The sequence below is a fragment of the Miscanthus floridulus genome, chromosome 17 (genome assembly GCF_019320115.1).
Source record: "Miscanthus floridulus cultivar M001 chromosome 17, ASM1932011v1, whole genome shotgun sequence".
Classification (NCBI taxonomy): domain Eukaryota; kingdom Viridiplantae; phylum Streptophyta; class Magnoliopsida; order Poales; family Poaceae; genus Miscanthus; species Miscanthus floridulus.
In genome coordinates, this window is record NC_089596.1 from 90,901,542 (window position 1) to 91,044,656 (window position 143,115).

General features: G+C 46.2%; 8 protein-coding genes, 1 non-coding gene and 3 pseudogenes across 18 annotated transcripts; 5 read left to right on the top strand and 7 right to left on the bottom strand.

The window, feature by feature from the left end:
- Positions 1–27,975: 27,975 nt before the first annotated feature.
- On the top strand, positions 27,976–39,993 carry LOC136516740 (ubiquitin carboxyl-terminal hydrolase 25-like). Of its 2 annotated transcripts, none has more exons than XM_066510223.1 (9): positions 27,976–28,476; positions 28,576–29,065; positions 29,737–29,812; positions 29,936–30,028; positions 32,599–32,691; positions 32,774–33,597; positions 39,119–39,247; positions 39,415–39,559; positions 39,706–39,993. In XM_066510223.1, the coding sequence occupies exons 1-8, from the start codon at positions 28,302–28,304 to the stop codon at positions 39,557–39,559; spliced, it is 2,025 nt and encodes a 674-aa protein (XP_066366320.1). In that variant the 5' UTR covers positions 27,976–28,301; the 3' UTR covers positions 39,706–39,993. The 2 variants fall into 2 exon arrangements, with proteins under 2 accessions (XP_066366320.1, XP_066366321.1); XM_066510224.1 differs by having other exon boundaries at positions 32,605–32,691.
- Positions 39,994–57,218: 17,225 nt separating this feature from the next.
- LOC136518357 (F-box protein At5g46170-like) lies at positions 57,219–61,129 on the top strand. Its single transcript, XM_066512007.1, has 2 exons — positions 57,219–58,705; positions 60,718–61,129. Exon 1 carries the CDS (start codon positions 57,432–57,434, stop codon positions 58,662–58,664), a length of 1,233 nt encoding a protein of 410 aa, XP_066368104.1. The 5' UTR covers positions 57,219–57,431; the 3' UTR covers positions 58,665–58,705; positions 60,718–61,129.
- A 1,526-nt stretch (positions 61,130–62,655) lies between these two features.
- LOC136517575 (uncharacterized) lies at positions 62,656–70,324 on the bottom strand. 5 transcript variants are annotated; one of them, XM_066511181.1, is made up of 4 exons: positions 69,686–70,323; positions 68,502–68,600; positions 63,665–64,015; positions 62,656–63,573 (listed from the first exon to the last, which is right to left on the bottom strand). In XM_066511181.1, the coding sequence occupies exons 2-4, from the start codon at positions 68,541–68,543 to the stop codon at positions 62,836–62,838; spliced, it is 1,131 nt and encodes a 376-aa protein (XP_066367278.1). In that variant the 5' UTR covers positions 68,544–68,600; positions 69,686–70,323; the 3' UTR covers positions 62,656–62,835. The 5 variants fall into 5 exon arrangements, 4 of the variants coding, with proteins under 4 accessions (XP_066367278.1, XP_066367276.1, XP_066367279.1 ...); XM_066511179.1 differs by having other exon boundaries at positions 68,502–68,611; XM_066511182.1 differs by lacking the exon at positions 69,686–70,323 and adding an exon at positions 69,474–69,599.
- Positions 70,325–80,319: 9,995 nt separating this feature from the next.
- LOC136517572 (F-box protein At5g46170-like) lies at positions 80,320–84,158 on the top strand (annotated as a pseudogene).
- Positions 84,159–85,683: 1,525 nt separating this feature from the next.
- Positions 85,684–93,353, bottom strand: LOC136517573 (uncharacterized). Of its 5 annotated transcripts, none has more exons than XM_066511177.1 (4): positions 92,715–93,352; positions 91,530–91,628; positions 86,693–87,043; positions 85,684–86,601 (listed from the first exon to the last, which is right to left on the bottom strand). In XM_066511177.1, exons 2-4 carry the CDS (start codon positions 91,569–91,571, stop codon positions 85,864–85,866), a joined length of 1,131 nt encoding a protein of 376 aa, XP_066367274.1. In that variant the 5' UTR covers positions 91,572–91,628; positions 92,715–93,352; the 3' UTR covers positions 85,684–85,863. The 5 variants fall into 5 exon arrangements, 4 of the variants coding, with proteins under 4 accessions (XP_066367274.1, XP_066367272.1, XP_066367273.1 ...); XM_066511175.1 differs by having other exon boundaries at positions 91,530–91,639; XM_066511176.1 differs by having other exon boundaries at positions 92,502–93,352.
- A 21,483-nt stretch (positions 93,354–114,836) lies between these two features.
- Positions 114,837–116,057, bottom strand: LOC136515966 (tyrosine decarboxylase-like; annotated as a pseudogene).
- Positions 116,058–119,649: 3,592 nt separating this feature from the next.
- LOC136517619 (protein BREAST CANCER SUSCEPTIBILITY 1 homolog) lies at positions 119,650–124,942 on the top strand (annotated as a pseudogene).
- A 170-nt stretch (positions 124,943–125,112) lies between these two features.
- On the bottom strand, positions 125,113–126,774 carry LOC136515967 (tRNA (mnm(5)s(2)U34)-methyltransferase, chloroplastic-like). Its single transcript, XM_066509402.1, has 5 exons — positions 126,752–126,774; positions 126,439–126,634; positions 126,053–126,126; positions 125,784–125,900; positions 125,113–125,507 (listed from the first exon to the last, which is right to left on the bottom strand). The coding sequence occupies exons 1-5, from the start codon at positions 126,772–126,774 to the stop codon at positions 125,384–125,386; spliced, it is 534 nt and encodes a 177-aa protein (XP_066365499.1). The 3' UTR covers positions 125,113–125,383.
- A 1,193-nt stretch (positions 126,775–127,967) lies between these two features.
- On the bottom strand, positions 127,968–128,053 carry TRNAM-CAU (transfer RNA methionine (anticodon CAU)). Its single transcript is given in 2 exon segments — positions 127,968–128,003; positions 128,016–128,053. It is a non-coding gene; the product is annotated as a tRNA-Met (tRNA).
- Positions 128,054–132,161: 4,108 nt separating this feature from the next.
- On the bottom strand, positions 132,162–133,074 carry LOC136517827 (auxin-responsive protein SAUR36-like). The gene has a single exon (XM_066511473.1). The coding sequence runs from the start codon at positions 132,930–132,932 to the stop codon at positions 132,393–132,395; it is 540 nt and encodes a 179-aa protein (XP_066367570.1). The 5' UTR covers positions 132,933–133,074; the 3' UTR covers positions 132,162–132,392.
- A 1,244-nt stretch (positions 133,075–134,318) lies between these two features.
- LOC136515968 (auxin-responsive protein SAUR36-like) lies at positions 134,319–134,753 on the top strand. The gene has a single exon (XM_066509404.1). It carries the CDS (start codon positions 134,319–134,321, stop codon positions 134,751–134,753), a length of 435 nt encoding a protein of 144 aa, XP_066365501.1.
- A 5,182-nt stretch (positions 134,754–139,935) lies between these two features.
- Positions 139,936–141,526, bottom strand: LOC136515969 (uncharacterized). The gene has a single exon (XM_066509405.1). The coding sequence runs from the start codon at positions 141,524–141,526 to the stop codon at positions 140,066–140,068; it is 1,461 nt and encodes a 486-aa protein (XP_066365502.1). The 3' UTR covers positions 139,936–140,065.
- Positions 141,527–143,115: the final 1,589 nt, after the last annotated feature.

Sequence of the window (143,115 nt, forward strand, 5' to 3'; positions counted from 1 at the left end):
CCAACCATGCAAAAGTTCATCGCAAACGGAACCCTAGTAGCTAGCGCAACAACTACTAGCCTACTCATCGTGGTCGCTGTCTAAGTCGGAGATGTCAACATTGTCACTATCCACATCATCGTTGTCATCATCAGCTGGTGCCTTAGGCTCTTCGGGATCCTCATCCTCATCTAGATCCATCTCTGCTGCTCCAGGAGGAACATAAGGGTGGAGCTAGTTATTCAGCTGATGAACCTCCTCATGTAGGTTGTTGTTGTACTCTTTTGCATTGGCCAGCTGCTGCTCCAGCTCAACCTGTCGAGCTCTCAGAACATCTTCTATAGACCAGGCTTCATTCCTCTGGTGGAGCACATGGATCAACATGCGCTCAGCGTTCCTGTTGGTGGTGGTCAGACGCTCAACCTACTCTCTTAGTGCACGTACGTCTCCCTCATAGACTCCAGTCCTCTGGGTCGCCTGATCCCTCTAACGAGTCAACTGAGCCATCTCTGCATTGAGCCTCTCAATCTTGGCATCATGATCCCTCTGACATTGATGTCGGTCATCACGGGCCTGACCAAGAGCACCAGACACACGTCTCAGGCTACCTTCTACTCCATCGAAAGCCTTCATCACTATGAACATGGCGCTCATAGTAGGGTTATCACTATTCTATCCTTCTGCTACACCAATCTCTAGAGATCTTCCTCTTGCTTGCTGCCATGAGTCAGTGGAGGGGTTGCCCCTCGGAAAGACTCCAACTATAGCGGCTGCCAACTCCTGAGGAAAACGATCCAAGATATCCCTCAGTATCCCAAAGGCTGCCCTATTAGCTGCTTCTTCAGCGATCCTACCAGTTGACTCACAACGCCAACCAGTCCACTCAGAACCATCACCTCGGGGACAAACAACGGCCTCCATAGTAACCAAGAGACCTTCCCCCAACTGCTCATTTGTCCAGAAATAGCGGGGCTCTATTTCATCCAGATAGCCTACATAGCTGAGCACTCTCCACAAGAGTGTAGGCATCCCAAACTCTCTAAGAAACGTGTGGTGCTGACGGGTACGTGGAGCAAGCTGATGGCGGGGAGCTCTGCCTCTGGTGGACTTGCGAGTGGTCTGCTTTGTGCGTGCCATCTGTAGCAAAAAAAAATTTACCCACGTGAGAACAAGGTTAAGTTGTCATTTTTATCAAAATGAGATAATCAACTTATAAGGGGAGGAACAATGCCATGAATGATATATAACAACATGATGCATGCACGTTCCGTACGTTCTCACAAACTTAGGAAAAATAACAATTGCTAGCGGCATAGACGGTGGCATACAACGGTCTCTCATAAATGTAGCTAATACGTACTACACGATAGCATTGTTATGTACCTGCAAAAGATCCACTTCAGCCCAAATCCTGACAGTATGAAAAATATGCACGAAAGCAGTAAAGTAATCAACTCGCTCTACACGCATCCCTAGATACGCGTACAACGGTAGCAACTACCCGAACCATCGTCCTATCGACGGCATCATCACCACAGGATGGAATTCCCCACACATTGGATACCTTCATACAAACACGCGTATGGCATGTAAATAATCTGGCATCATATAAGCACTTCCCTAGATTGGCAGTGTATCCGATCATGCTCTCACAACTCTCACTTACCGAGGCGTAGAGGCAATGGATCCATACATTACTACTCAAGTGAATGGCACTCATACAATAGCATGCCGTATGAGCAACGAAATAGAAATATGATGCAAAGACCCCCAAGTTAGTACTTAAATAAGCCACCTGGAGTCCTTAACTAGGCATACAGGATATGACCACTGGCACACTATTAAGTTTTAAAACTCAGTTTTAAACACAATTTTGGTTTTAAATACTCATGGGAACAGTAACCTGCTAAACCTGCTTTGATACCAGCTGTAACAGAACCGACCAATTATACGAGATTAAGTAAGGAAATCTTCTGCCAAAGCAGATAATTTAGCAAACTTAAGCCCGTATAACCCGGTAGTCCGTGAAACCACGAAGGATTTCAAACCAATCAATATACAAACCAAGATCATACAAGTTTAGCAATCACTGTCACATGTTACATAAAGTTCGCAATGACAGTTGGATACATCAGAGTTTAGAACATAAAGTTATTACAACCCAAGTTCAAACTGAAATAGCGGAAGCAAATAGTTTTAAAGCCACACACACACTTTTGGTTTAGATACAGTGCCAGTAGGTAGTCATCTCCAACAAAAGCATCAGATAAGAGATACGAAGTGACCATTGCCCTTGGTCCTAGTTGTCGCCCATCGCCAGGTACAGACAGTTAATGCAATAGCCGTAGTACATTTGACCATCTGCAACAACAATGGGAACAACGCCCTGAGTACGAGAAGGTACTCAGCCAGACTTAATTGTCTTAAACCAAAATAAAGCGACACCAAGGATTATGCAAGGCTTTCTTTAGTGGGCTAGCTGACTCATTTGCGAAAAGCATAAGCTATCATGAAGAAACCATTTTAAGTACTTTGCATCATCTTTATTATGACATATCCATCTAGGTAAGCACCTATACTATAGCAATCACTTGATTAACCAATAACATCCAGTTACCAACTTAGATTTAGCATATCCCATACCATCCAGATAACCATCAGTGTTCCATCATAATTACTACAATGCTGTAGCTCGAGTCAAGTGCTCACTATCCAGGAGCGATGACGATTCGAATCGATTCCTAACCAGTTGGTAATTTATTCCTCACACAAACCACACTCACCGATCAAGTGAGCTACAGATCACTAATGACACTTTCCAAGTAGCCACGGGATAACAGTCATGGACCGCACTACCCAGGGACCGCCCGATAGCCAGAATGCACCTTGGGCTCACTCTTCACATCCCCGTCATACCCCCTTCCGCACCAGTGTGCCAATCCGAGTTTATTCCGACTCGAATAGTGTCACTAGCATCACGGTCGAAAGGTACTTTATTCGGCTAGCTAAATGTGAGGCATATGTTCAACATGACAAGAGGGACGAGCAATGATCGGTCCTTAATCGACACAGATGGAAAACTAACAGCACCTTAGAACCCTGTCTGGTTGCCTCCAACTTTTCCATCCGGTCTCCAATTATCCATCACACATGGTTAATTCTAGGATATCATTCTTTTCATAGCTAAATTCTTCCAGTAACCACCTATAAATGTAGGTGATCAGAAATCACCGATCGCTACTGGTCTAAGCAAGGCTAAGCAGTTATTCGATCCCAACCTAACAGGGTAAAAAGGTAATAAGATAGGCAAGGATAGTAATAAATGTATCAACGGTTTCAATCGACTCCTACAACTTAATGCAATAATATATAAACTCATATATAGAAAGAATTGCTTTTATAAAGTATGAGACTTAGAATGCTCCAGGGCTTGCCTCGTTCGAATGAACTAGGTTGATGATCCATGCACTCAGGCAAGTCCTCTCCCTGCTCCTCTTCCTCTGGCACCTCCTGTGCCTGGATTTCTTGTGGATCTGTCCCGGTCTGCTCTTCCTGAACAGCTACTAGCAACTCCTCCTATGATCCTGTATGATGCAGATTTACAAGTGCTCATGCATAGGTGCATCGGAGAGATGACATGTAATGATCATGATGCATGGAATGTAGATGAACATGTTTAACTTTATTAGACATAGTAGAAGTAAAGCTCTTCTACAAGATAGCCAACATCATCCAAGAACATGTACTATTATACTACTACTACAACCACTGTACTAACATGTCAAGTCACCACAGAAAGCTAAGATGCTTCAAAGATACACCAAAGCAAACATTATTAACTAAACATGCATTAAAAAGGTTAATTAAACCCTAATTGAAACTAGGTTTGAACAGCAACACCTATTTTAGTAGCACAGAAAAATCTGAGAAAATTACAGTAGCATAGTGCTACTCTAAGTAGACTACCATAAAATTTTCATGGCATTTGGATAAGTAAAATAGCCTACACAAAAATGACAAGCTATGGCATAAATATGAGCATGAAAATACTTTGTATTATGAAAAGTATCAAACAGCAGATTTAATATTTTTCCTATGTTCTACATAGTAAACAATCACTGCACAAAAATTATCATACACATGTTTTATAAAATTTTTGCTCTCTATCAAAATAACAAAATCATCAATTAAAGGCACTTGAACTACACATCAATATTTCTCTACAGAACATGCATGACATATATTTTTCCTACAAAGTACATCACTAAAGGAGATTAACAAAATTGGAACCATATATTTTTTTCTGATAATTATTCTATTTACTAGACATTTTCTAAGATAACAACAAATACAAGAATTAAATAAAATCCTATACAAAAGTATCACAAAAACCACATGCAATATTTTTCTACTGTAGATCTAAGAATAAGAAGCATATAGAAATTTGTTTCACCAAAATTGGGGCACCACAGCAGCAACTATGTATTTTAGAATCCTTTAAAAGCATTTTCCAGAAATCTTTTTCTTTTAAAACGAAAATCCAGCTGGGCGCAAACGCTGGGTGCACCCGGTGCTGTGCACCCGGAGCTGCCACCGGCCACTGCGGCTGGGCCCTGTGGCCCACGGGTTAGGGACTCGAAAGCAGGGGAGGAGCTCCGCCGACCGGTGCTCACCGGCGGCGAGCCCCCCCGGTGGTGCACGCGGTGCCAGCATGTTCACCACGCTGAGCCGCACCGACGAAAAGAGTGGGATGGCCCGGCGGCGTGGCGGCCCACTGGACCGCGACGGTGTTCTCGCCGGAGAGAAAGGGGGCGGCCACGCTCGGCCCTCACCTTGACGACGGCAGCCGCGAGTGAGCGCAAGCGAGGCAGGGGTCCAAGGCGGAGCTGCTGGCGATGGGAATCGGGAAATGGGGTGGCGGTGAGGGAGCTTGACGCCGGCGGAGCGCGTCGGCGAGCTCGGTAGCTCGGGCGCCCGCCCAGGATTTTGAAAAGGAGAACGAGAGGGAGAGAGAGCGAGAATGGAGAGGGAGGCTCAGACAGGGGGTCTTGAAGGTGGGGCGGGGCCGGTCGGAACGGGGCAGGCCGGCGGTGCCACGCGGCGAGCTCGCCGGCGCATGGCCGCCACGCAGCTCGCGTGTCCTGGCGCGGTCGGAGCGCGGGCGCGTCATGCGCGACGCACGTGAGTGGGGAGCGCGCGGGAGCGGCCGCGGCCGAAGCGGCGGGGCCGGGCCGGATGCAGCTGTGGGCCGGAAACGAGGCGCCGGCCCAACAAGGTGAGGAGAGCCTTTCTCCTTTTTTTATTTTTTTCTTTTCCCAACTGATTTGAATCACAAATTTGGGCAACCAAAAACTATTTTTAGAATTTGGGGTAAAAATAAAAGTTGTTTAGAAATTTAAACTCTACGACTTTGTCAAAAAGGTGCAAAGTCTAAATCCAAACAGATTTTGAGATGGAAGTTAAAAGCTAAATAAAGGGTATTTTGACCATTTTTTAATAATATTTTTAAAAGCAAAATTTGGGAAATTTTGAATACCAACCTTGCTCCAAAATGCATGTGAAACATTTCTAAGTCATTTGTACTCCCAAACAATCATGTTAAACATCATTACAAGCACAAACACGACCCAGGTTCATTTAAATAGTAATGCAATATACATGTTTCACCAGCATGTTTCATATGTTTCAAAGCATTGTTTCAGTTATTATTTAACATGATTATGCATGTATGATTATGATGCTTGATGATGTATTATGTTCATGATTTGTAGTGCCTAAATGCTTGCGTAACACCGAGGTGTTACAGAAAACTCACAGAATAACTAGTTACTTATTGTTGTTCATTTATGATGTTATACGATGATAATATGACCCAAATGATTCTGATATCTGATTATATGGGTTTAAATGGGAGCTTAAGCATAACTTGCTAATAGTAGAAGATAAAATCTTGACTCGCTAAAAGTGCTAACTGCAGTAAACCAGTGTCAACCTTTTTGAGTTTTCATAACCTCATGTTATCTTGTTAAGTACGGGAAGTACTTACGCTTGTTTACTTTCAATATTTGAATAAAAATCCCAGATGGGTAGCAGATGACAATGTGTATGAGGAGTTTTCTAAGGATTATTAGGCTTGTGGTCAACCAGTCGACCGTCCCTGTGTTGGAGCTTCCATGAGAGAGCTATCTTTTTACTTTCCACTGTGTTGTGTAAGACAATGTGATGTTATTAATCGTGATGTAAGATACACCATGATGATACTTTATTTAATTTGTCAACTTGTGTGTGTGACTGATCCCTGGGCACACATGAGTTTGGTGCATTCAATTTTATCCTTAAAATTGGGTGTGACAAATTAGTATCAGAGCCAGGTTGACTGTAGGACGCAAGCCTAGTTAGAAATGGTCGTTTTAGCATCTTTGCTCCTCTGGTTTCATGCTTACTGTCTCATTCTTGTTATTTTATTAAAATATTTATGCTTTTCATACCTTAATCTATTATATAAAATTGTTGATTCTAGTTCTATCTTACTTTAAATCTATAGATGTCTCGTAACCCGAAGACCGCCCACCTCAGCACTGCAGGCTACCGCGCTATGTTCACCCCCCGTGCTCCTTAGGTGGAGAAGGAGATCATGGTCATCTCCGATGATGAGGAGTGGATGGCTACCCCGACTCCTGCACCTGCTCCTACTCTAGCTGTTGCACCTGTCTATCCTAATGTAGCTACCCCAGTGGAGTCATCATCTACTTCACCTACGCCTGTGCCATCCCCAGCTGTTCCTATGGTGGATGAGGAGATAGGCTAGAAGTGCAAATACTACTTCAAGCCAGCCCCAGAGATGGCCTACTACCACACCCTCTTTACTCATGTGCTGGATGACTAATACCTTGATCTGCATGCCTCCATCAACTATCACTGTGTAGAGTACCAACATCCCTTGGAGGCAACCTTTTAGAAGGTAGAGCTAGTTGTCACCGCCTGGAATGACATGAAGAATGGACATGAGGTGGAGACTGTCCATCGTGCCCCTGCCAGATGGGCTCACGCATTGGATGGCATGGAAGATGCAGCGCATGACGCCTACATCTACTACCATGGTCGTCGTTTTGAGGCCATGAAGGAGGATCGTTTTAGGTTCCTTCTTTGCAATGATCATGAGGGTAATTGGTAGGTCTTGGCACCACCAGAAAGTGACCCAACTCTGGAAGCAACAGTGCAACATGTCCATGCCATGCAGGGGGTAGATGAAGAGGTCAAGGGAGAGCTGCGTGCATCACAGAGGGCTGAGAGGCGTCTCCAGAAGCAAGTTGATGAACTGCGTGCTCAACTTGGGCTGCCACCGATCTATAAGAAGAAGCGCCGGTCGTTCACCATGATTGACACCGCCCCATAGGTGTTAGGTGCCTTGATTAAAGTTTCGACGATGTTAGTTCGCGTGTCATGTCTAGTCTTGTTGTGTCTTTGTGAACTTTAGTGATTGGATGTTTTTTAATGATGAACTTAGATGATATGGAGTTTGTTTGATTGCTAGAAGTTGTGGGCATGTCCACAAATTCCATAGACTTGAACCATAAGTTTAGATGAGGTCTTAATGCAGATGGGTCATTTTATCTTATCTCTGCTGTGCTAATTTCTGGAGCAGCCTGTGTTCTTTACTTTGTATCTCGAAATATGGGCTGCCAAAAATTCTGAAATTTTTGTGGAGATATCTACACTTCTGTATCTTTCAAATGTCTCTAGAATCACGTCAATAGCTGTTCAGGTTTGTGAGATCTAGCTGTCACAAATTGATGTTCCTGCGTAGACTAGAACCCAGAACAGATTCGGTTTAGCTATGTTTTTTACCATGTTTATGACAGAATCTGTAAAAATGATATAAATAAAAGTTTTAGCTGATCTCCTAATCTTTCCAACCATTCTTGGTACACCTCTGTTGGATCTCTGAAACTCAGGTTATGATAGATTTACTGAACTGCTGTAATTGAATCTTGTCCAGAAAGTTTTCAGCATTGTTCATTATCTTTTATAAGCTCTCTATAATTTGGAAATCTCTAAAAATTTTGCGCATTTGTTGGAAAACATATGGCCGCAAGAGGAGGAAGAGGTAGAGGCCATGGTCCTGGTCGTGATGCTCTCATAAATCCACCACCACCACCAGTGACTATGGAACAATTGATGAGAATGCAAGCGCAGTTAATGCAAGCCATGATGCAACGCTTGGATAACGAACCTGCAAGAGGACCACCACTTGTTCAGGTCAGAGATAAGCATGGAGAGTTTATGAAGGGTCGCCCACCGGTGTTCACCCATGCCTCAGACCCTTTGGAGGCAGATGATTGGTTACGTGCTGTGGAAAAACAACTTAACATAGCACAATGCAATGATCTTGAGAAGGTGTTGTATGCTTCTGGTCAACTCCAGGGAGCAGCTCAGGATTGGTGGGATTCTTTCCAGTATGGATGCCCCAATGACGCTCCTGCTATCACCTAGCGGGAATTCAAGGACAATTTCTGGTCTTATCATATCCCTGATGGACTCGTGGAATTAAAGCAGGAGGAATTTAGATCCCTCAAGCAAGGATCCATGACTATGGCGGAGTATCATGACAAGTTTGCTCAATTATCACGCTATGCTCCAAATGATGTAGCTGAGGACAAGGAGAAGCAACACCGTTTCCTCAAGGGACTTTATGATGGACTGTAGCTCTAGCTGATGTCCAACACCTACCCTAACTTTCAGTCCTTGGTGAACCGCGCTATTGTGATTGACGATAAGCGCAAAGAGATGGAAGCCAAGAAGAGGAGACTTCAAGGGAAAGCTTCTGGAAGCAACACTCGCCCGCGTGCCTATCCCTAGCAGGGTTTTCAGCAGAGGAATCAAGGACTATCTAACTAGGGAAATTGTGGTTAGTATCTTCAGCGTAACCAGTTCCAGCAATGCCCTCAGTACCAGCAACAGCATGGTAATCATCGTCCCCTGCAACAGACCGGCAATCCGGCAACACGCCAGGGAATGCCCAACAATGCTCCTATAAAGAGTGGTGCACCCAATAACCCCAACGCATGCTACCACTATGGAGAAGTAGGTCACTATGCTCATCAGTGTCCAAAGAAGCAGAACCAGCAAGCTCCTCAGAACCAGAATGGTAATTAGAAGTTCACGCTCGACCACCTCACACTATGAAGGTGAACTATGCGTCAACTCTATCTCTGCTACAGTACTTTTTGATTCCGGTGCTTCACATTCATTTATTTCCCAAGCTTTTGTTAGAACGCATAGCATACCTTTATGTGCCATGAAAAACCCCATACTAGTAAATTCACCGGGAGGTAGCATGCCAGCTTCTTATTGGAGTCCCTCAGCTAGTATTTCCTTAAGGGGGGTAGACTTCAAAGTGAAACCTATTGTGTTGAGAACAGCGGGAATTGATCTTATTCTAGGAATGGATTGGATGAAACAACACCGGGTAGTGATTCAGTGTTAGGAGAGATCTGTGGATGTGACATCACCCAATGGAGATAGAATCTGTGTAGAAGTGGTAGTACAAGCTCAGCCAACGACCACTATGAACCAGCTGGATGGTTGAAGCGACCTGATTTTCGCGAAGGAAAATCCACAGAGTCGAAGTGTAATAAGACCATTGTAGATCATATTACCTAAATTCTAGTCGAATATCACATCCATACAACGTAATATCAGAGTATAAATAGTGCAGAATTACATAAATTATTACATCGCCGCATTAGCGGAATCATAAGTAGCATTCGTTCAGAATAGCTTGAAGATAAGATCGCCAAACTCGAGCGTAGGAACGAACCCCTCAACCGTCAAACTCCTCAGAGCTATATTCCTCAGCAGAACCTATGTGCCAAAATTTATCAGTATGATTTGTACTGGCCACTCCTACCCTATGAGCATTGCTTTGTGGAAATTGGATGCAAGTTGGATATGATCAAAAGGAACCTATAAGGCTGGGGTTTCCTATGTAACTATTAGCATATCAAGTATATAATTGTATAGTCAAGTTTTAACACCATTCCACACACATTCCACCCCATTCCCGTCTAGAGCCAGGTTTTGATCCTAGGATTGATATACCACCATCTCCATATCATCACCATACCATCGCTCAGTCGACAGGCCAACTCCCTCTCGGCACTATCTCAAGGCCCGTAGCCCCTGGCTACGACCGACACTCTCTCACGGGAGAAGAAGAGAAGGACTCATCTCACTATCTAGTTTAAGCGATACCCAGGAAAGGTCCATAGCCGACAAGTCGGCTCATGTATCGATCGATCAACCATACACTCTACAGAGGTTTTACATAACCACAAGATCTACCTTCTTCGCTGACCGTTGTCAACTGGGCTGATTCCGGCCGCTTGCTAGCCTAGGATAATGCCACTCTACCATTCAGCCCTGGTACACCCCAAGTCCAGTCTGGGGCGGCTGAAACTGTGAGTCATGAGCTGGGTCCACAAGGTCTCCATGAAGTCTTGGAAGGGTGTGGGGGAAATCCTCCGTGCCCTATACCTCCTTACACTGTCCGCTATCAACCTAGCAGTAGTGGCAATATCCTACCAAGTAGTCTGGCCGTCCCGCACCATATAGGGCGAGTGGTACGTAAGGCTTCCTGGTGAATCTGAGTACTAGTAAGTCCTTAGGGATGACCAAGCCAGAATGTCTTCATCAGGGTTTCCATTTACCATGCCACATAGCACCTCCACCCCGGGCTCCTCCCATCACAGGTTCACACCTAGGGCCACCTCATATACCATTTACCCACCACAGGTATCCATTTTCCAGGGGTGCCTAGGTAGCACCCCACGGCAAGACTTGCCCCAGGCTCGTCGTATATTCCAACTTGGTCGACACAACCCTCACCCTCCATGCACCCAAGTCACACACGCAGCACTCTCCCCATAGTCCAGATAACACCAGTTTCTACCACGCATCAATGTAGTACAAGCATAGTAGAAGTATAAGCAATGAAATATAGCAGCAAGCATGTGTCTAGCCTAATAGCAGGGTAAGCAGGGGTAAGGTTGTGTCAAGGTAAAGGCCATCAAGTAAGCATACTACCATGCAAGTCCTATCATTGTGTGAGTATAACAATAAAGTAAAGCAATAGCAATTCTATATGAGCCATGCGTAATAGGTGCTACAAGGTTGGGTGGGATGTGGCACCTTCAGTGAAGTCGTCTCCGTACTCCTCACGATACTCTCGGTCCTCGTCCGTCTGGTTCTCCTCCGAGTCCGCAAACGATCATATTATAGTCGCGTTAGCGACGTCTATAGAATAGCATAAAAAGCAATGAAAATTCAAAAGAGCCAAATGCACTAAAAAATGGGTTCATTGCGTAGAGCTCGATTTTAGATGAATTTTGGTCCTGGTCTTGTATTTTCTGAGTTCGTATGAATTAGTTATGAATTTCCGAAGTTTCAATCATTTATGAGAATGGGAAAAGGCTGAATTAATATCGTGCTGACACGTGTCACGCTCCTGTTGGTCCACGTGGCATGCTGACATCAGTATGACGTCAGCATGACGTCATCGTCTCAGTTCTGGTACTGACAGGTGGGGTCTTGCTGATGTCATCATGACGTCATCTACGTCATCAGCTACTGACAGGTGGGACCAGGGGCTCTTGGGTCACTGACATGTGAGTCCGGTCTAAGTCAACGTCAAGTCAATGGGCGAGTCAACGGTCAACGAATCACAGTCACTGACAGGTGGCCCCGGTCAACGGTCAATGTTGATCGGTCAATGGCCAATACAGGCTAGGCCTCGACTGGGTTGGTTGGGCCTGGATACGGGCTGGGCTTTGGCCCGCCACGTGGCGCGCGCTGGTGCAGCCACATCGTCTTACTGGGCCATTAACGGGCCGTGATCCACGGGCGCAGGTGAGGCACGGTTCATGGTGAACCCGCCTGCATTGGTCCATAGACCGTAGAGCCGGTCTATGAAGGACTTGGTCCACTTACTCCTTCCCAGGGTTCGGTTCACGTACACGACGTGGTAGTGGTCGGAGCTCGGTGGAGCTGCTCTGGACATGGTCGACGTGGTTGTGGTCGGAGCTCAGCGGAGCTGCTCGGGATGTGATCGATGTGGTTGTGGTCGGAGCTCGGCGGAGCTGCTCGGGACGTGGTCGACATGGTCGGCGAGGGGAAAATCCCCTGCTCTTCCCTGACGGGGCTCCCGCCAGTGGTGAGGTCATCGGCGAGCCTCTCGAGCAGTACTGGTGCGCGATTAAGGTAGGCAAAAGCGTCGCCAAGCCTCAGCGAGTGCAGCGATGGGGTCAAGGTGGTGGCTGGGGCTTCCTAGGGTCCCGGCCACAGTGAACGGCGGCGTGGGTTCGTCGGCGTGCATGGATAGGGCTGTAGTGGTAGCGAGAGCCCAGTTGGAGGAGCATGTGAACTCCACGGTGCTTCTACGACCATGATGGGCGTGTTGAAGGAGCTCCTAGTGCTCCCAGTGGCTCCGGCCATGGTGGTGGGGACAAAACAGAGGCGGTGGCACTCCGATAGGGTGCGGTGTGGCAACGCAGGGCTCCGATGGGCTTCTTCCTCGGCTAAGGTGAGCGCGGTGTGTCTCTCATCATGGCGGAGCTAGTCGGGTGTCAACATCGCCTTTACCACGACGTAGAAGACGCGGTGGTCTTGCCAAGGTTGTGCTCTCGGCCATGGTGAGCGTGCCTATGCATGTGCGCTCCTGCCCTGATGTACAATGTCATGGCTAGGGTCCTCCTTTTGGCTAATGGCAGCACGCATGACGCGTCCTGGGTCTCGGCAAGCTTGGCCATGGTGGTCTCCCTAGCTAACCAGTTGGGCTAGGCCGAAGCTCGAAGCTTCAGCAAGGTTTCGATCATGGCGGTGCACGTTCCATTTGGATAGGGAGGTGGTCTCAGCAAGATGGCTCACCGCAGAGAGCTCATAGGCGATAGTGGTGATGCGGTGGCAAGGCGAGGTCATGATGAGGCGATGCAGTGCCATGCTAAGTAGCTTACGTCGCTGTAGCTGATCGGGGCGGCGCTCCTGGCTCCAGCGAGGTCCTCCCCGCAGCGGCTTCCTTCTCCACCTTGCTTCTCCCTCCTCCCTCTCTCTCGGCTTGATGCTGTGTGGTGCTGTGCCACCAGCGGCGGCGGTGAACGGCTGAGGGTTAGGGCTCACGGATGTTGGCTTTTATAGCCAAGCTCCAAGGGCTCCGATGGCGGATGGCGATCGGGCGGTGGTGATGCGTGCGGCGCATCCGACGGCCCACGTGCGGTAGCGTAAGCGCGGCACAAGGGGGAACAGGGTCATGCGATGTGCGTGACCCCAGGCCCACGCCTGTCACACTGGTCGACCCCCGATCGCGCGGGGAGAATGCGTGGGCGAGGGGAAGAAGACGCTACTGTGCTGACAAGCGGGGTCGGGTCATCAAGCGCTTGGCGCAATGTGGCTGCATGCGGCGCGTGATAGCTGATGAGCAGGCCTGGCTTGTCAGTGGCTGTGCGTGTGTGGGCGGCGATGCTGGGCCGACTTCGTGGGCTACGCATGTGGAAGGGCAGGTGAGGCTCGGCTGAGCTAGCTGGGCCGGTTCGCAAGGCCGAGCAGGCCTGGCTGCTGCTGCTCCCTCTTCTTTCCTTTCTCTTTTATTTGTTGCCAATTTGGTTAGAGTTTATCATAAATATTAAGTAAGTTAGTTAAACATCACATAAGGCAAAAGAATCCAAATCACAAGTGGGTCTAAGGATGCATGCATGCTTTATTTATTTAGGAATTTAATTACACATGTGGCATAAAACCAAACTATGCTTATGATTTTAACCTAGTTGGGTCACATTCAATCCAAAACTAGGGTTGGGCTTCTACATGTGTCACTCAACATCACATAGGGCTAACATAAAAATTTTATAGTTGTGATTTTTGGTGTGTGGATTTTTACGTTGTTACAATGGTGATGTTAATAAACAAGATCATGTTGTGGAGCAGTTCCCGGATGTCTTCCCTGATGACTTGCCAGGTATGCCACCTGACCGTGACATTGAATTCATTATTGAATTATTACCTGGAACTACACCAATAGCTAAACGTCCATATAGAATGGGGGTTAATGAATTAGAAGAGCTTAAGAAACAACTAAAAGAGTTGCAAGAAAAAGGTTTCATACGCCCCAGTTCTTCCCCATGGGGGGCACCTGTGATCTTTGTGGATAAGAAGGATGGTAGCCAACGGATGTGTGTGGATTACCGTTCACTTAATGAGGTTACTATCAAGAATAAATACCCTTTTCCTAGGATTGATGATTTGTTTGATCAATTGAGAGGAGCCTATGTGTTCTCCAAGATTGATCTCCGCTCAGGTTACCATCAACTAAAGATTCAAAACTCGGACATACCTAAGACAGCATTCACTACACGGTATGGCTTGTATGAGTACACCGTTATGTCATTTGGATTGACCAATGCACCTACATACTTTATGTATCTGATGAATAAGGTGTTCATGGAGTTTCTTGATAAATTTGTGGTGGTATTCATTGATGACATACTGATATTCTCCAAGACTGAAGAAGAACATGCTGAACATATAAGGTTGGTCTTGCAAAAGCTTAGAGAACATAAGTTGTATGCTAAGCGGAGCAAGTGTGAGTTTTGGTTGAAGGAGGTCTCTTGTCTGGGTCATGTTGTCTCCAATGGTGGAATAGAAGTGGATCTAGGCAAAGTGCAAGATATGTTGAATTGGAAACCACCAACCAATGTAAGTGAGATTCGTAGCTTTTTGGGATTGGCTGGATACTACAGGAGGTTCATTGAAGGTTTTTCCAAGCTTGCTAAGCCTATGATAGCACTGTTGGAAAAGAATACTAAATATGTATGGTCTGATAAATGCCAGGCAAACTTTGATGAGCTAAAGAAAAGATTAACTATAGCTCCAGTGTTGATTTTGCCAGATTTAAGCAAGAACTTCTCTATATATTGTGATGCATCTCGTTTAGGCCTTAGATGTGTGCTTATGCAAGAAGGAAGAGTAGTGGCATATGCATCTAGATAATTGAGGAAGCATGAGTTGAACTACCCTACTCATGACTTGGAATTGGCAGCTGTGGTTCATGCTTTGAAAATCTAGAGACATTATCTAATTGGGCATAAGAGTGATATCTATACTGATCATAAGAGTTTGAAGTATATCTTTACCCAGTCAGATCTGAATTTGAGACAATGTCATTGGTTGGAATTGATCAAAGACTATGATTTGGAAGTGCATTATCATCCGGGAAAAGCAAATGTCGTAGCTGATGCACTTAGCAGAAAGAGTTATGCCAATGGACTTTGGATGACATTTATGTCAGCAGAGTTGTGTGCTAAAATGGAGTATCTCAACTTGAGTCTTGTCACTAATGCAATGGAATTAGTGATAGAGCCTACCTTGGAGCAAGAAATACGCAAAGGTCAATTGGAGGATGAAAAACTTAAGGAGATAGTGGAGAATATAGTGCTTGGAAAGGCACCAGGATTTAGGATGGATGAGAATAGTACTCTTTGGTTCAAGAAAAGGATATGTGTACCTGAAGTGAAGGCTATCCGTGATGCAATTCTACAAGAGGCACATGAGTCTGCTTATTCTATACATCCCGGAAGTACCAAGATGTATTTGGATCTTAAAGTGAAGTACTGGTGGTATGGTTTGAAGAGAGATGTGGCAGAGTATGTGGCTTTGTGTGACACTTGTCAAAGAGTGAAAGCATAGCATCAAAGACCTGCAGGGTTGCTACAACCAATGAAGATTCCTGAATGGAAATGGGAAGAAGTTGGTATAGATTTTATCGTACATTTGCCCCGCACTCAAAGAGGTTATGATTCAATATGGGTAATAGTGGATCGACTCACCAAGGTTGCTCACTTTTTACCAGTCAAGACTATCTATACAGGTACAAGGCTAGCAGAGTTGTACATGGAAAGGATAGTGTGCTTACATGGTGTTCCCAAGAAAATTGTGTTGGATAGAGGCACTCAGTTTACATCGCAATTCTAGTAGAAAGAACATAGATATTTGGGGACAAAGTTGAATTTCAGTTCTGCTTACCACCCACAAACTGATGGATAGACTAAAAGGATCAACCAGATTTTGGAAGATATGTTCAGAGCTTGTGCACTACAGTATGGTACTAGTTGGGATAAGAGTCTACCATATGCTGAGTTCTCATACAACAACAGTTACCAAAAGAGTCTCAAGATGGCACCTTTTGAGGCGTTATATGGGCGTAAATGTAGAACGCCTTTATTCTGGAATCAGACTGGTGAAACTCAAGTGTTTGGACCCGATGTCCTTAGAGACGCAGAAGAACAAATGAGAATGATTAGGGACAACTTGAGGGTGGCTCAGTCTCAATAGAAGAGTTACGCTGATACTCGCAGAAGAGAGCTGACTTTCAAAGCTGGAGATTATGTGTACCTGAAGGTGTCACCAATGAGAAGTGTGAAAAGATTCAATATGAAGGGAAAGTTGGCACCGAGGTATATTGGACCTTTCAAGATCCTAGAGAGACGTGGAGAAGTAGCCTATCAGTTGGAACTGCCTGAGAGTTTGTCAGGTGTGCACGATGTGTTTCATGTTTCTCAATTAAAGAAGTGTTTGCGAGTACCAGAAGAGCAGATTCCTTTAGAAGAACTTACTGTTAAGGAAGATCTCACATATGAAGAGTATCCGATAAAGATCTTACAGATGGCAGAAAGAGTTACAAGGAGCCGAGTTATAAAAATGTGCAAGGTACAGTGGAATCGGTATACAGAGGATGAGGCTACTTGGGAAAGAGAAGAGGAATTGCGAAAGTCTTATCCACAACTGTTTGAGTAAGCAATCATCCGAATCTCAAGGATGGGATTCATCTTAAGGGGGTAGAATTGTAGCACCCTAAAATTTGCATCCTCTAAAATTTGCGTCCTTTTTAAAAATAGTAAATTTGATTTATTTAAGCAATTATGTGTGCATTCAAATATAGGAAAATAATAATTTTTGGTGAAATAAAAAACCATCATAAGGATATATACATGTTGATGCACTTATGCTGGAGTATTGTATTTAATATGTTGAGTGGTTTTTTATTTAAACTTAAAAGGAATTAAAAATCATTTAGAAATGGAATTGGAAATTTGATTGGAAAAAGAAAAAGGCTTTCTTCTTTTCTCCCTCTCCCCTTCTTCATTTCGGCCCACAGGCCTTTTCCTCCGTGCCAGCCTGCCAGCCCAGCTGCGCGCCTTGCTCCTTTCCCCTCCTCCTATTTTTCTCTTGGGCCGACCCAGCTCGATTGGATCAACCGTTTCTGCGCCCCTCTCTCTCCCTACAGCTGACGGCTTGGGCCCACGTGTCGGCACCGCCCCCAACCTCCCGCACCGCGCGTGTCAGCTGCAACCGCCGCTCCACGCCCACGTCTTCGGTCGTGGGAGCGTCCCTCCCCCGCGCCCGGCCTCTACAAAAGGGAACCGAGACCCTCTGCTGCACCCTCTGCTGTCTCCCCGCTCCCTCTCGCGTTCGCCCATGCACGAGGAAACCGCCGCACCGCAGCGCCGAGATCCGTCGTCCGCCCTCCGCGTGGTCCGCCGTCCCCAAGCCGCCTCCGTCTCTGATTTTCGCCGTGGTGAGATTCGTTGTGCTCTCCTCTCTCTCCCCAACCTTTTCCCTTGGCATATGGTGGCTTGTATGACCATTTTCGAGTGTGCCATGGAGCTCCTTGCCGCCGGCCATGGCCGCCACCTCGCCAACCACGTCCACCGGCCCTGTTCTCGGCCTGGATGAGGTCGCGTGAACCCCCGCTATCCCCTGGTGCCCTCGGTTCTTTGAACCATGGCCCGAAGGCCGAGTTCCGCACACGCCGGTGACCTTCTTGCCGCCGGCCATGGAGCCCCACCGTCGGAGCCACTGTTCCCCACCGGCCTTCCTTCTCTCTCTTCCCCATACCTAATCCGAGCCACCCATTCCTTGATCAACGGCCCTGAATGGCCGATACCCCTTCGCGGGTAACTTTGCTAAAGAGACCCCCTGGTTTTGCCTAATTGTGCCCGTAGTCCAAAACACATTTCCTGAGTATGCTTTCCCCTTTTGAAAATGTAAAATATACCGTTTTAGTCCAAAATACGTTTTCAGTATTTACAGAAATGCCATTGCACTGTTTTGCTTATAAAATCGTCGTTATAGCTCCGATTTGACCCATTCAAATTTTGTTAGGTTCGCAATTAAGTTTTCTACATGTTAATACCACTATTAATCATGTTTGCAACATTTAAATTTTGAGATTAGATTTAGTTAAATAAATTGCTATAGGAAATCCCGTTTAAATCATAACTTTCGCGTTTTAGCTCCGTTTTTCATGAACTTCGTGTTGACGTGATCGTAGCGAGACATAGAATCTTTTCATAAACATTTTATCTTGTTTTCTATACTACTGGTGTACTGTTCTAATTATAGGATTATTTGCTTTGCATGAATGCCTTTGGAATGTTGTATGTTGCCATGTTGGTCGCGTTCAGACGGTGAGGAAAACGTTAGAGACCAAGAGTTCTTTGACGACCAGCAAGACCAGCAGGAGTTTGCTAACCAAGGCAAGTATATCATGGGATCTACCTTGATGCCTATTCACCATTTATTAATTACTTATTTGCATGTGTCTAATTTTGATACCCGTAAGGACATCCTAGTGTTGGATTATCCTGTTCCTTGTTCTCCTATGGGTTATATGTATATAGGTAGTTTGCTAGCGCTTGAAGTTACTATACATGATCTACATAATGAAATAATGGTTCTATGGAATGAAAAGGTAAAATTGACTTTTAAACAACTGAATTATAGGGTGAAGGAGCAAATGACTTTCGATCATGATGCTCTCGGCCCTCCATAAGGACTTATCTGTCGGCAAAAGCTGGGACTGACAGTGCAACCATGAGGGTCATATGGCTCTGACTTTAGCTCACTAATAGGACCTTTTCTAGCTTGTTAGATGTTACCTTTATGGCGCAAAAGGGGCTTGCCATGTTAGGTATAGGACTGCCTCTGTTCCTATGTGTATAGCCGCGAAGGATATGTGCCATAGGAAAGGGGGGTTCCTACATCTGCCTACTGAGGAAACCTAGCGGCCCTAACTTGTTAGAGAAACCTATGAAATGGCTTCATAGTATACCCTGCTCGCTCACCTTGGCAGTGATATGAGAGTAATTAACCTAGGCTTATGGGAATCATGACTCATGGTGAATGTGCACAACCTCTGTAGAGGATTACAAACTGTTATAACAGCCGTGCTCACAGTCACGAATGGCCTGGAAAACTCACAGAATAACTGGTTACTTATTGTTGTTCATTTATGATGTTATACGATGATAATATGACCCAAATGATTCTGATATCTGATTATATGGGTTTAAATGGGAGCTTAAGCATAACTTGCTAATAGTAGAAGATAAAATCTTGACTCACTAAAAGTGCTAACTACAGTAAACCAGTGTCAACCTTTTTGAGTTTTCATAACCCTATGTTATCTTGTTAAGTACGGGAAGTACTTACGCTTGTTTACTTTCAATATTTGGATAAAAATCCCAGATGAGTAATAGATGACAACATGTATGAGGAGTTTCCTGAGGACTATTAGGCTTGTGGTCAACCAGTCGACCGTCCCTGTGTTGGAGCTTCCACGAGAGAGCTATCTTTTTACTTTCCGCTGTGTTGCGTAAGACAATGTGATGTTATTAATCGTGATGTAAGATACACCGTAATGACACTTTATTTAATTTGTCAACTTGTGTGTGTGACTGATCTCTGGGCACACATGAGTTTGGTGCATTCAATTTTATCCTTAAAATTGGGTGTGACATCGGCTGGGAAAGAGAGTTGTTGACCAAGACTGGGCTAATCATGAAGAAGGAAACAATCAGAGGGAACATGTTTGGTAGGAAGGCCAATGGTGCCCTGGAGGTTTAACAAGGAGCCAGAAGAGAAGAATGCAACGCCTAAGGAATAACGAGTTGGAACAGACTCAGGCATCCAGTAAATCTCAAGTATGGCATGTCAAGCAAATAGCCGATAGAAAGCAACCATCAGCTAATATTCAAATGGTTTTTCTATTGCCGTCAGAGTTCAAAGTCAATGGTGAAAGCCCACAGCCGATCCAAGCAGTCGGCTTTAAAAGTTTGTTTTAATGGATAATCCAATAGATGGTACAGATGGTAAACTAGGACACGGCTTCACGTCGGCTGATGAATTGGAAGAAGTGGATATTGGCTCTAAAGACAGACCTAGGCCGACGTATGTAAGTGCTAAATTGGATCTGGAGTATAAGCAGGAATTAATTAATTTATTGAAAGAGTTTAAAGAATGCTTTGCTTGGGAATACTATGAAATGCCTGGTTTAGACCGGTAATTGTTGAGCATCGGTTGCCAATCAAACCTAGATATCGGCCATTCAAGCAAGCTCCAAGGAGATTCAATCTGAACGTGCTTAATGATATTAAAAAAGAGACTGAAAGGCTACTGGAGGCGAAGTTCATCCGACCATGCCGATATGCAGAGTGGATATCGAATGTTGTCCCTATATACAAGAAGAATGGAAAATTAAGAGTTTGCATTGATTTCAGGGATCTGAACAAAGCCACACCCATGGATGGTTATCCAATGCCGATAGCCGATATGTTAGTAGATGCAGCAGCTAGGCACAAGGTTATTAACTTCATGGAAGGCAATGCAGGGTACAACCAAATTTTCATGGCTGAAGAGGACGTAGCGAAGACCGCTTTTAGGTGCCTCGGCGCAATCGGCTTATTCGAATGGGTTGTGATGACCTTCGGTCTAAAGAATACTGGTGCCACTTATCAAAGGGTAATGAATTATATTTTTTATAAGTTGATCGGCAGGATTGTTGAAATCTACATTGATGATGTGATGATAAAATCAAAAGGATACAAAGAGCATCTAGCTGATTTGCGGGAGACTCTGGAATGCACGAGAACACATGGTCTGAAGATGAATCCTAATAAGTGTGCCTTTGGGGTATTAGCTAGGCAATTCTTGGGTTTTATGGTCCATGAGAGAGGGATTGAGGTTGGTTAGAAGAGCATGAAGGCAATTGATGATGCGGTGCCCCCGACTACTAAGATAGAGTTGCAATCTTTGCTTGGCAAAATTAATTTCATCAGAAGGTTTATTTCAAATTTGTCGGAAAGGGTTCTTCCATTTTCTCCCTTATTGAAATTAAAGAATGATCAAGAATTTAGATGGGGTGACATACAACAGAAGCCGTTTGAATTGATAAAAGAGTATATGAACCGTCCACCCATGCTAGTTCCTCCGCAGCAGGGTAAGCCTTACAAATTGTACATATCGACCGATGATAAAACAATTGGATCAGCCCTGATGCAAGAGTTTGAAGGAAATGAGCGAGTGGTTTTCTATCTAAGCAGGAAACTTCTAGATCCAGAAATAAGATATTCTCCCATCGAAAAGTTATGCTTGTGCTTATATTTCTCTTGCACCAAGTTGAGGCATTACTTATTGTCGGTCGAATGTACGGTTGTTTCCAATGCTGACGTAATTAAGCACATGTTATCACTGCCAATACTAAATGGGAGAGTGGGAAAATGGATTCTCGCGTTATCAGAGTTTGACTTGAGGTATGAATCGACTAAAGTAGTCAAAGGGTAGGTAATAGCCGATTTTGTCACCCAGCATCGTAAACCAAGCATGAATTATGTAGAGCCAGTACCTTGGACGTTATTCTTCGATGGATCATCTTGCAAGTAAGGTGGTGGCATTGGTATTGTTATTATTTCGCCTTGGGGGGCCAATTTTGAGTTTGCCTTTCTAACCGAGCCAATGGTTACCAACAATCAGGCAGAATATGAGGCTGTTCTAAGAGGGATTCAACTTCTTCATGAGGTAAAGGCCGAAGCAATTGAAATATTTAGAGACTTACTATTAATTATTAATCAGTTGATCGGCCTATACGAGTGCAAGGAAGACACTTTGAGGAGATATTATGACAAGTGTCAGAGGTTGCTCAAAGAGTTTCCTCATGTCTCATTTCAGCACATTCCGAGGGCACAAAATCGAGAAGCTAACCGTTTGGCTCAAAGTGCATTAGGTTATCGAGTAATTCAAGAAATCTTGAGCAATGAAACCTTGGATAATGACTGGAGAGTTCAGATAGTAGACTACCTTAGAGATCCATCATGAAAAGTTATCAGAAAGCTAAGGTATAAATCGACTAAATACGTTTTGCTGGATGATCAGCTGTATTACAAAACGATCGACGGAGCCTTACTCAAATGCCTAAATCAAGAAGAGGCTAAGGTGTTGATGAGCGAAGTGCATGAAGGGACATGTGGAGCTCATCAATCAGCTTATAAGATGAAATGGATTATCCATAGAACTGGATATTTCTGGCCAACAATATTAGAAGATTGTTTTGAATATTACAAGGGATGCTAAGACTGTTAACATTTTGGTAATATCCAGAAGTCGCCTACATCGGCCATGAACCTAATAATCAAGCCATGGCTGTTTCGGGGCTGGGGAATTGATTTAATTGGCCAGATCTTTCCACCCTCAAGCAAGGGACATAAGTTTATATTGGTAGCAACAGATTACTTCACCAAGTGGGTTGAAGTAGTCCCCTTGAAAGCAGTAACTTCAAAAAACATGGTTGATTTTGTCAAGGAGCATATTGTGTATCGTTTTGGGATTCCTCAAACCATCACTACCGATCAAGGGACCATGTTCACATCAGAAGAATTCGGAGATTTTGCTGCCAGTATGGGGATCAAGCTGCTAAATTCATCTCCTTACTATGCTCAGGCTAATGGTCAAGCAGAGGCATCCAATCAGATTATGATTAAGCTGATCAAGAAGAAAATTAAGGAACAGCCCAGGAAGTGGCATTCAACGCTTCATGAAGCACTATGGGCATACAGGATGGCCTGTCATGGATTAATTAAAACATCACCTTATGAGCTTGTGTATGGCCATAACGCAGTCCTTCCTTAGGAAATGCAGACCGGATCGAGGTGTGTTATGTTACAAAATGATTTGACAGCCGAAGTCTACAAAGATCTTATGATGGACGACTTAGAAGACTTAAGTTGCCTTCGGCTGCGCGCTCTTGAAAATATTGAAGCCAATAAATTGAGGGTCGTAAAATATTACAATAAAAGGGTCAAGAATAAGCAATTTTTTGAAGGAGATTTGGTGTGGAAAGTGAAATTGCCGATCGGGTCAAAGGACAGTAAGTTCAGCAAATGGTCACCCAATTGAGAAGGGCCTTATCGGATTAAACATTGTGTGCCCGATAATGCTTATATTTTGGAGACACTAGGAGAAGAAGAAGAGTTCGGCCGAGCAATCAATGGGAAATATCTAAAGAAATGTTATCCCAGCATTTGGATTAACACTTAAGTAGCTGATTTGTTCGGTCAACAACTCTAACAGCCAATATCAGAAAGGTATCGCCTCTAGTACAAAAAATGAACCCAAAGGAAAAGAAGCCGGTATGATGCGTATCGCCTATAGGGGGAAAGCAAACATGGATGAAGTGATACGTATAATATGAAATAAGAGACGAAGGAATTATTTGCTAAAAATCACCTATTACAAGCTACGGGCCGGAAAACAATTTGCTCACTAATCATCGGCCAAAGTATTGAAAGCTACAGAGTTGGTGGCACTAAAGAATTCCTCAATCAAACGCTCGTGATCCTCGGGAGGCACTGCATCCGAAAAACCATGAGAAAGGAGCCAAAGATTATGACCTGAGCAGGCTTATGCAGTAGCCAACGTTGTGGCAGCACCATGACGAACGCCATGGAGAACAACCTCCCTAACGTGGTTTGGGATGTCATGCAAGTGGATTACCGGAACGACGCCCCTGGCATTGACAAATCCTGCCGCGTGGTCTGCGGCTGATCGAAGGCTTTCCAACTAGGCAGTTAGATCTGAAAAAAATCAAAGGAAGGATTGATCAGAAGGTCTAAGAGGCAAAGTTAAGGAAAAGCGAAAGAAATTGCGATAGCCATCTTACCTGTGATTCTGACTTTAGCCCTGGCCAATCGTTCCCTCAGATCGGCCTCGAAGGACGATCGGATTTGAATCATGGCCAGAGCCGACTTCGCGAGGGAAAGACAGTTGGTTAAACTTTGATCAGTCCAATCAATGGAAGCGATTATATCATCATTATCGATCTGCCTCCTCGGACAACTAGGAAGCTGGCGATGAGTCAGTGTTGAAGACGATATTGAAGGATTAACCAAGTCGACCCTGTGCTCTAGGGCGGTGGAGACATCCCGAGTAGCGCCTTCTCGGCGATGAAGACGCTGGCACGATGATGCGGACCCATTAAGAACTTCCTCAGCAAGCCTCTTGCTATTCTCCATTATCTCAAACCTATAGAAAAGCAGGGACTATGCTAAAGACGTAGGAGGTTTGAGACGAGACGGGTAGTTTTCTGAGCCCCAGCCGTGGCCCGCATATATAGCCCGAGGAGACGAGGAGGTAGATTTCGCCGAGGATATGAAAACTAAAAATCGATACGGAAACGGATCGGCACTCTGGAATTTCAGGGGAGAGATAACAAAGAGATAACAGATTCGGACTTATTGCTTCCCCAGATTACAAAATGTCGTGGGATGGATGCGAGGAATTTACATTTAATCAGAAATCAACCCACCAAAACTTCTTTGGATTGAAGGAAGTCCGGGCCCCCACAAGGCCGAAGGTCATCATGAACCAGGTTACATCGGCTGGATAATGGAATTCTACTAGGAGAAGGGGAAAGGCCGCCCGCTTGGCAGATCCGGAACTGCGGAAAAGAAGCATGTGGCTCTCTCAGCGGACGTTTGATGAAGCAAACAAGGGGAAAGTGTCCACACATTTTAGCCCTTGCAAACACTAGAACGGCTTTGCGAACATAAAGAGAAGACTCAGGTGATATCACAAGACTTCTTCTAGCCGCAATAGCTGATCCTCTTGCTCGACAAGGTGCTAGAATGAGCGATACAATCGCCCTATACACAAAAATTCTTCTAGCCACTCAAAACCTTCATAGCAAAAGATGGACCATGGAGGGTCCGGCAAAGTCAGAGCTCGAGATGGTAGGTAGAAGAGAAACATAGCTGAATCGTTAAGCTGCTCTCACCGGGGGTGGATAGGCATTTTATAGCCGCCCTGGGAGGATGAATCTAAGTGCCCGTGAAGCGATGATGCTCTCGTAAAAGTTTTGAAGCATGGGCTCATGAACTGACATAGGCAGCGACAAACAGTAGACCCCAGATCAAGATTCTCTACCTGTGACTGCAGACCCATCGAAGATGAAGACATGATAATTTTGGAATAAAATTACTTTTATTCTAAAATTGGGGGGCATGTGTTTACACCAGAATTTGGAAGAATAGTTACAGGGGTTCGGAAGCTCCCGAAAATCATGTCATCATCCAGGAATCAGCTGCGTGGAGATCGGAACTAGTTGATTCGGATGCACTAGAGTTAGCTTTCCTCAGATAGCGCCAGCAGATGACGATAGAGGCTACGATCGGCGCTGGGACGAGACATACTGGACTCTACAAAAAGGAAAAGATTAGAGTCCAAGTTATCTTAAATTAGGAATATTTTCATTATACCAAAGATTGTATTGAGTCATACTTGAGTAAGGTTCATGTTTAGACTCCGGGTATAAATACCAAACCCCGGCTATTGTAAAAACAACAATCAATCAAATATAAAGTCAATTACTTTTTTTTGGCTCCGGCCACCCCTTAGGAGTAGGAGTAGAGTAGATCTCGGCGAGTTCTTCAGCGAGTACGGCTGCATCGATCCGGTTGACCTCCACTACTTGTCTGTAAGTACCATCATGGTTTATACCTCTTTTCGTATGGATGCATTGATCCGGTCGACCCCCACTGCGACTCTGGTATAGGCTAGTTATCGATTCTTGTCTAATTTAAGTATGGCCTGTGTGATTCTGCCTCACACCCCACTGCTTGAATTATATCAAGGTTAAGTTATCAGCTCTACCTTAGTATGGCAGTCTTTGGTAGATTCATTAAGTTACCGATATTGCTTATTGCTTTCATTGTTTATCTAATTACAGCAATATCACTCTGCCCGATTGAGATTGATCTGGATTGGTCTTATATCTTGTTCAACTCATCGTTTGCTAATCTAAAACTGATCTAATCTATATCTTAAGCGATGAGTATTTTTTTATTGGCTGTTTTACGTCAATCTTAATCGTGCATAGTGTGTGGTTAAGGCATGTCCGATCTTGAGTAGATCTATTAGTTAATGAAAACCGTTCCATGGCTCGTCATCACGGCCTGTGGGATTCTATCCCTCACCCCACTGTTGGCACCGTGGAGTAGGGATCGTTAGTTAGTAGACCTGTTCCTGAGAAGGCATGACCTTAACTGTGCGCTATGCCTGAATCGGCTGTTTAGCCGATATCGAATGCTTTTATGAACAGTTCACATTACGAGATCATTGAAGTAGAGATAAGTTAAAAGATGCGTTAGCCCCATGATCTTGTTGTGGTATTATGGCCTACATGATTCTGCCTCATGCCCTACTGATATTAGTAATGAGTTAGGATCGTTGAGTCTATTGTTGTTTCTACGGTCTACATGATTCTGCCTCATGCCCCACTGGTCATGGCGATAGATGGGATCTAATATGTTCATTAGATTTACCTTTATTAAATGGTTAAGAGTTGTTGAGTTATTTCTTTAAATAAAAGGAGTTTGGTTACTTGTAATCATTGGCTCAGTATAAACTAATCATCATTGATATCTTATTGCCATTCATTAATATTTGCTTAAATAACATTTATCCTGAATGATAACCGATCCTTCTTATACAACCCCATGAGCTTTAGTCGATTTATTCTCGTGAACATGCTGGGATCGGCTATTTAGTCGATTTCCTCTCATATCGACTCTCAGAGCCGCACATTCGGAACTATCTGGCAACATCAGCACGTTCCACCCTTAATTATTGATAAGCTTTCTCTCCTTGTCAATTGCAGGGTTAAATTGACTAGCACGTCTCGGAAGGATTGCGCAGGATCGACCACCCTTGCGCTGAAGCCAGACGGATCTGCTCCATCGAGCGGACCCTTCCGGCTTGCTGCGTGTGTCATCGGCACAGAGACGAAAATTCTGTGTCGACAATTGCATATTCACAATTTTTAGCTGTCCGACGACGGAGTCGCAGCGGACGCTAGGCGTGGGTGAGGTCGACGAGCCAGGCCGGCGGTGGCACGGCCGGGTGTTGCAGGGGTTGGGGCCGGCGGTGGCACGCGGTGGGCGTGGGGTGGACGGCGCTCCGCGCGGCGAGGCCGGTATGGCGTGCGCGGCGTGGCCACGGCACGATCACGGCCCGGCGCGGCGCGGGCAAGGCAGGCGCTGGCGCGGGAGGCATGTCGGGCGAGGCCGGGCGCGGGCGGCACGGCACGGCGGGCGGGCGTGGGCGCGGCGCGGGCGCGCGGGCACGGGCGAGGGCTCGCGGGCGCGGGCGACCGGAGGTGGGAGAGGGCGTGGATGGCCTGGCGCGAACGAGGGCGAGGGCGAGGGCGAGGGCGCGCGGGCGCGAGCGGCGACGACGGCGGCGGTGCGCGGGTTCGGGCGGGCACTGGCGGTGCGAGAGAGAGTGGGAGAGCAAGATTGAAAAAAAAAGGAAGGCCCATACGTAAGACAGGCTTGGCGCTAGTAACTACGACGCCAAGATCTACGGCGCCGAGTTGCCTGCTAAGTCACCGCCACGTCTGCGTCAAGCCCAAGAACTCGGCGCCAGTAACGATGGCGTCGAGACGTATAAGCTCGGAGCCAGCAATAATAGCGCCGAGTTAAGGGTCTAAATTTTAAAATCATACCTATAAGGACATATTTGTGATTTTTTTTAAAAAAAAAGGTTAAAAAATAAAAAATTCGGAAGCTCAAACCGCCCCGAGCCCATCGCAACCTGGACCAACTCTTCACTCACCTCTCTTCCGAGCTCGAGTTCCGACCCCGAAGGGGGGAAAATCAGACTCCTCGCTTCCCTCCCTCTCGTCACCCCGTCGCCGTCCTGTTGCTCGATTCGAGGGCGTGAGCCTTCCCCATCGCTCTTACCTCGCGTTGCCAGCGGAGCCAATCCCCGCGCTCGCGCCGGGAGCGCCAAACTTCTCCACGATGGCCGTTCCTCCGCGGCGCCCACAGGTGGGCGATGCGATCGGATGAGTTGGCGGCGGTGCTTCGTGGAGAGGAGGAGGAGGGGGGCCTTGTGCTTTCCCGTGGCGGTGCTGTCCCCGCCGCATCCGCCCCTCGGAGCCGGTGATGGCCCCGACCGCGGAGCCGTCTTCGCTGCCGCCGCAGCGGCGCCCCCGCACGGGCCCACCCCCGGGGCTGAAGAACCTCGGCAACACCTGCTACCTCAACAGCGTCCTCCAGTGCCTTGCGTCCACGCCGCCCCTCGCCACGTTCTGCCTCGACTCTCGCCACTCCAACATGTGTACGAAACCCTAGCGCCCGCTTCACCCCCTTGCGCGCTCTTTTTTTTTTCCGCAACTCATCAAGTGGTTGATGTTTGGGTTGGTTTGTTTGCTTGTAGGCAAGAAGGTGTTCCCGAACAGGGAGAAGGAGTGCTCGTTCTGCGTGCTTGAGCGGCAGATCGCCCGGCTGCTTCGGGCGGATGCAGGGGTGCTCGATTCCCCCGCAAAGGTTATCCGCTGCATGCCCTTATTCGCCGAGCACTTCAGGTGGGGGCGCCAGGAGGACGCGCACGAGTTCCTCCGCTATGTGGTAGATGCCTGTCACACTGCTGGCCTCCGCATGCGCAAGCGGCTACATGCAGCAGTTGCCAATGGAAACTGTGGTGAGGATGGCCGGGGGCAGGGGGCGTGTCTGGTTATGAGGGAGACATTTGGTGGGGCATTGCTGAGTCAAGTGAAGTGCCTTGTGTGCAAGGGAGAGTCTGAAAAGACTGATGAGATAATGGACATCAGTCTCGATCTGCCTGGGAGCAGTTCTGTTGCTGATGCCCTTGCCCGCTTCTTTCAGCCGGAGATATTGGAGGGCGCAAACAAATATAGTTGTGAAAGGTATGCTATTCTTTATCTAAAAAGGAACAAATGGTTCTCAGAGGAAGGTTTCAACTGTTAGAATTTTAACTGTTTACTTGTTAGGGATGGCCTTTTAGGACACTTTAGGGCTGATCATAATATTTTCAGTGGAAACAAAATCATGTAGGAAGTTTCACCAGCCCCATCTTTTGCAATCTAATTGTCCCTGTAGGCAAATGGTGCAGTTTCCTTAGCCTTTCCTTAGGAATGTAAATGTTAGTTTGAACCTCTTGAAATTACCCTACTTGGCTACTTTTTTAGAGAAGGAAAAACTTACTATTCCTTGTGAAATTTATTATGTAGTCATTTTCACCAAGGCAAAGATAACTCTGGTAATCTCTCCAGTTTATGTCTGCTTATTATAGAACAAAGTTGGTGTGACCCCAACCATGGACCCTCGTGAGTGTTCCAAAACTGGTCAGAACACCCTATAAGATCTTTCGATCCTCTTTCCGAATTGAAATTGTCAAAATGTAAAGCAGCCAATGTAAACATTTGTATATGTTTACAGTATATGAAAAACTTATCTCGATGTCGCCTTTCATGATGTGATGATAATTTCATGTGCTTCTTTTCACTCATCCAAGTTCTCCTGTATTCCCGATGCTTGTGTTTGAAACATGCTTTAATTATGATTTTGGTAATGGCAGTTGTAACAAGCTCACCTCAGCACGGAAGCAAATGTTTATGCTGAGGGCACCTAAGGTGCTTGTCATACAACTCAAGGTTATTGACCTTCGGTCATTTCTTATTTTGTATTTGGACAAAACTTGTGCTTGATTTATTGGACATGGCTAGGAGCTGTTGCTGATGACCTGTGTTTTTCTTTTTCTGGTATGATGATATTAGAGGTTTGAGGGGATAAATGGTGGAAAGATCAACAGGAATATAGAATTCAAAGAGGCACTTGGTCTTTCTGATTGCATGCGCTATAAAAACCAGGTAAAACATCAAATTTTGATTGCTTAATCTTTGGTTTTTTCTTAGGCATGCAAACTTTTGTGAACGCAAAGCTATCTGTGAAACCAATTTATTCACCTGTGGTAGGTTGCTCATTGATATGAAACCACATGTTAACTGCCATCAGTTTCTAGTTTGTTTAAGGACATTGTTTCCAATTATGTGGATCAAACTTCTTTAAGGTAACCACAGCAACTATCAAATCATGGTCCTTTAATAACGTAAATTCCATTTAACCAATGAACTTAAATGGATATGAACTAGTTTATGGTAACTTAATAATTTAATAATATGCGACATCACTTCCAGGGTTTCTATTGGAGCTACTGGTTAATTTATTGAGCTAACTACTTTTTAGGTCAGGCCTTTATTTGTAATTGTATTTAGTCCTTGTATATGAGGTCTAGTCATCTGAAAATCGAGTTACAAACCTTTTTTAGCACTAAAATAGCTCTCCTGAACGAGAAAAGATATCATTGCCACGTTGATCTAATTTGATGGGCAACGCTGGCTTTCCAGCTCCGAAGTCCTACCGAACTCTTGTCTTTGCTGGACAAGGTGATACAAGGGCTTGCAAGAGAACCAAACAGGCCCTAATCTCTGTCCTCTGTTTTGGTATAACAAGCCGCTATCATCACTTTTGTTTTTGAGCTATTTGCGAGCATCTTTTTTTGCAATCAGTTTGCTACTAATATTACCAACTCCTCCCGTTTGTAGATATATGATGTTTGAACATCAATACGGTTTCCAATATGCACAAATCCAATGGTACTACCAATACACAATTCTTTTTTTTAAAGCATTGGTCAAAGTTAGAAAGCTTTCACTTTGTGCTTTCTACATAAAACATCTATGAACAGTCAGAATAAGTAATAACTTCAGTTTGCTAATTGTATACATCATTACGTGTTAGCAAAGTATTCCTTCGGTCCGTCTTTGTTAAACATATTAGCTCAAATGATCAGCGTGCTTGGTTGCAGAGGCTAATTTTGTCTCGGGTCAGATGTGCATGCCGCTTCAATTCCCTGGCTGATTTAATGCGCTGCTCCTTCTCCCATGGTGTGATTGGCCGATCCTATGTTGGTAGTAGCAGGATGGTTCAGTTTTGTGGCCGATTTAATGCAAGGCCATTCATCAATTCATGTAGGTAGTTGAAGTAATGGAGAACGGGCCTGGTTTGGTTCTCCTTGGTCTTTGTGTTTTTTGCTTAGGCACTTATCATAGACGGATGGAGGGAGTATACTCTTGCTCATGTGTTGAGAACTATGTATTTGGTTTTAGTTTAATTCGGTTTACCATTCATTAGTTGTTTTATGTTGGTTGCCAACTCTGTAACTAGTATACTTAGGGCAGTCCTGGCGCAGTGATTAGGATGTTTTTCATAGAATTTATTAGCCTACAATGTAAGAAAAAGTTTGATGTGCTCCCAAAATGATATTGCTTGGGACATAGCTTAAATGGCTTACAATTTGGAATGGATATCATACATATTTAATTTTAGTTATCTACAACTGAGCTATCTATAGATGAAGTTGTAGGGAACCAATTTTTTTTTTGAAGCCTCCTTTCTGGGTACAGCTGTAGTATCTGAACATGTGCGAACATACACAAACTCACACACACGCACACACACTAACACCCCTACGCACATATCAAGACCTGCAACTACACACAGCTTGAATATCATGTCCCTAGTGAGATCGGCAGGCACACAGGGCTCTGTAGACGACGGGCACGTCGTTCTGACCATTGTGGCACCACGCGAGGAGGCAACGAAATTTATTTTGGGGGCATGCCCCGGTCAGCTGATTCCAACCGGAATCAAACGCTGGTGGGTGGGAGTGGGATGGAAACCACTGATCCCAACCACTGGGCTATCAGCCCGTCCTCAAACCAATTTTTGTTTGTTTGACCATTTTGTGTATTTGTTTTGGTGATAAGTCGATTGACTTTGGCACATCCATACCTTGAGTGCTGTAAGAGTAAAGTTGAATTTAAAATGTCCCCTGTTATGTAGTAACAATTGCTTTCTGTACCAAGTGTCAGTAATATAGCTTGTAGTCCAGTCTTGAGGCTCAACCACGCACGTCCATTTTTACTACATGAAACTATCACCAAAGTACATCAGTCTAAACAAAGACTTGTGTTTCATTTAGTTTCAAGGAAATCTTTTAGGAGGTAGGTTTTACGGGTACCATTTTGTTTATAGTGTGGTAAAAGCGTATAAGAGTATGGCAGTGGTGCAATGGCAATGTGAATTGTGAGATTCCTTTGCAGTATTTTATCCACTTAAAACTCTCTTTCTATGTATTTGATTGTATCACTCAAGCTTCTCTGTGAAATCATTTTCCTTTGTTGTCTATCATTTTTGCTAATTTTCTAGTTATAGTGTGCCACTTCTGTCGGGAATAAAAAAATTCATTTAGTGAAGGCATGATGCTTTTCCTAATCTTATTGACTGAAAACATTTTTTTATTTTCTCGCGCATATCTTATTAGACTATATCAGTTATCCCCTTGATTGATATGAAATATATCTTGGCTTGCATGGAGTTGCAGGATTCGCAACCAGTATATAATCTTTTTGGTTGTATCGTCCACTCAGGGCTCTCCCCAGAGTCTGGTCACTACTATGCCTATGTTAAGGTAATTCAATCAGTATGTAAATTCGTTCAATCCTGTTCTTGTACTATATCTGAACATAACTTGGAACATGCATTATATGCAGGATGCTAGTGGTCAATGGTTTTGTTGTAACGATTCTCATGTCTCCCTATCAAGCTCTCAGAATGTTTTGTCTGAGAAGGTCTATATCCTATTTTATATACTGAATTCGAAAACTCAAAAGGCTAGTACAAATGGTTACTCTTCTACTGCAGCTAAACCTTTCAGCACGAATGGAATTGGCATATCAAGCACCTCATCTAGTGAGACCTCGAAGGTACCTTTGGTAAAACAGAATGGCATATGTTCTACCAAAGGTAATGTACTGATGCCCTTGAAGAATGGCAAGACTGCATCAGGTCCACTTATCAAGCCGATTCACTTTAAGAATAGCGCAGCAGAAAAGGTTATGTCAAATGGCAAAGTAAACCTCACTTCAAAAATTAATCCAGAGGTTAATGAAACTGCTAAATCATCAGAATCAAATGGTTGCAAGACTGGACAATTTGTGGGACCCAGTAAAAATAATGCTGATAATACTATTTCTTGTGGAGAGAGAGGCCAACAGTCAGAAAGAATACTGCAGAATGCAAATGGAAATAGCCAGCCAATTCATCATTCCCAGTATCTTGGTGAGACTAGTAGCGGCAATGCTATGCCCGCTCAACAAGAGACCAGTAATGGCAATGCCACGCCCTCTCAACAAGAGACCAGTAATGGAAATGCCATGCCCACTCAGCAAGAGACCAGTAATGGCAATGCCACGCCTGCTCAACAGGAGACCAGCAATGGCAAGGCCTCACATGCTGAACAATATTCTGACCAGTCATCTCATGCAAACTCTTCAGGAAACAAACGCCAACTTGAAGAAGATAAGTTTCAGGAAATGTAAGTCCCTAATTGATATTCTCTTACTTTTTTTTATATCTTTCTGCTACCTGTGGACACTGAGACCCATATGAACAGCAGTCGTGGGTACTGTAGCAACGGCCCACCCTCCTAGACAGTGGTTACTGGCCCATTATGTTTGGTAGAATTAGACTGTTATGTGGCTGCTAGGATTGAGGGAGAGGCGGCAACGGAGCTACAGTACCCGCGGGTACTGTTTATGCGAGGGAGAGAGGGCAAGAACGGCTGGCTCCCAGGGGAAGCCAGCAACTTAATTGTTGCTTCTTGCTTGACTATAACTGATACAGGGTTCTCTTTTTATAGAGATGACTGACTTGACCCCTAAGGAAATATCCTAACCGAATCAATCTAACATATATCTTTCCTAACAAACCAAACCACATATCTCTTTCCTAACAAACCAAACATGCTAATCTAATTTGTCCACGTGCTACAGTACCGCGTCGCTACAGTACCGCATGGGCCCCTGGGCCGGCTCTACTTGCCATAACACCAATGTTTTTGAGGCGCCGCGGCGAGGCGCGGCGCCCGACCCCCTTCACAACGCCTAGGCGTTTATGGCGGACGCCTAGGCGACGCCATACACACGTTGTAAGGCGCTGTAAGCTAGAGTTTTATATAGTAAGTGCAGCACATACATACCTGGTTTGTTCCCAATTCTGGAGCCCAGGTTCCTTTCTTCCCTTTCCAAAAGCTCTTCTCCCATGTAGCATCCATCCCCCTTGAAGCAAACTACATGACAATTCCAAAATTCAGCAATCTATGACATGAAGAAATGTAAATGAACATGTTACATTGTTACCAGCTGCTGAGAATTAAATAAGAAACAATACACAAGAGGCAATACAACAAATTAGCAAGCATTAGTGGCTTAGTGCATTAGTTCATGCATGAGCATGACAAATGACATCATAGTTTGTCTCTAATAGTCCACAAACTTAGAGACTGAAAGTCTGAAGTACTGGACTCTAAAGCATTCTAATTACTAGTCAACTACACCAAAGCCATACAACATGAGTGCAGGACAAGGGTGTAGGACACAAAAGGGCTGAGTGCAAATCTCTGTTTCAGCACTCAAAATCCATCATCAAACTCATCAAGATCAGCAGCGTCGTCTTGATCAGTAGCAGGAACATTGCCAGTTTCTTCACACTCGCTCACTTCTGCATCATCATGTGGGTCTTCAACTTCGTCTTCCTCTTCGCCATCTTCAGCAGCAGCAGCAGCAGGAACATTTCTGGGGCGTCTATAATACTGAACAGGAGCAGCAGCTCTCCTAGGAAGGTTACGACCCTGCAGCGCTTGTGATGCACCGATGGCTTCATCAACATGCTGCCATGTGAGGTCATCAACAGCATCAGACCCTCGAGCACCCGGAACAGGCACATGCAATGAATCAGCCCATTCATTGTCCCAATCGAACTCCTCAATGACCAAGGGGTCATATTTCTTGCCTGCCTTCTCACGCCTAAGCTGAAACCTTGTTCTCATCTTCCGATTGTATGAAACAAAGACAATATCATTCAATCTCTTGTGCAGCAGCCTATTCCTTTTCTTTGTATGCATCTACAAAAATAGCATGCCTTTTCTTAGCGGCTGTCCCAGAACTTGGTTTTTTTGCAGCCACTTTTGGTGTGGCATTTGCTGCTGCTGCTGCTTGTACATCTGCAGCTGCTACCTCCACAATTTCATCTTCTGGTTCCCCATCCTCCTCAATACCATCCAAGTACAAAGGCCTTCTTCTCTTCTTTTGCAAGTAAGCTTCCATCTCTTTCCTGATTTCAGTGCTAACTTTTGGACAAAGGATAATATCTCCATATCCACCAGCCAAATGTTGCTTGAACCTCTTTATGCCTCCTGAACCCTCATGTCCACACAGGATACATGTCACCCAGTCTCTCCTAGCAGGGTCCTGCCAGTAGCCATATTTCCAGGCTGGATCATTGGACTTTGCTTTCCTTGCTGGATCAGTCTTGGGATCATACTCAGGTACTTCAACTGTGCTTGCCATGTTGCTTGCTGGATCAGTCTTGGGATCAAAGAAAGATCTGTGCTTTGTGTTGTAGCAGGGTGTGTGACAGCCCAAGCACAAGCAGGCATTTGTATATGTGAGTACCCATATAATATAAAAAGCAAGCATCAGCAAAAGCAGAGCAGACAGCAGAGTGCAGAATAAATATTAGAGAAGGGAGGAGGCAGGGACAGGCATCCAGCATGAGCATACAATATTCCGATTGAGGTCAATAGCAGAGCATGAGAACGAGGCATACAATATTCAGATCAAAAGCAGAGCAGCAGGCATACGAGGCATTACTATATTCACAGAAGCAGAGTAGGCAGGGGCATACCACAGGCGGCAGCGCATGACCGGAGGCAAATGCTGGAGGGGGCTCGAGCTGGCGAGCAGAGGCAGCTTCTTCTCGGTGGAGGCCGGCCGGTGGACTCGAGCTGGCGAGCGGAGGAGCAGCGAAGCGGAGCAGGAGGTCCGCCCGCCGCCTTCTCTCTTTCTCTCCCGGTCTCCCCTCGCCCTGGGCAGCTTCTTCTCGGAAGGGGAGGCCGGCCGGTGGACTCGAGCTGGCGAGCGGAGGAGCAGCGAAGCGGAGCAGGAGGTCCGCCCGCCGCCTTCTCTCTTTCTCTCCCGGTCTCCCCTCGCCCTGGGCAGCTTCTTCTCGGAAGGGGAGGCTGGCCGGTGGACTCGAGCTGGCGAGCGGAGGAGCAGCGAAGCGGAGCAGGAGGTCCGCCCGCCGCCTTCTCTCTTTCTCTCCCGGTCTCCCCTCGCCCCCTCGCGGTAATGGCTCAGGCAGTCGATTTCCCGTGCGTAGGTCGCAATTCCCGCGCCCGCGCGGTCGATTTACCGCGTGCCGCGGTCATTTTCGCGCCCTTCCCCGCGCAGCGGTCATTTTCGCCCCCTTCCCCGCGCCGCGTCCGATTTCCCGCGGACACGCACTCGATTTCGCGCCCTCCCCTGCGAATTAGATTATGGCGTTCGCTGGAGAGCTCTAGGCGTCCGCCCGACGCCATTCGTGCCTAGGCGACGCCTAATCTGCTGAGGCGGACGCCATACAGGCTGAGGTCGTGGCGAGGACGACGCCCAGGCCCTCGAGCACGCCTTGGCGCCTAGGCGACGATTAGGCGACGCCTCAAAAACATGGCATAACACTACTCCACCCCTCGAAGACAGCTCGTCCTCGAGCTGTGGCGATTGCTGGAGCGGAAGACCTTGCGGTCCAGAGAAGATCGCCATGGCAGACCTGCTTCCTCCTCGAGGTGCCAAACTTGGCTGCTCCATCTAATCTGCGTGGAATCGAATCCGCCCGGATCGAATCTATGGAACGCCTGCACGTGGAGTCGATGGTGCCCTCCACGAGCAGCCACCCCCGCTATGGGTGCAGCCGAGCGGGGTTGTGCTGGAGGCGTACTCCAAGCGACCGATGGAGCTTTGAAGGCCTGCTGCTGAGCCGGCGGAGAATAAGCGCATGCAAACAACCACGGCCCTGCTCGAGGGATCGGTGCTGTGGCTCGTAGAGGCAGCGACAAAGGCACCATGTCCGCCAATGTCGGTGCATGGATGATCGCCTGCATTGGTGACACTAGTGCTGGCGGGGTTGTTGGCGAAGCTGGTGATGAGACTGCCGGAGTTATGGCAGCCGGGGCCTTCATTGGTGATATGGCGAACTCCAACGGGGCCTGTGCGGCGGCCGAGGGCGCCACGCCCGTGCTGTCCATCGAGGGCGACGCGGCGGAGAGCGTCGGCATCAGGCTGCCGCCGTGGAACAGGGGGCCGACCACCCTGCCGTAGAAGACGTCCGGAGCCGGGGCGCTGCCAGGCGCCAAGACAGCCCCGGTGGCCGGAAGCGGCGGTAGGTGCGGCTGGGTACTGGGCGCCGTGTAGATGGGTTTCGACGAACCGGCGATCCAAGCCGGAAGTGGTGACGGCGACGGCGGGAACTTGATCTGCTGGATGGGAACGCCCTGGGACCGCAGCAAGTGGAGGGGCACCCCCGTCCCGCTGGTCTGGGGCATGCCGTAGGGGAAGATCGCCTGCGGCTGCGACGGCTGTGGAGGTGGTGGTGGTGCCGGCTGTTGTGGAGGGGGAGGTGGTGGGATGAGGGCGGCTAGTGTCACCTGCATGGCCGCCATGTCGCGGGCAATCGCAGCCACGTCGGCGGCCAAAGATTCCAACGTCAGGGGCGCTCCCGAGGATGTGGACGACAACCCCGACGCAGCCGACGGCGCTGGCGCTGATGGCAGGGGGTGGACTTGATCGAATCAGAGATCTCTGATACCAGATGTTATGTGGTTGCTAGGATTGAGAGGGAGAGGCGGCGACGGAGCTACAGTACCCGCGGGTACTGTTCACGCGAGGGAGAGAGGGCAAGAACGGCTGGCTCCCAGGGATGCCAGCAACTTAATCGTTGTTTCTTGCTTGACTATAACTGATATAGGGTTCTCTTTTTATAGAGATGACTGACTTGACCCCTAAGGAAATATCCTAACCGAATCAATCTAACATATATCTTTCCTAACAAACCAAACGACATATCTCTTTCCTAACAAACCAAACTATCACGTGCTACAGTACCGCGTCGCTACAGTACCGCGTGGGCCCCTGGGCCGGCTCTACTTGCCATAACATAGGCTATGTATAGTCCTGAGTCATCCAATACTTAGGCCTTGTTTGGTTTGTTGGGGATTGAAGGGAATTGGGATTAAATGCCCAACAAGTCAAAATCCCCCTCATTCCCTTCAATCCCCTTGTGAGGGGATTAATCGAACAAGACCTCAGGGGGTCATGTCATAAGAATGGGATCCTACCTAATAATATAGGAGGAGTTGTAACTATTAGAGGAAAGTAAGAATTGAAGGGTTAATCTCCTTGCGGCGCTGCCCACCAACTCAATGCTGGCTCTGCTGCTGTCACACCCTTCACCATATATTCTACATGTAACACTTTCCATGAAATATGGGTCATCCATTCCTTTCAGTTGTTTTTTGCAAATTAGCACCTTCCAAGTTTGGTCATGTATTCATTTTATATGATCCAACTCGCCATATTGCACAATGCGAACTAGAAATATGTTAACATGAGATAATTCATACTACCTTGGTTTGCACAGATAAAAATTTGTATTCTAAACTAGTAAATCTAAGACTGATTTGGATACGCTGTTTATCCTTGCAACTCTAATGGTGCTAATTTCACATACATGCATGGGGTTTTGAATGAAAACTTTGCAAATATCCCTAAGCAACCACACATGAAGGTTCTTGCCTCAGACCTCTAGATCTAATCCATTTGACATCGTTTAATGACCCATGCATGAAATTACTGTTACCATTTTTGCACTAGTTACCCTCACATTCTAGAACCTTATTCTTTTCTTCCATTTGATGTATATGCATAATATATTATTCCTTTTTTTCTGAGTTGATCATTGTCTCATTTATAATAATTTTGTAATGCTAATGGCATGTTTTGTTGAAACCCCCAAAAAACCAGGCTTGCTAATTTAGCTAATTCTGAGCTTCGGCTGTCTGGATGGATGGATGATGTCTATAGTTTTATGCGCTCGCAAAAGAGGGGTCGAATTCAAAGTTCAGACATTCCTCAAGATTTTGATGCAATGAGGTAATGTGCTCAGACAGCGGCAGAAATTATCTTACTTTGGTTACAGGAAATTTGTTGATTAAGATTCTGTACTTCTTTTTCTATATACCAAAGGTCTGTTGGATTAAATATTCTCAAGATGTTTATGGATTCCTGTTCTGACACTGTGCTTTTCTCATGTAATGCAGAAAGCAGCTAAAATCAGATTCTGCAATCATATTTAGGGCAAAAATTCCGGAGCCACTGAGGGAAAATCTCATTAAACGCCTGAGATCATACTTTGAGGGCAAATATTCACGTTTTTCATGCAGCAGTTCTTCAGAAACTACTTAGGTATGGATCTATATACTACGCTGTGTGGGATTCTGTAGTTTCATGTGCAAAAACTTGATTGCCCTGGTACCTGTCTTGTTAATTTCCTTATGCCTGATTGCCACTAATATATTTTTATTGCTAATTTCTTATCCCTGACAATTTAGGTGTCAATTGGACCTTGGTGGTCAACTCCCCAACTCCTCACGCGGCTTATTTTTTGAGGACAGTTTTGTTTTCTTTGCTGAGATTGAGACGAGGAGTTCTAAGTTGCATGTACAATATCCTTTTTTTTGTTATCCCTGGTGTTATAGGCACCACACCACCATCCCCACGGTTTCTCTGTCTAGAATGTAGAAGATACCTCTTTTTCTCCTTTTGTAAGATAATATAACTGGCAGATTAAAGCATGAGTTTATGGTGTTTTTTGACCCTTAACAAATGTATTTCCACCCCGACGAGTCTCAATTTTGGTCAATGTTCTGTTATGGGGGTCGATTCGATAGCAACATTTTTAGATTTTGAGCTGTAATCAACGGAAGCAAATTGACTTGAGAATATAATTTTTTATCATTCTGATGACAAATCGATGTTTGATCATGAGAAAAACCTGAATAGCAAGTGAAATGGGTTCGCAGCTCGCTGTAGCTTATTAGGCTGCGGCTGCGGCTGCGGCTGCAGCTTATTGCAGCTACAGTACATAGTAGTTGTTTCCTCGCAGCCGCAGCCTGAAGTAGCTGCAGCGAGCACACTCATGGTGTCGTGCTCGTGCGTGACGACTATTTAGTAGTGTGCTTTTGAGACGTCATCAGTATGTTCGTTTCGTCGTAAACGAATCGTAGATTATTTACCGTTGGCTGGTTTGGTGTGAGAGAAAAATACTGTTCCAGCTTATAATCCACGATCGTATACGAGCAAGCGAAGAGGCTGGCATGTGTCTGTTCTTGTACTCTGATATGGCACAGAAATTCAATTGGCATGTTGATCTGGTGAATCTAAGCTCTTGAATGAATATCGAACGGCAAAAGCTATCACCTCCAAGTCCAAGGATGCAAGTGGGCAGACAGGCAGTGGGCTGTATATTTGCATTTCTAGTTGTTTTGAGTCTTTTTTTTAGAGTCATTTCCGGTTGTTAGCTTTGTTTCGGAACAGCTTGTCATTTTCCCCCCGTTGTCGATGGATTTGCTTTGGTGCTGCCTGCCTGCCTTACGCTGCACTGCTTCGAGAAATGGCAGATGTAGCCATCAGGCATTTGTTCTTGCATGATAGGAGAGGACAGCAAATGATTCGAGAGAAAACAAGGAGACGTGAAAAAGAACGGTTCGTATCTGGTGTCTACTCGGTGCAGTCTTTGGAATTATTGCTTTGTTGCTGCATCGTTTTCGAGTCAAACTGAGCCTTCGCGTCGCAGCTGTATCTGACACTTTGGTTATCGATATATGGACGGATTTCAGGCTAATAAACTGTTACAGGGTTTGATACGGCGATAATGCTAGGAAGGGGCCCCACTCTGCTCCGAGCACTTCAATGCTTCACGGCTTCTTAAAAAAAAAGTGCCGCTCACTTTCTCCATGGCAGGGGCTGCCGGCCGCGGCCTTGGCGGCGCCGCACCCGGCCCCTTCCCACGCTACTCCGCGCTCCCGCGCTGTGCCACCTCGCCCGTCACGGAAGGGGAGACAGGGGAGGTCTGCGCGTACGCTCCCATCCACCTCGTGCCGTCAACGGGAAAGGGGAGGCCTGCGTCACCGCAATTCCCCACCAGGTAGGCTGTGGCTGCCGCCGACATAGTGTTTCAAGTGTTTCTCATATGTATGTTTTGAGTGTTTTATATGGATGTTGCATATATTGCAATAGTTGTACATGTATGTTGCATGCGTCTGTTCCTAATATATCATTTGCTTTTTAGACATATATTGCAAGTGTGTTTATCTGGATGTTGCGTATGTTTGCAATGTAATGGTTTTCAAGTGTTTTTTTAGGTGTTTTCGCAAGTGTTTCAGACACATGTTTCAAGTGTTTCATCTGTCTTCTTTTATATGTTGCAAGTGTTGCATCTGAATGTTTCAAAAGTAGATCGAGGTGTTGTACATGAAATGCGCGTGGGAAGCGGGAGGGGGTGCGAGCAAACCCCGCGCGTAGTTTGGCGGCACGGGCTCGCTGCTGGGGCGGGCACTCGCAAGTCCGACGTTGTTGGGGCGCTCGCTCGCTCGTTGCGTGGGCACTGTCCAATGCTAGCACCCTGAGTCGGACATCCGGGCTCTAGCAAGTCCGTTCTAAGCTACGAGCTCGGAAATATAAAGTTACGAAAAATAGTCGCAAAGCTTTGCCCTACATACAGTTGGCGACGCCTCATGGTCTCATGGAGACAAACCTGGCTAGGCTATCGCATCTCTATCTCTGCCAATACTTATTTACCCTACTATGTGTGCATATCAAAGGTGGTTTCCAATATGTGCATATCATAGATGGAGAATAAGTGAATAAGACATCACTAATGTTGTCCATATTGAATACGTAAATTTAAAGACGCTTATTGTTCCCGTCACTAATATACATCTTGAACTATGTCACTGATACGCCGTCACTAATATACATCTTGAACTATGTCACTGATACGTTTTTTCTGTTGTAGTGATAGTTAATTGAGAGAAAAGAAGGCTGATAGTTAATAGACTGCTAATGTTTTCTTTGTTGAACGTAACTATTATTTAATTTTTCCAAATAAGAGACGATAAAAAATAGACTAAAGCAGCCACCGGCCGCCCGGTGCCCCCCATTCGGAAGGCGTGCGTCAGGCCGTACCAAACTACCAACAAGGTAAACCCCCCGAGAGGCTGAGACGGCGAGGCGACCAGCCGCCCGGTGCCGAGGCCGACGGGCTATATGCATCCAAAGAGGTGAAACAGCCGACGACGACGCGATGACCAGCAGACCAGACCAACCACACCGATGGGCGATGGGCGCGCGCGGTGCACATCACCGAATGCACGGCCGGTACGCGTGAGCTGTCAGTGTCAGGCTCGAGCGGTCGGACGACGACGCGGACGCAGCGACATGCTTGTACGCTCGACACTGCCAGGACGCGTCCCACCGGACGGCCGGTGCAGCCACCGTTTGGCTCCTCGTCGCGTCCACGCGACTACTACGTCGTGAGCTGCACGATGCGTTCGTCCTCGCGAGCGCCACGGTGCACGTACGCGCACGCACGCGGCAGCGGCCGGAGCACGTGCACCAACCGAAGCCCCCGCTTTGGAATCCTCTGCGTTTTTTTTTCTTGTCAGTTGCATAGGAAGACATCAAACGAGATGAGAGCATAGGCGGTATGCAGAAAGCGAAGAGAGTTGTAGATGGCTAGTGCTCATCCTGATAGCAGAAGGATCGATACGAACGAGATTTTATTGTGTTGTTTAGGGTGCATTTCGTTGGAGGACGAGATAGGGCTCATCTTATTTACCTTCACACAAGAGGTGAAATTTGACTAAATATCTACTGACATCTGACTCACTCTTATTACCTAGTTAGGTAAAAATACATTGTTGATGATGCCTTAGTAATAACAATATGTTACACGACGTGTACACAAATAAAAAAGGGGGTTTAGACCAACTTGAACATGAAGACTTTTATGTTAATACATGCTCCATCCGTCATATAAAAGGAGTCACTATGAGGTTCTTGCTGGTCAAATTTTTATAATTTTATAAAAAATATTAGCAATATTTTTATCTCTAATAAATTTATTATAAAAAATATTCACCGATCTACCTAATGGTACTAATTATATATCATAAATATTAATATTTTTCTTATATATATTTAATAAAATTTAAAATTACTTGACTTGTTAAGAAGTAAGAACGACATTTTCTAAGTGACTGAGGGAGTACAGTTGGATCCCTGAAAAACACAGAATTACCATATTTATACAGAATTATTACCATATTTCCTCACCACCCCAGTTTAAAAGATTTTTTTTAATTTTAACACTTTTTGATAACTAATTTTAAATCTAACACTGTAAGTTTTTTTTTAAACTAACACTTTTGGCCGCGCCTATTGCCCTGGCGCGGCCAAATGCCTGTGCCGCGTCATGCATGGTGGCGCGGCAGAGGTCTGACGTGGCGACGACCGGTTTCGGTGACCGTTGACATGGCAGCTCTTGCCGCGCCACCGATCTTGGCGCGGCAGTACCGCGCCCTGATCCATGGCACGGCAGAGCCGAATAAATACCGTATGGCCGGCCGGCCACCCGCACGCACCCTGCCCGCTCGCCTGCCGCCAGCGCCCGCACCGCCGCCAGCGCCGCCAGCCGCCGCGCAGCGTCCGGCGCTAGCGCCCGCCCGGCCTCGCCCGCCCGACGACGCCACGCCAGACCACTCCCGCCGCGCAGCGCCCGCGCCGGCCGCGCCACGAACGCCGGCGCGTCAAGGCCGCCCGCTCCTAAGGTACCTCCTCTCGATTTCATTTTTTTTTACTTATTATTGATTTAGGATAATTTGTGATTTAGGATAGTTATGGTTGATTTCATATTTTTTTATTATTATTGATTTAGGATAATTAGTGAATTAGGATAGTTAGTAATTTAGGATAGTTAGGGTTGATTTTATATTTTTTTATTATTATTAATTTAGGATAATTAGTGATTTAGGATAGTTAGTAATTTAGGATAGTTAGGGTTTTATGATTGGTATTGATTTATGATAGTTAGTGATTTAGGATAGTTAGGTTAGTGAATTTGTTTATGATTTACGTAGGTTTGAAGTTGTGTGTTCTAGTATAGTTAGGATTTTGGGTTTAGGGATTGTTTATGTATTTATTATTTAGTTTATAGTTAGTTATTTAGTTAGGGATTTTGAGTATAGATACTAGTTTACTCTAAACCTAAAAGGGTTTAGGTATTTTAGGGATTAATTATGTATTTATTATCTAGTATAGTTAGAATTTTGGGTTTAGGGATTTAGGATAGTTAGGTTAGTGATTTGTTTGTGAACTTACTAATGTTAATTTAAATTTTGTTAATTTGAATACTCTAACGTTTTGTTTATCAATTCGTAACAGGATGGCTCCTCCCACGCAGCATCCGTTGTACCCCATTCTTGAGGTGGAGTACGACGACCAGCATCGAACACACATCTTGAGTGATGAAAGGATCAAGATGCCCAAGAGGGGGGTGAATTGGGCTAATTCTAAATTCTCTTGCAATAATCAAATCCTACGGATAGCCCAATTAACCCCTCGTGCCTAGAAAAGTGTTTATATCAAACTAATGCACAACAACCTCGCAACCTAAGTTCCAAACTTACTCTAGCAAGCAATTCTATGGATGTAAAACAAGTATTGAATTGCTTAAAGTAAATGCTCAAAGTAAGTGCTCAAAGTAAATAGAGAGAGAAAAGGAACGCGGCGATGTTTTGCCGAGGTATCGGAGAGTCGCCACTCCCCACTAGTCCTCGTTGGAGCACCCGCGCAAGGGTGTAGCTCCCCCTTGATCCGCGTAAGGATCAAGTGCTCTCTACGGGTTGATTCTTCGACACTCCGTCGCGGCGAATCACCCAAAGCCGCTCACAACTTGAGTTGGGTCACCCATAAGCTCCGTCGGGTGAACACCAAACTCCCAATCACCACCAAGCCGTCTAGGTGATGGCGATCACCAAGAGTAACAAGCACGAACTCTCACTTGACCACGCGAAGCCTAATGAGAAGATGGATGCACACTTTGCTACTCTTGATTTGCTAGTGAGGCTACTCTCTTGGATTCTCAAATCACAAACACCTCACTAGGACCTTGCTCTTCTTGGCACTCACAAACGTGTTTCTCAGCTGTTGGAATGAGCAAAAGTTACTCCACTCACGAGTGGAGCATCTATTTATAAGGCAGCCTGAAAAACGAACCGTTATGAGCTTCTGCGGGATGACCGGACGCTCCGGTCGTGATGACCGGACGCTCCGGTCAGTTCAACCCGCGAACCAGTAGTAAAGAGTTGACCGGACGCTGGCAGGGTCCGGTCAGCACTGACCGGACGCGTCCGGTCGCATAAAACCCTTATTGGAACCTTACTGGACTCGACCGGACGCTGAACCCTCAGGGTCCGGTCAGTATAGACCGGACGCGTCCGGTCACACTTTCTCAAGTCTGGACCCTTACTGGAGTCGACCGGACGCTGGCCCTCAGCGTCCGGTCACATGACCTCTCAGCGTCCGGTCACACCAGACTAGATCTCCACGGTCAAATGAACTGACCGGACCCTGCGGCCAGCGTCCGGTCACACCGGAGCCAGCGTCCGGTCAGTGTTTGACCCTCCATTCACTTCCAACTCTCGAACATCTGAGAATGAAGTTTGCTCCATAGGATCTTAGGCATTCATAGGAGCTACCTAGAGCTAGTTTTAACAAGTGTGCACCACACCTAACTCACTAGATTCAACTAGGTCAAGCTACCCGTTCATACCCCCTTAATGGTACGGCCAAAGGAAAAACAAAGTCCTAAACTACTCTAAGTGTCTCTCCAACTCCAATCGATACTTAGAACTAGTTATCCTTAACCTTGTCGTCCATCCTTTTAAAAACCGAAACGATTTCCATCGTAGGGGCATGACAACCTCGATTACCCAATCGATCTCCATTACCATGACCTAACTTAATTGTCTCTGCAAAACACATGTTAGTCATAGTAATCTTGTATTGACATTAATCACCGAAATCCAACTAGGGGCCTAGATGCTTTCAATCTCCCCCTTTTTAGTGATTGATGACAATACCACCTCGAGTATGTTATGGAGTGAGGTTTTTGACGGGCTTGATTCATATAAGCTTTTGTCAATAATAACAAAAGAGTTAGTCAAGCTTATATGACCCAAGCCAATACAATGTACTCAAAGGATATGAATTAAGCATGAGTACAAATAACAAAGCTCATTTGCTTCGAAGTATAAACGCGGAAGCAAAAGCAAATGAGCATTACACAAGTGATATGACATATAGATAAAGCAAAGTAGAAGTCACACATGTCAAATATCACAACCACGTAGATAGCACTATCACATATATATAATAGTATGCAGGAAAGTAGACACACGAATGCATAAATAATAGTGTATCACACAAATTAAACTCCAAATGTATATAATAAGCTAATACTATATAACTAGCTCCCCCTAAATGTAGCTCCCCCTGAGACTACATACTCGAACACCCTCTCCCCCTTTGGCGTCAAACACCAAAACCTAGGGCGGGGCTACAGCGGACGAGTCGGGCGCTGAAGAACGTGGGGCAAGTTGGAACTGGGCACCATCATCATCTGACCCTGAGCTCTGAACTGACTGACCCTCTATGGCAGGAAGTGTCGCTGAAGCGGTCTGGGTCTGAGCTGGGGCTGGTGCTGCCTGTGAAGCTGCAAGTATGTTTGTCGTAGGATCGGACGAGGCGACAGACGAGGGGAGCCTCTGAGTAGTCACTGCGACTAGATCTGCTGTAGATGGACCGGTGGTATGCATATGAGGCGGAGTAGGCATGCCGGTCAACTCGCTGAAGGATGCTCCAAGACTCCTGGAGACTAACGTCTCAGGCACGAATAGCGAGGAAGACTGCTCTGGTGTGAAGCCCGTCTGAAATGGAGTGAACTGCGGGGCTACCACGGGTGAGGCTAACCACTGGGACACCTGTATGGGCGGAGAAGCAAACTGAGCTGGAGGCTGTCCCTGACTCTAGAGCCCACTGGGCTGTACTGTTGGAGTCGTCGAAGTGGTGGGAGGCTGTGCAAGCTAGGGCGAAGGCTGTGGCAGTGGGACCCCAATAGCTGTCACTACATGCTGCATGAATCCCATGAGCTGCTGCTGCATAAGTAACTGCTGGTGCTGAAGGAGCTGCTGCTGCCGCTGAAACTCGTCCTGACGAGCCTGAAACTGTGCGAAGTTGGCAGCTGTCTCCTATGCCTGTCGTGTCTGATCCTGCTGCATCCACTCAAGAATGGCAATGAGAGCGGGGTCTGTCTGTGGAGCAGGTGGAGCAGAACTAGAGCTACTGGCCTCTGCATCATGTCTGCGTGGAGGCATCTGAGGTATAGGCTGGTAGTCGTCGTCAGAGCTGTCACTGTACTCGCTCACCTCCTGCTGTGCCTCTAGCTCCTCCTCCTCAGTGGCTGCAATCCCTCTGATGATCTCATCTTGCTGAGCTGCGGACTCTGGCACATCGGGACGATGGCTAGGCTGTCTAGGTGCCTGAGGAGTGGCGTGTCTGATCCTCTGTGACAGGTTGTAGGCTGGGAACTCTGTAGTGGCACCTGTATACTCATCCATCATACCAGGAGGCTTATCAAGCACAACTCTGCGGATGAGGAACGTGATCCAGTGAGCATAGGGAAGCTGCCTGCGACCCTTGAATCCCTCAGCTATAGTATCCTCTATCTCTGAAAGAAGGAGGTCCCAGATGTCAAATACTGTCATCTGCATGATGGCATTGAGAAGCCAGAGCTGTAAGCGAGTCAGGCCCTCCCTGTATCCCAACCTAGGAAGTAGTGTCCTCCTGATGATGGCCTCTAGTATCCTCGCTGTAGGAGTCAAGTCACTGGGGTTCCTGCTCGACCCCTCTCCAAACGGCTCCTTGAAGCAATGCCGCACTAAATCTGTAGGGGGCACCAACCCTCCATGAGGACGCCTGGGAGGCTCCTGCTGTCCATAACAGACCTCATGTATCTTGACAGGCTGCTCCTGTAGCCTCAGTATCTCTCTGACCCTGCCACTCGTCACTCTGTAGTCTTTGCCTTTGAAAGCAAAGTGAATGAATCTGTGATGCGGATCGATGTAGAGTGAGGCATAAAACTGACGGACCCAAGATGGTACATATATGCCCGTCCGTCCAATCAAATCTGTCAGTCCTGGCAAATATGACAAGTATTGCCGAATGCTCTCTCCCGCTGCTGCCACAATAGACTCTATCTGACAGACCCTCTGAGATCTGAACACTGCCCCACTATTAAAATATGCATTGTAGAAATCCTCCTGCAGTGGCGTGTAGAACCCCTCAGCTTCTCTCTCATCCCTCCTCGGAGGAAACCAAATCTCAAACTCAACAAAACGCAGCTGCTGAACCTGCCTGGCTGTAGCGGCCCTCAAGTCGAGGTGTACCACTGGAGGCGGACCCTGTGGTCTGGGCGGAGGGCGAGAACCCATGCGCTGTGTAACTGGCCTCGGTGGAACTGCAGCACTGGTACGACTCGAACGGCGTAGCTGAGGTGCTGGCTCGGTCTCCTGACTCTCCTGAGTCTCCTGGGCTGGCTGAGGCTCTGCTGGTGGGGGCTGCTGCTGTGCTGATGGACCCTCCTCAATGGCAACCCGTCGTCCTGCAAATGTGGCAGTCCCAGCTGGACTACCATGACGATGCTCAACATCCTCAATCGCAGCTCTCAGTGCTGGTGAAACCGGCTGATCTGCAATGACAACTCCGCTGCGGGCACCACCTCTCTCGGCACGCTCTGCAACCTCTGCAACAGCTACTGCTCTCGCTGTCTCTGCGTCGGGGTACTTCCGCTTCTTGGATGTCACCTGCTTGGTTGCCTTGCCCTTCGATCCGGCTGGCTGGCGAGGCGGGGGCCTCCGATCATCATCACCTGGGCCACCACCAATGTTCTTGGTGCGAGCCATCTGAACAGACAAGATGGTGAACTGCCGCTGATGAAGATCAACTGTCAAACAGCCGCTTTTGAGGCTTGGCCTCGATCCTTACTCGCGAGCTTGGCTCCGAGATGACTGCCAACTGCCAGATGAAACACAACGGAACCGACTCGCTGCACGATAGAATAGATGGATATACAAATAAATACCATATGTCGAATAGATGTGAAACCCTAATAGAGAAAGCAATGTAGATGCGAATTTGAATCGTATGGCTTTCTACCTGATGATCCGCGAACCGAGAATAGATAAGATGTCACATGGGGGATCCTCGGAACCGGGCTAGGGTTAGGGTAAATGTCCTGAATGTAATGGAGAATCAGAGACTGCAAATCGATCTAGGTCACCATTGAAGATCAAGATTGAAAAATAAAGCTTGCCTTACCAATCTAGGGGATGGTAGGGCTAGGGCACTTCGGCGTGAAGACGGACAGCCTTGGCGACGGTGGAGCGGCGAGCTGGGGCGCGAGGAGGCTGGAGCACGGCGTGGCGCTGAGCAGGCACGGTGGCACGTGGGACGGCGGCGCGTGGCTGCGACGAGCCGGTGGAGGCGCGCGAGGACGGGGCTTGTAGCTCGGCTAGAGCGCGGCTGGCGAGCGGCGGCGGCTTGGGCTAGGTCACGGCGGGTGACAGAGGATGCGGGTAGGTTAAGTATCCCCCAAATCGTGATAGAAAAGGAAACGGGGAAAAGAGTCCTTAAGACGTGCGAGATCCACTGACCGGACGCTCCGGTGGTAGCGACCGGACGCTACCACCCAGCGTCCGGTCGATTCCAGAGAGGTCCAAATCCCCTGGAATCGGGACCGGACGCGTCCGGTGGTCCATGACCGGACGCAGGCAGGGTCCGGTCAGTACAACTTGATCATCCTTCGATCGACCGGACGTTGAACCCTTCCTGACCGGACGCACAGACGCAGCGTCCGGTCACTCCTTCAGTAGCAGTTCACCTCCTGTGAACTAACCGGACGCTGGACAGCAGCGTCCGGTGCAGCGTCCGGTGCACCTTTTCCAGCAAACCTTCAACCTTCCTTCGTGCTGCCTGTTCCCAATCAAGTCCCAACTTGAATAAGATCCAAATAAACACCAATTAGGACTGATGTGAGTGACCTCTCTCAAACCCTCATATTTTTCAAAATATTTTGCCTTAGGCTATAATTCTTTTTAAGAAAATAGGCAACAAGAGGGCAAATGGAACAAAACGATAAAACAACATTCATGCATATGTAGAACTTGTAAGTAAATCTAGTTGCTTGTCAAGTTTGATCCAAGGTTAAGCTTCTTCACACGCTTTTCGGTGGTTATCTTAACCATGTTAGACAAGCCCTATATGCATTGCCACAAATTAAACATGTTGTATATTACAATGAATGCAAGGGACAACACAAGCTCAATTTTTAGTGAAGTTACTAAAATCAAGTACATTGAGCTCATTCCGCAATCTACAAAAAGTAGCCTCATCTAGCGGTTTAGTGAAGATATCCGCTAATTGATCTTCGGATCTTACACCTTCTAGTGATATATCATTTTTAGCTACATGATCTCTTAGAAAGTGATGGCGGATATCTATATGCTTGGTGCGAGAGTGTTGAACCGGATTATTTGCAAGTTTTACCGCGCTTTCATTGTCGCACAAAAGAGGTACTTTCTCTAGAACTACTCCATAGTCTAGTAAAGTTTGTTTCATATATAATATTTGTGCACAACAAGCACCCGCGGCAATGTATTCCGCTTCGGCGGTGGACAAAGCCACACTATTTTGTTTCTTGGAGGACCAAGACACAAGTGATCTACCAAGCAAATGGCACCCTCCGGATGTGCTCTTTCTATCAACTTTGCATCCGGCGTAATCCGAATCGGAATAGCCAATTAATTCAAATAAAGCTCCTTTGGGATACCAAAGGCCAATGCTTGGTGTGTGCTTAAGATACCTAAGGATTCTTTTTACGGCAATTAAATATGTTTCCTTAGGACTAGCTTGAAATCTAGCACACATACACACACTAAACATGATGTCGGGCCTAGATGCGGTTAAATATAACAAGCTACCAATCATAGAACGGTAGAGAGTTTGATCAACCGAGTTACCTCCCTCATCTAGGTCGAGATGTCCATTGGTAGGCATTGGGGTCTTAATTGGCTTACATTCATCCATCTTGAATCTCTTGAGAAGATCTTTTGTGTATTTCTCTTGAGAGATGAAGATGCCTTCTTTTATTTGCTTGACTTGAAAACCAAGAAAAAATGTAAGCTCACCAATCATTGACATCTCGAACTCCTTAGACATCAATTCACCAAATTCTTTGCATGAGTCTTCATTTGATGATCCAAAGATGATATCATCAACATATACTTGACAAATGAAGATATGCCCATCAAGCTTCTTGGTGAATAGTATGGTGTCGACCTTCCCAATGGTGAAGCCCTTCTCAATAAGGAAATCCCGAAGGCGCTCATACCAAGCTCTTGGGGCTTGCTTAAGCCCATATAGTGCCTTGGACAACCTATAAACATGATTAGGATACCTAGGGTCTTCAAACCTGGGAGGTTGATCAACATAGACTAGTTCATTAATAAAGCCATTTAAGAATGCACTTTTCACATCCATTTGATATAGTTTCATTTCATGATGTGATGCATATGTAAGAAGGATACGGATGGCTTCTAATCTTGCAACCGGTGCAAAGGTTTCTCCAAAATCTAAACCTTCAACTTGAGAGAACCCCTTTGCAACTAGTCTTGCCTTGTTCCTCACAACAACACCTTGATCATCTTGCTTGTTGTGGAACACCCACTTCATTCTAATGACTCTTGCTGGACTCGACCGGACGCTGAACCCTCAGGGTCCGGTCAGTATAGACCGGACGCGTCCGGTCACACTTTCTCAAGTCTGGACCCTTACTGGAGTCGACCGGACGCTGGCCCTCAGCGTCCGGTCACATGACCTCTCAGCGTCCGGTCACACCAGACTAGATCTCCACGGTCAAATGAACTGACCGGACCCTACGGCCAGCGTCCGGTCGCACCGGAGCCAGCGTCCGGTCAGTGTTTGACCCTCCATTCACTTCCAACTCTCGAACATCTGAGAATGAAGTTTGCTCCATAGGATCTTAGGCATTCATAGGAGCTACCTAGAGCTAGTTTTAACAAGTGTGCACCACACCTAACTCACTAGATTCAACTAGGTCAAGCTACCCGTTCATACCCCCTTAATGGTACGGCCAAAGGAAAAACAAAGTCCTAAACTACTCTAAGTGTCTCTCCAACTCCAATCGATACTTAGAACTAGTTATCCTTAACCTTGTCGTCCATCCTTTTAAAAACCGAAACGATTTCCATCGTAGGGGCATGACCACTAGAGAGGACACACAGCTGGAGAGAGCCCCGCTTCAAAGATACGTGGTAATATACTTGAATGGTACAATTTGTTATCCTTTTGGTATTAAGTATGTGTACTAAAACTGTCCAACCGCATTTCTGTACCCAGACGACACAATTGTCAAGGCTATCTAACGAAGCAGCGTTCCGGCTTCACGAGTCTAGAGGTCAGGGGCCAGGCGTTCTCGCGGCTTTTGTGGAGGTAACATAAACTTGTCCGTTCTGAAAATGTTTCTTTAGTGTATATGCATTTGGGTAATGCACTAACTTTAACGTCTATTTATGCAGAAGGTGGAGAAGAGCTACAGGAAGCTAGCTTAGAAGCTAAGCTACATAGACACTCCTTGTGAGGAACCGCCACTCCCGACGCGGTCGGGTGCCACGTCTTCAGCCTCTTTGAGGACACCAGCCGGCTCTTCTCAGCAGATGACAGGTACCACTTCCGCGGTGCGTACACCACCACATCATAGCGCTGGGAAGGACCCTACAACCGAGGACGACGAGGACGACGATGACGACGACCCCCCCGGCTTCCGCAGACAGCACGACTAGTGGGACGATTGGCTGCAGCACGAGATCGGCATGTCTTAGCTAGGTGGTGCCCCGCTTGGTACCCAAGGAGCCTCACAGGTACTATCAAATATAGTTTATTTAAATACGTAGACTCCATGAACTAACGATCATAAAGAATTATAAGTAATCGTGCGTATCATATACTTGTAGGGTACAAGCCATACGCACCGTCGACGAGACCATACCGACGTTGGCTACACTCCCAATATGTTGCCAACAAATCCGAAGAGACAGAGACGTCCGAGGGATCCTTACACTCCTGAGTCTTAGTTTGTTAGGTCAAACGAATATTGGTGTCCGAAACTTGCGGGGTTATTTGGTTATGTTATGTCAAACTTATATCAAAATAATGAAAATGTTATGTGGCAGCTTGTCAACTTGCGCACGGACTTCATTTATCTGTTTCATATTCATTTCTTTACGTCGCGGCAGCACTGCCGGCGAGATTAAGTACCAACTAGTTCAGGAACCGGCAGTCCCGGCGTATCTCGACGCCGGTGGCAATTTTTCATAATCGATTAGTTAAATTGGTGGTTAACCGTATTATGAAAGACGGAAAACAAATAATTGGCTTATCAAATTCTCTATTCGGCCGTGAAAAAAATTCAACAAAAGACAGAAATAAATCTACTATTGATTTTACGTCAAGCGATACTTAGAATAACTTCCACTATCGGCACGACGCATTCGGATTAAACAGTTCAGGTACCGTCGGCCGGGCGACAGGCGCGGCGGCTAGACGGGCTTGCTGCTCGGGCAGGTGGGACTAGGCGCGGTATTTATTCGGCTCTGTCGCGGCACGGATCAGGGCGTGGCACTGCCGCGCCAAGGTCGGTGACGCGGCAAGAGCTGCCATGTCAACGGTCACCGAAACCGGTCGTCGCCACGTCAGACCTCTGCCGCGCCACCATGCATGGCGTGGCATAGGCATTTGGCTGCGCCAGGGCAATAGGCGCGGCCAAAAGTGTTAGTTTAAAAAAATCTTACAGTGTTAGATTTAAAATTAATTATAAAAATGTTAAAATTAAAAAAAATCGTTTAAAATGGACTGTTGAAGATAGTACTACTACTGATTTGATAGAACCGTATGTAAGGGCTTCCCCAACGCGCCTCGCTGGCGTGCTGCTCCAGCTTCCATGTCATCTTCGCACGTCCGTGTCATCAAGTTGTGGTTCCGCAGGGCTTCAGAACAGCCTACAGAGGCTGCATAGACCTTATCTGACAAAAGACCGAAGCAGCGACTGAGTAGGTGTTTGTTTTCTTTGTCAAAAGTTTAGCCCTGTCGTATCGAATCTTTGGATACCAATTAGAAGTATTAAACATAGGCTAATTACAAAACTAATTACATAGATTGGGGTTAATTTATGAGACAAATCTATTAAGTCTAATTAGTCCATAATTTGGCAACGTGGTGTTATAGTAAACATTTGTTAATTATGGATTGATTAGGCTTAATAGATTTGTCTCGCTAATTAGTTTACTTTTGTGCAATTAGTTTTATAATTAGCTAATGTTTAGTCTTTCTAGTTAATATCCAAATATTTGATGTGACACGACTAAACTTTAGCTCTGAATCCACTGCTGTGGAGAAAAGAGGTCGTAGCACGACGCCGTCTGCGCTTGCTTGCAGCCTGTTCGTTTGGCTGTGGCTTGTCGTAAACGATAGTAAATTTTCAATCGAAACAGTATTTTTCTCTCACACAAATCAACCAGAAGTATTTCTTTACGAACCAGCAACGATATGAACCAGCCAACCGAACAGGCTATTGGTTACACGTAAAGCAAACGGGTAAAACATATGTATGGTGGGGTCAGAAATAAAGTTACTACTGAATGCTCAGGTTTAGAGAGAGCAATTAATGCCTACGTTGCGAGACCGGCGGCCTCAGCCGCATCCTCATCTACTTGGGGCCTGTTTAGTTCCACCCCAAAACGTCAAATTTTTCAAGATTCCCTGTCACATCGAATCTTTGGACGCATGCATGAAGCATTAAATATAAATAAAAAATAAAACTAATTACACAGTTTAGACGAAATCCACGAGACGAATCTTTTAAGCCTAATTAGACTATGATTGGACACTAATTGCCAAATAACAACGAAAATGCTACAGTTGCATTTTGCCAAAAATTTTGGCAACTAAACCGGGCCTTGGTGCGAGAACCGGCGGCCTCAGCCGCGTCCTCATCTACGTGGGGCATAACCTTCGTTGAGGCTAACAGTGCTCTTAGCTTGCGTTGGCCATGCCCTAACAGCTCGACACTGTTGCCACTGCTATAAGCTCTGCGCGCTTGGTCGCCGTCACCCGCCAGCCTGTGAGAATAGCATCTGCTGCTCTGTGCTCGACTGCGCTGCAGGCGGCTGCGGTGACCACCGATACCGCGACATCCTTTTCAGCAGAATCCCTGCGAAATGCGGAAATGGCCGGAAAAAACTGGTGGCCTCCGCCCTCGTTTTTCCACCCCGCACCTGCGCCGCACTGCGCCTGCGGGACGTGCCCTCCCGCCACTGCCACCGCCTCCTAGAGATGCCCCGTCGTAATCAACGCCATCGTCCCAAAGCTGCCAGCCGTCCCGTGCTCCCGAAGAAAAGGGCATAGGGCCTGTTTAGATGACTTCATTTTGCAAAATGAGGCACTGTAGCAGTTTCGTTGTTATTTGGCAAATAGTGTCCAATCATAGTCTAATTAGGCTTAAAAGATTCGTTTCGTGGATTTCGTCTAAACTGTGTAATTAGTTTTATTTTTTATTTATATTTAATGCTTCATGCATGCGTCCAAAGATTCGATGTGACGGGGAATATGAAAAATTTTGCAAAATTCTTGGGGAACTAAACTGGACCATAATACGAAGAAAAGGGCATAAGATAGAACCCAAAAAAAGGCTAGCGGGCATGGGCATCACCCGCATCAGCACTGTGCGTGCAGCACCCCATAACATTCCAACCCATCGACAGCCCGAGACCTCGAGTTCTCAACTATTTAGACGGTCTCAAGGAGGGGCACCCAAACCCAAAATTAATAGCAAGAGATTCAAAATCAGTTTTCACTATAATATCTATACAGAAGACCTATTTTGGGTTGTCTGAGAGGCACAATCCAAATATGGACATCCTCTCTCCTGAAAACCTATTTACAGAAATGATTCTCTTTTGAGTCTGTTTGTTGGAGAAGATGTTGAATATGTATTGAACATTTTACCTGTAGCGCTAACCAAAGAATAAATGGATCTTATATTTTTAGATGTTATTGTTGAAGATAGTCTTACATGCTGAAATAAGAGACAGACACAAGTGAAGATAAAGAATTGATCTTTGATTAGATAGCCACTCAGTAGCAATTGATTATTGACTTTCTTGTCTTCGTTCTAGTAAAAACCCTATACTACTGACGCATTACTTCCTCCTATTTTTCTTTTATTTTAAGTGAAATCCGTCGTTGGTCGTTTTTTTTTCATTCTCATCTTGGTTCATGGACTCTTAAAGTGATTGTCTGATTCTTCAACTTTACAGAATAGTTTATTCCAGATCCAATCATGGACCTAAATTAATACCTTGATCGAACCACTTGGAAAATTAGAGAATCCAGATAATTATTTTGAAAGTTTATGAACCTAAATGAAAATATGAAAAATAGAGCCTCTTGGTGCATTTTACTCCCATTATATTTGATGTTGGTTAGCTCAATTTTACTGCAGTTCCAAAAACAAAGGCTGGTTATTGCTAGGTAAAAAAATGTTGAATCGATTTTGTTTTTCTTTAAACTGAATCCTAGTGTTATTTGTCATCGATGCTAGTGTTTCACAGAGATTATTAGTTACTTCATTTTTCCCTTTTAAGTGAAAAGTCATGATATAAATTTGGTACATTTCACATGAAGAAATTGCTGGTCCTAGTCGTTGGGCGTTGGCAATTTGAACCATGTAGCTGACCATTAATCGGTCTGTTCGCTGCTTGGTTTCTGGGCTGGTTTGGGCTGGTTGATGTTGGTTTATTGTGAAAGAAAAATACTGTTGGCTTGCTGATTTGGACTGGCTGAAACCATCATGCGAACAGGGTGAATGTTAAGTTTCTCATTACTCTAGACAGTAATTTTAGGAAGGTCGAGGGGCTTCCCAGCATCTTCCCTTCCCAAACGAGAAAAACAAGAGAGTGCGAGCCCACCACCTCTCCTCCTTCTCTCTCCTGTTTCTCTCTCTACGCTCCTCGTCGCGTGCCCACGTCTCCCACGCCTGCCTGCCTGCCTCCCCCTCCAGATCCGGTCCGCCTCGCCGCCGCCGATGTCCGAAGATCCCGCGGGATCCCGCCGCTGGCGGTGCGACCTCGGCGGCGACGAACGCTGGCTCTCGGGGGCCGCCGGCGACGACCACTTCGACCGCCTCCCCGACGCGCTCCTCCTCGTCATCTTCAACCGCATCGGCGACGTCAAGGCGCTCGGCCGCTGCTCCCTCGTCTCCCGCCGCTTCCACGAGCTCGTGCCCCTCGTCGACTCCGTCCTCGTCCGCGTCGACTGCGTCATCCCCGACGAGCCCCCCTCCTCGTCGTCCTCCCCGTCGACGCCGTCCTCTCCTACGGCGTCCGTGCGCGCCCGCGGGGTCTTCTCACAGATCGCGCGCATCGTGCTCGGCGGCATCGTGAAGCCCATCCAGGCGCTCGGTCAGATCCTCTCCCCCGCCAACTCCGCCTCCGGCTTTCCGGCATCCTCCGCTTCCTTGCCATCGTCGTCGTCCTCCTCCTCCTCGCCACTGCCTCCTGGGGACGTGTCCCACCACTCGCCCTCGGAGGTGCTCCGCTCCTTCAAGGAGCTCCGCCACCTTCGCATCGAGCTCCCGGCGGGCGAGCTCGGCATGGACGACGGTGTGATGCTCAAGTGGAAGGCTGACTTCGGGTCCACACTGGGCAGCTGCGTCATCCTTGGAGCATCCTCGGCCTCGGCCTCGCCCTCCTCCGCTGGCTCAGATAGCGCTAGCACCGCTCCCTCTGGTGACGGTGGGCGCACCGAACCTGATGAATGTGACGATTCAGGAAGCATCCCTGAGTCGTTCTACACAAACGGGGGGTTTAAGCTGCGGGTGGTTTGGACAATCAGCTCATTGATTGCAGCTGCCGCGAGGCATTACTTGCTGCAGCCGATCATTGCTGATCACAGGATGCTCGAGAGCTTGGACCTGACAGATGCTGATGGCCAGGGAGTGCTCACCATGGACAAGTGCCAACTGCAGGAGCTGAGGGTGAAACCAGTATCAACATCTAGGGACTCACACCGGACTCTCATGCCAGAGCTTAGCATGTGGTTGTGGTACGCACCATGTATTGAGCTGCCTGGGGGGTTGGTGCTGAATGGCGCAACACTGGTGGCGATCAAGCCAAGTGAGGAAGGAACAGGGGAGACAGTTTGGAATGGGGCTGCTGGTGCAGCTTGGGTGTTGGATGCATTCGAGGAGCCGTATAGGACAGCAGTGAGGATGCTTCTCAAGCGGAGGACCTACAGCCTTGAGATGAATTCATTCTAATCTATGGGGAGATGGCAGTTTGGAAGCTTCAGATGTGAGAGGTACACCTCAATTTAAACTGAAATCCAATAGTTGTCTGTTCGGTAGATTAAATTTTAGTATTATTGCATAATTGTGAAATACTGAAATGAATACAACCGGGTCACCTCTACACATTTTTGTAAACAGCATGAGTCGAAATATCTTGGTTGAATTTATGTGCGCCTATTTAACTGTAGCTTCTGTTGTATCTTAGAAGTACGCAAATGTATGTTTTAGTTCATTCAGGTGAACTAAGTTTTGGGCATCCAGGATCATATTAGGGTGTCCTTTTTTTTGTTGGGCTGGCCACCCTGCACCCATGTTTATTCCAAGTGCTATTTGGTGTGTCCTAAATTTTTTTCCCACACATCAGCCGCTGTATGGCGGGACTGAAGCTTATTGTAAAGGCCATATAGCGACACAAAGCACAGAAGATGGAAGGACCTGGTGTGCAAAACTAAAAGACATGACCAGCTAGTTTGCACAAATCCTCAAAACACTGGCTCCTTATGACAGTTTCTATTGCTTCATTGGTAGCTTTGTGCAAATAACCCTGCTCATTGACCTTGCAATATTCAAATGCTGTGAGTGCGTGTATTTGTTGTGATCTCACCACAAATCAACCTTGTTTAGCCAACAGGGGTCTTTGCCTTTCTTGGCGATTTGACTTTGTTCCATAGTTAGTTTTGCATAGTATAGATTACTACAAATTCATGTTGGTTACTCGTATTAGTCTGTTCCCGGTTCCGACGCTGTACTGACTATGAGTCTATGACTGCTATGTATAGTATTCTGCTTACTCATTTTACACATCCAACATGTCTTGATTGGCTACCACTATGCAATGGCACTTCATCATTCTGAGTCCTCTTCTGAAAGCCTTCCAAGCTTTGAGAATGCACCATTATACCTCTCAGCCCAACAGAATGATAGCAAACTCTTGGGTGCCCTAGCCAGTAGTCCCGTAGTGACCAATGGATAGGTCATCATGCAGTTTCTTGGAGATGTACTCTATAATTCAAAATGATTATTTTTTTTCTTGTGGTAAAAGAGTGACCTCGCATTCATCAAGAAGCAAACAGGTGTAGCGGACTAAGTTTAATTACTTCCCCAAATCCATTGATAGTTGCTAGTTTGCTACAGAAGCATGTGGCTGTGTTTGGATTATTCTGTTGGGTTGGACTGTCACACTTGGCTAGTTTGCTACAAAATATTATTCTCTATATCACGACCCTTCAAGGATTGCCATACACCTATCTCAAATTTACCCAGTTAAGGAACAGGGAAAATATTAAAGACACTTGAAGCTTCTGAAATTCAAATTCGCGTGTAAGGGTAGATAGATGGAATCGTTCAACTTTCGAAAGGATATAGTTTTTTCATCTCTTTCCATCATGTGGATATTCAGTATGGTCTGGTTGTTCCATTAGGCCACACAATTATGTTGTAATTAAGTGATTAACTACTTTCTGGAGATTTTCCTGATCAATTTGAGAAACGCTTTGCCCCATGATTTAGTTCTCATTGCATGTTGAATGTCACTCACCAAACTTCATTAGATTTTTCTCTGAAACCTCCTGTTTTGTGTCATAGTGATAGGAAATTTTCTCTGCAATGGAAGAGAAGGTTAGAAAGGGCCCACCTGAATATAGGGTTAATCAGTTACTTCATGGGTCCTAGCAAACTTTGGAGCCCTCCTCAGTATTGTCCCAAGTTGATGTTATAGTTTTTTATGTTTAAATTTTGTTAAGTTTACTTCATTTATTGTTCATTGCTATGTTAACTCGCAAACATATGCATGGCATAAGCCAAACAAAAGCAAGAATGGATGTATGCTATGCTTCCATTTTGCTTATTGGATTTAGTGGGTCAACAATTGTTCCAACAACGTAAGTAGTCATTATGTTTGATGTGGAGTTTTTAGCAAGCAGTACCCCCCCCCCCCCCCCCCCCCCCCCCCCCCCACCCCCACCCCCCCAGTGAAATTAAACTTCTGGCCTGCTACTTAAATCTTCTTATTTCCTTTTGGCAGGATGCTGTAACTACTGATGTGGAGAAGTTTCTGGATGCCTTTTATGCACCAATCTGCACCTACTTCGGATGTGCCAAGTATGTGCTATTGTGTGCCTTTGAGCTTCTGTCAGCAAGAACATGGATGAAATCAAACAGAAACCGTGTTAATTTATGATGCTGGAGTTGAAAGGTAAAGCCATAGTTTAGTTGATGGTGTTCTCTGAGATCAGATGTGGCATAGATAGTTTTTTTTTCTTTCTATATGTATCCACATCAAGGTACTAACCTTATGTAATTTCTACTTTTGGATTGTGGCATTGTGCTGCTTGTTTGCGGAATGGCATCCAATGCGCTCTGTACATCAATGTGTGTCAAGAGTGGACTCGTAGACTTGGTGTCAGCAAAAGCTATAAAATTGGTACTGGTACTTCGCCAAACGGGTTTGGAAATGATGTATCCTTCTACCGCGAGTCTGGAAATGTTGTAGCCCTATCTGATGTGAATCTGTGTAAGTCCTCCAGTATGTTATGTGGACAGGTTGAGAATGCTGCATCAATTTTAGCGATGTTATCAGAAAGTGAAGTTCAGATTAGGTTCAGACTTCAGTTGCGCCCGCAGATGAATGGATGGATCATGGATGATGAACGTAGTGAAATGAGCATCTTTCCTACAGCTAGAGCTAGGTAATAGCTGGATGGAGATTCACGTGGAGAAATGAGAGAGGCTAATGGCTAGAGAGATTCATGTGGGGAAACGGGCGAGAATCGATTCATATTGATCCAAGCCACAGGCCTGTTGATCAGCACCTTGAAACTTGCTACCTTTGCTCGTTCAGGATTTTTTTTTTCAGAAATGGTGGTCTGGCGCCCTACTCACTGGCTCTACGATTTTTCCCCCCCAAAGCTTTTCTTGCGCAGCTTGTTTTTAGTCTGCAGTATTGCGTGGCGTGGTGCTTGGTATATCGTGTAGCGAACTTCTTTGGCTTTTCTCGGATTTTGCTGCTGCAATTTCGTTGCTAAACAGAGTGGATAAGAACAAGTAGTACTGAGCATAGCATAGGCAATGGTCAGGTATTTGAAAGTTTTGGAACACCGACCCACCCCACTCCAACCTGAAATTCCGTGTTGTTTTCAGTACGCATCTGGGCAACTCCATGAATCGTTAACGTCAATGGGGAGGTCATCTCTGTCCACGATGAACAAAGCGCCACCTTGACACCTTACTGTCTAAAGGCTGAAATGAACTACTCCTGAATGGACAGATCAACAGGAAATGAAACCAGCAACAGCAAGGGAGAATCGGCAGATGAGTCCGCCTGTCATGAGCACACACGTCATTCATCTCCGAGCTCCCTGTTGTGCACGACAGCACGAGCAACAAGTGAAAGAATGCCCGCTTGGAAACGCGGTTTTGAAGCTACCTGATCAGTGTCTGAATCCTTAATGCACCCTGGAGACAGAGGAAGTGAAGGATGAACATGTGTCAGACGCTGGTTTCGAGGCTACCTGATCAGTGTTTGAATCCTGAACACACCTTGGGGACGGATGAAATGAAAGATGAACGTGTGTTACGAAATACATGCAGTGTTGGACGAAGTGAAAGATAAACAGTGTTGGACAAAGTGAAAGATGAACATGTGTTGCGAAATACGAACAGTGTTCTTTGAACAACGAGCAGTATTGGTTAGGTGTATGGAGGTGAATGGGATGGACCATCCTGGATGGAAAGAACCAAAGAGGATGGCATCCTGGTTGAGAAGAGGATGGACGGGACAAATCTGGGGTGAGATGTTATAGAGATACATGATTTTTGTTTGGATGGCTGTATGGTATGGTATGAGTTGGTACAAAATCATGTTTGGTTGGTTGTATAGGTCCATCCACACATTTGGGGAAATACTGTTTGAAAACAACAACAATAGATATTAAAGAATAAAATTAAGCAAGACAATTCACCATTGATCTACATTATGTTATATTAATAGGTCCCTACAGATTAGAGTCACACTACCAGGTTGTTCCATACAGATTAGAGTCACACTACCCACCCTCCATACTACCAGACCATCACATCGCACAAAGTTTTTTTTTCCCATCCCTAGTGATTACACCAAAATACCACGACATCATCAGAGTACCTACATTAGTTCGGACCTGTGATTCTTGATGTACCTAGCCACCCATATAACTTTGCTAGAAAGTTGAGGCAGTGCATAAAATGCCCTTGCAAGTGGAGGATTCTCACACAGATAAGCATAGTAGTGCTCAAGATGTGCCTCATCAAACCCTGGGATGCTCTTTAGCTCTTCATACAACCCCTTTGGAACAGGAAGGTCAGGTTGTTCAGAAAGCTTTTTTATAGACGAAGCAAGTTCGCCAAGGGTCCGACTCATTAACACAACCAAGTCATCATCAGTATATATCCTCTGCTTCTTTGATGGTGGCTGTTTAGTACCTGAGGACTCTGCACCATTATTGCCTGAGTGTGTTCCATCATGAGCAACAATTTGTTCACTTGGCTCACTAGACGTGGGTTTTGGTGCATTATCTGTTCCAGTCACAGTTGGTGCATTATCTGTTTCAGTCACAGTTGGTGCATTATCTGTTTCAGTCACAATTGGTGCATAATCTGTTTCAGTCATAATTGGTTCACTATCCGTTTCAGTCACTTCAACACCAAGTGGCTCATTTGATCCGTTAGCATATGCACCGGTTTCAGCCACAGTTGGTGCATTATATGTTTCAGTCACTTCAACACCAAGTGGCTCATTTGATCCTTTAGCATATGCAGCTGCCAAATTTTTGCCACATATAGTGGCCATCTCATGATAGTGCTCAATCGGAATGTTCAAGTAGTTGGCATCTTCACGGTGGTCCTACAAGTCAAAACCCAGATCATGGTAGGAATAATATATGTTGCACCTAAAATTGCAACAATCAAACCATAAGAAGATGCTGATTACTTGCCTTAATATGATTATTGTAATGCTCTGCATCAAGACTGATTATGCAATTATGTTCATCCCAAACAGCTCCATTCAAGTTCTTCAGCTTCTCAATCTTTGCATAAATCCTTTTCCACTTCCTAAGATGGTTACCAACTTGTCCACCGGTGCGCTGGACACCCAGCTTCTCATACAAAGCTCTGGCACAACTGTTAAGATGAGCTTGCTTGAAGCCACTCGTGGTTTTAGTTCCACTCGCAACTAGGTCAGCCAAATATTTGAGTACAAAACTAGACATTGCGTTGGACCAATAGACCTGTCCAGCTCCACCCTTGCCAGGCATGTTGTCCCCATGTTGCTCTAGGTCCATCTCCTGTGAAGTTGTAAAAAATATGACAATGAACACCAAGATAAATTGTTATAAAGACTCAATAGGAAAAAAATGCAGGGATGCAGTAAATAAGAGAAAAGCACACACATTAATTAATATCCGAAGGAACGGCTATTGCAATGACAATACTGAAGATTTGTTCACAACATCAGTAGTACATCACATAAAGAAAACAAGCAGGACAAGGTCCATGTCATTACTAGTTCACTATTACATAAAGCACTACATATTAATTGTCACGGTGATTTTAACGATCTGCCCACATTCTGTCAGCAAACATTTGTCTCTTTTCTATCATTAACCTATGGTTATTTGCTTGTTCTCGTGCTGTCCTCTGTGGCTTTGGTGTCCAATTGTCCTCTGGTAGAATGAACATCAAGATCTACATCTGCCAACACATTTTTTGGGATGCAAATGACTTCCTACGACAAAAGAAGACTTACTAATATATGCTCTTATATCTGTCCCATCAATTGCTCCAATACAATCCTATATGGTCAATATATTACAAAATTTTGACCACATATGTTGAGGACAATTTGGATTGTCATGCCTTAAAATATGGATCTCATCTTGGGTCCCCTGCAATTTTGGCTGGGGAATCCAAAAAAGGTGTCCAAATAAGCGCATTGCTTAGTTCACCAATGGCATGCAGGACTAGTTTGAAATATATGCTACCCGTCTCACCTGACCTAATGAATAGTCCCAACTAGCTTATTTCTTAGGTTGTGTCAGACTGTATTCAAGAAGATGGCTACTTATTCCTCAATATTACATGGATAGCATCATGGAACAAAGAGCGTTTGGGTAAAACTTGACAAAACTGAAAGAAAGGACATCTCTTAAGCCTTGTCATTTTGGTGCAAGGTTGTATTATCCTCGTAAATTCTTGTGTTTAGATAGTCAATCCTATTATTATTCCTTTCCTCCCAATTCTTGTGCTTAGATAGTCAATCCTATTCTTATTGCTTTCCTCAAATGGACCATTAAGCAATGCGATGTCTTTGTCTTCTTAACCTAGACCGAAAAAAACAAAACCACCATACAAGCAGCTAAAAAGTAGCAGCGCTGATGAGTACAATTTTTTTTCCGTCTAATCTGCCTGTCCTCCATCTAGAATGTCCAAGGGAATGCAAACACTATATAAGTTTTGGTTTAAAAAAAAGAGAGAGAATATAATCCTCTATTAACAAGGACTGAATGACATCCGCACTGATGCAACACATGAAAAATCAGAAGAGTAATCCAACCAATCAGCATATGTTAAGTTCGGAATGAATCCCCTAGGAGAACTTGAGGCCTTGTTGGCCTCTGATTCATCCAATTCCAATCAAGCAGCACACAACGTAACCCTAGAAACTAGAGAGAGGGGTGACGAGGAGGGGTCGGTCGATCACCTGCGGAGGCGTCGCCATGAGAGAACGGCCAGGCGCCGGCGATAGCAGTCCGTGCAGCTCCGGTGGGTTCCCGCGAGCCGAGTCGCCGAGAGGGGGGGTGGGGGGTGGGGGGGCGAACGAGATGCTCCGTCCCGGACGGCGTCGTTCGGTGAGGATTTCTCCGCACGGGATGATGCGGCATCTAGAGAGAATATTCGATGCATGTATGCTTCGGTTCCCAGCTCAGGCACCACACGCTGCAGTGCGATTCCGGTAGCCGCTGACATGATAAAAGCCAGGTGGGCCGTTCCCGTGGGCTGCTCCACTCAGTCCTCCTTCCGAGCGGCTACGGCCGCATGCAGCTAGCGGCCCAGGCCCAGCCATGATCCCGCGCACGCGCAGCTGTAGGTGGACGTGGACAGCAGCAATGCACGTTCGTATACAAAATTAACGGCTATAGCCTCATTTAGCTCTGCTATTACTGTTCAAGAGGTCATCCTCTAAGCAGAGACATTTTTAATAAAATAAAACAATACAAAAAGATGCGCGTGCGCCACGCGCTGCAGCATGCAGATGCCAATATGTTGCCATTTGGTCTGCCGTCTGCGTCTCTGCGCAGTCGTGCTCGTGCACCATGGCCCATGGGCATGCACCGTGCAGGGGGCGACCGGCGTAGCACAAACAGGCCAGCGGCAGCGGCAGCAGCAGCCCCGGATCCGATCGGCGAGCCCATTATATTATATTACTACGTATACGTGCATTGCAACGGAAAAACATAATGGCCCTGTTCGCTGATCTGAAACTTAACTAAAATTGATTGAAAAATGCTGTTCCGACTGAATTGTTGTGAGAGAAAACACTGTTCTGGCTGAAAAAAAGATGCCGAACAAGTCGAATATGGGGTAAGCCGAACAGAGCCAATACCATGATAATATGTATTAGCGTTTGTTATACTATTAACCAAAAAAGATATTGCAATCGTGATGTTTGGAACAAATATTACATGAGTCTTCATGAAGGATGGACAATTAAAATATAATTTAAGTTTTGACATGAAATTGAAACAACCTAGTTTGTCACAATTATCTATTCTACCACTTCTTGTAACTTATTGTTCTTTTAGTTTTAAATAACAGAAACAGATTGCTTTTCCCCTAAAATAATTTATCATTGCAAAACAATAGATAGTCCAAAAGGTTTGTAAGACCACTCCAGATCACATAAAACTTGCTTCAATAAAGGTGCAATCACAGCAATGGATTACAAATTTGATTTTGGCATTACGATCAAATTGTGGTGGCACTCGGACACAAAGCTCTAGATCCCTCGCCACCCCTCCTATTTGGAACAACGCGACTCGGCTTTGCATGCAATGCTCGCTCCTTCACTCCTGTTCCACCATCCTTGCCTTGAGGCGGCGCTTATCGCATCTACCTTGTCCCTACCCTCCCTGCGGTGTCATGTTTCTAGAGCACCGGTTCTAGACACGGTGCTATTAGCTCCTGTGGTTTGAATCCCTATCGCAATTCTGAGCTGATGACCCTGTGATTCATCAGAGCCAGAATCAAATGAACATTTACCAATAGTCCCAATGTAAGGGTACTCCTCACTGTCAACGCACAGCCTTCTTATTAAAATAACCAAAGGCCATCATCATCAGCCCACAATTGCAAACCGAATCACATGAATTAGGTTCTGATGAATCACACTGCAAAATTTACGATAGGATGGAGGATGGTGAGTTTGGATTAGTGATAGGCACCTCAAGCTAAATCAGTTACCAGTAACTTCAAAGCCAACAGCTATGCAAATCTTACTGCCAAAAACTCTACAAATATATGGATCACATCTCACAATTTTAGCTTCATACATGTTCAATGCTCAGTAGTAAAACACTGCGAAATCAGTTTGTCACATTCAAGAGAAATTAGCACAAGTCTTGTGCAAAATAAAATTTTGATATCACTGGACCAGATATTGGTTATCCTTGGCATGTACAATGAAATTGATTCTTGCTGGTGAATGGACCAATGGTATATTCATACAATGATGATGCAAAAACTTTACATTCGGAATGACCAAATAATGATCTAGAAGATATCAATACACATACAATGGTAACAAAAATCACCAATTCAAGCTGAAAGATGGATGGATATTACCATAGTAAGGTGAACTCCATCCATTTCATCAGTGAAACAGTAATGAAACCTCCAGTACCTCAAACATGGCACGTGCGGAGAGGAGGGAGGCCGGATGCGGCGATGGGGATGACATCCGCGTTTGCTGCAGCAGGTACGGGGAGGAGGGGAAGGCGGAGGCAGCGATGGGGATGGCTCCTGCACTGGCGGCGGGCGGACCCATCCAAAGGAGGAAGGGAGTGCGAGCAGGTCGTGCGGAGGCGGCGGCGATGGAGGAGGAGCAGGCCGTGTGGATAAGGAGGCCTCGTGCCCTGGAACGGAGGTGCGAGATGGACTATCGGCGTGCATCGAAGGGCCCTAGGGGCACGGGGCACTGTATTACTGTAGAAAGCCAAAGGCCGTGGATGGAAGAATCGGACGACCCAGGGAACAGACCGGCATTGTAGGACTGTGATGGCTGAGAAACTAAAGATTTGATATGATATTGAAATTGGCCACAAAGAGATTCATTTCATAGAAAGAAGAACTGACATAAACTGATTTAAATAAATTAGTGATTTTCCCCTATAAGAAACAAACTTTAGGCTTAAATAGTTTTAGATGCCAACGACTTTTCATTAAGTATGTCTTTGTTGAAACCTATATTCAGTAGGAGTATTTGTCGAGACTCTACAATCGCAATGCATCCCATGCTTTAGCAATGATCTATAATTGTAATGGAGGAAGTAGCGAGAACAATAACAAAGAAAATATGATATATTAAGGCTGATTATATATAAATTGTTGTGCATACTAACAGTCACTCAGCTTCATATATTACCCAAAAACATCAAGCAGAAAGTAACTGCGCAAATGACTGAAAACTGAAATTATGAACTGTGATAGGAAATGCAAGCTGGAAATTTCGAGCAAGTTAGGAATCTGTCAATATAAGGACTGCTAAATCATTACCGATGGGGATTCTTGTCTAGGCAATTTGAAGTAGGCGCACATTGAAAATGTACAGCTGCAGGGCTCTTCACCTCGTTTCTTCAGAGTTTAAGCTGTGGTCTGAACAAATCCTGACAACAGGTTAGTGAAAGGATCAGGACCCAAACAAATTGACAAAATTTTTTGTCACTTGCATTATTAGTCTAATTTCCTAGACATCCGAAGAACAAAACCTACTTCATTGATTAGGAAAGTTTCATGAGAAAAAACCAGTGTTCGCCTACACGGCCGTGTAGACCGATTACTCGACGTGTAATCGCTACTCGGTAGCCGAACGTGCAGTTTAGGCCATAAACGGTAGGTTACACGGGATCGCCGTGTAAACGGTAAAAAACGGCCGTGTAATCAATCTACACGGCCGTGTAGGCGAACACTGGGTAATATTTTAAAAATAAATTATTTTTAAAATATTACCAATGTTTATGATGTGTAATAAGTACCATTAGATTAGTTGTGGAATATACTTTCATAATAAAATTATTTGAATATACAAATATTAATATTACTTTTTACATACTTAGTCAAACTTAAAAGAGTTTGACTCCTCGATAAGCGAGATGTGCACTTATTTTGGGATGGAGGAAGTATTTTATTAGGCACTTAGGCTATTAGGTCTAGCACTTAGGTTCTTAATTCTATATTATTGGACTAACCGTTGTTGTGTAATTCTATATTATCTATGTTATAGGAATATATACACAGGTTATTATAGTTATTTTTACAAATAAAGTAAAAACGAGTAATCCGTGTAAAACCGTGTACACGCCGTGTACACGGTCTAAATGCTACACGAGACCTCGCCGACTGTCTACCGTTTACCGTTTAGGAAAACATTGGAAAAAACAGTCAATTAGATAGAAAAAACGTGCTAGTGCAAGCAGGATCATTTTTTCCCCAACATCAACGGGCCAGTGCAATCAGGGATCGAATCACCAGGAATGGTCGGCCATCTCTCCCAACTAAACTGGAGGGAGACCCTTTGGAAAATTTTGCGCTGGCTAGTGCTATCCAATAACGTTGCAATGGCTCAAGAGACATTTCATCAAACACCATGAGAGCGTCCCCGAGCAGTTGCAACAGGCAATGAAACTGAAACAGGCAGTAGTCGGGAAGAGAAGAAAGATCATCGTCGAGATGGTTCAAACCTTGATGCCGAGTTCCTTGATGTCCGGGGCCGTCGCCTTGGACGTCGGGGTGGACCAGGAGCGTCATGGACGTGATGTCCGCGTGGAGCAGGAGAGCTGTTGGCGTGAAACTGGAAGCAGGCAGCGGAAGTTGAGGCCGTGAGGGGCAGGAGCGACGTCGGCGTGGTCATGGACGAGAGTCGGAGTTGATTGCGGCTTGCGGCGGGCCATGGAATCTGCAGGCAGAGATGGAAACATGATCTGGGCAAGGATTTGATTCATCGATGAAAGCCGGGTAGGGGAAAAGAGGATCGCAGAGCGCCAAGGGTGCGCGGGATCGGGCAGACGACGTCCTGCTGGTGGGATCAGGCAGTGACGGCAGGACAGGTCGTGCAGGCGGTGGCGCGTTCGGCGGCGTGGAGACAACGCGTGCGTGATTGACTGTGATTTTTTTTCTTTTGCGGGGAGGAGTTGCGGGGAAGGGAGACTGCGCGGGCGTGACCAGCGATTGCGTCATTGGAGGAGGCGATCTTGCGATTTGAAGGGAGCGTGATTGGAGGAGGAGATTGCGTACAGCGATCGCGCGTGCGAAAGAGCGAGGGCGCGTGCGGAAGTGCCGGGCGGGGTCTGAGAGCGATGGCGCGTGCCGAATTGCCGGGCGGGGCTGGGAGCAAGCGACACCAGGTTGCCGGGTGGACGGAATAGTTTTAGATGTTTTAGAGACAGAGAAGAGATAGAGATAATCAGTTGCTCGTCGTAGCTGACAGCCTCGGCGATAGTAGTGTCAGTAATCGTGTATCTGTCAATTCTATGGAGTAGGTAATTAATAGATATAGGTTATGTTCGTTTTGCTGAATTTAGTTGAAAAACATGATTTCGGTTGAATTGTTGTGATAGAAAAATATTATTTAGGTTGAAAAAGAAGACGAATACGAACGGAGCCATAATAAGACACTGCTCGTGCTCGTATTGGATATGTGTCTTACTCGTATTGGATATGTGTCTTACTCTTATGGATTAGTCGATCCGATTGATTGCAAAAGCGTCCACAGGGCGATCCAGCTGCTAGCTGCCCTCCTGATCTTGCTGACGTTGTTCACCTGTTCACCACGGAGTATAAAATATAATGCATGATGCATCTATCTACTTGTAATAAGAAACATATAATGGTACACAATTTAATTGGTTCCGGAACAATCGACACGTGCAGTTAGCATTGTTGTCAAGTAACCCATTTGGAGGAACATTATATTAATGGCAAAATACTTATTAAAAAAGTTGAGCGGATTGTATGCCTCGGCGCTACAGCCAGAATAACCAGTTTTCATGCATCCATCCTGGGTATATATACCGGGCCTATGTGACACAGTTTCATCAAACAACTTCATGAGTTATTATGAGCCTCTTGTTTTTTACCAAACACACTTTTTCAAAACAGCACATGGGCTGAAGCTCATTTTTGTATACTCTCACAAAGAACGGAGAAAGGTGAATCTAAAAAAAGTAGTTTTTTCACATCTATCCCTCATTTCTCTCTCACATGCATGCATGAAGTTATTGGTAAAACTGTTTTGCCAACAGTTTTTCCAAAATTGCTCAGCTTCATCTAGAAAATTGCTCATGAAAAAAAAAACAGCTTCACTAGTGTGGGGTGTATAACCCCAGATACCCATGACAATGGACATGAGCCGCACCGTTAGGGGAGGTCCAGCCCATAAGATCAAGGCCTACGGTGCCCAGTTCTAGTCGGCGTGCACCGCAAGGCAATAAGAAGACATCTTGGCTATGAAGGAAGATATTTTCGGATATGATAGATATCGTATTACTTGTAAATACTTACCATATAACCGAATAGATCTAGGTCTAAACCGACTTGTAATCCTACCCTCGGCTATATAAGGCGGGTAGGGATCCCCCTTAAATTCATCTTATATTTAATACAATCCAACAAAGACACAGGACGTAGGGTATTACGTCGATCAGACGACCCGAACCTGTCTAAATCGTTGTCTCTGCGCCTTGTGTCACCATCCGGTTTCTATTATGCGCACCTCCACCGATTCATCTACTATCGTGGGTATACCCCTTGGTAGACTGCCAACCAGATTTCATCGACAGTGGCGCGCCAGGTAGGGGGTGTGCATGCTGATTCTATGGCCAACCAGATGGTCACTTTTCCGAGCTCCATGGCCTTTCCCGAGCCGGGCCAGATCTTCATCGTCGAATCCATGACTTGGATCATTAGCCCCGACGACAACGCGGAGACCGTGGAAGCGGTGTAGGATCACCCTACGCCAATCGCGCTAACACTTGCAACGATATCTCCGATCCCGACGCCCCGCCGCTGGGTTAGGAGATCCATCAGCAAATGATGATCTGATCACATCCATCGATCGGGTCTAGGACCACTTAGTAGAATGTCGGCTCCTCGTGGGTTCGATCTTAGATCAATCCAGAGCGAGCAACAAATTTCCCGTACTCCAAGTTCACCAAGCCGCTACAACCGAGCGACCTACTCAGCCACTGTTCAAGGCAACTCCGGAAGGGTGTATCGTTCAACTTCGACCACTCCCCGTCCCAACGGAGAGCATGTTCAAAGCCCTGTTCTTTCAGGCTGGTGGGTGCGGGGTCCGATCTGTCAGGATGCCGTGCACCATCTTTTCGCCGACCACGCAAGCGCAGCCGCGTCGATGACCTCTATCAGATTGACTTCCTTGAGGCCGACTAGCCTGCGCCAATGTTAAACATGGTGCAAATCTGAACAGACCTTCCGGATGACACGCTCCAAATAATCCTAGAGGAAAGCCCTGAACCATACTCCGAAGGCTCTACCAGCACCTGCCCACCTTTTCCTCTAGGCTTTGGGGAGAGAGCTCTTCATGGTTAGCCATGATAGCATCGCTATCGATGGAGAAACCTGCGTCCAACACCGTGGGCGTGAGCCACAAACGTTGATCGCCAGCAACGTCGCAATGAAAGAAGCAGAAAACATTGTCCAAGCTGCTAGAGGTGGTCCACCGCCTCTCGCCCGTAATCTTCAACAAGAGTTCCTCATGGTGGACAACCAGCAAGTGGAGCAGATGCTAAGCGCCAATCTAGTTGTGGCCACCCACGAGTTGGCTAGACTCCACCAATGCCGAGGTACTCAAGATTCAAGCACTGCGTAAAGCAGCTTAGGTCTAAGTCAACGACATCCGAAACCCAACTCTGTCTTATTCGACAGCGACTGACACAGTCGTAACCCTTGTATTTTTCACCATGATGGGGGAGTCATTACAATAGCAGCCAGATCGTCCAAGGGGGGTCCAGGGGCAATGTCGCCATCAATCCTAGATCATAAGGACCACAAAATCAGCATGGCCGACCAGCTCATAACACCAACCGGGAGGTTAATCAACCCTGCGTGGTGATGCCCGTGACCGCCTCAACACCAATCTTGATGTCTGTAGTTGCATTGAGAACAGTCGCGCCAACGACATTAGGCAGAACTTAACACGACAGGAGTACGACGACCAACACGATGACCCCATCGGCCTCCGACCACTCCCTAATATCGAACCGATAGGACCCGGCCCCTTCAACAAGGTTGTGAGCTGTACGTGGCCCGCAGGCTTCAAGATTTTGGGGTCGATATCTATGATGGCAAGGCTAATCCTGAGCAGTGGATGCATCTACGAGATCGCCGTACATGCACCAGGGGAAACAACAACGATGGCAAATTATTTGCCTATCATGCTCTCCCAGATAGCCAACAATTGGCTTGTGGGCCTAAGGGAGGATTCCATCGAATCTTGGGATGATCTCAAGAAAGTCTTCGTCGAGAATTATATGGCAACGTGCCGTAGCCTGGCACGAGTATGATATGGGAGAAACTCCATCAGACCTCTAGGAAACTCTGTGAAGCTACATCAGGCGCTTCTCTGAGGACAAGGAACACCATCTCCAACATCGGGACAGTAAGGCCATCTCCGCTTTCACTAGAAGGACTCCATCACCATCAGGAACTGCGCTCCAAACTTTACCCACAAGAGGCCCCTAGACCATCAGTCGAACTCCTCAAGGTTACAAACTCATATTAGATTCTGAAGAAGCTGATCGACAGTTTAAGGATGACGTTGCTCGTGCTTCCCACTACGCATCGCCACCCACGTCGTGATGATGATCACCGCAAAGAATGTCATTATGAAGATCATGATAGGCATTATGACGATCACGAATGTCGACATAATGATCGGTCAGAGGAATCGAGGACGCATAGCCATGTCGCCGCCGACTGAAAAACTTCATCAACACATAGAGCAGCCACGCGCTAAGTGCAATTTCAAGCTACCTATGAAAGCTTCTTGACGGTCCATGCCCAATTCACAAGAACAGCAAGCACACCATGCGGCAATGCTATGGCATGGCCAAAGCTTTCACGATGAATAGCAAAATGACAGACGCGCAAGGATGATGAGTTCGAGTGATGGCAAGAAGGAGGAGCGTGCCTAAGGATGCACGACTACATGCTTTCCAAGATGCCAACAAGATGGTCGCCACAATCTTTGGACGGATGCGCTGCCTTCGAGAGCAAACGCTAGCCGAAGCTCACCGCTCGGCAGGTCATGTCGAGCACCAAATACGACATGGTCGCTGATCCAAATATCTGGACTGGTCGGAGCATCCTATCACATTCAGTAGGGTCGACTAGTGGGCAGATATCCCATACCCTAGGCATTTCCCACTCATGTTGGATCCAATCATCTGCAACATGCGGTTCAAGAAGGTCCTCATCGATGGTGGGAGTGCCCTTCATATCCTCTTTGTCGGAGCCCTAACTGAGTTAGGCCTCACAAAGGACGATCTCATCCTTGTTGATTCTCCATTTTGGGGGTTGTACCTGGTAGAGCGTCCCAACCTTTGGGGTAGATCACCTTGCCAGTCTAGTTTGGCAGCACCGACCACTTCCGTACTGAGTATGTGAATTTCTTTGTGGTAGACTTCGACACCGCCTACCACACCATCCTTGGCCGACCAGCTCTCGCCAAGTTCATGGCCATGCCCCATTATGTCTATCTGGTGTTGAAGATTCCAATGGAGCAGGGTGTCCTCACCCTGCGCATCAATATCTCCACCGCTTATGAATGTGAAAGAGAAGGACTCGCCATCGCCGAAGCGATGAACCTCTCAGCCATAATGGAGGCGTGCATCGCTGATTCTAAGAAGGTCCATACATATAAAAGCTGTGACCCGAGACGCCTAAGAGAGGGTGAATTAGGCGACTTAAAACTCTAACTCTAAAATATGACCTCTTTTTCTACCTAGTCAAAACCTATGCAAGAAAGTAATCTAAATGTGCAACTACGATTTTGCTAGTCTGTTGCTATCTCTACCGTAAAAAGGAGTTATGCAACCTAGGTTCCAAACCTATCAACTAGCCTATCACTAAGCTAGGAAAGTAAAGCACAAACCAAGATTACCATGTAAATGGGAAAGCTAAAGAGTAAGGTAGAGATATGCAAACTCCCATCGACGACTTTGGTATTTTTATCGAGGTATCAAGAAGCGTGCAAGCTTCTCCCTAGTCCTCGTTGGAGCTCCGCACAAGAAATCTCTCGCAAGGGCCAAGCTCCTAGTCGGGTAACTTTGTGGATAGCCTCGGGCCTTCCCCATGCGTAAGTGGGTCTCCGACGTGCCTTCCAACCTCTCCCGGATGCTCCCTGCCATCTTCACTATCAAGCTTTTGGCCGAACCACCGCGGGCCTTGTTCCCTTCGGTACACGGTGGTGGCCACACCACAAACGTGGTTGGTGTGATCTCGCAAGACTACAAGCCCCTCCGATATACAACAATGGTGCGCGCAAGCACCAAGTGATAAGAGGTGTGCAAACCTCACTAAAACTAGACCTAAACCTAGAGCAAGCGCATAAGCGGTGGTCTAATCAACCTACGCACTTCGCAAAGCACCTACGCTAATCACCTAATGAATCACTAAGCACTATACAAGTGGAGATCACTAAAATGGTGTATCAACACCCTTAGTATGTTTCCTCAGCTCTCCACATCTCAAATGGCCGGTTGGGGGTCTATTTATAAGCTCCACTGAGAAAGTAGTCGTTGGGGACGAAACCCAGCTTTTGTGGAGGTAACATAAACTTGTCCGTTCTGAAAATGTTTCTTTAGTGTATATGCATTTGGGTAATGCACTAACTTTAACGTCTATTTATGCAGAAGGTGGAGAAGAGCTACAGGAAGCTAGCTTAGAAGCTAAGCTACATAGACACTCCTTGTGAGGAACCGCCACTCCCGACGCGGTCGGGTGCCACGTCTTCAGCCTCTTTGAGGACACCAGCCGGCTCTTCTCAGCAGATGACAGGTACCACTTCCGCGGTGCGTACACCACCACATCATAGCGCTGGGAAGGACCCTACAACCGAGGACGACGAGGACGACGATGACGACGACCCCCCGGCTTCCGCAGACAGCACGACTAGTGGGACGATTGGCTGCAGCACGAGATCGGCATGTCTTAGCTAGGTGGTGCCCCGCTTGGTACCCAAGGAGCCTCACAGGTACTATCAAATATAGTTTATTTAAATACGTAGACTCCATGAACTAACGATCATAAAGAATTATAAGTAATCGTGCGTATCATATACTTGTAGGGTACAAGCCATACGCACCGTCGACGAGACCATACCGACGTTGGCTACACTCCCAATATGTTGCCAACAAATCCGAAGAGACAGAGACGTCCGAGGGATCCTTACACTCCTGAGTCTTAGTTTGTTAGGTCAAACGAATATTGGTGTCCGAAACTTGCGGGGTTATTTGGTTATGTTATGTCAAACTTATATCAAAATAATGAAAATGTTATGTGGCAGCTTGTCAACTTGCGCACGGACTTCATTTATCTGTTTCATATTCATTTCTTTACGTCGCGGCAGCACTGCCGGCGAGATTAAGTACCAACTAGTTCAGGAACCGGCAGTCCCGGCGTATCTCGACGCCGGTGGCAATTTTTCATAATCGATTAGTTAAATTGGTGGTTAACCGTATTATGAAAGACGGAAAACAAATAATTGGCTTATCAATTCTCTATTCGGCCGTGAAAAAAATTCAACAAAGACAGAAATAAATCTACTATTGATTTTACGTCAAGCGATACTTAGAATAACTTCCACTATCGGCACGACGCATTCGGATTAAACAGTTCAGGTACCGTCGGCCGGGCGACAGGCGCGGCGGCTAGACGGGCTTGCTGCTCGGGCAGGTGGGACTAGGCGCGGTATTTATTCGGCTCTGTCGCGGCACGGATCAGGGCGTGGCACTGCCGCGCCAAGGTCGGTGACGCGGCAAGAGCTGCCATGTCAACGGTCACCGAAACCGGTCGTCGCCACGTCAGACCTCTGCCGCGCCACCATGCATGGCGTGGCATAGGCATTTGGCTGCGCCAGGGCAATAGGCGCGGCCAAAAGTGTTAGTTTAAAAAAATCTTACAGTGTTAGATTTAAAATTAATTATAAAAATGTTAAAATTAAAAAAAATCGTTTAAAATGGACTGTTGAAGATAGTACTACTACTGATTTGATAGAACCGTATGTAAGGGCTTCCCCAACGCGCCTCGCTGGCGTGCTGCTCCAGCTTCCATGTCATCTTCGCACGTCCGTGTCATCAAGTTGTGGTTCCGCAGGGCTTCAGAACAGCCTACAGAGGCTGCATAGACCTTATCTGACAAAAGACCGAAGCAGCGACTGAGTAGGTGTTTGTTTTCTTTGTCAAAAGTTTAGCCCTGTCGTATCGAATCTTTGGATACCAATTAGAAGTATTAAACATAGGCTAATTACAAAACTAATTACATAGATTGGGGTTAATTTATGAGACAAATCTATTAAGTCTAATTAGTCCATAATTTGGCAACGTGGTGTTATAGTAAACATTTGTTAATTATGGATTGATTAGGCTTAATAGATTTGTCTCGCTAATTAGTTTACTTTTGTGCAATTAGTTTTATAATTAGCTAATGTTTAGTCTTTCTAGTTAATATCCAAATATTTGATGTGACACGACTAAACTTTAGCTCTGAATCCACTGCTGTGGAGAAAAGAGGTCGTAGCACGACGCCGTCTGCGCTTGCTTGCAGCCTGTTCGTTTGGCTGTGGCTTGTCGTAAACGATAGTAAATTTTCAATCGAAACAGTATTTTTCTCTCACACAAATCAACCAGAAGTATTTCTTTACGAACCAGCAACGATATGAACCAGCCAACCGAACAGGCTATTGGTTACACGTAAAGCAAACGGGTAAAACATATGTATGGTGGGGTCAGAAATAAAGTTACTACTGAATGCTCAGGTTTAGAGAGAGCAATTAATGCCTACGTTGCGAGACCGGCGGCCTCAGCCGCATCCTCATCTACTTGGGGCCTGTTTAGTTCCACCCCAAAACGTCAAATTTTTCAAGATTCCCTGTCACATCGAATCTTTGGACGCATGCATGAAGCATTAAATATAAATAAAAATAAAACTAATTACACAGTTTAGACGAAATCCACGAGACGAATCTTTTAAGCCTAATTAGACTATGATTGGACACTAATTGCCAAATAACAACAACGAAAATGCTACAGTTGCATTTTGCCAAAAATTTTGGCAACTAAACCGGGCCTTGGTGCGAGAACCGGCGGCCTCAGCCGCGTCCTCATCTACGTGGGGCATAACCTTCGTTGAGGCTAACAGTGCTCTTAGCTTGCGTTGGCCATGCCCTAACAGCTCGACACTGTTGCCACTGCTATAAGCTCTGCGCGCTTGGTCGCCGTCACCCGCCAGCCTGTGAGAATAGCATCTGCTGCTCTGTGCTCGACTGCGCTGCAGGCGGCTGCGGTGACCACCGATACCGCGACATCCTTTTCAGCAGAAATCCCTGCGAAATGCGGAAATGGCCGGAAAAAACTGGTGGCCTCCGCCCTCGTTTTTCCACCCCGCACCTGCGCCGCACTGCGCCTGCGGGACGTGCCCTCCCGCCACTGCCACTGCCACCCCTCCTAGATGCCCCGTCGTAATCAACGCCATCGTCCCAAAGCTGCCAGCCGTCCCGTGCTCCCGAAGAAAAGGGCATAGGGCCTGTTTAGATGACTTCATTTTGCAAAATGAGGCACTGTAGCAGTTTCGTTGTTATTTGGCAAATAGTGTCCAATCATAGTCTAATTAGGCTTAAAAGATTCGTTTCGTGGATTTCGTCTAAACTGTGTAATTAGTTTTATTTTTTTTTATTTAATGCTTCATGCATGCGTCCAAAGATTCGATGTGACGGGGAATATGAAAAATTTTGCAAAATTCTTGGGGAACTAAACTGGACCATAATACGAAGAAAAGGGCATAAGATAGAACCCAAAAAAAGGCTAGCGGGCATGGGCATCACCCGCATCAGCACTGTGCGTGCAGCACCCCATAACATTCCAACCCATCGACAGCCCGAGACCTCGAGTTCTCAACTATTTAGACGGTCTCAAGGAGGGCACCCAAACCCAAAATTAATAGCAAGAGATTCAAATCAGTTTTCACTATAATATCTATACAGAAGACCTATTTTGGGTTGTCTGAGAGGCACAATCCAAATATGGACATCCTCTCTCCTGAAAACCTATTTACAGAAATGATTCTCTTTTGAGTCTGTTTGTTGGAGAAGATGTTGAATATGTATTGAACATTTTACCTGTAGCGCTAACCAAAGAATAAATGGAATCTTATATTTTACGATGTTATTGTTTGAAGTAGTCCTTACATGCTGAAATAAGAGACAGAACCAAGTGAAGATAAGAATTGATCTTTGATTAGATAGCCACTCAGTAGCAATTGATTATTGACTTTCTTGTCTTCGTTCTAGTAAAAACCCTATACTACTGACGCAATTACTTCCTCCTATTTTTCTTTTATTTTAAGTGAAATCCGTCCGTTGTGTCGTTTTTTTTTTCATTCTCATCTTGGTTCATGGACTCTTAAAGTGATTGTCTGATTCTTCAACTTTACAGTAATAGTTTATTCCAGATCCAATCATGGACCTAAATTAATACCTTGATCGAACCACTTGGAAAATTAGAGAATCCAGATAATTATTTTGAAAGTTTATGAACCTAAAATGAAATATGAAACAATAGAGCCTCTTGGTGCTTTTACTCCCATTATTTTGATGTTGGTTAGCTCAATTTTACTTGCAGTTCCAAAAACAAAGGCTGGTTATTGCTAGGTAAAAAAAATGTTGAATCGATTTTGTTTTTCTTTAAACTGAATCCTAGTGTTATTTGTCATCGATGCTAGGTGTTTCACAGAGAGATTATTAGTTACTTCATTTTTCCCTTTTAAGTGAAAAGTCATGATATAAATTTGGTACATTTTCACATGAAGAAATTGCTGGTCCTAGTCGTTGGGGCGTTGGCAATTTGAACCATGTAGCTGACCATTAATCGGTCTGTTCGCTGCTTGGTTTTCTGGGCTTGGTTTGGGCTGGTTGATGTTGGTTTATTGTGAAAGAAAAATACTGTTGGCTTGCTGATTTGGGACTGGCTGAAACCATCATGCGAAAGGGTGAATGTTAAGTTTTCTCATTACTTAGACGTAATTTTAGGAAGGTCGAGGGGTCTTCCCGCATCTTTCCCTTCCCAAACGAGAAAAACAAGAGAGTGCGAGCCCACCACCTCTCCTCCTTCTCTCTCCTGTTTCTCTCTCTACGCTCCTCGTCGCGTGCCCACGTCTCCCACGCCTGCCTGCCTGCCTCCCCCTCCAGATCCGGTCCGCCTCGCCGCCGCCGATGTCCGAAGATCCCGCGGGATCCCGCCGCTGGCGGTGCGACCTCGGCGGCGACGAACGCTGGCTCTCGGGGGCCGCCGGCGACGACCACTTCGACCGCCTCCCCGACGCGCTCCTCCTCGTCATCTTCAACCGCATCGGCGACGTCAAGGCGCTCGGCCGCTGCTCCCTCGTCTCCCGCCGCTTCCACGAGCTCGTGCCCCTCGTCGACTCCGTCCTCGTCCGCGTCGACTGCGTCATCCCCGACGAGCCCCCCTCCTCGTCGTCCTCCCCGTCGACGCCGTCCTCTCCTACGGCGTCCGTGCGCGCCCCGCGGGGTCTTCTCACAGATCGCGCGCATCGTGCTCGGCGGCATCGTGAAGCCCATCCAGGCGCTCGGTCAGATCCCTCTCCCCCGCCAACCTCCGCCTCCGGCTTTCCGGCATCCTCCGCTTCCTTGCCATCGTCGTCGTCCTCCTCCTCCTCGCCACTGCCTCCTGGGGACGTGTCCCACCACTCGCCCTCGGAGGTGCTCCGCTCCTTCAAGGAGCTCCGCCACCTTCGCATCGAGCTCCCGGCGGGCGAGCTCGGCATGGACGACGGTGTGATGCTCAAGTGGAAGGCTGACTTCGGGTCCACACTGGGCAGCTGCGTCATCCTTGGAGCATCCTCGGCCTCGGCCTCGCCCTCCTCCGCTGGCTCAGATAGCGCTAGCACCGCTCCCTCTGGTGACGGTGGGCGCACCGAACCTGATGAATGTGACGATTCAGGAAGCATCCCTGAGTCGTTCTACACAAACGGGGGGTTTAAGCTGCGGGTGGTTTGGACAATCAGCTCATTGATTGCAGCTGCCGCGAGGCATTACTTGCTGCAGCCGATCATTGCTGATCACAGGATGCTCGAGAGCTTGGACCTGACAGATGCTGATGGCCAGGGAGTGCTCACCATGGACAAGTGCCAACTGCAGGAGCTGAGGGTGAAACCAAGTATCAACATCTAGGGACTCACACCGGACTCTCATGCCAGAGCTTAGCATGTGGTTGTGGTACGCACCATGTATTGAGCTGCCTGGGGGGTTGGTGCTGAATGGCGCAACACTGGTGGCGATCAAGCCAAGTGAGGAAGGAACAGGGGAGACAGTTTGGAATGGGGCTGCTGGTGCAGCTTGGGTGTTGGATGCATTCGAGGAGCCGTATAGGACAGCAGTGAGGATGCTTCTCAAGCGGAGGACCTACAGCCTTGAGATGAATTCATTCTAATCTATGGGGAGATGGCAGTTTGGAAGCTTCAGATGTGAGAGGTACACCTCAATTTAAACTGAAATCCAATAGTTGTCTGTTCGGTAGATTAAATTTTAGTATTATTGCATAATTGTGAAATACTGAAATGAATACAACCGGGTCACCTCTACACATTTTTGTAAACAGCATGAGTCGAAATATCTTGGTTGAATTTATGTGCGCCTATTTAACTGTAGCTTCTGTTGTATCTTAGAAGTACGCAAATGTATGTTTTAGTTCATTCAGGTGAACTAAGTTTTGGGCATCCAGGATCATATTAGGGTGTCCTTTTTTTTGTTGGGCTGGCCACCCTGCACCCATGTTATTCCAAGTGCTATTTGGTGTGTCCTAAATTTTTTTCCCACACATCAGCCGCTGTATGGCGGGACTGAAGCTTATTGTAAAGGCCATATAGCGACACAAAGCACAGAAGATGGAAGGACCTGGTGTGCAAAACTAAAAGACATGACCAGCTAGTTTGCACAAATCCTCAAAACACTGGCTCCTTATGACAGTTTCTATTGCTTCATTGGTAGCTTTGTGCAAATAACCCTGCTCATTGACCTTGCAATATTCAAATGCTGTGAGTGCGTGTATTTGTTGTGATCTCACCACAAATCAACCTTGTTTAGCCAACAGGGGTCTTTGCCTTTCTTGGCGATTTGACTTTGTTCCATAGTTAGTTTTGCATAGTATAGATTACTACAAATTCATGTTGGTTACTCGTATTAGTCTGTTCCCGGTTCCGACGCTGTACTGACTATGAGTCTATGACTGCTATGTATAGTATTCTGCTTACTCATTTTACACATCCAACATGTCTTGATTGGCTACCACTATGCAATGGCACTTCATCATTCTGAGTCCTCTTCTGAAAGCCTTCCAAGCTTTGAGAATGCACCATTATACCTCTCAGCCCAACAGAATGATAGCAAACTCTTGGGTGCCCTAGCCAGTAGTCCCGTAGTGACCAATGGATAGGTCATCATGCAGTTTCTTGGAGATGTACTCTATAATTCAAAATGATTATTTTTTTTCTTGTGGTAAAAGAGTGACCTCGCATTCATCAAGAAGCAAACAGGTGTAGCGGACTAAGTTTAATTACTTCCCCAAATCCATTGATAGTTGCTAGTTTGCTACAGAAGCATGTGGCTGTGTTTGGATTATTCTGTTGGGTTGGACTGTCACACTTGGCTAGTTTGCTACAAAATATTATTCTCTATATCACGACCCTTCAAGGATTGCCATACACCTATCTCAAATTTACCCAGTTAAGGAACAGGGAAAATATTAAAGACACTTGAAGCTTCTGAAATTCAAATTCGCGTGTAAGGGTAGATAGATGGAATCGTTCAACTTTCGAAAGGATATAGTTTTTTCATCTCTTTCCATCATGTGGATATTCAGTATGGTCTGGTTGTTCCATTAGGCCACACAATTATGTTGTAATTAAGTGATTAACTACTTTCTGGAGATTTTCCTGATCAATTTGAGAAACGCTTTTGCCCCATGATTTAGTTCTCATTGCATGTTGAATGTCACTCACCAAACTTCATTAGATTTTTCTCTGAAACCTCCTGTTTTGTGTCATAGTGATAGGAAATTTTCTCTGCCAATGGAAGAGAAGGTTAGAAAGGGCCCACCTGAATATAGGGTTAATCAGTTACTTCATGGGTCCTAGCAAACTTTGGAGCCTCCTCAGTATTGTCCCAAGTTGATGTTATAGTTTTTATGTTTAAATTTTGTTAAGTTTACTTCATTATTGTTCATTGCTATGTTAACTCGCAAACATATGCATGGCATAAGCCAAACAAAAGCAAGAATGGATGTATGCTATGCTTCCATTTTGCTTATTGGATTTAGTGGGTCAACAATTGTTCCAACAACGTAAGTAGTCATTATGTTTGATGTGGAGTTTTTAGCAAGCAGTACCCCCCCCCCCCCCCCCCCCCCCCCCCCCCCCCCCACCCCCACCCCCCACCCCCCCAGTGAAATTAAACTTCTGGCCTGCTACTTAAATCTTCTTATTTCCTTTGGCAGGATGCTGTAACTACTGATGTGGAGAAGTTTCTGGATGCCTTTTATGCACCAATCTGCACCTACTTCGGATGTGCCAAGTATGTGCTATTGTGTGCCTTTGAGCTTCTGTCAGCAAGAACATGGATGAAATCAAACAGAAACCGTGTTAATTTATGATGCTGGAGTTGAAAGGTAAAGCCATAGTTTAGTTGATGGTGTTCTCTGAGATCAGATGTGGCATAGATAGTTTTTTTTTCTTTCTATATGTATCCACATCAAGGTACTAACCTTATGTAATTTCTACTTTTGGATTGTGGCATTGTGCTGCTTGTTTGCGGAATGGCATCCAATGCGCTCTGTACATCAATGTGTGTCAAGAGTGGACTCGTAGACTTGGTGTCAGCAAAAGCTATAAAATTGGTACTGGTACTTCGCCAAACGGGTTTGGAAATGATGTATCCTTCTACCCGCGAGTCTGGAAATGTTGTAGCCCTATCTGATGTGAATCTGTGTAAGTCCTCCAGTATGTTATGTGGACAGGTTGAGAATGCTGCATCAATTTTAGCGATGTTATCAGAAAGTGAAGTTCAGATTAGGTTCAGACTTCAGTTGCGCCCGCAGATGAATGGATGGATCATGGATGATGAACGTAGTGAAATGAGCATCTTTCCTACAGCTAGAGCTAGGTAATAGCTGGATGGAGATTCACGTGGAGAAATGAGAGAGGCTAATGGCTAGAGAGATTCATGTGGGGAAACGGGCGAGAATCGATTCATATTGATCCAAGCCACAGGCCTGTTGATCAGCACCTTGAAACTTGCTACCTTTGCTCGTTCAGGATTTTTTTTTTTCAGAAATGGTGGTCTGGCGCCCTACTCACTGGCTCTACGATTTTTCCCCCCAAAGCTTTTCTTGCGCAGCTTGTTTTTAGTCTGCAGTATTGCGTGGCGTGGTGCTTGGTATATCGTGTAGCGAACTTCTTTGGCTTTTCTCGGATTTTGCTGCTGCAATTTCGTTGCTAAACAGAGTGGATAAGAACAAGTAGTACGAGCATAGCATAGGCAATGGTCAGGTATTTGAAAGTTTTGGAACACCGACCCACCCCACTCCAACCTGAAATTCCGTGTTGTTTTCAGTACGCATCTGGGCAACTCCATGAATCGTTAACGTCAATGGGGAGGTCATCTCTGTCCACGATGAACAAAGCGCCACCTTGACACCTTACTGTCTAAAGGCTGAAATGAACTACTCCTGAATGGACAGATCAACAGGAAATGAAACCAGCAACAGCAAGGGAGAATCGGCAGATGAGTCCGCCTGTCATGAGCACACACGTCATTCATCTCCGAGCTCCCCGTTGTGCACGACAGCACGAGCAACAAGTGAAAGAATGCCCGCTTGGAAACGCGGTTTTGAAGCTACCTGATCAGTGTCTGAATCCTTAATGCACCCTGGAGACAGAGGAAGTGAAGGATGAACATGTGTCAGACGCGGTTTCGAGGCTACCTGATCAGTGTTTGAATCCTGAACACACCTTGGGGACGGATGAAATGAAAGATGAACGTGTGTTGCGAAATACATGCAGTGTTGGACGAAGTGAAAGATAAACAGTGTTGGACAAAGTGAAAGATGAACATGTGTTGCGAAATACGAACAGTGTTCTTTGAACAACGAGCAGTATTGGTTAGGTGTATGGAGGTGAATGGGATGGACCATCCTGGATGGAAAGAACCAAAGAGGATGGCATCCTGGTTGAGAAGAGGATGGACGGGACAAATCTGGGGTGAGATGTTATAGAGATACATGATTTTTGTTTGGATGGCTGTATGGTATGGTATGAGTTGGTACAAAATCATGTTTGGTTGGTTGTATAGGTCCATCCACACATTTGGGGAAATACTGTTTGAAAACAACAACAATAGATATTAAAGAATAAAATTAAGCAAGACAATTCACCATTGATCTACATTATGTTATATTAATAGGTCCCTACAGATTAGAGTCACACTACCAGGTTGTTCCATACAGATTAGAGTCACACTACCCACCCTCCATACTACCAGACCATCACATCGCACAAAGTTTTTTTTTCCCATCCCTAGTGATTACACCAAAATACCACGACATCATCAGAGTACCTACATTAGTTCGGACCTGTGATTCTTGATGTACCTAGCCACCCATATAACTTTGCTAGAAAGTTGAGGCAGTGCATAAAATGCCCTTGCAAGTGGAGGATTCTCACACAGATAAGCATAGTAGTGCTCAAGATGTGCCTCATCAAACCCTGGGATGCTCTTTAGCTCTTCATACAACCCCTTTGGAACAGGAAGGTCAGGTTGTTCAGAAAGCTTTTTTATAGACGAAGCAAGTTCGCCAAGGGTCCGACTCATTAACACAACCAAGTCATCATCAGTATATATCCTCTGCTTCTTTGATGGTGGCTGTTTAGTACCTGAGGACTCTGCACCATTATTGCCTGAGTGTGTTCCATCATGAGCAACAATTTGTTCACTTGGCTCACTAGACGTGGGTTTTGGTGCATTATCTGTTCCAGTCACAGTTGGTGCATTATCTGTTTCAGTCACAGTTGGTGCATTATCTGTTTCAGTCACAATTGGTGCATAATCTGTTTCAGTCATAATTGGTTCACTATCCGTTTCAGTCACTTCAACACCAAGTGGCTCATTTGATCCGTTAGCATATGCACCGGTTTCAGCCACAGTTGGTGCATTATATGTTTCAGTCACTTCAACACCAAGTGGCTCATTTGATCCTTTAGCATATGCAGCTGCCAAATTTTTGCCACATATAGTGGCCATCTCATGATAGTGCTCAATCGGAATGTTCAAGTAGTTGGCATCTTCACGGTGGTCCTACAAGTCAAAACCCAGATCATGGTAGGAATAATATATGTTGCACCTAAAATTGCAACAATCAAACCATAAGAAGATGCTGATTACTTGCCTTAATATGATTATTGTAATGCTCTGCATCAAGACTGATTATGCAATTATGTTCATCCCAAACAGCTCCATTCAAGTTCTTCAGCTTCTCAATCTTTGCATAAATCCTTTTCCACTTCCTAAGATGGTTACCAACTTGTCCACCGGTGCGCTGGACACCCAGCTTCTCATACAAAGCTCTGGCACAACTGTTAAGATGAGCTTGCTTGAAGCCACTCGTGGTTTTAGTTCCACTCGCAACTAGGTCAGCCAAATATTTGAGTACAAAACTAGACATTGCGTTGGACCAATAGACCTGTCCAGCTCCACCCTTGCCAGGCATGTTGTCCCCATGTTGCTCTAGGTCCATCTCCTGTGAAGTTGTAAAAAATATGACAATGAACACCAAGATAAATTGTTATAAAGACTCAATAGGAAAAAAATGCAGGGATGCAGTAAATAAGAGAAAAGCACACACATTAATTAATATCCGAAGGAACGGCTATTGCAATGACAATACTGAAGATTTGTTCACAACATCAGTAGTACATCACATAAAGAAAACAAGCAGGACAAGGTCCATGTCATTACTAGTTCACTATTACATAAAGCACTACATATTAATTGTCACGGTGATTTTAACGATCTGCCCACATTCTGTCAGCAAACATTTGTCTCTTTTCTATCATTAACCTATGGTTATTTGCTTGTTCTCGTGCTGTCCTCTGTGGCTTTGGTGTCCAATTGTCCTCTGGTAGAATGAACATCAAGATCTACATCTGCCAACACATTTTTTGGGATGCAAATGACTTCCTACGACAAAAGAAGACTTACTAATATATGCTCTTATATCTGTCCCATCAATTGCTCCAATACAATCCTATATGGTCAATATATTACAAAATTTTGACCACATATGTTGAGGACAATTTGGATTGTCATGCCTTAAAATATGGATCTCATCTTGGGTCCCCTGCAATTTTGGCTGGGGAATCCAAAAAAGGTGTCCAAATAAGCGCATTGCTTAGTTCACCAATGGCATGCAGGACTAGTTTGAAATATATGCTACCCGTCTCACCTGACCTAATGAATAGTCCCAACTAGCTTATTTCTTAGGTTGTGTCAGACTGTATTCAAGAAGATGGCTACTTATTCCTCAATATTACATGGATAGCATCATGGAACAAAGAGCGTTTGGGTAAAACTTGACAAAACTGAAAGAAAGGACATCTCTTAAGCCTTGTCATTTTGGTGCAAGGTTGTATTATCCTCGTAAATTCTTGTGTTTAGATAGTCAATCCTATTATTATTCCTTTCCTCCCAATTCTTGTGCTTAGATAGTCAATCCTATTCTTATTGCTTTCCTCAAATGGACCATTAAGCAATGCGATGTCTTTGTCTTCTTAACCTAGACCGAAAAAAACAAAACCACCATACAAGCAGCTAAAAAGTAGCAGCGCTGATGAGTACAATTTTTTTTCCGTCTAATCTGCCTGTCCTCCATCTAGAATGTCCAAGGGAATGCAAACACTATATAAGTTTTGGTTTAAAAAAAAGAGAGAGAATATAATCCTCTATTAACAAGGACTGAATGACATCCGCACTGATGCAACACATGAAAAATCAGAAGAGTAATCCAACCAATCAGCATATGTTAAGTTCGGAATGAATCCCCTAGGAGAACTTGAGGCCTTGTTGGCCTCTGATTCATCCAATTCCAATCAAGCAGCACACAACGTAACCCTAGAAACTAGAGAGAGGGGTGACGAGGAGGGGTCGGTCGATCACCTGCGGAGGCGTCGCCATGAGAGAACGGCCAGGCGCCGGCGATAGCAGTCCGTGCAGCTCCGGTGGGTTCCCGCGAGCCGAGTCGCCGAGAGGGGGGGTGGGGGGTGGGGGGGGCGAACGAGATGCTCCGTCCCGGACGGCGTCGTTCGGTGAGGATTTCTCCGCACGGGATGATGCGGCATCTAGAGAGAATATTCGATGCATGTATGCTTCGGTTCCCAGCTCAGGCACCACACGCTGCAGTGCGATTCCGGTAGCCGCTGACATGATAAAAGCCAGGTGGGCCGTTCCCGTGGGCTGCTCCACTCAGTCCTCCTTCCGAGCGGCTACGGCCGCATGCAGCTAGCGGCCCAGGCCCAGCCATGATCCCGCGCACGCGCAGCTGTAGGTGGACGTGGACAGCAGCAATGCACGTTCGTATACAAAATTAACGGCTATAGCCTCATTTAGCTCTGCTATTACTGTTCAAGAGGTCATCCTCTAAGCAGAGACATTTTTAATAAAATAAAACAATACAAAAAGATGCGCGTGCGCCACGCGCTGCAGCATGCAGATGCCAATATGTTGCCATTTGGTCTGCCGTCTGCGTCTCTGCGCAGTCGTGCTCGTGCACCATGGCCCATGGGCATGCACCGTGCAGGGGGCGACCGGCGTAGCACAAACAGGCCAGCGGCAGCGGCAGCAGCAGCCCCGGATCCGATCGGCGAGCCCATTATATTATATTACTACGTATACGTGCATTGCAACGGAAAAACATAATGGCCCTGTTCGCTGATCTGAAACTTAACTAAAATTGATTGAAAAATGCTGTTCCGACTGAATTGTTGTGAGAGAAAACACTGTTCTGGCTGAAAAAAAGATGCCGAACAAGTCGAATATGGGGTAAGCCGAACAGAGCCAATACCATGATAATATGTATTAGCGTTTGTTATACTATTAACCAAAAAAGATATTGCAATCGTGATGTTTGGAACAAATATTACATGAGTCTTCATGAAGGATGGACAATTAAAATATAATTTAAGTTTTGACATGAAATTGAAACAACCTAGTTTGTCACAATTATCTATTCTACCACTTCTTGTAACTTATTGTTCTTTTAGTTTTAAATAACAGAAACAGATTGCTTTTCCCCTAAAATAATTTATCATTGCAAAACAATAGATAGTCCAAAAGGTTTGTAAGACCACTCCAGATCACATAAAACTTGCTTCAATAAAGGTGCAATCACAGCAATGGATTACAAATTTGATTTTGGCATTACGATCAAATTGTGGTGGCACTCGGACACAAAGCTCTAGATCCCTCGCCACCCCTCCTATTTGGAACAACGCGACTCGGCTTTGCATGCAATGCTCGCTCCTTCACTCCTGTTCCACCATCCTTGCCTTGAGGCGGCGCTTATCGCATCTACCTTGTCCCTACCCTCCCTGCGGTGTCATGTTTCTAGAGCACCGGTTCTAGACACGGTGCTATTAGCTCCTGTGGTTTGAATCCCTATCGCAATTCTGAGCTGATGACCCTGTGATTCATCAGAGCCAGAATCAAATGAACATTTACCAATAGTCCCAATGTAAGGGTACTCCTCACTGTCAACGCACAGCCTTCTTATTAAAATAACCAAAGGCCATCATCATCAGCCCACAATTGCAAACCGAATCACATGAATTAGGTTCTGATGAATCACACTGCAAAATTTACGATAGGATGGAGGATGGTGAGTTTGGATTAGTGATAGGCACCTCAAGCTAAATCAGTTACCAGTAACTTCAAAGCCAACAGCTATGCAAATCTTACTGCCAAAAACTCTACAAATATATGGATCACATCTCACAATTTTAGCTTCATACATGTTCAATGCTCAGTAGTAAAACACTGCGAAATCAGTTTGTCACATTCAAGAGAAATTAGCACAAGTCTTGTGCAAAATAAATTTTGATATCACTGGACCAGATATTGGTTATCCTTGGCATGTACAATGAAATTGATTCTTGCTGGTGAATGGACCAATGGTATATTCATACAATGATGATGCAAAAACTTTACATTCGGAATGACCAAATAATGATCTAGAAGATATCAATACACATACAATGGTAACAAAAATCACCAATTCAAGCTGAAAGATGGATGGATATTACCATAGTAAGGTGAACTCCATCCATTTCATCAGTGAAACAGTAATGAAACCTCCAGTACCTCAAACATGGCACGTGCGGAGAGGAGGGAGGCCGGATGCGGCGATGGGGATGACATCCGCGTTTGCTGCAGCAGGTACGGGGAGGAGGGGAAGGCGGAGGCAGCGATGGGGATGGCTCCTGCACTGGCGGCGGGCGGACCCATCCAAAGGAGGAAGGGAGTGCGAGCAGGTCGTGCGGAGGCGGCGGCGATGGAGGAGGAGCAGGCCGTGTGGATAAGGAGGCCTCGTGCCCTGGAACGGAGGTGCGAGATGGACTATCGGCGTGCATCGAAGGGCCCTAGGGGCACGGGGCACTGTATTACTGTAGAAAGCCAAAGGCCGTGGATGGAAGAATCGGACGACCCAGGGAACAGACCGGCATTGTAGGACTGTGATGGCTGAGAAACTAAAGATTTGATATGATATTGAAATTGGCCACAAAGAGATTCATTTCATAGAAAGAAGAACTGACATAAACTGATTTAAATAAATTAGTGATTTTCCCCTATAAGAAACAAACTTTAGGCTTAAATAGTTTTAGATGCCAACGACTTTTCATTAAGTATGTCTTTGTTGAAACCTATATTCAGTAGGAGTATTTGTCGAGACTCTACAATCGCAATGCATCCCATGCTTTAGCAATGATCTATAATTGTAATGGAGGAAGTAGCGAGAACAATAACAAAGAAAATATGATATATTAAGGCTGATTATATATAAATTGTTGTGCATACTAACAGTCACTCAGCTTCATATATTACCCAAAAACATCAAGCAGAAAGTAACTGCGCAAATGACTGAAAACTGAAATTATGAACTGTGATAGGAAATGCAAGCTGGAAATTTCGAGCAAGTTAGGAATCTGTCAATATAAGGACTGCTAAATCATTACCGATGGGGATTCTTGTCTAGGCAATTTGAAGTAGGCGCACATTGAAAATGTACAGCTGCAGGGCTCTTCACCTCGTTTCTTCAGAGTTTAAGCTGTGGTCTGAACAAATCCTGACAACAGGTTAGTGAAAGGATCAGGACCCAAACAAATTGACAAAATTTTTTGTCACTTGCATTATTAGTCTAATTTCCTAGACATCCGAAGAACAAAACCTACTTCATTGATTAGGAAAGTTTCATGAGAAAAAACCAGTGTTCGCCTACACGGCCGTGTAGACCGATTACTCGACGTGTAATCGCTACTCGGTAGCCGAACGTGCAGTTTAGGCCATAAACGGTAGGTTACACGGGATCGCCGTGTAAACGGTAAAAAACGGCCGTGTAATCAATCTACACGGCCGTGTAGGCGAACACTGGGTAATATTTTAAAAATAAATTATTTTTAAAATATTACCAATGTTTATGATGTGTAATAAGTACCATTAGATTAGTTGTGGAATATACTTTCATAATAAAATTATTTGAATATACAAATATTAATATTACTTTTTACATACTTAGTCAAACTTAAAAGAGTTTGACTCCTCGATAAGCGAGATGTGCACTTATTTTGGGATGGAGGAAGTATTTTATTAGGCACTTAGGCTATTAGGTCTAGCACTTAGGTTCTTAATTCTATATTATTGGACTAACCGTTGTTGTGTAATTCTATATTATCTATGTTATAGGAATATATACACAGGTTATTATAGTTATTTTTACAAATAAAGTAAAAACGAGTAATCCGTGTAAAACCGTGTACACGCCGTGTACACGGTCTAAATGCTACACGAGACCTCGCCGACTGTCTACCGTTTACCGTTTAGGAAAACATTGGAAAAAACAGTCAATTAGATAGAAAAAACGTGCTAGTGCAAGCAGGATCATTTTTTCCCCAACATCAACGGGCCAGTGCAATCAGGGATCGAATCACCAGGAATGGTCGGCCATCTCTCCCAACTAAACTGGAGGGAGACCCTTTGGAAAATTTTGCGCTGGCTAGTGCTATCCAATAACGTTGCAATGGCTCAAGAGACATTTCATCAAACACCATGAGAGCGTCCCCCGAGCAGTTGCAACAGGCAATGAAACTGAAACAGGCAGTAGTCGGGAAGAGAAGAAAGATCATCGTCGAGATGGTTCAAACCTTGATGCCGAGTTCCTTGATGTCCGGGGCCGTCGCCTTGGACGTCGGGGTGGACCAGGAGCGTCATGGACGTGATGTCCGCGTGGAGCAGGAGAGCTGTTGGCGTGAAACTGGAAGCAGGCAGCGGAAGTTGAGGCCGTGAGGGGCAGGAGCGACGTCGGCGTGGTCATGGACGAGAGTCGGAGTTGATTGCGGCTTGCGGCGGGCCATGGAATCTGCAGGCAGAGATGGAAACATGATCTGGGCAAGGATTTGATTCATCGATGAAAGCCGGGTAGGGGAAAAGAGGATCGCAGAGCGCCAAGGGTGCGCGGGATCGGGCAGACGACGTCCTGCTGGTGGGATCAGGCAGTGACGGCAGGACAGGTCGTGCAGGCGGTGGCGCGTTCGGCGGCGTGGAGACAACGCGTGCGTGATTGACTGTGATTTTTTTTCTTTTGCGGGGAGGAGTTGCGGGGAAGGGAGACTGCGCGGGCGTGACCAGCGATTGCGTCATTGGAGGAGGCGATCTTGCGATTTGAAGGGAGCGTGATTGGAGGAGGAGATTGCGTACAGCGATCGCGCGTGCGAAAGAGCGAGGGCGCGTGCGGAAGTGCCGGGCGGGGTCTGAGAGCGATGGCGCGTGCCGAATTGCCGGGCGGGGCTGGGAGCAAGCGACACCAGGTTGCCGGGTGGACGGAATAGTTTTAGATGTTTTAGAGACAGAGAAGAGATAGAGATAATCAGTTGCTCGTCGTAGCTGACAGCCTCGGCGATAGTAGTGTCAGTAATCGTGTATCTGTCAATTCTATGGAGTAGGTAATTAATAGATATAGGTTATGTTCGTTTTGCTGAATTTAGTTGAAAAACATGATTTCGGTTGAATTGTTGTGATAGAAAAATATTATTTAGGTTGAAAAAAGAAGACGAATACGAACGGAGCCATAATAAGACACTGCTCGTGCTCGTATTGGATATGTGTCTTACTCGTATTGGATATGTGTCTTACTCTTATGGATTAGTCGATCCGATTGATTGCAAAAGCGTCCACAGGGCGATCCAGCTGCTAGCTGCCCTCCTGATCTTGCTGACGTTGTTCACCTGTTCACCACGGAGTATAAAATATAATGCATGATGCATCTATCTACTTGTAATAAGAAACATATAATGGTACACAATTTTAATTGGTTCCGGAACAATCGACACGTGCAGTTAGCATTGTTGTCAAGTAACCCATTTGGAGGAACATTATATTAATGGCAAAATACTTATTAAAAAAGTTTGAGCGGATTGTATGCCTCGGCGCTACAGGCCAGAATAACCAGTTTTCATGCATCCATCCTGGGTATATATACCGGGCCTATGTGACACAGTTTCATCAAACAACTTCATGAGTTATTATGAGCTCTTGTTTTTTACCAAACACACTTTTTCAAAACAGCACATGGGCTGAAGCTCATTTTTGTATACTCTCACAAAAGAACGGAGAAAGGTGAAGCTAAAAAAAGTAGTTTTTTCACATCTATCTCCCTCATTTCTCTCTCACATGCATGCATGAAGTTATTGGTAAAACTGTTTTGCCAAACAGTTTTTCCAAAATTGCTCAGCTTCATCTAGAAAATTGCTCATGAAAAAAAAAACAGCTTCACTAGTGTGGGGTGTATAACCCCAGATACCCATGACAATGGACATGAGCCGCACCGTTAGGGGAGGTCCAGCCCATAAGATCAAGGCCTACGGTGCCCAGTTCTAGTCGGCGTGCACCGCAAGGCAATAAGAAGACATCTTGGCTATGAAGGAAGATATTTTCGGATATGATAGATATCGTATTACTTGTAAATACTTACCATATAACCGAATAGATCTAGGTCTAAACCGACTTGTAATCCTACCCTCGGCTATATAAGGCGGGTAGGGATCCCCCTTAAATTCATCTTATATTTAATACAATCCAACAAAGACACAGGACGTAGGGTATTACGTCGATCAGACGACCCGAACCTGTCTAAATCGTTGTCTCTGCGCCTTGTGTCACCATCCGGTTTCTATTATGCGCACCTCCACCGATTCATCTACTATCGTGGGTATACCCCTTGGTAGACTGCCAACCAGATTTCATCGACAGTGGCGCGCCAGGTAGGGGGTGTGCATGCTGATTCTATGGCCAACCAGATGGTCACTTTTCCGAGCTCCATGGCCTTTCCCGAGCCGGGCCAGATCTTCATCGTCGAATCCATGACTTGGATCATTAGCCCCGACGACAACGCGGAGACCGTGGAAGCGGTGTAGGATCACCCTACGCCAATCGCGCTAACACTTGCAACGATATCTCCGATCCCGACGCCCCGCCGCTGGGTTAGGAGATCCATCAGCAATGATGATCTGATCACATCCATCGATCGGGTCATAGACCACTTAGTAGAATGTCGGCTCCTCGTGGGTTCGATCTTAGATCAATCCAGAGCGAGCAACAAATTTCCCGTACTCCAAGTTCACCAAGCCGCTACAACCGAGCGACCTACTCAGCCACTGTTCAAGGCAACTCCGGAAGGGTGTATCGTTCAACTTCGACCACTCCCCGTCCCAACGGAGAGCATGTCAAAGCCCTGTTCTTTCAGGCTGGTGGGTGCGGGTCCGATCTGTCAGGATGCCGTGCACCATCTTTTCGCCGACCACGCCAAGCGCAGCCGCGTCGATGACCTCTATCAGATTGACTTCCTTGAGGCCGACTAGCCTGCGCCAATGTTAAACATGGTGCAAATCTGAACAGACCTTCCGGATGACACGCTCCAAATAATCCTAGAGGAAAGCCCTGAACCATACTCCGAAGGCTCTACCAGCACCTGCCCACCTTTTCCTCTAGGCTTTGGGAGAGAGCTCTTCATGGTTAGCCATGATAGCATCGCTATCGATGGAGAAACCTGCGTCCAACACCGTGGGCGTGAGCCACAAACGTTGATCGCCAGCAACGTCGCAATGAAGAAGCAGAAAACATTGTCCAAGCTGCTAGAGGTGGTCCACCGCCTCTCGCCCGTAATCTTCAACAAGAGTTCCTCATGGTGGACAACCAGCAAGTGGAGCAGATGCTAAGCGCCAATCTAGTTGTGGCCACCCACGAGTTGGCTAGACTCCCACCAATGCCGGAGGTACTCAAGATTCAAGCACTGCTTAAAGCAGCTTAGGTCTAAGTCAACGACATCCGAAACCCAACTCTGTCTTATTCGACAGCGACTGCACACAGTCGTAACCCTTGTAGTTTTCACCATGATGGGGGAGTCATTACAATAGCAGCCAGATCGTCCAAGGGGGGTCCAGGGGCAATGTCGCCATCAATCCTAGATCATAAGGACCACAAAATCAGCATGGCCGACCAGCTCATAACACCAACCGGGAGGTTAATCAACCCCTGCGTGGTGATGCCCGTGACCGCCTCAACACCAATCTTGATGTCTGTAGTTGCATTGAGAACAGTCGCGCCAACGACATTAGGCAGAACTCTAACACCGACAGGAGTACGACGACCAACACGATGACCCCATCGGCCTCCGACCACTCCCTAATATCGAACCGATAGGACCCGGCCCCTTCACAACAAGGTTGTGAGCTGTACGTGGCCCGCAGGCTTCAAGATTTTTGGGGTCGATATCTATGATGGCAAGGCTAATCCTGAGCAGTGGATGCAGCTCTACGAGATCGCCGTACATGCCACCAGGGGAAACAACAACGTAATGGCAAATTATTTGCCTATCATGCTCTCCCAGATAGCCAACAATTGGCTTGTGGGCCTAAGGGAGGATTCCATCGAATCTTGGGATGATCTCAAGAAAGTCTTCGTCGAGAATTATATGGCAACGTGCCAGTAGCCTGGCACGAAGTATGATATGGAGAAACTCCATCAGACCTCTAGGAAACCTCTGTGAAGCTACATCAGGCGCTTCTCTGAGACAAGGAACACCATCTCCAACATCGGGGACAGTAAGGCCATCTCCGCTTTCACTAGAGGACTCCATCACCATCAGGAACTGCGCTCCAAACTTTACCACAAGAGGCCCTAGACCATCAGCGAACTCCTCAAGGTTACAAACTCATATGTAGATTCTGAAGAAGCTGATCGACAGTTTAAGGATGACGTTGCTCGTGCTTCCCACTCGCATCGCCACCCACGTCGTGATGATGATCACCGCAAAGAATGTCATTATGAAGATCATGATAGGCATTATGACGATCACGAATGTCGACATAATGATCGGTCAGAGGAATCGAGGACTGCATAGCCATGTCGCCGCCGACTGAAAAACTTCATCAACAACATAGAGCAGCCACGCGCTAAGTGCAATTTCAAAGCTACCTATGAAAAGCTTCTTGACGGTCCATGCCCAATTCACAAGAACAGCAAGCACACCATGCGGCAATGCTATGGCATGGCCAAAGCTTTCCACGATGAATAGCAAAAATGACAGACGCGCAAGGATGATGAGTTCGATGATGGCAAGAAGGAGGAGCGTCCTAAGGATGCACGACATGCTTTCCAAGATGCCAACAAGATGGTCGCCACAATCTTTGGAGGATGCGCTGCCTTCGAGAGCAAACGCTAGCCGAAGCTCACCGCTCGGCAGGTCATGTCGATCACCAAATACGACATGGTCGCTGATCCCAAATATCTGGACTGGTCGGAGCATCCTATCACATTCAGTAGGGTCGACTAGTGGGCAGATATCCCATACCCTAGGCATTTCCCACTCATGTTGGATCCAATCATCTGCAACATGCGGTTCAAGAAGGTCCTCATCGATGGTGGGAGTGCCCTTCATATCCTCTTTGTCGGAGCCCTAACTGAGTTAGGCCTCACAAAGGACGATCTCATCCTTGTTGATTCTCCATTTTGGGGTGTTGTACCTGGTAGAGCGTCCCAACCTTTGGGGTAGATCACCTTGCCAGTCTAGTTTGGCAGCACCGACCACTTCCGTACTGAGTATGTGAATTTCTTTGTGGTAGACTTCGACACCGCCTACCACACCATCCTTGGCCGACCAGCTCTCGCCAAGTTCATGGCCATGCCCCATTATGTCTATCTGGTGTTGAAGATTCCAATGGAGCAGGGTGTCCTCACCCTGCGCATCAATATCTCCACCGCTTATGAATGTGAAAGAGAAGGACTCGCCATCGCCGAAGCGATGAACCTCTCAGCCATAATGGAGGCGTGCATCGCTGATTCTAAGAAGGTCCATACATATAAAAGCTGTGACCCGAGACGCCTAAGAGAGGGGTGAATTAGGCGACTTAAAACTCTAACTCTAAAATATGACCTCTTTTTCTACCTAGTCAAAACCTATGCAAGAAAGTAATCTAAATGTGCAACTACGATTTTGCTAGTCTGTTGCTATCTCTACCGTAAAAAGGAGTTATGCAACCTAGGTTCCAAACCTATCAACTAGCCTATCACTAAGCTAGGAAAGTAAAGCACAAACCAAGATTACCATGTAAATGGGAAAGCTAAAGAGTAAGGTAGAGATATGCAAACTCCCATCGACGACTTTGGTATTTTTATCGAGGTATCAAGAAGCGTGCAAGCTTCTCCCTAGTCCTCGTTGGAGCTCCGCACAAGAAATCTCTCGCAAGGGCCAAGCTCCTAGTCGGGTAACTTTGTGGATAGCCTCGGGCCTTCCCCATGCGTAAGTGGGTCTCCGACGTGCCTTCCAACCTCTCCCGGATGCTCCCTGCCATCTTCACTATCAAGCTTTTGGCCGAACCACCGCGGGCCTTGTTCCCTTCGGTACACGGTGGTGGCCACACCACAAACGTGGTTGGTGTGATCTCGCAAGACTACAAGCCCCTCCGATATACAACAATGGTGCGCGCAAGCACCAAGTGATAAGAGGTGTGCAAACCTCACTAAACACTAGACCTAAACCTAGAGCAAGCGCATAAGCGGTGGTCTAATCAACCTACGCACTTCGCAAAGCACCTACGCTAATCACCTAATGAATCACTAAGCACTATACAAGTGGAGATCACTAAAATGGTGTATCAACACCCTTAGTATGTTTCCTCAGCTCTCCACATCTCAAATGGCCGGTTGGGGGTCTATTTATAAGCTCCACTGAGAAAGTAGTCGTTGGGGACGAAACCCAACTTTCTGCTACTGACCGGACGCTACTTTCGTCCTGACTGGACGTGTCCGGTCGTCCCAACCATTAGAGAACGTGCGTTGATCGGACTCTAGGCTGAGTCTAGTCTCACTCGATTGAACATGTCTGGTCGCACTGGCGCCGCTCTGGAACGTCTCTGGACTCTATCGAATGTTGTACTTTGTGCGTTCGGTCGTCTAGTGCCACTGCGTCTGGTCACGCTAAAAACATTGTCGTGATGAAGAACAGTGTCATCGGTGCGTCCGATCATTGCTTCGCTCAGCGTCTGGTCACATCTGCTAACACCAGCTATTGTCGAGCAATTGATTAGATGCATCTGATCCCTATAAGGGCCGCGTCTGGTCACCTCTGTCGAGCTTGTTTTTTCACGATCTTGAGTCTGGCTTGGTTCTCGTCTTCATGCTTGGACTATGCTTGATATCTTGGGTCTTCTCTTATACTTCTAGGGTCTTGCTTATGGTGTTGATCGTGGGATCATCATGTCGACTTCATCCAAGTCACGTCTTGCACCCTATTGAACTACAAAACAATTACTTACAAATTCATTAGTCCAATTTGGTTGTGTTGGTCATCAAACGCCAAAATCCAAAGTAAATGGACCTAGGGTCCATTTTCCTTACGATCTCCTATTTTTTGGTGATTGATGACAACACGACCAAAATAAGCAAATAATAAAAATTTTGGAATTTAAAAACTATTTGCTTGCTAGGATGCAATGCAAAGGGCAAGGTTATATGATGCTAAAAGATACCACGTGTAAGCACATATAAGCTAAAGATACCACAAGTAAGCTAATGCATATCACATGTAAACATCTTTGGAAACTTATCTTGCCCTTGCAAATGTCCCCATGTGACATTATGGATTTAAGTCTCCCCCTAACTCCATAATACACTGTCCTCCCTTTCTCGGACCATTACCACTTGTAAATTATTATGATCAGGCTTGCTTTTAGTCCTACAAATTCTCCCCCTTTGGAATCAAATACCGAAAATGAAGACATTAGTAGCACAAGGGAGGGTCAAACTTTGTGATCCTTTATATGTGGAGTGGAATAGGTCACAAAATTTGACTCTCACATTACATAGACTAAGCTCCCCCTAAATATATATGTACATATGATGGAGAGTGTAGTTTATGCATAATTGGCAAATTAATGCTCCAGGGAGTTTAATCTATATAATGCATGGAGAAAGCATATAAATACCAAAGTGAAATCAACATGATGATATCAATTTAGAAATACCACATGTGGAACCCAATTTAATTTATACCACTTGCAATAGGTGGTAGATATTTGAAGTATGATGCTTAACTCCAGTGACTCTATTTTCCATGCAATGAGACTACTACACACATGATAAGCTTGAAAAGGTGTTAGTCTCAAAGCATCCAACTTATAGAGTAACCTCCCTCTAAATTTATGCACACAAGTATGGAATACTTGTAGGAGACATGCACATTGATTTTAGAATAAAAAATACCACTTAAAATATGACATCACATGAATGTGAGAATCATTTTTGAAGGTGATACTCGGGAGAAATTATCTACAATTTTGGACTTTGGCACATATTAGATGAACAGTTGTAAAACAAGCTATGTGCCATGTTCCTAAACAAATTAAACCATGTAGGTTTGCTCCAAGGGTTAAGAATAAAACAGAGCAAGCCTACCATAAGATATACCTAGTGTATGCAAGATAAAAAATTAAAACATGCAAATACAAACCTAGGCATGAAAAGGAACTAGATGTTTATTGAAATTACAAGAAATTAAATCTAGTTACCTAACATGGGAAGGGGAATTTGGGTCCATAGTATTCACTAACCCACTTGGCAATTTCCTTGTCCATAATGATGCACCTCATGAAATGCACCCATACTTTGCCAAGTATCCAAATTCCCCAAAGTCCATCGTACTTGTTACTTTCTTTTCGAGATCCAAAACTTCTTGGTGCTCTTCATGTTGGAAATGATCTCTTTTGGCACCCAAATGTGTTTGGCCCCATTGTTGGCTTGCTTGTTCACCTTGATGGACACCATCTTGTCATTTTTCTTCTTCAAGAGAGATAAGATGTGGATGCCTTTTGTCCACCTTGTTGGTGTAGGTGTTGGAGAGCTTGCTTGTTTCCTTTTTGTTTTTCTCTTTCTTCTTAGCTCCTCCCCCATTCTTCACCTTGCACTCATAGTACTTGTGGACTTCCTTGTGGCATACGTAGTAAACCACGATTTGTCCTTCATTAAGCTTCTTCATTGCCTTGACGGTGTTATCTTGATGAAGTTGGGCTTGCTCCGTCTTGCCTTTCACTTGAGTCAAGTCCTTGGTGAGGCGAGCCACTTCTTGCTTGAGTTGCTCATTCTCCATTGTGACCTCTTGTGCGCATGTTTCTACAACAACTTTCTCAACATAAACTTGGTTGCACAAGGGTGAGTCTAAACATAAATTATTATAAAAAGTAGAGGCATCCTTTTTAGGCATGTGAAAAATTGAACCTTTCTTTTTAGGTGCCTGGGTGGGGGTTATACCGACGGCTTCAAGATTAGCAACTTTATTAGTTAGCTCATCATAATGTTTGCACATGGTTTTCATTTTAGCGAGCAAACTTTTATAATCATCTTGTGAACTAGCTAACTTTTCCTTTAATTTTTTATTTTTCTTTACAAGTTGCTCATCATTGATTGTACAATTATTTGTGTTTGCACTAGTCTTAAGTTGCTCAATTTTAGTAGATAGCTCCATATTAAGATTGGCAAAAGTTTCATATTGTTCAAGCAAAGTAGCATAAGCTTGTTGTGAGCTATCTAGTTTTTCTTTTAATTTTTCAAGCTTTTTTTGTTGACTAGTGTAAACTTTAGGAAAGTTAAGATTTTGTTGCACAATTTCATCATAAGAAGGTAGCTCATCATCACTATCACTATCATTGTCACTATCACTAGGTGTCGGTGCAGAAAGTGGCCAACACGTAAATATTTATAGTTTTGCCGTACATTATGATCGGATGTGGCCTAGCACTTAATGACATAGGGTTTATACTAGTTTAGGCAATGTGCCCTATGTCTAGTTTGAGTTGATCGGTGACTTTATTCCTCAGCCCAGGTGCTCAAAGTTTGTTGTGGGGTTACAAACAGAAGGGAGTAAGATGGGGGGCGTAAGCGGTCCGATCGGACTCTAGACCAATGGGCCAAGAGTGATGGGAGCTCCTGTGTGTGCTAAGTATTTGAGCATGTGCTCTATTGGAATCCTTAGTTGTTTGGATCATCTTGATCTTGTCGATCGTGTGTGTTCGAATCGTCTGTCTTTTGGAGGGAGCGCATCCCCTTTTATAGATGAAGGGTACAAGATGATGGTAGGCAGCCACAACACTGTTTATGTCAGACGTATGTGGGAGGTTTCTACTGCGTTCACCATGTATGGCAAATAACAGCGCCCACAACACTGTTGATGTCCAGAGGCATATGGGGGGTTTTACCGTGTTCACCTAGTATGGGAGTTGAGGGCGCCCACTACACTATAGGGCAAACATCGATGCCCACAACACTACTTGGGTTTTGGACATGCCTGGAAGGTGGCAGGGCACCCTTCTGACATGTCCTGTCGGTACTGTCCTTCAGGTGTATAGGGTATGGTCTTGGGTATTTGTAGTTGGCTTGAGTGTCCTGCCTTACTTGCTCTGCTCATTTCCTGGGTCCTCCCTGAGTAGGAGTCCCCGGTTGGTTGGTCCCAGTCGGCTCCAACTGCGCCAGTCGGAGAAGAGCTATAAGTAGAGGTTCGGTGCATCCCCGGTCGTAGATGTGGGTCGGAGTCAGAAGCGGCGTTGGCCAGGCCTTTCGGTCGGAGAGGCAGGCCGGAGTCAAAAGGGAGCATCGTTTCTTCCTTGGCTAGGCCTTCCGGTCGTACAGGCGGGCTAGAGTCAGAAGTTAGCGTTGTCCTTTCCTTGGCTAGGCCTTCCGGTCAAAGAGGTAGGCCAGAGTCGGAAGTGAGCGTCGTTCCTCCTTGGCCAGGCCTTCCAGTCAGAGATTGGATCACCCTTCTAGGCTATCGTTAGGTTTTTGGGCCGGCCTAGGAGTTGTGCGTCGTTCACAACATCATCTGCTGGGCTAAACTTTTGCTAGGAAGCAGGTCCATGAGTTACCCTAGGTTTATGAACCCGACACTAGGGATAGGCTTTTTGTTACCTCATGCCATAAGGCACACACGTAAGGTGCTTGATGATGAGTGCTTGTGCTCGCGCCTCTTGTGGTGGTCTTCTTCTTCACTTGAAGAATCGTCCCATGACCTTATTGATGTGAGGGCAGTGTCCTTGTATGCCTTCTTCTTTGTCTTGGGTGTGGTCTCGTTTGGACAAACTTCCACAAAGTGCCCTAACTCACCGCATCCATAGCATCATTTTTTTCTTTGCTCATTTCTTTGATTGGTAAAGATGAAATCTTGAATTTGGATGGGCACACCCTTGACATTGAGTTTTTGGATCATCTTCTCCACCTTGTTGATAAGCTTGATAGATTCTTCATCAAGGTTGGAGATGGAGGAGGAAGATTGATCATCATCACTTGATTCTTCGTCGTCATAATCCTCCTCATCTTCTTCTTCTTCACTTAAGGAGCTTGAGCTTAAGCTTGTCTCAACTTGCTTACCCTTCATCTTCTTTTTCTCACTACATGTGAGAACTTTTCCTTTGCTTGATGAAGAGGCTTCTTCTTGACCCATCTTGCGTGACATTTCAAATGCCACTATCTTGCCAATGACTATGGCTGGGGTCATGGTGCTCAAGTCTTCCATATTGTGAAGGATGGTGATGATGCTTGCATATTTCTTTTGTGGTAGCATGGAGATGATCTTCCTCACGATGTCCGCATCATCTAGCTTTGTTAATCCTATTGAATGGAGCTCATTGATAATTAGATTCAAACAAGAATACATATCACGAACAAGTTCATCATCATTTATTTTAAAGGAATCATAATTTTGTTTAGCTAGACAATATTTTTGCTCATGGACATTAGTTATGCTGTCATGGAGCTCTTGGAGTTTTAACCAAATTTCATGTGCCATATTTAAAGTGAACACTTGGTTAAACACATCCACACTAAAATATTCAAACAATCAATTTTTAGCTCTAGCATTGAAATGAATTTCTTTTTCTTCACTCTTTGTGGGTTTATTGGGATTCTTAATGGGTTTCATCCTGTCACGAGTGACTCTCCAAACACCCAAATCTACCACCTCAAGGTGACAAGACATTCTAGCTTTATAGTAGGGGAAGTTAGTGCCATCAAAGTGTAGAGGCCTAGAGGTATCCATCCTAACCACTCTAAATAGCGTCAGCTCAATGACGGTGAAGCCAAAGGTACAAATTGAGCCAATCAGCTCCGATACCACTTGTAGGAGAACGAGATGCCTAAGAGGGGGGTGAATTAGGCAATTTAAAACTCTAACCCTAAACTATGGCCTCTTTTTCTACCTAGTCAAAACATATGCAAGAAAGTAATCTAAATGTGCAACTACGGTTTTGCTAGTGTGTTGCTATCTCTACCATAAAAAGGAGTTAAGCAACCTAGGTTCTGTCGGGTTCATAAACCCAGGGTCCCTCATGGACCGGTTTCTCAACAAAGGCTCGGCCCAACAGACAATGTTGCAAGCAACGCACAACTCATGGGCCGGCCCAAATACCTAAACAACAGGCTAGAAGGGCGATCTAATCACCGACTAGAAGGCCTAGCCAAGGAGAAACACCGCCCGCTTCTGACTTCGGCCCGCCTCTTTGATCGGAGCGCTCGCTTTGGTCTCTAGCCCGCCTCTGGACGGTCTCTTCGACCGAAAGGCCTGGCCAAACACCGCTTCCAACTTTGATCTGCTTCTTCGACTGGGAATGTGTCGAACCCCTGCTTACAGCTCCTCTCCGACTGGCACAATCAGAGCCGACTAGGACCGACCGACCGGGGACGCCCACTCGTAAGGACCAAGAAACGGACGGAGAAAGTAGGGTAGGGTACACAAGTCAAACCATAATACCAGGGACCGTACCCTGTGCACCTACCAGACAGTACCCTATGACCTGCCTAGCATGGCAGAACCCAAGCAGTGTTGTAGGTGCCGACATTTACCCCTACAGTATTGTGGGCGTCGGCATTTACCGTACCAGGCGAACATGGTAAACCCCCCTGTATGCCTCTCGGCACCAGGCACCGACGTCTATCATACCTGAAGAAGACAACACAACCTCCCACATGCATCTAACATTCAACAGTATTACAGGTGCCTACCATCATCCTGTACCCATCGGCATGGGCAACAAGATTTAGTAGCATACGTACTCTCTCCCTCTCACTTGTAAGGCCACCCCTTCATCTATAAAAGGGGATGCGCTCTCTCTCCTAATAGATAAGTTCATTTAGATTCATTCAGATAGATCAAGTTCACATACCACATAGCGGAGCTTCCATCACTCTCGATCCCTCTGACCAGAGTCTGACCAGACCTCTTGTACACCCCATCTTTCTTCTTCTCGTTTGTAACCCCACTACAAACTTTGAGCACCTAGGCTCAGGAATAAAGTCACCGACTGACTCAAACTGGACGTAGGGCATGTTGTCTGAACTAGTATAAACCCTGTGTTATTGAGTGCTAGGCCACCTCCGATCGCAACGTATGACAAAACTACAAATATTTACGTGTTGGTCACTTTCTGCACCGACAGCGATAGGTTCCAAACCTATCAACTAGTCTATCACTAAGCTAGGAAAGTAAAGCACAAACCAAGATTGCAATGTAAATGTAGAAGCTAAAGAGTAAGGTAGAGATATGCAAACTCCCATCGACGACTCCGGTATTTTTACCAAGGTATAGAGAAGCGCGCAAGCTTCCCCTAATCCTCATTGGAGCCCCTCATAAGGAATCCCTCACAAGGGCCAAAGTCCCGGTCGGGTAACTCCATGGTAGCCTTAGGCCTTCCCCACACGTAAGTGGGTCTCCAACGTGCCTTTCGGCAAGCCTCTCCTGGATGCTCCCCGCCGTCTTCACTATCAAGCTTCCGGTAGAACCGTCGAGGGCCATGTTCCCTTCGATACACGGTGGCGGCCACACCACAAATACAGTTGGTGTGATCTTGCAAGACTACAAGCCCCTTCGATATACAACAATAGTGCACACAAGCACCGAGTGATAAGAGGTGTGCAAACCTCACTAAACACTTGACCTAAACCTAGAGCAAGCGCATAAGCGGTGGTCTAATCAACCTAAGCACTTCGTAAAGCACCTACACTAATCACTATGCAAGTGGAGATCACTAAAATGGTGTATCAACACCCTTGGTATGTTTCCTTAGCTCTCCACATCTCAAATGGCCGGTTGGGGGTCTATTTATAAGCTCCACCGAGAAAGTAGCCGTTGGGGACGAAACCCAACTTTCTGCTACTGACCGGACGCTTCTTTCGTCCTGACCAGACGCGTCTAGTCGTCCCGACCGTTAGAGCGCACGCGTTGATTGGACTCTAGGGCAAGTCTAGTCTCACTTGATCGGACTTGTTTGATCACGCTGGCATCACTCTAGAACCTCTCTTGACTCGATTGAATGTTGTACTTTGTGCGCCCGGTGGTCTAGTGCCGCTGCGTCCGGTCACGCTAAAAATATTGTCGTGACAAAGAACAGTGTTATCGGTGCGTCCGGTCACTACTTTGTTTAGCGTCCGGTCACATCTGCTAACGCCTACTGTTGCCAAGCAACTGATCGGACGTGTTCGGTCCCTATAAGGGTCACGTCCGATCACCTCTGCCGAGACCGTTTCTTCGTGATCTTGCATCTGGCTTGGTTCCTGTCTTTGTGCTTGGACTATGCTTGATATCTTGGGTCTTCTCTTGTGCTTCTAGGGTCTTGCTTATGGTGTCGATCGTGGGATCATCATATCGACTTTGTCCAAGTCACGTCTTGCACCCTATTGAACTACAAAACAATTACTTGCAAATTCATTAGTCTAATTTAGTTGTGTTGGTCATCAAACACCAAAATCTAAAGTAAATGGGCCTAGGGTCCATTTTCCTTACAGGCATAACACAGATAAATTTGTTACATGTCATCATGGTTGAGGATCAGCATCGCCGAACAGATCCAAGTCGTTCGCTAGCTTGATTGCCGAATGAAAGCTCTAGTTTGGTTTTGGTTAATTGATGAAACCCTAAGTGCTAACCTAGTTTATCAAAGTAATTATAAGATAGGTAGCACTACTCCAAGTGATGAAGCAATGACAAAGATCATGACAATGGTGTTGGCATGGTGATGATCAAATGCTTGAACTTGAAAAAGAAGAAAGAGAAAAACAAAAGGCTCAAGGCAAAGGTATAAATAGTAGGAGCTATTTTATTACCATGATCAAGATACTTAGCGAGTGTGATCACATTTAGGTTAGATAGCCGTTCTATTAAGAGGGGTGAAACTCGTATTGAAATGCGGTTATCAAAGTGCCACTAGATGCTCTAACTCATTGCATATGCATTTAGGATCTAGTGGAGTGCTAACACCCTTGAAAGTATTTGTGAAAATATGCTAACACATGTGCACAAGGTGATACACTTGGTGGTTGGCACATTTGAGCAAGGGTTAGAAACTTCACTGGCGCACTGTACAGAAAAGATAGGATTTTACAAAGTGACCGGACGCTAGGTTCAGAGTCTGGTCACTGACAGCAGTAAGCACACGGTCTCGATCTTGTGACCAGACACTAGCGTGTAAATTGACCGGACGCTCATAGTCTGAGTCCGGTCAGTGCTAACATATGCTGACATGAGGTGCACAGAGGAAACATTGAGTGACCAGATGTCGGGTGAGTTTGGTCGAGCGGTCATGAAATTTCACGTTTGGAACCTTACTGAAAACAACCGAACGCTGGGGTCCTGCGTCCGGTCACTTTCTAACTGACGCGTCCGGTCATCACTTGACCATTGAGATCGGGCGATCGGCGTTTGAAGCCAATGGCAAATGGCAAGCATCGGGCGACCGGACGCTAGGGCCCTACGTCCGGTCAAACTGACCGGAGCGTCCGGTCACCCCGTGTTGTGCCCAGTGAAGGGGTACAATGGCTTTATTTTGTGGGAGCTTCTATTTAAGCCCCATGGCCGGCTCAAGCTCACTCTCTTGGCCATTTGCATTGACATAGCAACCTTGTGAGCTTAGCCAAAGCCCTCCCACTCATCTCCATCATTGTTTCATCATCATTGTGAGATTGAGAGAGAATCTAAGTGCATTGCTTGAGTGATTACATCTAGTGGCACTTGGCATTCGTGTTTCGCTGTGGGATTCACTTGTTACTCTTGGTGGTTGCTGCCACCTAGACGACTTGGAGCAGTGAGGATCGTTGAGTGGAGGTTGGTGATTATCTCTGGCTCTAATCGTGGTGATTGTGAGGGGTCTTGTGCCTTCCCTGGCGAAGAGCCGAAAGGTAACTCTAGTGGATTGCTCATGTCATTGAGTTACCTCACTAGTGGGTAGGTTCTTGTGGTGTCCGATTGTGTGGACGAGGTTCACGCAACACCTCTTAGCCACCGAACCACCAAGTGTTGGTTGACACAATGGGAACTAGCATGCTGGTAAGTACATGAACCTCAGGAGAAAAATTGGTTGTCTCTTGCCCTTTGGTATTCTCCCGGTGTTTGATTTAGTATTCATCTTGTGATTGGTTCACTCCTCTACACGGCGGTATAATCACCCTACTCACTCATTTATATTCTTGCAAACTAGTTGTGGTAAGCTCTTTAGTGTAATTAGAATTGAGAGCTTGCTTTGTTATTTTAAGTTCATCTAGTGGAGCTCTTTAAAGTAGCAAGATTGAGAGCTCTTAGTTAGTAGTAACATTGCAAGTTGTGTGCCTAGTAATCATTGCAACTAGAATTGTTGGATAGGTGGCTTGCAACCCTTGTAGAGCTAGAGCAAGTTTGCATTTCGCTATTTGTCATACTAATCAAATTGCTCTAGTTGATTTGTAGATTTTTAAATAGGCTATTCACCCCCTCTAGCCATATTAGGACCTTTCACCGAATCAGACACCTCCTCCTCTAGCGCAGTGATTTGCTCATCGCTTAGATTTCGGGCAAAGCCACCATCGATTCGTTCGAGCTTCACCGAGGGGTAGAACGACCAGACAACCGCCAGTGCATGGCTGTGGTAGAACAAGCAATGCCACGAGCGTAATGCTTGAAGTTCTCTGGCGCTGACCTGCACCTCTCCATGATGACATCTGACTACGGTCGCCTATCGGGCTCCGACAACTGTGGGTCGATGAGGTCCCGCACGGGCTTTATCCAGTTGGTCATGGCCTTCATCGTCTCTTTACTGGTCTCCAGCCGGAGCATGAAGTCATGGAACTACGCCTGACTATTGGCTCGGATCACTGCACACAAGGAGGCAATCGTCATAAAAAGCTTCTCATAGCAAGATGAGTATTAAAATGAAGAATAACTCATGTTGCAGTTCGTCGGTGAGTCATTTTACCGCTGTCCGAGCTTTATCCCTTTGTTTCTCCATTAGCACTGTGGTTTCCCACGCTAGCAGAGCTTGGGTCTCCACCTCCGCCTTGGCATCATGTGCCAAGCGTGTTTTGTTTTCTGCCTCCACCTTGATAGCACGCGCCAAAACCATTTCGGCCTCCGCCTGCCTCAGAGCTTCAACAAGCTCTACACCAATAAAAAATTTCGATTAGCATGGGCAAACTGAAGATATGAAAGCAATACACCGAAGAGCCTAAGGCCTTACTTTTTTCTTGACTTATGCCATCGCCTAGCTGATTCTTCAGCTCCCAGTTCTCTGCTTCAAGTTGCGTCTTTTCTGCTCATAGCTTATCCTATTCGACGTGTGCCCCAGCCAACATCTTCTCTAGAGTCTTCATAGACTCACGTAACCTCTGGTTTTCAGCAATCGATGGAGCCGCCCATTCTAGCTGGCATCTGCGGCTCTTGGAGATCTTCATTACCTCCTACGGTGACTAGCAATTAATAGGCATAATCTGTAATCTCAACTGGTTAGGCAGACTGATTGACTTCAATTTGGCCAGACGTCGACGCTAGTCCAGCCCTGAGCTTCTTCACCTGCTCGCTCACCTCCTCGTCCTCCACCACCTCTATCGTATCTCCATGGCATACAAAGGTCCACAAAAGTTGAGGAGGAGGATCTTGGGTATTTGGCGCTTCACACTCAATTTTATCAATCACCTCGAGGACTCCCTCGCCTGCCTCGGTGCTTGGTCAACTCGTGGTCAGCCAGCTCTTGTGTCTCTTCTGGCTATCCCGCCTCAGCACCCTAAACAGTGGCTGTCATGGCACTTAGCTCGACCGCCGATCGAACAGCGTTGATGTCGACTGAGTGAAGCTCCTCGGCCGATGTTTCCCTGCAACATGATGTCTTATCATCGATACTTCCACACTGGTTTTGTTTGGAAAAAGTCTAGAGCAGAAACACTTACTCATTGGACCGCCTATGTGCACCTCTAAATGGCTGAGGCTTTTTGGAGCTCCTCTGCCCTCTAGTTGCTGGTACAAATCTTGAGAACACCGGAGGTGGTCGGTTCGCCTCCAATGCTTCTATCCTCGCCGCGGTGGCCCTCTCAGCTGAAGCCTCTTGTTTAGGCTCAGGGACTTTGCCCCAAGCAGATCTCTGGACGATGGCACCTTGGGCTAGCCGGACAGAGGCTCTGGTGGTCGATGTCGGACCGGCCATCCACGTAGCTTGCCGCTACAGCGTCTCGCCTGTGTCTTCATCATCATCCGACCGGTCCACAATGACTTGTCAGCTAGCCAGAGGCTCTCTCATCGAGATTCCACCCTTGGGTGCTGGAGGACTGTTCAGTTTCTTCTTCTTCTTTGATAGCTCTTCTAGGGTCGGCTCTTTCCTGTGTGGCGGCTACCGATGCCTAGAAGGTTTCTTCACCACATCCTCGAATGAGGACGATGAACTGGTCTCTGATGGTGGAATGGTAGGAGCCTGGGCCGGACGGGCATCTACGCCCTTTGGCTAGGTGCCATCTAGCATGTCGGAGACATACACAGCGTGATCCTACCCACAAGTTTTCAAGAAGATATTTTAACATCATCAAGATTTGACATTATAAGGACTTCAAATGGTACACTCTTACTAGTGGTGGTGGATTCATGATGGTGTATACCCTGTGCTGCCCCACATTGTTCAGTTGGGTGTTAGTTGAAAAGAGCTCTAGGAGCCAAGCATAGACGACGTCTGAACTTATCCTCTTGGGGGCTTCCCGCATGGTATCATCATCACCTACGTATTCATACGCAGGGTGGACACTCTCCTTGCTCGGCTGAATACGGCGGCAGACGAAGTTGATGGCTACACTAACTCCATTAAGATTGTTTCGCATCTGACCCAGAATCTGCAGAAGCTCAGCGACCTAGGTCATCTCCTCATCATTCGGTCTTGTCGACCAGTTTACGCTTGGCACTGCTAAGTGGTCTATGCCGGCAGACAGGCTCGGTTCAGCATTTCTAATATAAAACCACTTAGCATTCAATCCTTTCAATGACGTGTTGAGAGGCACTTGTATGTATTCTCTAACCATTCCATCCCTCAGCTGCAGATAAACACCGCCAACCACTTTGGGGGACCCAGATCTAGAAAAGGGTTTGAGGCAGAAGAAATAGCAAAAAAGATTGAAGTGTGGGGCGATTCCAATGAACGCTTTGCACAGATTGATGAAGAGGGAGATATGAAGGATACTATTAGGATGGAGATGGCATAGGCTAATTCCGTAGTAACCAAGAAGTTTCTGCATGAAAGGATGCGCAGGAATCCCAAATCCACGAACAAAATAAACCACGTATACAATGAGTTCACTGGTATCGGGGGTCGGGAATGGTTCACCTACAGCGGGGAGCCATCTGGCGGTTGCTTGATCGTGTAGGACGCCTTCGAATACCATTCTTTCTAGGATCTTCTAGGTGGTCGTAGATTTGACCCACTCCTGGTCGCGGCGGACCTCGTCGGTACTCTCCGCCACCTCCCTCCCTGGCTTCTTCGGGCTTGAGTGGCTATGTTTCTTCTTGTCCTTCTTGTCCTTGCGGAGATGCTGCGGTTGCGCCTATAGCAGTGTGCGAGAAGGCGAAGCACCGAGTACTCTGCGGTTGCGAGGAAGAAAGTGTGCTAATGCGGAATGAGGAGAGTGCACCGACGTGGGTGGATTGAAATAGTTTGACCCCGACCCTTTATATTTAGGGTTTTTGGGAAACCGCGTTGACCCCACCGCATTGTTCGCCCCCCTCCACAATATTTGCTCCACCTCCTTCACGCACCTCCAACTTCTCCGTCAATTGTTATTGGGCCGATATAATGGGCCACCGGGCATACTAAACGTTTTAGCCTGCTTTGTCGGTTTACATCTCCAAATTTTGCCACGGTCTCCATATTTCTCCATGGTCTCTAAATTTCACCACGGTCTTCAAATTTTTCCACGGTCTCCAAATTTTGCCACGGTCTACAAATTTCTCCACGGTCTCCAAATTTCACCATGGTCTCCAAATTTTGTCACGGTCTCCAAATTTTGCCACGGTCTCCAAATTTTTCCACGGTCTCCAATTTCGCTACGGTCCCTAATTTTCGCCGTGGTTCTCCATTTTTGCCGTGGTTCTCCAATGCTCTCTATGCTCTCAAATTTTTCTCCATCTTTATGTGCTCAACACTCTCCAAATTTTAAAGATTTTATTCTTTTAACAAATAAGAACGAAGTCCAAATAAACACATATTGCTTTGTGAGGTATAAAATTCACCGATACATTGCTCCCGATAAACTCCGCTCTGTTTTCTTCATCGCCGAGTCCATATATTTTATTTTTAAATCATGTACTACCCGTCCTACATATTTGTATTGCAGGATCATCCTCTAGGTGGTCGTACCATCTGGCCTTTGGATTTCTCCACCGATCAACTGGTTGGACCACTAGATTTATGACTTCATCGCCGACCAGTTGGTCGGACCTTTTGGCATTCACTTCTATTTGGCGCTCACTTCGCCGCCGACTAGTTGGTTGGGCTGCTCGGTACTTGATTCTTTGCCAACCAACTGGTCGGATTGTTTGTCATTTTTCATCGTTAGTTACGCTGGGGGCTCGCCAGCTAAGCTGGGGACTTCGTCTGCTGATTCGCTTGTTGGCTTACTACGTTTTGCCGACGCTGCATGTCATGTGTGATATCAAGGTTTTCCATGCTGTCCAGATCAGGGTGCTGATCTTGGGAGGCATGTCAGGGGCTTTGATAAGTATATCTATCGCAGCAATCCAGTGCTAAGCACTTTCCATTTTCTCCACATTTTACCGCTCGATATTATTCAATTTTACTCCACGTATCCAGTGCTAAGCATGGGGACTTCGTCCTTTACACTTCATTCTTTGATCCTGCTACAAGATGTTTCTTTATCTTACAGCAGGCTCGGGGACTAAGTGTGTGCACTTCACCTTACGGTGAATGTACTGTTTTTTCTTCTTACTGGGTTTTAGCTAAGCTGGGGACTAGTTGTGCTCCCGGCTAAGCTGGGAGTTGGTTATTCTGACTAAGTGATCGTTGAAATTTTTTGATCCTGACACCAGGTGTCTTCCTCACCTACTGTCAAGCTTGAGGACTATAATGTATATATTGTACCTTGCTGTGCATATATCAACACTAATATCCTCTTTGCATAAGTCATGAATGATGATCATCTGACTTCGTCAACGAAGCCTAAGTGTGTACACTTCACCTAAGGTGGAGAATTTTTTAATTTTAAACTTGAGCTGCTTACATCCTTCTGGTAAGCCTTACTTGGCTAAGTCCGAGATCAAGTCACCTGATAAATTGGCTGACTTCAATTTCTACCGGTCAGATTACCAGTTAAACTAGTCGACACTTCGTTCTGTAGACTGGATTACCAGTTAGACTGGTTAGATTGCCAGATTTGCCGGCTGACTCCAAATTAAACTGCTCGGACTTGCTCAAGACGGCGTTGCTCAGCGGATACAAGGCGCTCGAGGACTAGCTGTGGGGGGTATAACCCTAGGTACCCACGACAATAGACATGGGCCGCACCGCCAGGGGAGATCCAGCCCATAAGATCAAGGCATACGGTGCCCAGTTCTAGTCGGCGTGCACCGTAAGGCAATCAGAAGACATCTTGGCTATGAAGATCTTTTTCGAATATGATAGATATCGTATTCCTTGTAAATACTTACCATATAATCGAATAGATTTAGGTCTCAACCGACTTATAACCCTACCCCATAGAATTCATCTCATATCCAGTACAATCCAACAAAGACACATGACGTAGGGTATTACGTCGATCAGACGGCCCGAACCTGTCTAAATTGTTGTCTCTGCGCCTTGTGTCACCATCCGGTTCCTATTACGCGCACCTCTACCGATTCATCTACTACCGTGGGTATACCCCTCGGTACACTGCCGACCAGATTTCGTCGACAACTAGTGAAGCTGAGCTGTGCCAAATAGGACCTCCCTCCGTCCCAAATAAATGTCGTTCTCGTTTTACGAAGAGTCAAACGCTTCAAAATTTGATCAAATATATATACAAGAAAATATTAATATTTATAGTACATAGTATTTAGTATCATTAGATAGATTATTGAATCTGTTTTTATAACGAACTTATTTAGAGATACAAATATTGCTAATATTTCTTATAAATCTAGTCAAATTTAAGCAAGCGGCACGGATATCATACTTATTTTTTTGACGAAAGGAGTAATCTAAGGCCCCGTTTAGATCCAAAATTTTTTGGATTTTGGCTACGGTAGCACTTTCGTTTGTATTTGGCAATTAGTGTCTAATTATGGACTAATCAGGTTCAAAAGTTTCGTCTCGTGATTTCTCACCCAACTGTGCAATTAGTTTTTTTTCGTCTACATTTAGTACTCCATGCATGTGTCGCAAGATTCAATGTGACGAATACTGTGTAAAATTTTTTGGAATCTAAACAGGCCCTAAAATAAAACTACAAATAACCACAACATCGGTTGATCTTATGCAATTCTCGTCTACGTCTACCCAAGAGAAAGAGGCTGGGCCGTCGGCACATCGGCCTCTGCGTCACAACGCGCACGGCGAACCGTCCGCCCATTCGAGCGCGTCGGCGTCGCAGCAGCCAAGATAGCGGTGGCCTGCTCTTGCACGACGCTCCACGCCTCCCGGACGTGCCGCTCCTCGGTGAGCGAGTTGCCAATGGCGCAGCGCAGAATGTAGACGCCGCCGACCACGGCGGAGCTCATGTACACGCGCCCCGTAGCGTTGACCGCCTCGAGGAGCCTCCGGTTGAGCTCGTTGCCAGCTGCAGCCACCTCATCGCCGTCGCGGGCGCGCTTCTCCCCGACGACGACCGCGGCGACGGCGCGCAGCCGAAAGCACACCAGCGCGAACTGCCTCGGCACAGGCACCTCGAACCGCGCGTCGGCGCGCACCATGGCCTCGAACGCGGCGGCCATGCGCACGTGGGCGCGCACGAGGCCGCGCAGGCCCTCCACGCCGTGGCAGCGGAGCACGAGCCACAGCTTCAGCGCGCGGAACCCGCGGCTTAGCGCGACCTGCCAGTCCTTGTAGTCCACCACCGCGCCGCCCTGCTGCGCCTGCGCCTGCGCCGCAGACGGGTCCTTGAGGATCACGTCGTGGTCGGTGCCGAGCGCGGCCGTCAGCGCCGCCGGACGCCGCACCCAGAGCGCGCAGCAGTCCATGTTGGCGAGGAGCCACTTGTGCGGGTTCGTGCTGAACGAGTCCGCGGCCTCGGCGCCCGCGACGGCGTGGCGGAGCTCCGGGCACACGCTCGCGTAGGCCGCGTCCACGTGCACCCACATGCCGCGCCCCGCCACGGCGGCGCACAGCTCGCAGAGAGGGTCGACCGCCGACGTCGGGGTGGTCCCCACGGTCGTTGCCCGGCAGGTAGTTTCCCCGGCGAATGCCGGCGTTGCGCGCGGCCTTCTGGAAGGAGAAGTGGGTCTGGTCGGAGCCGTAGACCGCAAGGTCCCCCATCCGCTCGTTGCCTACCTCGGCGAGCTTCCGGTCTCTGGCGGCGACGATGGTGCAGAGCATGGCCTCGCAGGACGTCCCCAGCAGCGTGTCCCCGCCGCCTCCGGAGAACAGCAGGCTCTCCGGGAGGTGCAGCGCCTTGCCGAGCCAGTCGGTGACGACGACCTCGAGCTCGGTGGCCGCCGGCGAGGCGGCCCACGTTAAGCAGGTCGTTTAGCTCATGCAGCAGACAGAGTGACTCCCACCGTGGCTCAGTGGATGCAAAGGTCTAGGAGAGGCGGGTGTATTTGATGGCGCGGCGCGCATGCATGACGCGGGACAAAGGCTAGGGCGTGGCGCCATACATGATGACGCCACATACGAGGTGTGTGTGGTACTGGTACATGCAAGATACAACAGGGAGAGCGGAGAGGGGCTTGGAGGAGGAACTAACGGCGACGAGCAGGAAGGAGGAAGGATGCGGGCAGGCCAATGATGCCGTGGCGTGTGAGTGACGGGATATTATTCAACTATGCTCAGTTGAACCTTTCTCCGGGGGACGGAGACGTAGCGAACTCGTCTTCCTCCTCGAGAGCGCCAGTCCAGATCCAGCCGGCCCCCTCCGTCCCGCCTCCGGCGACCTCGCCGGAGAAGGCTAGGAGTGCGCCGCCCCCCCCCCCCCCCCCCCCCCCCCCCCCCCCCCTTCTAGTATTTAGTAGATAGTAGTTGTGAGTTGCCCGGATGGGTGTTGCCTCCCGTCGTGGAGAGTCCTGTCTTGCCATCGCCGCCGTGGCCGTTCTCGTCCTCACCGCCGCCGACGTCGATTCCAAGGTCAGTAGAAATAAAATAAACTCGTTCTTCTTCTTAGCAGATCTCCTCTTCAACATCCCAGTCTCCACCTTCACCCGCCTCTACCGAGATCTTCTCCCATCCGATCCACGTCCTTCGCCGCCCACATCCATCTCCATACAGCAGCCTCCGGTCCTCATGCTCTCTTCTTCGTTAAGGCGGCTCCTCTTCTGGTATTGGTTCGTCGACTCCGCCTCCACCTGGGATCCTGGTTTGAGCTTCTTCTCTAAACTCCGACGATGACTTCAATAGCATCCTTCGGTCGTCGGCACGCTACTCCACCGATGGCTCAACCCACCTACCTTTAACCGACGTTTTGCACGGTCAGTCCATCCGGGGTGCGGACTCATCTTCCCCATCGCCGTCGATTCTGCGGCCTTTTACAGCTTGTTCACTGGTTTGTATGGTTGCTGGTTCACGAAAAAGCAGTGCTGGCTGGTTTATGTGAGAGAGAAATACTGTTTCGACTAAAAATTTAGGATCATTTATGACGAGCCACAGCTAAACGAACAGGCTGTTAATCCAGCTGCAGGACTTTGATGTATTTTGGTCTTTCTTCAGAGGACCTCCTTGTAAAACGGCTGCTGTGATAATATAATATATCTTTGTTGTTGTCAAAAAAAAAAAAAAGGGAACCATAGTTTGCATGAACTACGGAAATACATAAACCAATTTGCTCATCTTCCCTACCGGCACCGTCAACAACGAGACGTCAACAAATGACAGCCTCGTATAAACGTGCATGCATGTCACGCTAGTTGGACACGTTAGGCACGTGTGCTATACGTTCCTATTTTTCATATCCTATACTCTTCTTCCTGCTCCTTCCTCGCTGTCTTCTTCAGCACCCAAATTTTTCTCCTTCCCTCAAAAAAAAAAAAATCCTTCCTTCTAAACAATTATTATTAGAGTCCCAGTGCATCTCTTTTTTACAATATATAGAAGAAAATTTCGGCAACAAACAAACCAACTTACTATAAATTCTAACAAAACAAATCCGACTTTCTTTTTTTTTGAAGAATTAAACAAATCCGACTTATAGCTTGATTATTGTAATAAACATACTCAAGGTTGCGTGGTATTATTGGACTACCTATCATCGTCTCTATTACTGACACACACGTGCTCCAACAGTCCTGATAGCTCATCTTAATAATTCATTGTATTATATTTCTCTCTAACTTGTGCATACAAACTCTATATATGTTTCTACTCCAAACAATACAACACCATTTCAAATCCACAATTTCCAAATTCAAATCCAACCATACAGTTCAAACATAGAGCATCACACACTCCCATTTCAAATCCCACTCGCACTCCCTCGTTCAAACAACCCATATGTTCTCTTTTCAAGTCATTATCGTTTATACCAAGACATGCATGAAGATGAGGGACACAGTCTGAACATATGAACTGTTAATACAAGCCATACGCATGCATATTATTCACGTGGCACGCTTTGCAATAATTGTAAATGATGTCCCCATATCAACATGTTGTTCCCTTGAGGGGATACACATACATGGTCATCCATCAATTGTAGCTCTAGGCAACGAAATTGGAAGGCAAAAAGGAAATCCAAACCTTGCATATCCTCTATGAACGCATCCACACCGGCGTTGGGAGCGGTGGTGGCCATCGATGTAGGAGTATCATCAGTATCCTTATAGGCTTCAATTTCATATGAAAAGTCCAATTTCTACTTTGGACGAATTACACGCATGCGGGCATCTCTCGGGGATTAATTTTCTCATTCAAAATGACAAAAGAACTAAATAAATCGCTTGTTACTTGTTTGTGTTGTCAGATCAGGGGCAACCGTTTTATTCCATGGCGATTTTGACACTCGTTGCTTGGGGTAACGTTTATGAACTCAAGAAGTTGTGAGAGAGTGTTCGGTTCCACGCCATACTTTTCTAGCTGCCACAGTGCTTGGTTCAGGACTCAATGAAGGCTGCCACAAGCATCAACAGTTCAAAAAGTCAAGATTCTCGCCGCAAACTGTGGCAGACATTTTTAGCGCCTCAACCGCGGTGTCGCCACAGATGTGAGGGTTACAAATAAAAAATATAAAGCTAAAATTTCCATATATGGCCATTTCTTTCAATAAGGAATGCTTACATGAGACAATGCAATATCTATATCTTGTGTCCTCGAATAGTCAAATTGAACGGCTAAAAAGAGGGGGAGGCATTACTACGAAGAACTCCCACTATTTCCTCCTTTTTATCCTGCATTCGCTATTTGAGAGTTCGTCAGTCCCTACACTCAAAGGCTTCGGTCTAGAGCAACACATATAGTTTAACCACTCCCTCTATTCTAAATTGTAGTCGTTTTATCTTCCGTAGGACATAACATTTGTTATACATATAGATATATATTATATCTAGATATATAACAAAATCTATGTCCTAAAAACACAAAAATAACTATAAATTTATCGTGGGATGTAGACCTGGTGAAAGCTATCTTTTGGCCGGTGGATGCTTATCGCATCTTACAAATTTCTTGGACCTCTAGAAGAGAAGACTTGGTGGCATGGCACTGTCTACGAAGCCGTTTTTCTCTCCTACACTGTTCACGGAGCACTGTTCACGAAGCCGGTGGAGCTCATTTTCTCGGCTCCTATGCTCTGGCTACGGTGTATAAACGGTGACAGAGCCGGAGCACCTAGCAGTGCTGCCAAAAGGCCCTAAATCACCCCAGTTTTCAATTACTGTAGTTTTCTTTATGCGGAATACATGAATATAGGCCCGCATGACAGAAAAACGAGGTGGGAGTCCGGCCCACTAGCCAACTCCGACTCGGCAGGACGCGGCCCGCGGCCCGCAGGCGCGCCCGCGATTCCGCCAGCTTGCGAAAGAAGAAGCGCCAAAATTTGAACGAATACTTTGGAGGGAAAGCTCCCGCCAAGATAAGTACCATTCCCCCGAACCCACTTCTTTCGTCCTTCAAGAATCCAGACCCGAGATCAGATATCAGAAATCTTCGAAGCCTCAAGGAAACGCAAGAGTCGTCGAGAGATCCGAAGCGAGGTGGAGAGATCGAGATGGCGGACGTGGGGAGCCTCGAGAGGATGGGCCGGGAGCTCAGGTGCCCCATCTGGTAACGCCGCCGCGCTGATCCGCCCGCTTCCTCTTTTCCTTTCTTGGAGGATTGGATTGGAATCCTCTTTTTTCTTTTTGGGATTGGAATCCTCTTCTTCTGTTCGTGTATCTGACAGCTCGTGATCTTTTGATGAGATTTGCGATTTGTTGTTGTACTAGCTGAAATATTTCTTGGTTTTGGCAGCTTGAGCCTGCTCACTTCGGCGGTGTCCATCACCTGCAATCACATCTTCTGCAAGTGAGTCCCACCCCCCGTTCCTCCCCGGTGGATCTAGTTGCGGCCGATAGTCTTGTTCAATCTGGTCTCACATGTCTCTTGTTGCAGCGCCTGCCTGACGGAGTCGATGAAATCTGCCTCCTGCTGCCCCGTGTGCAAGGTCCCGTTCCGCCGGAGAGGTTAGTTCGTTAGTACAGTCATTGTTGCCATAGCTGAATTTGCATATCTTTGATTTTTTTGGAGATTAACGTGCTTAAATTAATAACTGAAGAAATCTCAAATCCCCACAATAATGAAACCTGCTCCATAATGACCTGTTAGGCTCCATTTGGTGTATGCCATTTCTGATAAAATCCTGCATTATCCGATTTTGATGAAAGTTGAAAATGCTTGTGTAAAAATCACTGCATATGATGATCTTTTACTTGCAGAGATACGGCCAGCACCTCACATGGACAATTTAGTGTCTGTTTTCAAAAGCATAGAAGCTGCAGCGGGCACTAGTGTTGTGTCAACAGAGCTGACTCCTGCACCCAAAGTTGCAGGTAACTAGAGATATTTAGTTTCTGTTTCGTGGCACGTGAGCAAGATTTAGTTACACTGGTTGTTTTGCATCTGTCTCTGTACCACATATGTTGAGTCTATTTGAGCATATTTGCTGTTTAAGATCGTTTTCTCTCTAACAATCGAATTTCAGAGAAAATGAATGATAGTATTAGACTTACTGTCTTCCTTTTACTTGAAATGGACCAGATTGTGCTGGGAACAGTGCTGGGAAGCCTAAAAAGTCGAATAAAAAGAAGCCAGCATCCAAGAATAAAGAGAATACAACCAAAGCTGCTGCAACATCTGTAACTGCAAAGCCTTCAATCTCCAAGAACAAAAGAATACACGTGACACCATTCCCTGAATCTGAGACGCCGATAAGGCCCAAGAAGGTTATGAAGTCTGATGAGCAAAAAAGTAAGCTGAATGGTGATGTTAAAGAGGATAAAGAGAAAAGTCTGAACTCTGATATACCAGAAAGACCTTCATTGTTACCTTTTTTCTGGCTGAGGGAACAAGAGGAAAATGAAGGTGGCACTGCTGAAACTGAGTGAACCACCATCATTGGACACACCCTCGCGTCACAATGCGCCTACCATTAGTGATATCAAAGATTCCGATGATGAAAGGCCTACTGATATGACTCCTAATGTAAGTTACTTAGAACATGTTTTCCTTTTTTCCCCCCGTTTTTTGGTTTCCTGGTTCAACTGTTGTGCTTACCCTTTGGTTACATGTGTTGCAGAGCAAAGCTGAGGTTTCAGAAATATTCGACAGTGAAATCTTTGAATGGAGCCAAAGACCTTGCTCCCCTGAGCTGCATTCTACCCCACTGAAAAGTCAGGTATTTTGGTTAACTGAGACAGAGGCTTTATATTTTCAGTTCTCCCACCTTTACAATCTGAATATATACATGTATTTGACTCAGCTGTTTTGTTTGTTCAGGGTAAGTTGAAGAATATTCTAGATCAAATCACAGAGGTGGATGATGGTGAAGATATGAATCTTGGTGGTTCATTTGATAAGTTAGACCATGAAAGTAATGTAGCTCAGCCTCTAAATGCTGAAGAAGTTAAGAAGAAAAAGTTAACAAGACCTAGGAAAAGAAAGAATTCAAAGCTGCCCAGTTGTGGCAAACTATGTACAAGAGGATCTGATGCTGAGCACCAAGTTGCAAATATCCCAGAAAGTATTGTTGCAAAGCCACGGCAAAAGAACGGCAGTAAAAAAGAGAGAAATACTTCAAATGGAGGAAACAAGGTCTCTGGCAACAACACTAGAGCTGTCTTTTCTAGTGATAAATCTATGAATACATTTTCCCCTCAAGCAGGTGGTTTGGGTAATGAAGTACCAGAGAACCAGCTTTCAGAAAGGATCCTCAAAAAGGATAAAAACAGTCGAAGCAAACTTGAAATAGCAGGGGATAGTGCAGTGAAGACTGCAGAGAATAAATCTGCACAAAGAGGGAAGCGGATCAGAAGAATTTCTGATGGTGCTGTAGCTGAAAAGATAAGAATTCTTTCAGAGGCTGAAAATGAAATATAATCGTTTCAGCTTCACAGCCTCACAAAAGGCTGTACCCAACATAAACCCTTGGATGGTAGAAGTAAAAAATGCATTGTATCCAACATTGGTCCAAATACACCAAGCATTTTACCTGGGAGGGACCAATTTAACATTGGTCCAAATACACCAAACATTTTACCTCGGAGGTGCCCATTAAATGAGGCCATACGCACAGTTCCTTCAGTAAGGAATGTCTCTGTTAAGAATGGTAGTGCAAAACCTATTGAACAACAAGATTACTCAGGAACTGTCAGATCATGCACTGCACGCAATGCTATCCTGAAGAAATGCGAGGATAAAGGGCTTGTTTAGTTGGGTGAAGTTTGGGATTTTGGCTACTGTAGCACTTTCGTTTTTATTTGGCAATTAGTATTCAATCATGGACTAATTAGGCTCAAAACGTTCGTCTCGCGATTTCCAACCAAACTGTGCAATTAGTTTTTTTTTGTCTACATTTAATGCTCCATGCACGTATCGCAGGATTCGATGTGATGGCTAGCACTTTTTGAGAAAAGTTTTTGGAACTAAACAAGGCCAAAGCTTCTAAGCTTTCCTGTGCTTTCTGCCAGTCTGATGATATCACAGAGGTATGCGCACACACCACTACACCAGACAAGTCGGTTTGCAAAAAGTCTTTTCCTTAAAGTTACAAATCCTTCCTTTAACTAATGGAATAAATAATCAAATTTTCCTTTTTGTTCTGAAGGGATCTGGAGAGATGGTTCACTACCATAATGGAAAGCAAGTACCTGCAGCATTTGATGGAGGGGCTACTGTACATTTCCACAAAAACTGTCTGGAGTGGTATGCAGCCCCTTTCTAATAGAATTTTATATTGGAAGAAACTTTAATTTTCAGTATCCCTAGCTAATTCATGCATATGATTTTTCTTCCACCAAAGGGCTCCTGATGTCTACTTTGAAGATGACTCTGTCTTTAATCTTACAAATGAGCTGGCTAGAAGTAAAAGAATCAAATGTGCTTGCTGTGGAATTAAAGGTGCTGCACTTTGATGCTTCGAGACGAGTTGTCGAAAAAGCTTCCATTTCACCTGTGCTAAATTAATCCCAGAATGTAGATGGGATAATGTAAGTTCATATCATGTTGCATTAGTGTTTTCAACTAGCTTCTTGGTGTTTTGCGTCCAGCACTGTCACCTTATTTCTGACTTTTCTCTTTTCTTTTGCTGACAGGAAAACTTTGTGATGCTATGCCCTTTGCACCAATCTTCATAGTTGCCTAGAGAGACTTCTGGGTTGAAAAAGAAGTTGCACAGGAAACTAACACCAAAAGGGTATTTTCCAGTGTTTATAACATGTTAATTTAAAAACCTAAGTTTGATGCTGATATGGATATTTACTGCATAACCGCTTTACAGGCCATCTCAAGTAAACACTAGTCAAGGCCATGGTAATAAATGGATATGGTCATCTGGATCACCACAGAAATGGGTTCTCTGCTGTTCAGCCCTTTCTGCTACAGAAAAGGTGTTTTCTTGTGTCCTTAGTTTCCTGATAATCTTTATGATACTTTTTTCATATGCATTTCAACTGAAGCAAAAATGAACAAATCCTTCAGGGTATTGTATCAGAATTCGCAAAATAGCTGGTGTGTCTATCTCAACAAGTTGGAGTCCTAATGTTACCCATGTTATTGCATCAACCAACATGTCTGGTGCTTGCAAGCGCACACTGAAGTTTCTGATGGCAATCTTGAATGGCAAATGGGTTATCTCCATCGACTGTAAGTCTGTTTTATTGCCTGCTGGAACGACCATTAATTCATTACAAGAATAGTTTGCACTTGACAAATTGCTGCCCTTTGTTGCTAATTACCGACTTTATTCCATAGGGGTTAAGACATGCATGGAACTTATGGAGCCTGTAAAATGAGATTTGAAATTTCCACTGATGTACATGGCACTGCTGAGGGTCCCAGGTTAGGCAGACAACGAGTTATCAATAAGGTAAGAGTATTTTCCGTTGTTATGTACTCCACCTAGTCTCATTATCTACAGTCACTGCCAACAATATCAGTACAATGCTAGGTTAAGGACATTGTTAGCATGAGCATGATTATTTGCAGGATATTTTCTAGTAATAACATTTTTTCCTTATTCTGCAGCAACCTAAATTATTCTGATGGTATTGAGTTCTATCTCCATGGAGATTACACCAAGTCCTACAGGGGCTACCTGCAAGACCTTGTGGTTGTAGCCAGTGGAACTGTCCTGCAAAGGAAGCCTGTGTCAAGAAATCAGCAGAAGCTGCTTGACGACAGCTCCCTCATCCTCAACGTCTACAGCATCGAGAATCAAGACAAGGCAAAACCAAGATCAAGGGATGGCATAAATATTAATCGTAGCCAAATTGATGCTCAGGCTCTGGCCTATGCCTCTGGTGGCAAAGTTGTGAGCAGCGCATGGATCATTGACTCCATAGCAGCTTGCAACCTTCAACCTCTTTAAGGGAGCCTTCCATGCTGCCCTAAATGTGTGCTTGCATGCACTGTAGATTGAGTAATGGACAGAAAATTGTATAAGTATCAGTACACTAGGACGGTAAGGCCTTAGGCTGCTGCTTCTAGACCTCCTAGGGCGCTTGCTTGAAGCGCGGTGCCGCGGTGTTTGTATGTTTAAACTCTTCGCGTATTCAAGAAAAAAAACCCTGCCAGATTTCATCAATACAATAGTTAATCCTCTGTTTCAATTAAAAGCAGTGCCACAATGTTGAGTTTGTATCAGGTTGTTATACATGGTGACTGCAACTGAATTCAAAAGACATGGCTTTTGCAGCTAATTATGAGCTTATAAGCTAGAACCTACTCTATTTTTTAGCCATGAAACAATATTTTTCTCTCACAATAAATCAGCCGCAGCAGCAATAAGTCCTACCGAATAGAGCCTATATATGGGAATTTGTATGGAGCTCATTAACACATCTACGAAGCAGCAAACCCCTGTTACTAGATGAAAACTGTAATGTCAACCAAGTGGAGAGTAATATAAGTCATGAATAAGCGCAACACATCAAGAGAGGTATTAAAATTATGATAAGTTACACTGCAGCTGCCAATCAAAGCTTGTACGAATGCCATGCAGCTAGCTGGCTATTAATATACCCCCATGTAGCAGACTTGGCCAAAGTGCAGCCGATGTCAAGGTGAAATTTGAATCCTTAATAAGTCACGGTATTGAGCTCCATCAGCAAGCGTCATCACTAACAAGTCAATGCCCAAAAGTCCCATCATTGTGTCTATCAAAACTGTCATCATTTCTTGTTCAGAAGTATGAGTACTGGAGCAATTGGCCTATTGATCATTTGAAGTTTGCAGGTCGCCCAGGTGTCCACAGGAAGGCTTGATGCAAATGATTCAACAACATCGAGTTCATCCCTTGGGATCAGAAAGAAGAAAATTAATAAGACCACGGCCCACTTTTTAAGTGATATTTGGCCAGAATTCAGTGTTCTGTTAAACAACAAGCTTGTGGTGGCAAGTCAGATCATGCAGAACAAACAGCAAATAGTTGTATTTATTTATTTATATTAAAAAAGAAATGCATTCCTTGTCCAGAATCTATAGTTGTTAGTACACTCATAAATGCTTTCGGTGACAAATAAACGAACAATATTACAGCACATGGGTACAATGTTTGCAATTGCTGTTTACCTTCCACCTGGATGCCCAATGTAGACAAGAACACTTATGAGTCCCCCAGAACTCCTAGGCACTGTGATTACAGTTTTATCTCCTCCTGGAAGGTAGCCCAAGTTGAAAGCAACAAGCCTAGAACGAATGTGCCACAGTGAATCAGCAAGTCTAGGATTGCTACTACTTGAACTGGCATTTCCACTTTTCCAGAAATTGTTTTGTTGACTTATAGTACTAAATGAGTTGAAATTTTCAAATAACAATGAACTTAGGAAGGCCTTGATCACCTGACAGGAGCATCTTTGGGAACAATTTCTTCCATTCTACTATGACATATAGGAAATAGTTTTACTAGTCCCTGCTGCCACATAAAACAAATATAGTCACAAGTTACTATATTAAATATTCAGTGAGAAGATGACAAGTATCCTCTCTCTCTAGATACTAAGGTCAAATCCGAATGCCTTCTTGTTATTTTTAATCATTTTCTTGTTTCCTTCTTCAGGCCCTGTTCGGTTCCCGGGAAACGACGTCCCGGAACCGTTCCGGCCAGGAATGTCTATTTAATTTGTATGTAGCAGACTTGAGCAGGAATTGTTCCGGGGCGGGAACGACTCAAACGAACGAGCCCTCAAGGGAAATTAGGTACAGACTTCATAGTTCAAATCCACACCTGACGTTCATCACCCACGGCCATTTTCAGAAACGAGGAAGTACTCTCAATCGCGGAATCTTGAATGTCCATCCCATAAACACGCCCACGGCCTGTTTCATCGGCCACCATCTTAAGCAGAGCGAGTGTGTCATTGCCATTCCCGCATGTGGCATCAACCACAGTATCCCCTTTTTGAACAATATTTCTCCACACCCTAACCATAAACAAGCACACAAAATTAGCTATCGCCTATCAGAGAAACATGGAAATAGTTCTGCTTACGCATTTCACTTGAGTTACTGTATCTACAAGCAACTGAACAACGATTTACCTCTGCAGCAGCTCAGTAAACATAGGGCTACGATCAGTGGCGGATCCAGGATTTGAACTCAGGGTATGCCATTCAAAATTTTTCATATATAATTCGGTAAAACCATTTCTCAATTCGGTAATAATTGTAAAATTAAACGTAATTTGATATACACACACTAAATTACATGATAAGTATGAAACTGAAAGACATAAATTTTAATATAAATAGTTCAAACGTCATATTAACAGTCCCAAATATAAACATAAAAGAGAGTATGTAAGAGACTTATCATACTACTTATCTGACTTTTTAAACTGTTTTCTAAGAGATGAGAATGTTTCGATTATATTATCTTTATTCATTTAAAAATGCCTCTTAACAAATTCTTAATTTTGCTTTCACTAAATCATTGTAGAAAATACCCTATCAACAATTGCCGTTGCCTAACAATATCAATAGGCGTTATGTTTTTACATAAAATAAAAGAGAAGAGACAAAAGCAGAGATGGAATACCTCGGTAGCAGCAGCGAAGTAGCTGGGGCGGTCCTCAATCTGACCATCTTAATCATGATTAGTGGTGACGTCGTGTCCTCGTAGCCTCGCCTGACCGCGTGTACTGCTGGGGCGGTCCTCAATCTGACCATCTTAATCTGAGACCTAGCGGCATTGGATCGATGGACTCCTACCATAAAGTCTCGTCGTGTGAGGTCCTTCCAAGTGACGTCGTGTGGCCGTAGGCCGGTCCGTAGCTGGTATAGGCCGTGTCACTGGGTGAGGTCGTGGGCCTCGAAAGTGAAAAGGCCTCACGCCGCACGGCACGGCCTCAGTTAGTTATTTTGCAAGTTTTTCTGTTTTACTACAAATAAATATACATGTATATATACTCTATACAAGGAAAAGAAGGAAATTTTACATTCTCAATCTTTTACTGTCACTTTGAGAAATCTGTGATACGAAGCCTTTGATAGTTTGATTCTTGCAAGGCAGCAGCAAATCTAGCAGGAGCCTTGGCAATTGATACATGTAGGCAAAATCTGAACGGGAGGTCTGCCGCCTGCGTGGTGAAAAGAAAAGAAAAAAATGAGGAGTAATAAGAAAAATGAGGAGTAATAATAATTAATTTTTTTTTAAAAGGCCAAAGCTCAGAGGTGCTCGTATCATCTGCGAGGATGACAAATCGTGACGACCCATGTGTCACAGAGCGTTTCATCACGGCTCCGGCCAAATTAATTTTGGGGTGAGAGAGGCTCGAACTCTCGACCTCAGGATAACTCAAACAGCTATGAGACCTACGCGCTAGCCAACCGCGCCACCACCCCGTTGTGGTAACTGGGCAGATGAATATCTTCTCATTCTTGATCCATGGAAACTCCACCATAGCAATTAGCAGTTTTTAACTTTTTATTAATTGAACTCTCTCGCCTACCGTGCTAGACTGAGAGTAGCGTCCGAATGAACGAGGGGTATGCTCCCACTCCTGTCTCTGATTAAATTAAATATTAGAGTAATCTTAAATTATTTTTCTTTTAAGTTTAACTAATTTATAGAAAAGAATAATAAGATTTATAGCACCAAACTAATATCATCAAATACATGACAAATTTTTTTTTTCATAATATGATCATTTCATGACTCCCTGCTGCCACATAAAACAAATGTAGTCACAGGTACAAAATATATTAAATATTCAGTGAGAAGATGAAGACCAACGCCTCCTCCACCCCCTGCAACGGAAACCCACTTCACAACTTCACCAAATTCGCCGACCAACGCCGACGTGAAGAAAAAAAACAGAAAGAGAAACCAAAAAAACAAAAAAAACCAACCAAATCCAGGTTGCTAGAGATGTACCTCCTGGGCCGGCAAAGGGGCGTGTAGCAGCTGGGTGCTTGCCGGAGGAGAGGGGCTGGGGCTTGAGAACGGAGGAGGTGAAGCAGCAGCGACAGTGGAGGGTGCAGCGGCGGCGGCGGATGGCAACGTGCTCTGCTATTGGAAAAATGGCTGCGGCTGTCGCTGGATTAGAAATCAACGGACCAGTTTGTCTGTGAGCTGCGAGGCCGGAGAAAAAAAAAATAGACCGAAGCTCAGAGGTGCTCGAATCATCCGGGGGGATGACATGTCGTGACGACCCATGTGTCACAGAGCGTTTCATCACGGCTCCGGCCAAATTAATTTTGGGGTGAGAGAGGCTCGAACTCTCGACCTCAGGATAACTCAAACAGCTATGGGACCTACGCGCTAGCCAACTGCTCCACCACCCCGTTGTGGTAGCTGTGCAGATGAAATTCTTTAAGGCACATATAAAAGAACACAGCAAGGAGTGAGAGAGAGCGAGAGTTTTTCTCTTGTTTTCACTTTTGTTTCGTTACATTTGATGAAAGTGATCTCCTATTTATAATAAGAACGCTAGTGTGAACACTGTAATTATGCAGTATATGAACAAAGAGTCTAAATGGTGAGGAAGAGTCTAAGATTTTACGTGTGCATATACAGTGTTCATATTAGCCTCCTTACTACAAATAGTCATCAAATATGGGACATGTTTGGTTGCCGCCACACTTCGTCACACTTCACCTTAGACAAGTTTAACTAAGTTGATAAGTGTTTGGTTGGCAACTAAACTTGGGCAAGTTTTTTTAGGCTTCACAGTCATAGAGTAAAAAAAAAAATGACAAGATTCTCTTAGGCATGATAAAGAGTAGCTCCACTTCTTCTAACCATACTTGCCTAAGGTTAGTTCTGGCGAATTGCAACCGGGAACCAAACAGTCCCGTAATAAAGCGAGCAAGAGTGAAATAAAAAGAAAACCCTCGTTTCGTCTATCTCTCTCTCTCTCTGTTCTTGCCTCTCTGTTCTTGCTGTGTTCTTGTGTGTGTAAAGAACTTAATTTCTTAACCATGGTAACATCAGTTAGGGGGCCAACGAGTGTAAACAAAGAAGAAGAAGAAAGCTTACATTTGCATTAGATGCTAGCACCGACCTCAAGAAAATAACATTTAACAAAGGAGCATCCATGGGTTAGTAAAATTTCACTGAGGCCGATTAAACAAACAAAACAATTTCAACAAAATTTTTAGTCTTCTATTCGGTGAACACCTTGGTGCTAGTTGGTTAACCAAAATTTATTTGGTTTTAGCTACCATTAACTGAATTAATCAATTTAATCAAAATTCTTTCTGAATATTGTATTAAACACTAAAATTGTGTCTATTTGCATACTTAAACATATTTCTATGAGACTCTGTTAGAAGTATTCTTTGTTGCATTTTCTTTTGTTTTATTACATGATGTATTTTCTTGCTAGGTGCTTTCTAATATAATTAAGTTGTTGCGTTGTCTTCTGTAAAGGTATATTATCTATTGGTGTTAACTGAAATTGATTTCGGTTGGTTATTAGTTTTTTTTACAACAAATTCGGTTAACATTTTGCTAAAATAGAATTCTTGATAATTGATTTAATTGAACCGGTTTCACCACATTAACCGAATGCCCAAGCCTAGGAGAACTGATTTCTGAACATGCTTCACTCCATGGTTTTTGGGCATAACTTTAAATTAACATCACCTTTCACAATGGTACAACTATATAAGTCATGTCCTAATCTACTCTATCTTATTTTGGCACCACTTCAAGCACAACATTGTAGAGAGCCTAACAAGTATGAAGAGGACCACGTAGGGCCCATGCCTGACAAACCATTAGGCCAAAGCTTCGTGGATACTTTTGTCCGATCTCCGCTCACAATGGTCAATGGTACCTTTTGTGCAGTAACGAGCGGTTTTAACTTTTAGAGCAAGTATAATAAAGTTGCATGAAAAAGTCTGTATGAATTGCCACATAAAATTTGTGCTGAGATGGAGTGAGGACTGAGGAGAGGAGTAAAAAGACAAGTAGATTAAAAACTTTAGCCGTGACACGGTCTCCAGGAAATTTTGTGAGAGAATGGGATAGACCTTGCATTAACAGTGTACTCCTACCATGTATCAAGATGTAACTACTATACAAGTGGACTGTTAAATTTATATATAGATGTTACGACACTAGCATATAGCCATCAGCCAGTTAATTTATTAGCTACTCCCTCCATACCCATAAAATAAGTCGTTTAGGACAGGATTGTGCATACCAAGAAGGAATTAATTAGGGGTTAATTTTCCATCCTTGCCCTTATTAAATAGGCCTGCGCGTGCTGCTTATCCAGCAAACTTTCGTAGCTCGAGTGGCCAAGGCTTTGCGGCCTGAGGACAGACGTCCATCGAGTGCTGGCAGCCGTGGTATTTTTTTTGTATTCGCCAGATTATTTGCATGGCACTGTGCTTCGTTGCATGGCGCTGTGCTACTTGAGTTTGGGCTCGTGAGGAGGACGTGCGGCGAGCGGCGAGGCGAGGCGACGAGGACATGCAGCGTGCGGCGAGGAACGAAGTGCGAGGCAGTGCGAGCGCTTATTGGATCGGCCAGCGGCAAGCCGAACGGGTGGCGTGAGTAACGAACAGGCGCGATCAATGCGGACGGCGTGCACGTGTGCGATTAAGGGAGGGGTAATCGCGTCCAAACTTGCCATCGGGTGCAGAGAACGACATGATTTGTGAAAACTAGCCAAGTGCCCAGAACGATTTGAAATCTGGGTATGGAGGGAGTATGCTCTCACCTCTCTCTCTCTTTTGAAGTTATTGCATTTTTCTTTGTTGCATCAAAAACCATAACAGAAACTTTCCTGCATTTTAGTTCCTATAGGATTGCAACTTCCATGCAACGACAATCATGTGCATGAAAAAAAGGGGATACACTCTGGAAGTTACTAGTTCGTTTTTAGATTTGAGCTGGAAGGTCAAGAGTTCAGACGTCCAATAAATCGAAGATACCTGCCTACCTGGATATGAGGTACATGGAACAAAAGAAGTTGGGAGATTAGTGCCCCCCTGCTCTGCTCTGATCTAAAGCCTAATTGTGATTTTAACCTTGTCTTCTTCAACTTTATGATTTTACCTAAGTTTTTGAATTCGAAGCCACCGTTAGTCCCTGTTTTAGACTATGCTAAATCAGTGCCGAACAAATAAATGAAAGAAAAATAAAAAACAAAAAGAATAAAAGATGATACTAACCCCTGACCTTAACCTAACTCTATTGAATTTAGCTGATGGTTGATTAAGCATGTTCAATTTATTAAACTTTACTTAAATTTCAAATATTTGGAGTTTTCCTATAAAGTTCTTTCAAATTGTTGTTCGAATATTTGATGTCAAAATAGAGGCGAATTTAACGGGAAAACTAGTCATTTTTAGTTGAATTTATAATGTTACATATATCTAAATGAAATAGTGGTAAACTCCGCCTTCGTTGGAAAAAAAAACAGAGGCGAAATCACAAAATTAATAAATGAGGGCAAATTACAATTAGACTTCAAAACAAGGGTGAGAACACATGAGCTCTAGTTAGAGAACTGAGAAACAACCACGGTTAATTTCTTAGTACATCAAAGAACCAGAAGTTGCATCTTTTTCCCCTGAATAATCATCTCCACTCCATTTCCCGTGCTTCTCATATATAATCATAACTATCTACACCATGCAAGCCAAACAAAGTATCAAAGCTAGCTGACATGGTTATAAAAAAAAAACTAGCTGACATGCACTATTCTAAATGCTAATCTTCACAACGCTAATAACAGCAGCTTGTTTGGCCAGATCCCATGAATTGCGCCAGGCCACTACCATAGCGGCAAGGCCTCGCCATGGAGCTCAGGAAAGCCGTCTCAACCTCCTTTGAGGCCCCTCTCCTGAGCAAACACACCACATCCTCCATCACTGCCGCGTCGCAGGGCAGGGTGATCCTCCTGCCGTCGACTCCGCAGGCGAACCCAAATTCCTCCTGGGACATCCGAAGCAGATCTCCGAAGATGGCCGTGCCAAGGTACGCCAGCGGGACCTCGAACCGCCTGCCGTATAATTTCAATTTCATTAAGAAAAACAAACTAAATAAATGGAAAATAAAAATTGATAGAATTCCTTTTATTTTTTCTTCAAATCCAAACGCCGCCGACGTGCAGCAAGATCCTTCTGTTTCTTCATCCGACGTCGACGGTGGCGCGAGTGTTTTCCTCGCGAGGGCCGCCATTCTTTGCCACTTCTTGGCCATCTGGACTAATCTCTTGGCACTGATTATGGTCATGGCTGCTTCGATTGGAAGTTGAAGGCTCATTTCAAGTGATGCTCAGCAAGGTATGGTGTGATGCTAAGCTTGCAGCTTGCTGATGGAATGATGAAAAAATGATGGCGCTAAGATGATGAATTTATAGGTCGGGACTCCTCTAAATCATTGAGCTGGCATGAGACAAGGTCATAAGCACAGAACATGCCGTGTTGCAAGGAAAAAAAAAGCATACTTTATAAGAGGCATGAGGCATGCCATATGACATGAGGACCACATGTAATTTGGGTCCAATGTGTCAGGACAGGACCTGTCTCTATCTGGTTGGTAACGCATCCATTATTTTTTGGCCAGTTACTATGTCCTGTTCAGCATCTGAATTGGATCAGCATCCAGATTGACATCGGACAGGGTCTGACAGTTGTTCATGCCCATAACACACTGTATCTGGACGACCAGATTAAATGTGTTCACCTTCAGCGGTTCAAAAAGTCTGATCGACAGCTTCATATAGATTTAATTGGCTGTCCATTAGATTACCAGCATCTCATGTGAACTCCATGTCGTTGCTGCTTCTTCAAAGTACTAAGCCATGGCCCTTCAAACCTTAGAGGCTTACAACAGGAGCAGCTATGGTATCAAATTGTCAACTTGCTATTAATACACACTATTGGTCTTCAATTCAAGCAACTTGCTCCTGTAGTCAGAGTGTTACCCGAAATATTACTTGCACTTTTGGAACATATCTTGACAGACATATTCAGTTCATGGTCCCTTCTCTGTATTTTCAGTGGCCAGTATCTGGTTTAAGTTCTCAAACCCCTGAGTAGACCCAGCCGGGACTCTGCGTTAAGCAGCATAACACTGGAATCCAGACCAGCATGTACCTTGATGTATCAACTATGGATGCTCAAGGTGAGGCCATCTAGGAAAAGGTATCAGAGACATGCTACTCCAGTTGTTTGCAGTATCAGCCAGTAGTGATGCATTACAAGATAGCTAAACCACTCAATATCTGATTGCGCTGATTGCACGACAGCTAGCCAAACTAGTCTGTCCCTCTCACTTCACCTTGATTCCAATTAACATGGGGTCCTCGAGTTACTTCCACGCTAAACCACTCAGCATGGATGCCTAGACGGTGCCCAATCCAAGCAATGAAAGTGCACCACGACTGCCTCCGGCACATGCCAAACACTTGGTCCCATACTCCCATCAAAATCTGATCTAAAGCATACACACATGGCATGTTCGTAGTCTTGTCCCTTGCCAATCATCCCAGCTGACTGGACCCCCTGCTCTTTTCTTCATCTATATATTCATGGTCTAGTGTGTCCTCCAAACACCATCTCTTGCAGCTTCACAAAAAAGCATTGTAAACTCAATCCAAGAGCTCACCAATTTCCAGACCAAGAGAGACGAAAGGAAGAAGTAACCATGGTCACTGCCAAGATGATGGCTCAACTGGCAAAGAACTGGCAGAGGATGACATCACTTGGAAGGAAGCACCTGACTAGGGGGACGGCAAAGGAATCCGACGAGTGCTGCACCTCTGTGGCGGGCAAGGGCCACTGTGTGGTGTACACAGCCGACGAGAGGCGGTTCGAGGTGCCACTGGCATTCCTTGGAAACAGGGTCTTCGAGGAGCTCCTACGGATGTCCCAGGAGGAGTTTGGCTTCATGAGTGATGGGCGGATCAAGCTCCCTTGTGATGCTTCAACCATGGAGTACGCCATGTGCTTGCTCAGAAGAAGTGTCTCTTCAGAGGTAGAGAAGGCATTCCTAAGCACCATGGAGTTGCCATGCGTCTATGCAACTTGTGTGGCACCATCTGTAGGAGTTAGTCAGAAGGTTGCTGTTTGCAGCTTCTAAAATGTATGTAAAGTAATACGGGATCATATAGGTTGTAGGACAAATGCAGAGCCTTTTGATCCTGCAAACACTCAAGGAAGATGGCAACACAGCAAGTCAGAGCCATTGTTCTTGCTATTTGTAAATATGCTTCATTGTGTCAATGACTAATCACATTTTAGGAACTTTATACGAGGCAACATGTTTCTTCAGAAAATTCTTCTCGCCTGAGAACCAAATCTTTACTGCATGTGGCGCGGTGCAAATATTGCCATTTCTCATAGTGTCTGGATTAACATTCCACTGTTCCTCCAGGCTTTGACAATGAATCCATGGTGAACAGGGAAGGATACATCATGGAGTTCAACCAAATATGAAACTGAAACGATATAATTCAACCCTGCACAATTGTAAAATTTCAGTAAATAATCATGTCCATTGTATCCTAAGCCCACAGCTTACGACTGTGCTGTTCAAAAAAAAAAGTATTGCATGGAGATTTACATTACTGCAGCGAGAATAGGGATACCAGCCTTGATGGATTTACAACGGAGGTCCGAACTCTCCAGCAAAAACTAGACAATGTAAGCAGAAATTGACTATAGGCCCACTAGACAATGCATGCAGATACCACGAAATGGCCGTCACATGCCATGCTAGAAATATGCAGACCATCAATGGAAACGGAATTATTGAACTGTTGATCAAGTTGCATGATTTGCAGCAATCAAAGCACTGCTCACCAACATCTAAAATCAGTGAATTAATTAAGTTCCCTAACTCTTGAATGGTTGAACCATCCTGCTGTGTCCCCAACTCCCCATTGAGGCATTGATGCTAGGTCTTTAGCTAATCTCAATCACATCAGAGTTTGAGTGAAAGAATTAGTATCACTGATAATTCAGAGATATGGTTGCTTTTGAGCAAGCCCCACCAGCTTATATCCGAACCACGTGACACAGAACTGAGACAGATATAAGAGGTCCATAAAAGCTAGACCCGGTATGCTTGCACTATGTCTCTGACCAATTTGGCAGCTGTTACTGTAGTTCATTTCCGATTGTCCAACCACTATTCCACTGTCTTTGTCGTCACCGTGCAACAACTGATGGCCCAGCAAAGTCCAATCTGAATCTCGATGTCTACCTTTGGAGCCACCAAAGCACGTAGGAAGCTCATGGCCTTGTCCCGAGACCACCACCGCACCAAAGCCCAGGAAGGGCCATTTCTTCACCTATATATCAAAGAACTAGCAAGTAAGACACCATCACAAGTTCACACAACCGAATAGTCACAGAGCATCTCTAAACACCATACCTCTGAACCAAGAACCAACCATGATCCATTCCAGGAGGATTGTTGAATTAGCAAGGAAGTGGCAAAGGGTCAAGACAGCTATTTACATTTTTTTTTTTTTTTGAACTAAACGGAGGGGAGAGTTTCCCCACCTTTCCATTCAAAAGCACACGCCCAAGTTAAGTAGGACGTGGAAAAGAGTTTGAGGTACAATCGCGGAGGTGAGCGTACCAGCCCAGCAGGCCGTTCCCTAGCTCAGGAGGAAGGCGCTTGCGCCAAGTTACAAGGTCATCACAGACCCTCGAAAGAACCACGCGATTACAGAAATTTTCATTACGGAATACATACCCATTCCGACCGTCCCAGATACGCCATAAGATAGTCAGGAAGATGAAAGGCCAGAGAGTCGCTTCTAGATTTGCTGGAGTGTCTGCTTCCCATGCTTCATCATCCGTCATCTGTCCCACATCGCCCATGCCTATTGCAGTCCACAGCGCATCACTTTGTTCGCAGCCGAAGAAAACGTGTCGCCTGTTCTCCGGGTGCCTAGCGCAGCGCTCGCATTGTTCGCCGTCGACGATGTGTTTTGCATGGAGGTTCACCCTTGTGCTGAGCCGGTCTTTGAAGTACAGCCAAGCGAACACCTTGACCTTGTTTGGTAGCCTTGTCCGCCAAACACGCCCACCGTGCGTGTCAGTGTGGTCACCTGAAGAGTCGAGGGCTGCGTAGGCATCCCTAGCGGTGTAGGTGTGCCCTGTCAGCTTGAGCAGCCGTAAGTCAGGGCCGTCGCCGATGTTCATCTCCTGCAACAAAGAGAGCAGGCTGCCTAGCTGATGGCTAGCAGCATTAGTGAGTCGAGGACGCAGACGCAAATCAAAACCACTCTGGAAGACGCGCTGCACCGAGATGTTAGGCATAGTGGTGTGTGTGAACAAAGCATGATGGGTGGAGAAGAGGGGGCCGGCAGGAAGCCAATGGTCGAACCAAAAGGAGGTTGCGGCGCCATTGTTGACTTTGACGATGGTGATGGAGCGAAAGGTGTTAAGCTCGTCATTGACAATGCGCCAGAGGAAGCTAGACGCGCCGCTGATCGGGGTATCGAAGGAGGAGGCACTGCGTAGAAGCCAATCTTTCCAGCTGGTTTGTTCTCCACTGAATAATTTGTTGACGAATTTCATCAGCAAGCACCGGTTCTGAAGCTCCAGGTCTTTTATTCCCAGCCCGCCGGCGTTTTTGGGAGCTTGGACCGTGTCCCAAGCGACAAGGCATTTGGAACCGTGGCAGCTATCTTCTCCAGTCCAGAAGAAGGCACGACGTCTCTTGTCGATGGCCTTGAGGACTGTCTTAGGCACGCTGATTGCAGACATGTAGTGAAGCGGGAGTGCGCTGAGGACAGAAGTGCAGAGGGTGAGGCGCCCCGCGCGGTTAAGAAGAGAGGCTCGCCAACCTGATAAGTATTTGTCGCAAGAGGTGATAAGGGGCAGGCAGTCAGAAACAGAGACTTTGTGAGGGGTAAGAGGTAGTCCAAGGTAGGTCTGAGGGAAGGTGGAGGTGGTGGTGCCAAAAGAGGTGGCAAGGGCGGCGGCTTCGTCGTCAGGGACGGCAATTGGTAAGAAGGTAGTTTTGTGGTAGTTGATGGCCAAGCCAGTAGCTTTCTCGAACAGCTGCAGGATGCGTTTGGTTGCAGAGATGGCGTTGGGGGTGGAGCGCATGAAAACAAGGGTGTCATCGGCGTACTGGAGGACGGGGCACGGCTCATCGGGGAGGATGGGATGTCGAATATCCGCGACAAGGTGATGGTTTTGGAGCAGACGGCGAAGAACATCGGCAACAATGATGAAAAGATACGGTGATAGGGGGTCCCCCTGCCAGAGTCCACGGCGGCAGTTAATCCAGTTGCCAGGAACACTGTTAAGGAGGACAGTAGTTTTACCAGTGCTGAGCAGGACGTTGATCCAGGCACACCATCTATCAGAGAAGCCACGGCATTTCATGATCTTGGTCAAGCTGTCCCAGGCGACACAATCGAAGGCTTTGTGGAAATCTAGCTTCATGAGAACGGTAGGGCACCCTCTCCGGTAGCAGCAATTCAGTAGATCTGCTGCATAGACGAAGCAGTCCGCGATGCACCTTCCACTGACGAAGCCGGATTGATCAGTTCCGATGAGAGAGGGGATAAAGGGCTGCAGGCGGTTCATGAGAACTCTGGAGATGCTCTTAACCGTAGAGTTTTGCAACGCAATTGGTCTGAAATCATGTGGGCGCCGGGCTCCCTCCTTCTTAGGTAGCAGCACGAGGTAGGATCTGTTGATCCTTTCCAGATCCACCGAGTGCATATGGAAGGCAGAGAAGAGGGCGGTGATGTCTGCAGAGATAACTGTCCAGGAATGTTTGAAGAAGAGAGATCCAAAGCCGTCAGGACCTGGACTTGCGGTGGAGTGCATATTTCGGAAAGCAGACCGGATTTCTTCAGGTTCGAACTCGCCATCCAAACCAGCAAGGTGCTGGGCATCATCCGGGTACAAGCCATTCAGATCAAAATCCCAAGTGGTTTCAGTCGACGTTCCCAGGAGGTTCAGGTAAAACGAATGCAGGACAGCAGCTTTCTGTTCATGCCCGTGGACCTCGCATCCATTGTGTTCCAAAACTTGTATGTTGTTTCTTCTCCGGCGTTGATTCGCACACGCGTGAAAGAAGCGTGTATTTTCATCGCCCTCTACAGCAGCTCTGATTTTGGCTCTCTGCTTCCAGAGCAGTAGCTTTGCGTTGGTGGTGCGGCCAAGCACAGTAACGACGACAGTACGTAGACTAGCCTCATGCGGCGACAGAAGTCTGCGCTCTTCTACTCGGTCGATGAGGTTGATGACAATCTTACAATCATGCTCTTGCTGATTAAGGTTAGACTGTTGCTTTCTCCAAAGTTTGAGGGCCCGCCTGGTTTCCTTCAGCTTGGCGGCCAGCAAGCAGGCGGGGTCACTGTTGGGCGTCCGACAACGCCAAGCAGCCTCGACGACTCCCCTGAAACCTGAGCAGTGGATCCAGAAGTTCTCGAAACGGAAGATTTTGGATTGGGGGATGTGAGTAGACACGTTGACCAACAGAGGAACGTGATCAGACGTATGCCGAGTGAGCGAAGAAAGGGTAGTGTTAGGAAGGACAGCGTCCCAGGCAAGATTGATGAAGGCACGGTCAAGTCGTTCAAGGGTTGGGGAGTCACGGTTGTTTGTCCAAGTGTATCGCCTGTCCAGGAGTGGCAATTCGATCAGACACATGGCGTTGAGGCAATCATTGAAGGCTTCAGCTTCGGAGTGATGAAAATTTTGGTTGTTCTTTTCATGGGGGTAGCGAATCATATTGAAATCGCCAAAAAGCATCCAGGGGGAATCGGGGTGAGGTGTGAGAGATCGTAGTTCATCAAGGAATGATGGCCTCAGCTCAGGAGTGGAAGGAGCGTAGACATTAGTTACAGCCATAGGGGTGTTGGAAGCGGTGGAGACGAGGTGGGAAGTGAGGGTGTGAGTAGAGGATGACGCGCTGTTGGAAAGCAAGACAGAACTACACCAGGCAGTAAGGATGCCGCCGGCGGTGCCAACAGCAGGATTGTAGAGGAAGCTGTCAAGGCGACGAGGGAGGAACGACCGCAGTTTTAGGGGAGGGATGGAGTGCAGTTTAGTCTCTTGGAGCAAGACAATGTCAGGATTAGCGGATAGGAGTTCAGACAACACATTGCCACATTTAACGGGATCATTCAGGCCTCTTACATTCCAGCTACAGATTTTGATGCTTCTATTCATAGATAAAAGATTCTACACCGTGCGCGGGACGGGGCACCCAGGCAGCCGTCATCTTTTGTACATTATTTTTGCAGCAACCAACACTGCAGAGGTAGGGTGTAGACATGGTTGTAGGAAGCATCCTTGTACACATACTAGTGGGGTTCAGCATAGCGCTACTACTACCTAGTACAAAATTGGAGCACAGGTGCTCGCTGGCGTAGAAGTAGGCTCGCCCATCTCGCCTGGCTCTGGTGTAACACATTAGTTGCTGGTGGACGGCATAGCCGCCCCGCCTGAGATCTCTGCCATCTCTTCCTCGTTGGCTCCGCAAGCAGCAGCGATATCTAGAAGGGATTCAGTGACATCGGAGGGATAGTGGTTATCAAAGGTAAGATAAGAGTGAGAGAGGGCATTACGAAGACGACGAGACGCACCAGAGAAATCGAACTTGGACTGCTGAACGCGCGCCGCCTTGTCTTCGGGCAGCTCAAAGCCCGTTTCTTCCTTCTCCATGAGACGCAGGCTCCTCCTCAGCTTGCTGGCGCTGTCCTTGGCCCTCTTGCGGCGGGCACGCCGTTGCTGGGCACGGCTCTCGTGCTCCAGATCAGTGCGCCCACCGGTGGTGAACCCGCGTGGCGCGTCGAGGGCCAGTGCCGCGAGCCACTCAGCAGTGTTGTCTCCATCCTCGGCCACCTCGAACTCTGGAACCACCTCCTCCTCTGGCATGACCGCCTCGTTGCCACCATCCTTGTCTCCGCCAGACACACCTCCTTCCTGGGTCTCCTGCTCAGGGACCCCGCCGATGCCGTACCAGGGAAGGGCAAGCACCGGAGGAGCCGCACGGGCGGGGTACGGCGTGGCGCGCCTGGTGCGGACCGGGCGCAGCGGAGGAGTGTCTGCGACGTCGTTCTCCCACTCGAGTACAGTGGCCACCAGGTTCTGCGGCGCAGGCGGCAGCTGGGTGGGCGGGTTGCCGACGGGGTGGTAGTAGGGCGCGGCGTGCAGAGCGGGGACGGGACCAAAGTTGTAGTCACCCCATTCCGGCTCTGGCCCGGGGTCGATCCACGTGCGGATGGCGTAGACGTTGGCGATGCTCGCGGGACCGTTGTGGTTGCGCACGAGCAGCTGGTCGGGGATCTCCTGGTGATGGTCCAGACGGACGACAGCCCGCATGGAGGTGTAGTCTCCGCCGCCAAAACAGGCTGGGTCCAGGCAGCAGACATTGCCGATGGCCCCCAGCGCCCCCCTCGCTCTTTCCTGGTCCCAGTGCTCGAGGGGGAAGTCCACCGCGGCGATCTCGGCGTAGACGCGGTAGAAGGCGTAGAACCTGTTGTCCGCCTCCTCGTGACGCTCGATGGTGAGCGTGTTGCCATGATGAGTGATGGGGCTCCCAGCCACGACCTCCTCCCTCTCCTCCGGGGTGTTGAACACCATGACGCCGGCACCTCTGGCCGACGCCGCCAGCTGGAAGGCGGGTGCGTCGCAGGCCTGTTCCATGGCCTGGCGGATGAAGAGATGCGGACTATGGACAGCATGCTCGAGATAGACGTAGGCAAAGACCCTAGCGTCGTCGTAATTGCCATTATCGACGTGGGCCTTGGCCATGGAGCGCCTCGGGTGGGCGGAGGATCCCTCCCCGGGGCTAGGTGGTGGAGCGTTGGGTGATGTGGGCGGGGGGATGGTGAAGTGGTCATGGATGATGGAAGCGGCTGCGGTGAGCATGGCCGAGGTTTCCGGGGAGCGGGCTCTGGGCGAGCCATCGTTGGAGGATGTTTTGGAAGACATGTTGTAGCGTCGCTTGCAGTGAGTGCTCTTGTGTCCGGAGCAGTAGCACGACGTGCATTTTATAGGGTCACGGCACTGGGACACCAAATGATCAGATGATAAACATCGGAAGCAGATTTTCACTGTATTTTTTCCTTTGATCCTAAGGAACCTCTTCATCCGTGCAGGGGCTGCATGGTTGCCACCAGCTGCTCTCGTTCCAGCCATGGAGCTGTCAATTTGTGGACGTGTCCATTTTTGCCGAGCCGTCCCACTGAGGTGTCGATCACCATAGTTACCCAGCACGGTAGAAGGGGGTGAGTAAGCATTGTTGTCACGATCGCTCGTCAGATTTGTAGTCCGCAGCATAGGCTTAGGTAGCTGGCGAGCAGCGTCGAGGTAGGAGAGAGGTTTGGTGGAAGCATTGAGGGGGTGGTTGGATGAAGTGGAGTTGCCAAGACATTTCTTGCTTCCATCGCCAGGGGCGTCACAGGGTTGACACGCATCGTGTGAACCTGTTTTGCCTTCCTGCTGAGCGCCAGTTTTGTCAGACAAGTGGTAGGCCGCAGCGGGCCGTTGTTGGGCCCGGGCAGAGTAGCTGATTCGAAATTTGAAATGGGAGCCCATCGGAGTACCACTTGCAGAAGAGATGACGTCACGAGCAGCAGAGTGACGATCGGGGTGGATGTGGTAGATGACTCCGTCCATGGCGCAAACACCGATTTGTAAAAGATGGAACTTGACGATGTCATTGGAGACCATGGTGCGGAAGATGAAGGGGAGATCGTCATGGACAGGGAAGGATTCCGGAGGGGCGCAGAAGTAGAAGTCAAGAACTTTGGCTACTTGGCCGGTGGAAGCAGGGGAGGCCGTGTTCGTCTGGGCGATCCAGAGAACCACGGGGGGGATACTAGTGGCCAGCGGCCTAACAACCGGGCAGCGATAATCTACCAGGAGACGGTTTTGAAATTGCGTACCGGGATGGTCGGCGAAGTCGATGGAGATGATGCCCATTCGCGGCCGCCCCTGGCGGCCTCCATGCTCGTCTTCTGCTCCACGGACAGCGTCGTAGACGACACCGCCATCAGCCGCGACGATCATGGCGGAGGAGCTACGCCGGTGTCCTCCGTAGCTCGCCGTGGCTTCGAGCTCTTTATCCCGAGTAGCAGAGCTGCGCAGGCTTAGCCCAATCTTCTCATGGTCTTTCGTCGAACAGTTGGCGGGCAGAGATTGGGGAGGACCATGTTCGCTTGCACCGACGGCCAGATCCGTGTCTCCACTGGCGGTGTTGCCCCGTGCGTTTGTTGTCCGACGTGAGCGGCAGGTGTGTCCGGAAACACCTCCTCCCGCGGGACGTGCAGCAGATCCATGGGGGGGCGGAGTGGAGTGGAGGAGCGGGGCGGAGGGGAAGAAGGGAGTGTGGCTGTGGGGGGCGAGGAGCGAGGGTGACAGGGTACCGAAGCATAGTGGCTGAGGGATGGCGTGGAGGGTGGCAGCCGCCCCTGACGGCGGGTGGCCGCTGGCGAGCGCCGGTCGGGAGTTCCGGC

Coding starts and splice junctions, on each gene's coding strand:
- LOC136516740 (XM_066510223.1), top strand. CDS start 28,302: ATGGCCCCGACCGCGGAGCCGTCTTCGCTGCCGCCGCAGCGGCGCCCC. Junction 28,477..28,575: donor CTCTCGCCACTCCAACATGT/GTACGAAACCCT, acceptor GTTTGCTTGTAG/GCAAGAAGGTGTTCCCGAAC. Junction 32,692..32,773: donor ACTACTATGCCTATGTTAAG/GTAATTCAATCA, acceptor CATTATATGCAG/GATGCTAGTGGTCAATGGTT.
- LOC136518357 (XM_066512007.1), top strand. CDS start 57,432: ATGTCCGAAGATCCCGCGGGATCCCGCCGCTGGCGGTGCGACCTCGGC.
- LOC136517575 (XM_066511181.1), bottom strand. CDS start 68,543: ATGTGCGCCTACTTCAAATTGCCTAGACAAGAATCCCCATCG. Junction 64,016..68,501: donor CTAGACAAGAATCCCCATCG/GTAATGATTTAG, acceptor ACAACTTCACAG/GAGATGGACCTAGAGCAACA. Junction 63,574..63,664: donor ATTACAATAATCATATTAAG/GCAAGTAATCAG, acceptor TTTGACTTGTAG/GACCACCGTGAAGATGCCAA.
- LOC136517573 (XM_066511177.1), bottom strand. CDS start 91,571: ATGTGCGCCTACTTCAAATTGCCTAGACAAGAATCCCCATCG. Junction 87,044..91,529: donor CTAGACAAGAATCCCCATCG/GTAATGATTTAG, acceptor ACAACTTCACAG/GAGATGGACCTAGAGCAACA. Junction 86,602..86,692: donor ATTACAATAATCATATTAAG/GCAAGTAATCAG, acceptor TTTGACTTGTAG/GACCACCGTGAAGATGCCAA.
- LOC136515967 (XM_066509402.1), bottom strand. CDS start 126,774: ATGTTTACTGAGCTGCTGCAGAG. Junction 126,635..126,751: donor TTTACTGAGCTGCTGCAGAG/GTAAATCGTTGT, acceptor GTTTATGGTTAG/GGTGTGGAGAAATATTGTTC. Junction 125,508..125,783: donor ATTGGGCATCCAGGTGGAAG/GTAAACAGCAAT, acceptor TCTGATCCCAAG/GGATGAACTCGATGTTGTTG.
- LOC136517827 (XM_066511473.1), bottom strand. CDS start 132,932: ATGAGCCTTCAACTTCCAATCGAAGCAGCCATGACCATAATCAGTGCC.
- LOC136515968 (XM_066509404.1), top strand. CDS start 134,319: ATGGTCACTGCCAAGATGATGGCTCAACTGGCAAAGAACTGGCAGAGG.
- LOC136515969 (XM_066509405.1), bottom strand. CDS start 141,526: ATGCTCACCGCAGCCGCTTCCATCATCCATGACCACTTCACCATCCCC.